Source organism: Mya arenaria, chromosome 7 (assembly GCF_026914265.1).
Source record: "Mya arenaria isolate MELC-2E11 chromosome 7, ASM2691426v1".
NCBI classification, from domain to species: Eukaryota; Metazoa; Mollusca; class Bivalvia; order Myida; family Myidae; genus Mya; species Mya arenaria.
Genome location: NC_069128.1, coordinates 54,723,603 through 54,828,687, shown reverse-complemented (window position 1 = coordinate 54,828,687; position 105,085 = coordinate 54,723,603). Strand labels below are relative to the sequence as shown.

General features: G+C 34.8%; 4 protein-coding genes and 4 long non-coding RNA genes across 10 annotated transcripts; 2 read left to right on the top strand and 6 right to left on the bottom strand.

The window, feature by feature from the left end:
• Nucleotides 1–21,870: 21,870 nt before the first annotated feature.
• On the bottom strand, nucleotides 21,871–30,323 carry LOC128239986 (uncharacterized). The gene is made up of 5 exons (XM_052956468.1): nucleotides 30,252–30,323; nucleotides 29,648–29,890; nucleotides 27,763–27,820; nucleotides 25,453–25,891; nucleotides 21,871–22,867 (listed from the first exon to the last, which is right to left on the bottom strand). The coding sequence occupies exons 2-5, from the start codon at nucleotides 29,763–29,765 to the stop codon at nucleotides 22,463–22,465; spliced, it is 1,020 nt and encodes a 339-aa protein (XP_052812428.1). The 5' UTR covers nucleotides 29,766–29,890; nucleotides 30,252–30,323; the 3' UTR covers nucleotides 21,871–22,462.
• Nucleotides 29,840–32,150, bottom strand: LOC128241261 (uncharacterized). Its single transcript, XM_052958205.1, has 5 exons — nucleotides 32,102–32,150; nucleotides 31,823–31,948; nucleotides 31,164–31,262; nucleotides 30,285–30,463; nucleotides 29,840–29,890 (listed from the first exon to the last, which is right to left on the bottom strand). Exons 1-5 carry the CDS (start codon nucleotides 32,148–32,150, stop codon nucleotides 29,840–29,842), a joined length of 504 nt encoding a protein of 167 aa, XP_052814165.1.
• Nucleotides 32,151–47,311: 15,161 nt separating this feature from the next.
• On the bottom strand, nucleotides 47,312–51,263 carry LOC128241801 (uncharacterized). Its single transcript, XR_008262476.1, has 5 exons — nucleotides 51,191–51,263; nucleotides 50,033–50,109; nucleotides 49,618–49,699; nucleotides 48,711–48,841; nucleotides 47,312–47,627 (listed from the first exon to the last, which is right to left on the bottom strand). It is a non-coding gene; the product is annotated as an uncharacterized LOC128241801 (long non-coding RNA).
• Nucleotides 51,264–51,374: 111 nt separating this feature from the next.
• Nucleotides 51,375–58,542, top strand: LOC128241803 (uncharacterized). 3 transcript variants are annotated; one of them, XR_008262477.1, is made up of 4 exons: nucleotides 51,375–51,430; nucleotides 54,444–54,526; nucleotides 54,853–54,976; nucleotides 57,409–58,542. It is a non-coding gene; the product is annotated as an uncharacterized LOC128241803 (long non-coding RNA). The 3 variants fall into 3 exon arrangements; XR_008262478.1 differs by lacking the exon at nucleotides 57,409–58,542 and having other exon boundaries at nucleotides 54,444–54,555; nucleotides 54,853–54,935; XR_008262479.1 differs by lacking the exons at nucleotides 51,375–51,430; nucleotides 57,409–58,542 and adding an exon at nucleotides 51,431–51,477 and having other exon boundaries at nucleotides 54,444–54,555; nucleotides 54,853–54,935.
• A 7,208-nt stretch (nucleotides 58,543–65,750) lies between these two features.
• Nucleotides 65,751–66,920, top strand: LOC128241494 (uncharacterized). The gene is made up of 3 exons (XR_008262379.1): nucleotides 65,751–65,818; nucleotides 66,018–66,170; nucleotides 66,806–66,920. It is a non-coding gene; the product is annotated as an uncharacterized LOC128241494 (long non-coding RNA).
• LOC128241493 (uncharacterized) lies at nucleotides 66,309–68,213 on the bottom strand. The gene is made up of 3 exons (XR_008262378.1): nucleotides 67,868–68,213; nucleotides 67,124–67,525; nucleotides 66,309–66,902 (listed from the first exon to the last, which is right to left on the bottom strand). It is a non-coding gene; the product is annotated as an uncharacterized LOC128241493 (long non-coding RNA).
• A 1,672-nt stretch (nucleotides 68,214–69,885) lies between these two features.
• LOC128241260 (uncharacterized) lies at nucleotides 69,886–86,033 on the bottom strand. Its single transcript, XM_052958204.1, has 9 exons — nucleotides 85,960–86,033; nucleotides 85,708–85,776; nucleotides 84,989–85,121; nucleotides 83,390–83,512; nucleotides 82,862–83,032; nucleotides 82,457–82,633; nucleotides 81,768–81,929; nucleotides 79,165–79,360; nucleotides 69,886–70,369 (listed from the first exon to the last, which is right to left on the bottom strand). The coding sequence occupies exons 1-9, from the start codon at nucleotides 85,993–85,995 to the stop codon at nucleotides 69,886–69,888; spliced, it is 1,551 nt and encodes a 516-aa protein (XP_052814164.1). The 5' UTR covers nucleotides 85,996–86,033.
• Nucleotides 86,034–98,043: 12,010 nt separating this feature from the next.
• LOC128241259 (thrombospondin-2-like) lies at nucleotides 98,044–102,022 on the bottom strand. Its single transcript, XM_052958203.1, has 6 exons — nucleotides 101,890–102,022; nucleotides 101,362–101,484; nucleotides 100,364–100,534; nucleotides 99,656–99,826; nucleotides 98,839–98,979; nucleotides 98,044–98,459 (listed from the first exon to the last, which is right to left on the bottom strand). The coding sequence occupies exons 1-6, from the start codon at nucleotides 102,020–102,022 to the stop codon at nucleotides 98,044–98,046; spliced, it is 1,155 nt and encodes a 384-aa protein (XP_052814163.1).
• Nucleotides 102,023–105,085: the final 3,063 nt, after the last annotated feature.

Here is a 105,085-nt window from a genome sequence, read left to right as displayed (position 1 = left end):
CAATGTAAACATCAACTCCGAATTCATTTCCAACATCTATCGTTCCGCCCACAGTGCCTTCATATTAATCAATTGCGTTGTTGTTTTCTGTTGTATTAAAGTCTAACATCACTTGTTCGATGCCCGTCTCTAGAGATTTTGTCAATTGCAATCCGATCTCTTTATCGAACACGGGCCATGCTAAAGATATAAAACCGTCGAATAATTTTACATTCTGAGTTGCATGTATTAGAATTATATGGATCATTCATGCGATTTCTGTCGGATTCAAATTACTGAGAAAACTTAGAAATATTCCCACACTTACCGTTTTATTCGGCATTTCCTGACTATGACACATATTGTAGCAGGTCGATAGCCTGTCAACGCTTTACGCGATTCGATTTTATGTTAACAGTATATAATATGCATTTAGTAATGGTAAAAGGTTGTAAGTATGTATTTACGCAAGAGAATGGTTTAATGCGACACCTATATAACAAACACAAGTATAAATACCAATATCAATAAAACATGTCAACTTAGAGTCGATTTAGGCAATTTAAAATATAGAAAATATACTTATGAATGAACAAAAATCAACAAAAAATGATTGTATGATAAAATGAAGTATTATAATTTTATTTTAAACATTATGGTTATATATATTACGCATTATTAGCATTTAATTAAATCATACAACGATCCATAGTTTCCGGGCTTTGACGAATTCTCAAAGTTTATTTCCGGGGAAAAAACCTGTCCGAATGCGATGACCTAGATTATATTCAAAACTACAATGTGCATGTAGATATAATCTGTCCTCGGCCGCAGCAAACTGTAAACACAGATATATATTACATGTATTTATTTGATTCAGTACCCGTTCATTTTGAAACTATTTGCCGATTCAGCTTTTTATAATGCGTTCTGTAACTCACCGATATTAAAATTATTGAATTTTATACAATTTTAATTGCGTTAATTTACGCAAAACGCAGCTTATTCGAACTATATTAACCGCATAACATAGATTGAAAACTCATTACAGCGCTACTTTTAGCAGCTTATTCGAACTATATTAACCGCATAAGATAGATTGAAAACTCATTACAGCGCATCTTTAAGCAAGCTAATTAATAAGCAGAACGCAGTCAGTAGCAATTAGAGCCGACTGTTTACTAGGTATTTTTGCTGTAAATGTTAATGTTAATTAGGTCGTTGGCCACAGCAGTTCTAACCGTGCTGGGGCTGACCCTTCTGCCCGTGCGCGCATTAGTTTGCCAAAAGTTAAAAACGTTATGTCGATCTGTCGATGCGATTTCCGAGATACGGTTATTAAAATTTGCAGGCCTAGTGGCATACAGCCTAAAAACGATATTTGAACACGACGTACAAGTAAAATATGCGTACAAGTGTGGCTACGCAACTATTTCGCCTATGAATGATATGTTCCTTCGCATTTTATGCTCTCCTTGCTGAAACTATCCTTTTCTAAACACTTCAGTTTGGTCGACTTGTAGCCTAAATCACATTCAATCACTAATACCTCGTTGAAGTGATACTGCTCGTGGAAGTTGATAATATGTCCGTGACTTAAATCCTCTAGATACGTTGCGTCACATGTTATTGCTGAATACAAATGGCAATTACAGTTGAAATTAGTATCAATGGTTAAATCAAAGTATGATTTAAAAACATTTGTTGAGTAGATAAACGATTTTACCACTCTCATCATGGTCTATTTGAATTTTAATTATAAGTCGCCGAGCTAAATAAGAAAAAATATTGGGAGGTGAAAATATCATTTTGTTTGTAATTTCACTGTTTCCAATATTGGAATTTATTTTAACCCCGCTTGGGTCTCTTTCAAAGTATAAGATGATTACTTCCTCTGGCATACAACACGGCTTATCAAGATATGTTGCATTTCTATCCCCTTGCATTGAAACAAATACAAAACTAAGTAACATTTACGCCGTTACATGCGGAAAAATACATCAATAAATCATTCGAATCATTTCAGATGTTTAAACTTTCTCAATTAAACATTTAAATTAAACAGACGGAAAAAACTCTTGTCAATACATTTTTAGGCATTGAATTGGATTTTACTTACGCGGGCACAAACCGAAGTTGATATCAGGTCTGTTGAATTCACCGCTTCTTTTCAACTCCCCGTCCTCCGCACACTTAAGCTCAGTGGTTGAATCCACTTTGTTGTCTTCTCCATAGTAATAATCATAGTTGTGCGGGTCAGGATTGGCGCCTTTGTGCTCCATCACGAACTTTGAAGAGCCTTACAATGTAATCTTTGTAAGATTTGCCATATTATTAGATACTTTTAATCAATGTAATGTAAGTTCATTCCATTTGGGTACAGGATAGGAAACTCATAGCTGAGGGCATGTGAGAAAGCCTTAGGTAGATTGCTTGCCGAGCTTCTGATTTTCACATCGGTCCCGGAAAAAATATGATACATACTTTGTCTTTACAGAACTTCCATTTTGCAAAGGTTTTAAATCGGGAGTTGAATAGGCGCTTTTCGGACACTAACGATATTGCTCGTAATAAGTTGAAAACAAAGCGGAAGTCAAATATTTCGATGATCTAGGAGCTTCAAAGTTGTTCGACATGATGTTCCTATCATAATAGCTACCATAGAAGAACAATAATTTCTAGCATGTGCTTCCAGTCCGGATGGACAAATCTGACCCGAGGGAAAGAACTTTAGCCGGTTTACCGAGTAACCGGACACGCAGAATTCCCAAAGGTCGGACTTCAACTCAACTCAACTCAACTTAACGATCCCATCCGCAAATACGCGATTGAACGTTTATTTTGCATACCTGAATTACACAAAAATTGCGTTCATTTTATATCGAGGTCGACGTCAAATAGGGCCTTTAAATATCGCGTTTTAACATTGATTTGTTTTCATTTTGTAATTATGTTTATTATTGCGCGGTTCGAATCGAATGTTATAATGTTGTTTTAGTAAATCATACAGTATCAAAAATAGAAATAAAATAGTTGCTGTGCATGATTTGGCATAGGGGTACCGGACGGAATTTTTCCATTTTCACAGGAATAATATTATCTATCAGGGATTTCCGGTTAGGATAAAACAATCCAATCCGAAGGCATATGAAGTGCCTGAGGGTGGGATATTTTGATTCAGACCGGAACACAGGATTGATATGTTTATTGCATCCCTTTTATTATCAATTAGTGAAAAAAATACGAAGAAAAACGTATTATTTTGTAGATTTAACCAGCAAGTGGTGGCGGCATTGTGTAGCTACCTCATAAAGCGGAATAATTGTAATCACTGTTGACGTCAAAAAATAAAATGGCATTTTTTTTTAAATTTTATTTTAAGTCTTGCATACTTAAATATCTAATTGCACGTTGTTGAGATAAATTAATATACTTTTCATTAACCATCGAATTACAGAAAATAGTAATGACGCGTTTTTGCGCATGACTTATCTAGCATGGTGTGCCAGATTGGATTTTCAATCATGACTAAATCACCCAGAATGTCTATTCAGTGAGCTAAAATGCGTTTAAGATTGTTAGAAGATTATGTGGACGTAATATTTATCATAACAGAGCAAGCTGCTTAATTTAAATATTATATATTTTACAACAATTGTGAAGAAAGTTATGATAATTTATACTAAGTCACTCTTGATGGCACGATGTTGCGCGAGAGTGTGGTCTTGTGTTGTGGTGGAAAACGGAGTGCCCGGAGAAACCCACTTATCCAGCTTGGTGACCACTTACCAAAACTCACATGCGCCCAGGCCGGGAGTCGAACCAGGGTCGCCTTGGTGAGAGGCGAGTGCGTTTACCACTTCGCTAACCTAATAACCTAATGCGAGCTGCTTGTTATATGTTTGTTTGTCTACCTTTTAATGATTAAATAGAAATTACAGGGAGAATCATCTAAGAATAAACCTGTTCCGGTGAATATGGCCTAACACACAGCTAACGGCAACCACAATATTTTCTTCCGTTACACTTCATACATACCGTGGTACAATTGACCGAGAAAAGTCACGTTTTAATGAATATGCATGAGGCACGAGACATCTCTTCTTCCAATGAATTCGCATGTTACACTCAATTATTATTAAAAAACAATGTCAGTATCCTCCGTGGCCGTGTGGCCTTGACTGCTGCTATATAGTATTGTGCTGAGAGGGCGGACCTGGTTTAACTCCGGCAATGCCCAGAATATGTTTCAATCGTAAAGCATCTGGTACTTTGCGGAACCAATAATATGCCTCATTAATTATTCATGATTACGAGACTGTCCTAGCAAAATTACTAACGGTACACAACGAAGCATAGTGTTGTGTGTATCGGGGGCATCCGACAATGCACAATATGGGCATACAACACATGTTTTGAACTGTTTTAAATGATATATGTCTGAGCTACCCTAGAACCCGTTTAGTATTTCGATTTGTGGTAATATTCAAACAATATATGTGTAATATAAGACCAGCCTGAAGAATTATCTATTTGCAAAACCAACGTTTATTGCCTATGACATGCGTACTTAAAATTATTAATGTTTTAAACATTACAATGTAACCCAGTGGTACCCTTTTTGACATTCAAACATAATATTTTCTCCTGGAAGCGCTTCGTCCCGTTTAAGGCTGTTTCCCTTGAAGACAATATCAAGAGATCGTTGTGCGAGCAGCGTGATGTTCATATTCCCTGGTAGCTCGCTACCGGATATCTTCTCTGGGTCAGCACACGTCTTGGTTCCTACAAGCGTATAAATATACTCTGGGGAGTTTTTAAAATCGGGTCGAATAATTTCTTTGCGAACGTTTCACATTTAAAGCTGCACTCTAACAGATATAACATGTTTACACCTTTTTTTATTTTTTGCCTTGGAAAGAGCAAATATTTGCGTAAATATCTGCAAACCAATGCTATAAGATTGCTGACAAAATATCTGATCTTCGATTTTCATATTTCCGTTCTAAAATTAATGTTTTATGTCTTAAACCGTTGCTAACGGTTAAACAAAAATGCATAAAACATCAATATTTGAACCGAAATATAAAAATCTTCGATCTAATTTTTTTTCAGCAGTCTTATATAACTGGTTTCCAATGATTTTCGCAAATATTTGCTCGTTCCAAGACAAAAAAATAAAGTTGCCAAAATGTTCAATCTGATCCAAAACACTCAAAAACTAACTTGTTTGTTAAGAAGCCTAGTATTTAAGGCAAACAATACGGACGGTGGATGTTAACATTGTTTCTGTAAATCATCACCATATTCGATCATTATGTCTGAATTTATTTTTCATTGATCTATATCATTGTCATGCATAGTATTTCACTTTTTTGTATACATTAAACGTTTTTCATTTAATGCTATTGTTTGTTACTATTTGCAATAAATACGAGTGTATCTGAATTACCAATTATAAATGCCAACCAAGAACTCGAAATATATATAAGCGTCAGGATCTTACCTTATAAAGGTTTATCTTAAGAATCCATTTTCGATGATATCCTACATACCATATTTAGAATTAAGACTGTGTTATTTTGACTATTTCTGTCATGTGAAAAAACAAACTTTGTGATTATTTTAACACCTTGATCATACGAAAATACCTCAAAGATTGACGTACCTTGAAAGCATTTCACGTCCTCCAATAGTTTTTCCGTTCAATTGTGCGTCCAGAGAGTACCAAATGTAGTCTCCTCTCTTGCGGTAAAACCTACACTGGAACATGATTTCGTTAAGACGGGGAATGTTGCTCACGTATCCTGGGTCACAGCTAAACTCAGTTGCATACCCAGGAATATCCGGACTGACCGGTTTCCCGTTTTTGAAGTCTGCGTAAGCGTTCTTGCATCTCTCTAGAATAAGAAGAATGTCATTAAAAACCTTAATTCATTAAAAACATTATGTAAAATTTATATATACAATAGATATATTTAAATTAAATTGCATCACTTACATTCCATAAATTACATTGGTATGAATATATTTCATAATTATGATTCAATATAATTAATTTATATATTTGGTTCAAGCACACACACACACACACACACACACACACACGCGCGCGCGCGAGAGCGCGCACAGACACAGACAAATTAATGTTCCATTTCTGTTCAAAATATTACTTTATTTATATGAGTAAAAACCAATAATGGGATATGCGTTGTTTGTGCTAGATTTTCCTCTCCTTTCTATATATGTATATATATATAGTAGATCAGTAAGAAAAGCAATAACCTGTTGAACAATGTGTTAAGTTTATTAAGACGTTTTAGTTGTAAATATTGTAGCCAATCAAGGGCATCAGGACATCTAGACAGTAGAAAATAATTATTTAAATATATATACCAAGATGTACGGCTGTCAAATCGATTACGAATATTATAACTTATGTTTCCTATGAATAAAAATACGATGGATGATCAATAATTATGTAGACTGTTTTTATATCATTAATTGTTTAAGACATGCATTAAAAACACATATCAATAAAAACGTCGCTCTATCCTCATCTGCGTCTGTAAATATCAGAAATATCTGTCTCTCCTACATCATATCACGGCCACTTGAAAACGCACACTATCGCGCTGTCGGCCCGCGTCGTGATCTGTTCGACGACGTCGCCTATCCTGAATGTGCATGAGATATGTCTGGTGTGATCTCATTTTTTTCAGAGTAGGCACCATTGTAAACAGCGTTCGTGTCTCTTTTGCCATTTGTTGAAGATGATATCCCGATAGTACTCTCTCATTGCTCCTCCTGATACGCCGTAGAAACTTCCCCCGACTCCTCCACGCGCCTGTCTCACTCAATATCGGTCAAGATACGTGGCACTCAGCGCGCGTGCACCTTCAAATGCATGAACAGCGGCTATCAGATAATTAAAATACGAGTTTGTGATTTTTAAAATGATAACAATAACTGTTTGTGGTTTCCTAACTTGGAACAATTTATAACATTTTATTGTTCATCACAATGATTTGCAACAATTAGAATATTCCCTAATCGATCCTATATTAAAGTATTATTATACTACTGTAAAATAAAAATCATTATACAAAAGAAGTGAATAAAAGTAAATACCTTCCGCATGTTTAATTAGTTTGTCAGAATGATGAGTGCGGTTTCATAGCTGGCATTGGCAGACCCTGACAGCTCCCGTACAGTCATTTGCAGACCACTTTCTCTTCAATTGACGTCACGGCTGACGGTCTGATTGTTGACTTCCATCCACGGCCTGCATCATCTTCATGGGACTGTCGGCAATAAGAAAAGCGTCGATGCCACTTGAAACCAGCGCACGGCAAACGCAATTTTCTCCCCGTTTCAACTTAAGTAGCTTATACGTTTCGGATGGTGTTTTCCCTATTTCTTTGTAAAATTTTAATAATGTTTGCGCGAATTTCCAAACGTTCTTGTGACGACAGATTTAAATGCATAGCATGCGTGACTAAATAAGAGCAGACGTTGTTTATTTCACAATGCAACAGTCGATTGAGGTCATATTTTTAGATGACGTCGCTTAAACGTCGTCAAACAGTATCGTGGATTTTTTAAAGCATTTCTGCAGCCGATATCTACTTTATTTATAATCTATTGCAGTTTTTAATTCAGCATGCGTACGACGAAACATCATGGCCGGTAACGCGTTATTATGAATGCACTTTATCATGTTGTTTCGCAGTATGCCATGTCATGCTATTTTAATCAAGGCAGTCAACAGAAAAAGGTTTACTCTTTCAAATGGTACACGTTTTAATATGTTGTAAGTAGTATGAACGAAATTATATATGCAAACAAATGCAGAATTTAGAAAGAACCTTCACCATCTTCACCATGTTACTTATTTAATTAATTCAAACTGGACCATCCTCACTCATTTCCACAAAAGCTCATTTCAACATTCATAAAATATCAATACATTCAAGATATGCTATGCTTGATTCTTGTCTTGGCATGATGACCCTGATAAAATGATCCTGTGCCTGGGTGACCGGTCCGTAGAAGGTTGCCATCCGTTATCCGGATGGGCGCCACGTTGTAACCCTTGGTACACAGTATGTGGGGTTTATGTTTGAATTACTTAAATTACATGTTTTGCATTTTGTTTATTGCATCAAACATCTTAAGATATTATTGACATAAAAACTCACCCAATGTATCTAGTGTTCATTTCCTATGGCCAGGCAGAGATGAACTAGATAACTGGTTCTGTTATATTTCTTAAGACGTGCTAATCACATTGCTAAGAACTTCTTAATGCAGTAGGCCAAAGTTTATCATAACTCTATTAATCACAATATTCTAGCCCCATCCGACAAAAATCTGACGTTGCATTTGTTTTTAAACAGTCGATACATATTTAAAACATAAATTGTATTCGTAAAAATTATCAGAAGCATAGTATAACAAAGTGTTTGATAAAAACAAATGAAAAAGGAAATCACTTCATGCCTACAAAGGGAAATAAAATACCAAACGTTATATCAGCTCACTTCGAAATAGCAAGAACTGTAGACTCTAAAGTCTAGACAACAAAAATGCAAGGGTGCAATAATGTGAAACAAATAAAATGGTCTAATAATCGCCAATAAATATTGACAGAATAAATATTTTAAAAGGAAAAGAGCACAAATGATGAAAACACTATGTTATACAAGAAAGCCAACATTGATAACACAAACCTGTCATGAAAATTGTTAGATGAAATTTTCTTATTTTGCCTTTCAACATCGTGTTATCTTGTGATGTTCTGTACAATTGCGCGTGAAAAAGCGCTTCCCAATATTTTTTTTAAATAAATCGGCCTAATTACAAACGGTCAAGTCACATTGGGTAACAGTATTTTAAGTGCATTATAGCCTTCATTTTATTTTCATGTTTCAAAGGATCTTAGACGGATGTATATTAGCTATAGCATATTGCTTCAGGGGTACTTGGGCAAGTGTATGAATCATAACTGTCCTACAGACACCGTTTGTGTTCCGGCACCAGCTGGAGCCAAGTCACGATACTCTTGCCTAAAACAAGATAATTGCACAAATGCAGTTTGATGAATGAGTTGTCCACACCTTAAGATTTGTATTTACATGTATATATGTATACTCCCAAGGTGAGAACTGCAACCTGAAAATAGAAAAAAAAAATGAACTGTTTATAGTCATATGTATGTTTTGCAACCATACAATTCATCTATTGTATTTGTCGAATAATTTGTTACCATGTTTGTAATGTATAAAGTTAAAAAAGAAATATTTTATGACAAAAGCCTCTGTGACGATGATATATGTTGTACCATGTCTAACTGTTTAATGATTGTACATGTGTATAAAGTTAATTATTTATATATAACTTGTAGTTATACAGCACTTGATAGTGTAAATAATAATAATAATAATAATAATAATAATAATAATAATAATAATAATAATAATACAAAACTTATATATATAATATATTTAAAAATACAAACAAACAAAAAATCGAAATCAAATTGAAATTTATATTATTAATAAAATTTGGCATGTCAACAATTGTAATCAGACATGGTGACGCAATTTTCATGGGCAGGCTGCCAAACTATTTAGAAATTTGATTTGTTGAACGGTATAGCGGTAAAAACACAGGAAAACAAATAAAAGAAAACTTACCTTATTGTTAACCTCTTCTAAAGATCAACCGGATTAATCCTTTAACGGTTAATCCTTGTAGTTCAATCAATTTTCATTCACACGTAAAATAACACGTTTTTTCTAAATCGGATTTCCTGTACTCAAATATGATGCCGCATCAAGTCTGGTTACACTCAACTAAATTGAGGAGACTAGTTTTTTTTAGTGAGCCAAAGTTGTTGCCCCCCCCCTTTTTTTATTTGTCTTCTACATGTACGGTACTCTATTACTACAATATCCTTTTCCAAAACTTATTTTAATTTGTTAAAACATAATAAACAAAAAATACCTAATAAATAAAAAAGTCGTCCCCTATGTGTGAGCACGTGAACGTAATATTGTATATTTTTTGTGTATATGCTAATGCTGCCCTATATTGGGCCTTATGCTTATAAGAAATAAAAGTTTGAAAGTTTGAAAATAATATAGGAAGAATTGCTTTTTTAGACGAAGGCAAAAATAAGACAAATTATGTTGTTTTTCAATTAGCAAAATTAATGCTTGTTTACGAAAAATAATACAATGGTTAAAATTGAACAACTTCAAATGTCGACATCATAATTCAAGGGAGAGAATTCATTGAGTAATTATGTCAACCATTTTTTATAAATTTAGAATAATTTTGTGAATAGTAAATTGTTCGAAGGAAATATATTTGTTAAAGTCACATTATATTGTTGTTACATAACCCTTTTTACTACATATCTAGCTTGAAAAACATCTGACACGAAATTCAATTATCTGTTCAAGTCCAAAGCAATGTCCAACGAACTCACACTTGGGTGCATCTGGAGAATGTACTAGATGTGGTATGTAAGAGGAGTAAAATATATACTTATTTATATTTCATTCTTTATTAAAACATATTATAATATGTAAACATATATTATTTGTGATTAATGCAGAATGGTCTCCTTCCATAACATTTATTATAAGTCTCTTGCAAACATAAATTGTACACGATTGGAAGGTGCAAGGGAAAAACAATAGACAGTGCAAAATGTCGTCTTTGCTTGTTTAATAACTTCAACAACTCCACATTCTTTCGCGTAATAATTGAAATGGACAGTACAATGGTTTATTTGTTTTGGTTTCAGATCCTGAATGTAAAGGGCAGTTCGAATGTTGCTCCGAGATCGGCGATTATGATGGTTGCAGTACCAATGATGAAATTGGAGAGTGCTTCTGCAATAACGGAGTCGCTGATAGGGACAACTACATATGCTGTATGTAGATCCGCATTTATTCTATTTATTAAACAATGAACACTACACGGTCGAACTAGCCTAGTTGCCAATAGTTTCTAGGAAATTAACTCCGATTAAAATCAAAGACTACTATGTAATACGTTGATATGTGCATTTTAACCGTAAAAGAGAAACCTGTTCACATATAACACCAGCGGCAAATTAATGTATAAGGTCAGAGGGATTCTATCGACGCAAAGAAGAATTAAAAGAAATTTATCTGGTCATGAATTTTCATTTCTTTGTGAAAAATGCTTAGACGAAGAAATTTCCTTTGCTATGATTGATAATAACCCTTTTCAAGTTCTCATCTGTAAATTTCCTTTAATGGCCGGTCACAAATCAACATCTGAAAGTTTAAGGTTAACCAAACAGTCAATTAATTTAAAATTTGGTAAATAAAGCATATTTGTTAATAAACAGGCCATGATACACTTAACTCCATTTAATTTCCATCTTTTGAATAGGAAATATTTTTATTTTATTAGCTAGCAATAACATTCGCGTGGATTAAAGTGAAATGGGCGTTCAAAAGCCAGATGAGTTGTGCATTTACACAAAAGCTCATTTACTAAGAAGTGAAAATTCAGCTTTTGAAAAGGTTTTAAGCAATTTAACGTTGTTTAATTGATCGAATTTGATATGGAATACCTTTCATACCTTCTCTTCAAAAGCGTATCTCATTTATCTTGTCAAATCAAAACATGACTTAGTTTTTGTCGAAACAGAATGTATGATGGTCTAGAATCGTAAACACCACGAAGACAAACTGAATAACATTCCTCCACAGCATTTTAAAGGTTTGACAGTATATTGCAAGTACTTCCGTTGTGTGAAATTGGACCAAAACAAAACAATTATAGCAATTTTCTTATACCACTGACATTTTGTACATTTCAATCAGTATCTTATTTCCTATAATGTATAACATACAACTAATGATTGTGATGAAAAATAACATTTTGTCTCCTTTAATACGATACAAAACTTGAATATTTTTTCTCTTTTAGAAATAAGTATTATGGCATGTCACAGCGAATAACACTACACAACGGTGGGCATATCATGCATAGGTGTAAGGTCTAACAGACAACCTTCGAGGACCACATAAGTGACATAACATAACATATATTTTTTTATAATAATGGGTTACTTTACATATGGTGTATGCCGCAATGTAGCTTATTTAGCACTTACTATGCACTTATGATGTATTATATGGTTGGTACCAAAATGGATACAGTTCATTGCGGAGCATATTTCTTGGAATCGAACTATAATGCATACTACATCGACGTCTTAGTGTTCATTTTGTCAGTACATATCATTTTAAATATACATATTTTTCTCGTTTTCTTTCTGCAAATTCAAAATGGGACTTTGAAAGGCATTTTCAGGAGGAGCAATGTTGTACACTGACTGACACGAATTGTGGGACAGCGAACATAGGCGAATGTTACTGCAAGTTTGGGGAAGATCCATCTGGAAATTGCTGTCAGTTTGATCTTCAATTTTATTTTTTTTTATTGTAGAGAAAATTGTGTATTTTAGTTTAACACAATGCAATTAAGGGAAAATAATGACTTGACTTTAATTGTTCAGAGGATATTATAACAAAACATATTATGACTTTTAAAGTGTTGTATGGGTATGGCTGGCTAGTTATGTAACACATGATGCGACAAACAGATATAGAGGATCTGTCACAAGTCATAATAATACACACATTTTGTTTAGGAATTTGTGAGCTTAATTACATTTCATTGACGATTTGAATGAAAGTCTGTATTACATAATGGCGAGTGTCAAATTATTTAATCACATGCCCTTGAATGGTATAAATACAAGGAATCCCTAATTCTTCTGCGTTTCAGAAGAGCCGAATGCAACAAACTGACAAAGCAATGCCGCTCCCGCGCTAAAACGCTACAAACATTTCAAAAATAAAATACCCGAACTAATCAATAATAAACATATTTTATATGTATCTTATCGTTTCAGTCCCGTAAAATTGATATAACGTAACATGATTTATGTATGAAATCCAGTAGGAAACCCGACATAAACAAATACTTTTAACGAAATTGTCTTTCTATGAAATTTGACATCACATCGGTTAGATGACATCATAATGCTGTACAACGTTCATGACGTTTATCACGGCTTAAATACTGAACATGATAAACGTTTCACAAAAAAAAATGTTTCATAAAATCAGACATTTCATTGATTGTTTTCAAAAACACAATGATAAGTAAACAAAGTACTTGCTGGAATATTACCAATTTACTGAGTTTGGTTTTCATTGTATTTGTTAATAAATATGCGGAGTGATATTGTGATAAAACACATGTGCAATACAGACAAATGCGCGATGGTTATATCCATAATGATATGAAAACCTACAGATAGAAGTTACGAATTCGACAGCTTAAACATAAGACCAAAAACAAGGTAAAGCATGTGGTAAATTGTATTATAGTTGGTATTTTTAATTAAATGTTTTAGCTTTAGCATCATGTCAATGTTATTATTCACAAGTTAAATAAACTGAAATAAAAATATCATCAATTTGGAAGTATGCTGAACGCATGTTAAGTAAGACAACATCGATAGTGTGCTTATATAGTGTCCTACAATGCCACTACTTTTATTGACATTACTTATTGTTTCTTTTCAGCCACCAGCTCGTACAACCTATGTACGGCATAAATACAAAACATTTAACACATACGTTAATGTGTAAGATAATATTTGACGCATTTTACTTTTAACAACATCAGACTCGTGACATGTGATCATATGTTCGGGCTCGAACGATACCATCCAGTGTCCCCTTGGCAAGAAGAAATCTGTGTTCGACGCATACTACGGACGGACACACGTCCCCAGTGCTCATATCCAACCAGAACTGTCGCGAAGACAACTCCTTCGAAATGATCAAGAGTGCTTGCAACAACAAACAGGTATTTTATTTTTCACTGAATACGAATCTATCTAATTAGAGTGTGAACTCTCGATAGCTCTCAAGATATCACGAATCATGCATGTGCGCAGCTTGGTTTTGGCTGTTGTATATAGGAATACACTTTCCTTTACAGGGTTGATCGCCGAACATGAGGACAATTGTAGTTTCAAAAAGAAACCGTTTGCTTAGTTAAATACGTTGGACTAATTGTACATATATACAGAAATATGTAATTGCCATGACATTATAAATCCATTTTAGTCTTAAATTAGAATTGACAGACACTTTATCCAAATATAGTTAAAGCTGGTGCAAAAGAGAAGGGGTTGAACCAAATGCCTTATTACCGTGGATGAATAAAATATTGTACCTAATAGATAAGAAAATAGAGTTTTTTAACAATAATCCGTTGGCACTTCCCCCAAAGTCTATTTCGATAACTCCAAAGATGATAATGGATATCAAATCTCTACATAAAAACTTGTATTTGTACCAGCTGATAAGCATCTTATGAGGTAATCATAGTTTGACGTTTATATTATGTAAATACTATTATTGGAGAGTTACAATCTTCCAGAACTTACAACTCTAGCCCACTCGATGAAGAAAGTGTTATTAAAAATCATATTGATTATAATGCTAAATTTCAAGTTCTTTTGAATGATCATAAAAACATTCCTACAATACACTGGTTGCCTAAGATGCATAAATCACGATTTATTGTTAATTCTATTTCTTGCTCTACTAAACAAGTTTCAATTTTACTTACATCCTGCTTAACTGCTATAAAGTTGCATGTGAAAAAATACTGTAGTAAAGTTTATGAGAATTCTGGATTTAATCTCTTTTGGTCTATCAATTATTCTTTAGATTTAGTTAATGATTTTGAAAATAGACGGTATAAAGTCTCGGTACTTAATACTTATGACTTTTCAACGCTCTATACATCTATTCCACAATCTTTAGTTACAAACAAATTGACTCCTCTTATCGAAAAAACTTTTGCGATGGAGAAAACTACTTACATGGCAGTTAATGTTAAAAAGGCTTATTTTACTAATGATCGCTCAGATAAATATATCTATTGGACATGCAAAGATGTCATTGAAGTTTTAAATTTTGTACTCAATAATTCTTTTCTAAAGTTTGGTAAATGTTTATATAAGCAAACTATTGGAATTCCAATGGGAGCCAATTATGCACCTTTACTTGCAGACCTCGTTTTATACTGCTATGAAAGTGAATATATGTTAAAATTATTTAAGTCTGGAGATCTAGCTCTTGTGGATAAATTCAATAGCACGTTTAGATATATTGATGATATTCTAAGTTTAGATAATCCTGTGTTTACAGATAACATTCATTCGATATACCCTTCACAATTGCAACTTCATAAATCTAATACATCCGTTTTAAAAGCATCCTATTTAGATTTGCAACTAGAAGTAAAGGAAGATATATTGAGCATCAATGTTTATGATAAACGTGATGATTTTAATTTTAAAATATTTAATTACCCTTCTTTAGATGGTGATGTTCCTATTTCACCATCGTATGGTGTTTTTATTGCACAGTTAATACGATTTGCTAAAATATGTACAGATGTAAAATAATTCAGCTCTCGCAGTAAACTTATGACGAAAAAACTTCTAAAACAGGGTTTCCGATATTTTAAATTAAGAGAAACTTTCTCTAAATTTGTTAATGGTCATTATAATCTCATATCAAAGTATAATAGTAGTCTTAAATCGTTCATTGCTGATAGTATTGCTCATCCCGATTTTTATGGTGATGTTTTAAAGAAAATTCGTAAAATTAAAATGTTTCCAGCGAGCAGTTGGGCAGATAGATATAAAGGCAATATTTTGAAGAGCACTTGCCTTCTTGTATATGAAGATGAATACCTGAAACAAAATATTGGGTTGAATATAGCATATTTTCATAACTAAAATTTCAGTGCTTTGATTTTTATGAAGAATTTGCTAATTCATGTTATCTTTAAAACCGTTTTTGGCGGACACGTGTTGACTGACTCCGAGTGTTTTGGCTGTGACTTAAATTTCTTCAAATATTTTACGTTTTCAAATCATTTGGAAGGAAAGAATAGCATATCGCTTTTATTTTTAGCTCACCTGTCACTTTGTGACAAGGTGAGATTTTGTGATCGCCTTTTGTCCGGCGTCCGTCGTGCGTCCTGCGTCGTCCGTCAACAATTTACTTAAAAGACATCTCCTCCTTAACCGCTGGACCAATATTAATAAAACTTCATAAGGATGTTCCTTGGGTGGTCTTCTATCAAAGTTGTTCAAAGAATTCAATTACATGCAGAACTCTGGTTGCCATGGCAACCAAAAGGAAAAACTTTAAAAATCTTCTTCTCCCAAACCACAAGGCTAAGGCCATTGATATATGGTAGGTAGGATCACCAAATGGTCCTCTACCAAGATTGTTCAAATTATGGCCCTTGGGTCAAAATTGGCCCCGCCCCAGGGGGTCATGGGTTTTCTCTATATGTTTATAGTGAAAACTTCAAAAATCTTCTCTTCTGAACTTACTTGGACTAGAGCTTAGATATTTGGCATGATTCATCGTCTAGTGGATCTCTACAAAGATTGTTCAAATTATGGCCTTTGGGTCAAAATTGGCCCCGCCCCGGGGGGTCATGGGTTTTCTCAATATGCTTATAGTGAAAATTTCAAAAATCTTCTCCTCTGATCTTACTCGACCTAGAGCTTAGATATTTGGCATGATTCATCGTCTAGTGGACCTCTACAAAGTTTGTTCAAATTATGGCCCTGGGGTCAAAATTGGCCCCGCCCCGGGGGGTCATGGGTATTCTCTATATGTTTATAGTTAAAACTTGAAAAATCTTCTGCTCTTAACTTACTTGGACTAGAGCTTAGATATTTGGCATGATTCATCGTCTAGTGGACCTCTACAGAGATTGTTCAAATTATGGCCCTGGGGTCAAAAATGGCCCCGCCCCCGGGGGGTTATGGGTTTTCTCTATATGTTTATAGTAAAAAAAATCAAAAATCACCTCTGAACTTACATTGCTTAGAGCTTAGATATTTGGCCTGATTCATCGTCTAGTGGACCTCTACACAGATTGTTCAAATTATGGCCTTTGGGTCAAAATTGGCCCCGCCCCCTTGGGGGTCATGGGTTTTCTCTATATGTTTATAGTGAAAACTTCAAAAATCATCTCCTCTGAACTTACGTGGCTTAGAGCTTAGATATTTGGCATGATTCATCGTCTAGTGGACCTCTACAAAATTTGTTCAAATAATGGCCCTGGGGTCAAAATTGGCCACACCCCGGGGCTGATGGGTTTTCTCTATATGTGTTATAGTGAAAACTTAAAAAATCTTCTCCAAACTCACAAAGACAAGTAACGTCTTAATTTAAACTGGATAACATATTTAGTACACATACCAATTTTCAATATGGGCCACATACAACAATTAATAACAAATATACATATATAGATACACACGTAAAATCAAGTAGTGACAAGAGCTTAGATATTTGGCATGATATATCATCAAGTTGACTTGTACCAATATTGTTCAATCTTTGGCCCTGGGGTCAAAAAATGGCCCCACCCGGGCGGCCATGGGTTTCCTTATATATGTATATGATGAAAACTTAAAAAAATCTTCTTCTCCGAAACCAAAAGGCGAAGGCCTTAGATATTTGGTATGAAGCATCGTTTATTGGACCACTTTTAAGAGTGTTCAAACTTTAGCCCTGGGGTAAAAATTGGCCACAACCCGTGTTCATAGGCTTAGGTTTTCAATATTTGTATATAATAGAAGCTTTAACAAAATTCATCTCCGAATTCACAAGGACTAGAGCTATTTGGCATAATACATCATTAAGTGGACCTCTACCTTTATTGTCCAAACTTTGGCAATGGGGTAAAAAATGACCCAGACTTCTAAAAAAACTTAACTACTTTGAACCATCCAGATTTCTTATCAAACCAATGTGCAATATATGACAGGTGAGCGATTCAGTGCCATTTGGCCCTCTTGTTAATAATGTTTTTCTTTATTTGTTCCCAGTTTTAGTACAATGATGCTTTTTATTATGAAACTCTATGATCACACAGTTTTAAACCTTTTAAGGCAGACTGTGTGTGAAGCTTTTGGTTTCTAACGATGACTGCATCGTATCTTTGAAAAGTATTTGCATTAGGTGCTCTGAATTGTTTCCCTCCGTCTGCAGATAGAGTTGGGATCTCTAATCATTGAAGTACTTGGGGTTTACCTTTTCGTTTTATTAATATTATTTGTTTTATTGATAAGTTTCCGCAAGTTAATGCATACTTTGATAAGATTTATCTTTTGCGTTTTATCTTTATTAAGAATTGTTGGGATACGAGTGAGGTTTGTGCACATAAACTGGTTTAAACCCCCAGTAAATTTACATTTTACTGACCGTCCGATATATATATATATATAGTATCTATGCACTGTGCTGTTTGTAGAGTTTTGTGCTGTTCTATGTTTCTTGTTTGTGATTTTGTGTTCTATGTCTTTGGCGTTTGCCCATTGCTTCTAAACCGGGTTTATGTTTAAACTTTTTACTACTGAGCATGTTTCTGTAGCTTTTTGCATAAATATTTATACATAAACAGTTGCTCATAATCGATATTTTAGGACCTACTTAAATTTTATAGATATAGTTTTTAAATCTGTGATATATATATATAAAGAGCTAATCAATCTGGTCCGCCATATATGTATATATAAATCAATGTATTACATTGATTTTAGCACGGGTCATGTTTGCCTATTTGAAATAAAATGTGTATTGTGTGATATGTGGCAAAGGGTGGCATTCAATATGAGTCTTCAGTTAATCTTATGGTCATACATAATTGACTTCATTCACTGTATTGGTTGGTTATTTATAACAAGTAATCCGATTAGCTACATCGTTATAAGATCCAATTAAGACAAATATTGAATACCAGCCATTCCCACGACCGTGCCCAATTCTATATACGTAGCCAAAGGTTCATATACCGTATAAATTGTATGCGCAATTTTCACCGTTTAAAAACGTTTTACACGTAAAAAACGTATATACCGTATGAACCGTATTCTACATCTTAACCGTATAAATCGTATAAACCGTATAAACGGAATATACCGTATATACCAAATAAGCAATGTCTGTGATGGTGTCGTGTGTTCGAAGTTTACTTGAAAATTATAGGAATGGTGTTACTTAGTGTATATTGTTTGAGTTCTTAAGATCATTTTTTAGTCTGAACTACTTCGTGAATTGATACTATTTAGTCTCAGATGGATCATAATCATAAACTAAAAGTTGTTTCTATTTTTTATGCCCCCGAAGGTTGGTATATTAAAATCGCATCGTCGTCCGTCCGTCCGTTTGTCCGGTTCATTTTCTCGTGTCCGGACTGTAACTTTCCCTTGTATGGACATATTTTAAAATAACTTGCAACACGTGTTCGGCATATGCCGATATGTCGTGTACAAGACCTGAGTTCATTCCTTTACGTTTAAGGTTACACTTTGTGTTAGAATACTTTGGAATGCTGCATGTAAGGTAAAAGAGTAAAGATGTTCGTGTCCGAGCTGTACTGACATATTTTAAAATAACTTACCACAAGAGTGTAAGTTGTCAAATATGGGTGGTATTTTCTTATGTGCAGAGGCACTTTAAAATAATTTCCCGTATGTATTTGACACGTAAAGGCAATGTTGCATTTGCAAAACCCACGCTGTATTGTTGTCGAGCATAAAGAAGTTTCAATCCTATGGCACAAACATAATGCCATGTGGTCTTGCAAATGTACCAGCCATGTTGGTTAGATTTAATGCAATGAAGTCTTGCAAATGCACCATCTTTATTGGTTACAAATAATGTCATGTGGTCTTGCAAGGCCACCAGCCATATTTGTTAGACATAATGCCATATGGTATAGCAAATTCACCAGCCATGTTGGTTAGACATAATGCCATCTGGTCTTGCAAATGCACCAGCCATGTTGCTAAGACATGATGTCGTGTGGTCTTGCAAATGCACCCGCCATGTTGGTTAGACATAATGCCATGTGATCTTGCAAAAACGCCAGCCATGTTGGTTAGACATAATGGAATTGGGTCATGCAATTGCTCCAGCCATGTTGGTTAGACATAAAGCCATGACTGTGATCTTGCAAATGCACCAGCCATATTGATCAGGCATAATGGGCATTCTATTGTTCTTTTCTTCCCATTTTTATGTAGTGATATTGTTAAAAGGTCAATGTCACTTTTGGTGGCATTCGTCACATAATGTGACAGCTCTTGTTGCTTGTTGTATTCTTTCCCGCCAAATTAAATCGACAGTAACTAAGGCCCGAAGAGCTTTTGCAATGGCGTCCGTCATCCGTCAGTCACTGCGTTCGAAAACAATTGCTTGTGAACGTACACACGTCTTCATTTATTACCGGGCTTATTTTGTTCAGTGCTGTTGTTGTATGTTTCTGGTTTCTGATAGTTTTTTTTTGTGTTCTATGCCATTGGCGTTGACTTCGTGCCATTATATATATATAGGTGGGCAAATTTATGCAGTAGCTAGTTATCCACGAGAGCTCGGCTTCTGTGGAAAGCTAGCCAGATATGTCCGTGACGGGAGTATGGCTAATTGAATTTAAAAATTGGAAAAACAGCTTTAACTAAATTTTAAACACAACAGGGCCTTCTTTGATTATCCGATATTTACCATTTTTTCAAATGTTAGATATTTATGAGATCTCGGTTCCTGTCTTTAACCAGCCATATCTGTCTTAGCTTGCGAACTCCTTGGCCTGGAATCCTTATCCTTTGTATGTAGGTTGAAATATGTTTTTTGCGAAAAAATGGCATTGTCATGGTAGTGCAGTGGTTAGCATACAACAATCCAGAGACCTGGATAAGATAAAACAAAATAACCACGGCAAATTCCTTCCCGCTTTTCTCTTTACGGTGCAGTAATCAATGCCGTTACGTAGATCGTGTCATTATGATTGAATTCATGCGTTCAAACTCTAAAAATATATTTTATTTTTAAATATGAAACCAGGAATATTGGCCCATCTGTTCGCTTTAGAAAAACTCGAAGTATTGCAATAGGATAGTATTGTTGTCGACGCCATGGTGTGCGAAGCTCAGCGGAAAAATGGAACACATTTTCCAAAAGACAATATGCACATGTGCAGCAAGGCACATTACTCGAACATTAATAATCTTCGAGGTTTGCCCCTTTCTGGAAGCGAACAAAACAACAGCTGCGCTCTTGTTTAAAAATTGAAACGGACAAGAAAGCGTTGGTATGAAAGAAAATAAATGTCTTAATATCATTATCTAAGAACCGACTATTTTTCGTCCTCTTGGCAGATATCAGGATATCAATGTATTTGAGATTGAAGCGGATTTTCGACTGACCTGGCTGTAAAGGGGGATTCATATTTTTCAGTTTCTGACTTGATTAGGAATCTTTATTAACAAAAGGATGTATTTCAACCGTCATTGACTGATTGTTTAATATCATTTAAAAAAAACAGCGGCGGAACACGTAAATTATTGTTGCTGCACAAATCAGACTCAATAAAACAACAACAAATGGAGCATACTTCATACTTTATCATAGAGGCACAGTATGCACGCAATCCTTTACATACACACTTGTATACAGATATACGTTATTATGCTATATAGTTGTATACACAAGAACATAATCATTCATACTTATACAGACGATTATTAGCATGCAACATTATAAAGACGTACATTATAATGTTACATCATAAGTACATAATTATACAACATTGTAGAAACGTTTATTATCGTTCAAATTGTACATTAGTACATTATCATTCAAAATTACATAGAAGTATACTATTTTAAAACTTATCAAGAAGAACATAATCATTCATTATTATACCGAAGTGCTTTATCAGTCAAACATATAGTACAAAACCGTTCAAAATAATACAGAAGTACAAAATCATTCAAAATATATAAAAGGATACTAGGATCATAAAAAATATACAGAAGTATATTATACTTCAATGGCTTCTGAGCGATTGCCCCCGAATTTTTTTAGATGACAATGATATCGACGTCGCTACCAAAGCTGTGACAATATCTCGACACATTGTTACAGTCTAGCGGAACAATACGTACATATATTTGCAAAAAGAAAGCAGTATTCAAAGGATGTTATTAAAAAATGCACAATGGTTTTATTATCAATAAACCGCTATATTGTAAAAAAACACACAAACCCGTATTAAGACAATATTTTTTGTTCACAATACAAAAACGAACACACCATTAGGTTTGATTTCAAAGTTTTATAAGTAATTTGTTTACCCACATTATGGCTCTTTCAAATGTAAATAAATGCCTTCGATCTTTTAAAGTAACATTTAATGAACTGTTATCAATAAAGGTTAAACGTTCTTTGCAAATGATGTTACAACATTCATTACTTCTGTATTTGTATGTTAAAACCAGAAATAACTCATATTATCCCATATTTTCTTATCAAGCCGTGGCCAGTTTTGGCATTTCGAATACCATAATCACATTGCTGTACCATGACCCCACGTACAGATGGCGTGTTTGATCATGGACAGACATACAGCGTGAATTCGTTATACCGTTCCTTTTATCCAGCAGCGGGATGACGGTGCCTGACTCAAAGGACACCAGAAAAACAGTGTCGAATCCACACACGTAAACTCGACCTCCAGAGTCCACAGTTATATATGTTGGGAAAGGTTCTAGTTCCTTAACAACCACAACACCGCCAACATGGCCTTCCATGGTGAGGGCAGTCACCGACTTGTTCCCCTTTTCAGTGATGTATATGGTGCTGTGGTCAGGGCCTACTGCCATGCAATTAGGCCACTCGAACAGGTTCTCATCGTCATAGTCTTTTTCAAACTCCTGTAATCATACGCTACACATAATATACCTTCATTAGTAACAATGTTGTTCCAAAATCCAAGCTTTTGTCCTCCTTGCACCGTACACGCGTATTTTTAAAGGGACTCGCTAATTTTATTTTGGCAACACGCTTTCAAACTTGATAAAGATACCTAGTTTTTATATATTGTTAGTATGCACTATGCTGTTTGTGGAGTTTTGTGCTGTTCTTCCATGTTTCTTGTTTGTGATTTTTTGTTTTTGTGTTCTATGTCTTTGGCGTTTACCCAGTGCCATTAAACCGGGGTTATGTTTAAACTTTTTGCTACTGAGCTTGTTTCTTTACTTTTTTACATAAGTATTGGTTGAAATCAGTTTTTTTAATTACATTTTCTGAAAATCACAAACCAGCAACTGTCAGATACGCATTCGAGCATACATTCATAGGAACAAAAGCCCGTTCCAATAAATATCTTTGTCGATTGTAGCCGACAATTGAATTTATTTTAGTGTATAATATCCGTAATTGGGCTTCATATTTTTTATAAATTGAACTTTAGCCAGCTGTATAAAGTAAACACATATTTGAGGAAACTAAAAAAACAATAACGTGTTGCCATTTTTGACGTTTATACATAATTCAGCCTTCATCTAATGATGGCCCCAGTATACTAGTAGTATATATAGTGTGAACACATGAATTTGTGAACACAAAAATAACACACGACACAACACTGCACAAATTTCGCGCCCCCTCAAAATTGCAAAAGAAGAACATAACATATTTGTGCTTATATGTATGTTATGATAAAATATAAGCATAATAAAAGACTATAAGTATCTTCCATGGCCGAGAGCGTAAGATAGGTTCATTCCGACCCGAGCGTAGGGTGTTTTGCGAAAACGAGGTTTACCGAGTTTCCGCAGAACACCATGCGCGAGGGTCGGAATGAACCTATTTTACAGGAGCGGCTATGGTAGATGCTTTTTCTCCCACCTTAGTTTAACAAATTTAAGTAAAAATGTATTTTTTGCTGGAACTCTTTTGTGCTTAGAGAAAATAATTGCGTATGGATATTCGATAATGAGTGGTTGTCATGGATATGCGCGCAGTGTTTCAGATTATGTTAATAGTCAAATCGGTCTTTAAATAGTTCTAAGGAGAGTGAAGTATTATTTCTTGAAGGTGCGTGTAAACTGTTTTATGGTGACATTTGAAGCGATAAAAGATTAATAAGCGTTCTAAATATTGCCACAAGACATGGTTACCATGATGCTACAGTCGATATTCTTCAACAAGGGAGGTAATTACAATGTGGTGACCATTAAAAAGGAGTTCCATACGGGCATTTCATCTTCGCCCGTTGGCAAGATAAGAATTTCTAGCATGGTTAAATTATTGGATCTACTTATCTGAGGTGGGAGAAAATTATATACAAAAGTTAATCAATATCACCAAACATGTTACAAATACTTGACACAAAATGTGCTGATAGTGTTAAATAAGGCACTTCTTGCATGTTGTTCATAAATTAGCTTGACAATACTGAATGTGGCCGCATATCTTACCAACAGAACTATTAAAACTAAATTCTTTGTATGTGTAACTTAAACGTACGCAAATATCAAATGATTTCAACTCGAAAAACATCACAAAACACTTCTTATATTCATTCAAAAATGGCAAAACGCCTTTGTTTAGCGTAAAAGAATGTAACGGTATTCATTGTAATCATGCATTATTAGAAATATATTGATATTGTTTCACTGTTGTTATTTCACTCATAAAACTCCATATTTCATCGAAAAGCAGGAAAAAGCATTTTTTCTGCGTCGTTTTTCTTTTAACAATGAATGCTTTTCGTACTTGTAATTGTATAATTATGAAAACTCCATTTACTTTAAAATATTATAGAAAGGGTAATTCTTCAAAGCATACCAGAAATGCCTTCTACGCTATCCCATATTCCTTGATCGTGTCTAAATAGCAAGAACATTTATAAAATGATAATGCAAATCCGACCGATCCGTTCATGTACATCTATATTTTAAGATAACCAGTGGCTGTCCCCCCCCCCCCATTTCACCTTCCTTTCATTCTACCTTTACCCTTATTCTTCCTTTTAACTAACTGATTACAGACTAAAACAACTTAATATTTACATACCATAGTTTACACCATACGATTATAAATTATATTTATTCGAGTCACTGCAACTTGCGCACCAGCCTAAGCAGCATGACTGACTTGTAGTAAAAGCCTTAAGGCTTTCATCTCAATTCTGTTTACGCTATTGTTTTGTGCATAATTTACATGTTCTTTGTTTCAATGCATTAGATATTTGGTCTTTGTTAACTTTGATTATGCTCAAATTTCTTAAACTAAACAAATTGTAAATATTATATCGAAATAAATATTGTTTAAACCATGATAACCAAATATGATTTGAAAATTCATATCAAACCAAAAAAATATAAAATGTTTTAGTGACAAATATATTATTACTTTTAAATAAGATTGGAATTTGTTTTTAAAATATAAATGTACATGTACGCTAAAAGACTATCGAAATGCGGACATATTACTGTGAAGTAAAATAGTTTACCTTTAACACGTTCCCCTTCATATCCAGTATTCGTACTCCTGGGTCAGGATGTTTGTAAGAAACAATCAAGTTGTCACCACAGGATGCTATTCCTTGGTATATTTTGTTAACCTTCATTTGATTTTCAGACGACAAGTCACCATTTTCAGTCACACGTAAAAACCATACACTATAAGGTAAAGTTACTGCCACACGATTACCAGGTATTGTCGTTAAGCCCGTAGGTCTGGCCCCAGTATCAAAGGCACAATGCCCTACTTGTTTCCCAATATCAACATCAAAACATCGCAAACACGGACGTTTGTATAAATCTACTGCCACCAGGAACCTGTCTCCTACAACAGCCATTGCGAATATATAACCGACTTCCTTTTTCCCGTGTCTGTCCACCAGCTCTATTTCACCTACACACTTGATAGTCGGGGTTTCATCGGGATTGCTGAAATAATGAATCGGAGAAAGGTCTTAGGTAAGGTTATTATTATACATATACATATATACTGTAAACGTAACTATCCCGTTGGCATATTTGATCCAGATTATTTTCAAAAACTTATAACAATACATGTATAATACATCTTTATTTATTACATGCTATACCTTGTTTCCGGTTTCATATATCCATTAAATATGCTTTTTGTACAGAAAATGTGTAATATATCAATATCACTCCGCATGTTTTCAAACATTAAATTGCAAGAAGTAATTGATCAAGCAAGTCATACATATTTAAAAAAAAATACTTAAATATGTTTTATCATAAATATTAATTTAAAAAATATAGTTTATTTTCATATATAGTGTTAGAGAAAACATGCTGATTCATTAATTTCATGAATAATGTTCTTAACGCCCTTGTAATTTTCTTTAGTCAAACTTCTAAAACAGGGTTTCTGATATCACAAATAAGGGAAAATTTTCTCAAAATTTGTTCGTAGTCATTATAATACTATATCGAAGTATAATAGTAGTCTTAAATCGCTGATTGCTAATAGTATTGGTCTATCCAGACTTTTATGGTGACGTTTTAAAGAAAATTCGTAAAACTAAAATGTTTACAGCAGGTGTTGGGCAAATAGACTGAATGCATTGCTTGGATTTTATTTAAACCGTGGATATAACCGTAATACTTTGAAGAGTACTTTTCTCTAGTTTTTTTAAGTTGAATTCCTCAAACAAAATATAAGGTTGAATATAGCGTCCTTACATAGGTAAACTTCCAGTGCTTTGATTTTATGAAAATTGTGAAGATTCAAGTAATCTTTAAAACCGTCTTTGGCTGGCTAGAAATATTCCGGTATGTGACTTATATTTCTTTAAGTATTTTACATAGGTTATCATTTGGAAGAAAAGATTGGCTAATGCATGTCTTTCTTGTTTTTAATAATGTTTTCTTTATTGATTATGATGCTTTTTATTATGAAACTCTATGACATCACGGTCTTAATTAAACCTTTTATTGTCTAAGCAGACTGTATATGATGCTCATAGTTTAAAACAATAACTATTTCGTATCTTTGAAAAGTGTTTGCATTAGGTATAGTACTCTGAATGGTATTCCTCCGTCTGCATATATAATTGGGATCCCTAATCATTGACGTACCTTGTGTTTACCTGTTAGTTTATTATTATTTGTTTTATTATTAAGTTTCCTCAAGTTAATGCATACTTCGATAAATTTAACTTTTACGTTTTTACTTTATTCCGGATTGTTGGGATAAGAGTAAGGTTTGTGCACGCAAACTGGTTAAAACCCAAAATAAATTTACATTTTACTGACCGTTCATATATCAGTGTGTGTATACCACGTGATAAATTACGTCATATATGCTATGTCGGAAGGCAACATATTACTTAAAATGAAGACTTAAATCAATGATAACTTTTACTACATCATTTTAAATAAAACAAAGGGCAGTCTATGCCACTTAAAGAGCACCGCCTTTGTTTTATTTCCGAAATTTGATAAGGTGATTAGTTTCATCAAACACTTCGACAAACCTGTTTAAAAAAATAATGTTTTGACAGTGCTCCGTCAGACGGCGGTATTGTTAAAAGGTTTGTCGAAGGGTTTTAAGAAACTATACTCTCAATCAAACTCGGGTAAAGACCGAAGGCGGGGTTTCGTATGCGGCGTAGACTGCACTTTGTTTCATTTCAAATGGTGAAGAAATAGTTATCTTTGTTTAAAGTATTCATTCGAAGCAAAATATTGCCTTCCGACATACCGTTTATGACGCAATGTATCACGTGGTATACACACACTGTATATCATATATATATATATACATATACATTAAAGGGACTCACGTTCCATCTTTTTTCCACTCACTGAATTCGGGTCCATATATTGATTTGTCTTGTAGGACTGAAAGAAAAAAGTCTAAGTTACACTGCTGTCCCGAACTATGTAATATTAGGATGCAATTGGAAAAGGAGGCTAGTCTAACAGTCCTAACAGACTAGGTATAGTTTCTTGATCGAAACAACAAACAAACAAGAGCCCCGATGTTGGGCACTGGAACGCTTACCTGGTATATGTAACTAATAAAAACAAGCATTATGGTACAATAACAAACATAAAATATTCCTTGTAGTTTTTATGATATTTTTAAGGAGTATATTTGTTGCATTTTTAAAAATCTAGGACACAAAACGCTTGACATACTAAAAAAATACATATCATATAATCGAACTTTACCAAAATCTTGTGGTCAAACATATTTGTTTCTAAAAAAAATTTTAATAATAGATGTATGTTCCAGAGTGTAAACGATTTTAAATATGACGCTTTTTCTTATAAATCATGGCAAAAACCTCTTGAAATAACTCTTGAACTAGGGTATCAAATTTGGCAATCCAAGGAAGATTTTCTGGTCATTTATTTTGATTTTGAAATTGATAAGGATTGATGAAGGAATAATTGGCTGGAGTGTGAACAAGGTTAAATATGGCACTTTTGTACATAAGATAAGGGCTATAACCCTTGAACTAACGGTCAGATTTGATCCATATTCAAGTTTGGGCGAATCATTATGGTCATACATTTTCGTTTTTAAATATACTCAGAATTGGTTTAGAAATGTAGTTGCTAGAGTGGAAATAAAGTTCTTATTGCATTTTTGTGAATCAACGGTATGTAACTCTTGACCTACTAATCCTATTTACTCTTAAGCGTTATCAAAGTCTTTTTATCATACATTGTCTTTCTCAATATTGTAATGACTGGTGAATAAATGGCTTGAATGTGCTTGAATGGAAAAGAGTTATATGGCTTTTGTTTATTAATCAAGGCCAATAACTCTTGAACTTCTAAACAGATAAGGCCCATTATCAAACTTAACCGATATCTTATGGCCATGTATTTTGATTTTAAATATGAATAATTCGTAGATTGTTTGAAAAAAAAGTGATACAGTGTGAACAAGGTTAAAGCTCTCAATTTTATAACCAAAGGAAATTATTCTTGTCCAACTGGACATGGCAAAGGGCGTATATAAATGCTAGAGAGTTAACGAACTAGTGGTGGACGACGTTCGACGGACGGATGACAAAGTGCGAATACGAAAGCTAACCTTTGCTCAATTCGTGTTCAGGATGAGCTTAAAACATTAAATATATGACAAGGTTTTCGTCAATAGCCTTTTGATACATATTAAAGGAGACTACAATACAGACAGTATTTGAATTGGTAAGGAATTGGTTATTGAATTTAAATGTAGTTTTTGTAGGTTTCAGTTGCCAGATATGTAAAGCTCATATATTTACTAATAATAATATAATATGATTTATAACAATACAAAACATATATTTAATTATCATCAACCCTCAATTCTATGACAGCAGAAGGGTGCCATGCATCAAGAGGGCCTCCAAACAATGGCAGGATGCTGCACCCTTTTAATGCTGTCTATCTTAGACCCTACGCGGGCATATGCTGTTCTACCTTTTTTCATAAAATCTAGATTATGTATCTGTATGCAGGGAATTTTTCATCTCCACCAAGAATCAGAGTTACATTTTTCGATTTTGGTATTGGTACGTGTTTAATGAAATACCGATGATACCTGAAAGTTAGTTCATGAAAGTTAATGCTATTGTTAAATAGTAATCTTACAGCAAGTTCTGCAAGTCACGTAAAGAACTTTTGAACAATATACAGGGAATATGATAATTCATTTGACAAATTAAATACCGTTCATAGACATTTTGATTGTTCCTTCACTTGATGGAAGCTCCCTCGTTAGAAGTTCAGTTAATTCCCTGCATGTTTCCATTCTCTCGTCAGAAGAAACGATACGACGAAGGTCCATCACGCTTGTCACTGTGGTGGGCCTGGATCTTATTATTATCTTTTGTCCATCTTCAATCCGTTTGCTACTAATTGTCAGCTTCTCGTGAAGTCTTCCTCGTCTGTATCCTCCGAATGCAACGGTCTCTGCAATTAGGCAAATTTGTTTTAATTAATTTACAATTTAATAATATCATCCAGCAAAATGTATGTGAATAAAGAAACTGTTCATGCAAATACCTTAAAGTTCTTAAATATTCTTAATCAAGCGAACTAACTTTTAAAATCAATGAATTTTCCGAACATTCGCGATAAACAACACATTATCATTGAATGTCTGAAGATCAATTTCGATGTTTCATTGCACAATGGTTCTTTACTCCGCTTGTATTATTATCATCTTACCATCTGATCAAATATCTGTTTTAACCTATCATTTTAAGACCTGGTGTTAGAATGTTTTATAAATTAAATCTGCTAAACACATGTATATACTCAAGTCATTGACCAGTTTCCAGCAGCTTTCTCTCGTAACACCAACGTAAACATCAAACAGCTCATGCCCATGGATCAGCCGTATTTTATCCTCCAACGTCACTAGGTTAACAGTTAGGAGGCCATCAATGCTCTGTTCCAACAGATCAATTACTGCCCTGACTGTTTCGCATTGAATCTTGAGTTTCACACATCCTGTTGTCACTGACGTTACTCTTTGTCGTCCTGTATAGTGAATCGTGAAAAATAGGATTATAACATAATTATTTATTATACCTCACTTTTGTCTACATTGGTAATATCCCATTACCCGAAAAAGAGATATTTTGACTATCAGAAACATTTTCAACCTTTTTAACACGTGACCAAGCGAAAATTTACTGTCAGGTCATGTGACCGCAGTGATATTTTGAATGTCATATAAGGGCAATAAAACGGCTTCAATATTTTAGCTAAATCATGACTTGATTGCCTCCCTTTTACACATACAGCAGTGACGTCACAATTCAATGTGTACACAATAACATCCGACGACAGGAACTGTCTGTTTTTTGAAGGAATTTTAGCATAATTAACGGTGGAATTTTGTTCTAGATATAATTATTTTATTATGTTATATTTTGTTTACCTTGTTAAATTCGTTTAATTAAATGAATTAAAAATATTTTAAAACATTTTATGTACTTAATTTTGTTCGGTATAATAAAATAAATATCATATGGCAGCATGTGTGACATTGATATGGTCAACCCTCGAAACAGAAGGCTTACGCCTCGGGTGACATTGTGCTCTCGGGTTGACAAGATCAATGTCACACATGCTGCCATATGATATTTATATAATGTTATATCAAGTTTGTAAGTATGTGTTTATTTATTTGCGATATATGCAAACGGTGTTACTCTACGAGATGTTGACTGCTTACCTTCGAACAATCTTTTGACATAGAATTGTATATGTTCCTTCACATCTTCAGAAGCAAAGAATGCTGCTTCTTCTTGATAAGTGTTTAATGCTTTCCTATCTGTGGCAAATAGATAGAAGCATAAAAAACGAGGAAGCGGTGGCCCCTAAACGATGACTTGAGTAGTTGTGTAAAAATCATCAGCTTGATTCATTTTAGGACAAAACGTGGCCATAAGAGTTTTAGCAAAGTTTCATTAGTTGGTCTTATGACATAATTTTAGAATCGACATGACCAATGATCGAAACTGACCAGAATTGTATGAAGCAACTTCCTAACCAAGTGTCATTTACTTTGGGCCAACACTGTGGCCAGGTTTTGTGCAGTTGTTCCATGTTTCTGGTTTCTTACTGTCCGAAAATGAACCACACTGAACTTGAACTAGAATCTTCAGATAAACATAATGTTCAAGTGTCAATGATTTCCGACCCATTAAAATCATTTGTGAACAATCGAATCCAATAATCCTAAATGATAATCTTTCAACTTTCAATGTCACGTTTGATGTGTTGTAGTTCAACCCGAGTACACTAGTTATTTTAAAATGAATGTTTTGCAATATTTACAAGCATGCTTTAATCAATGCTATATGGGTTGCAATTCCTTCTTAACAAACTCACCCTGAGAAGTGAAAACTGCAACGTCATATTTCTTTACGGCTTCCATGAAAGCAGTTTCGATGTACTTTGAGACCCTTTGCTCATCGTTTTTATTGTAGTGCTTCAGAATAACAACAACCTCAATTTCTGTAAAATATATAAGAACCAAACACGAAGTCACGGTTGAATTCACAAAAAAAACTTTGTTTAAGTACATACACAAAAATATGCTCCCAAACATGTCTGCGTCCAAGATCGCTTTCAACAATGGGTGTGCACTGTTATTTTCGGGTGGTTAACTTTGCGGGACTTTGTCTGGAGAAACGCCCCTGACATTTCCATCAAACATTTTAGACAAACGCGCTAAATGATGTCATATTCATGGGAAATCCTTTACACATTCGTTTTAAAGCGAATCAAGTACAAGGACATACATTGCATCTATTCAAACCCTTTACTTATCAATTGTCTGTGCTTCCCTAAAAGCATAAAATAGATAGACGCATTTATTGATAGAAAGTTTAATGCGTATGCACAAAGGTTATTAATATTTCCTGACGTCGCACTGAATTACTCAAAACCGCGTACATGTAATTTATATAAATTCAATAACCTATACTTATATGCTTTCAAAAGTCGAGCATAATGTATTTGTCAGATTACAAAAACTGGTGACTAGCTACATACGAGGTGAATTCAGTATGTAATGCATCAGAAGCAATACATTGTTTACTTCAGAGAATTGATAAAATACCGTGAACAAGCTTAACCTAGTGTCGATTTCGATTTATTTTGTTAAGAATCAGCAATTAACATAAATATGACATTATTGTTCCGCTATATGTTACTAAAAACAGCGCGTTCAAATTGTAAATTTTCAATTGTATTCAACTTGACTCGGTATAAATGATCTTTAGTATTCATTGAAAACACCCTTTAAACCGATTATGTAAATTTATTATAACCAGATATTTGGTCCTTATGTAGTCCGTATACCATGTTATGACGTTGATTTGGAGAACTTGTGGACGATGAACCAAAACAGATAATAAAGAATTGTTTTAAAAAGTCTCCTCTTCTTCTTATCTGAATAAAGTGTATTTGTTTTAGAAACAATTTTTCGAAACAAACGTTTTTCAAAAACTACACAAGTGCTTAGATATCCATCAGTACACTTAAGTACACTTATGAATATACACTTATTATTGCATAAGTCATGACAAGCCAAACTACTGTATCTAAACAATACATACATTTCAAAGTATCTTTTACATGATAATTTAAACTATTTAATATATATATTTCTGTAAAAGAAAACGATACAAAAGCTTTGCCATGACTGTTTGTTTCGTACCAGAATTTTGTAAATTAGAAACACGATTTCTAAAAAGTAACTGATATCAAGTTATAAGCAAGTACATTACATACTGAACGCACCTCGTCTTATAATGATGTTTATATTACCTGGTATTAGCGGATTTTCTTCAATATTCTTCAATTTGTCTTCCATCCATTCCAAGTATGCTATTGCATCGCAATCACCTGAGTAAATTAGAGGGTTAATGATATTACATCAAGTCTGCGAATCTTACGCTTGGAATACAAAACTTTCTCAGGACAAAATGTAAAATAAAAAGAACATACGCCGACTAACGAATTGACCATCCTTTTCCGATTTCTGAGCGGAGCCAATTTGGTATTTGCATCTTGAACTCGGTGGACAAATTTCTTCAAATCTGGACAATATATTTTGACTATTTCCTCCATTCTCCAAACTTTTACAAATTTGATTAATGCAACATCGTATGTGGTCCTGATATGCGAAGTAGATCCCCTCTGACAGTTTATTGTTTGGACATAATAGTGTCTTATTCGCAAGCTCTTCCAAATTGATCAGATCTTCCTCTAGGCTTTCATTAAGCTTACACGCATTTAGAAGTACTATCAAATATGCAGTAAAATCCCAATTGTCCAAATTAGTATGTTCTTCGTAAGGATAGAGCACATCTTCTAAATGTTCACTCCTCAAACATGGGAATAATTGTCTTTTGTTTTTATGTAAGAAGAGGTTAACAGTCCATTTTTCGTCTGGTTGATTGGGTTCTTTAAGCTCTTTTACCCTTTGCAGCAGCAATGCCTTCAGTAAGGGAGTAACACATTCTTTGTACAGATTTTGTATATCTTTGTTGAAGTTTTGCTCCCCTCCGGTGGCCATCATCTGTTAACTAAGTTGATTTAGAATAATGAATAACAATATAATTAGTTTAATCAAATGAATAGATAATAATTGCATCAACTAATCTAACAAGAAAAATACGAATCCTGACTGAGGTGTTTAACATTTTAAATATGTAGTTTATTTAATATAAAGGCGGAAAAGGGCGGAAAACCAATTTAAGAAACATTGTGATTACTACGTTTGGTACATAGCTGATTAAAAGCATATCTTAGTGTTGCGTGAGGGTTGTCCTACGGGTAGCGGCCTAGAAAATAAGCGTAAAAGAAACAGAAAATTATTGATTTCAGTGTAAGATCGTATTTAATTTTACTCGTGATCACAGAAAAACTGTATCTTCACTCGTGGATTCGTCTCTCGTGAGCATATATTTTTCTATGACACTAGTCACATCCCCGATTGTCAATATTCCCTGCAAGTAGACAGCACACATACTGGTATTTATTCAAATGGGCGTTCGAAAACCATAAATTATCTATCGTTTTTTGGATGGAACCCCAGCCTAACACAAAAAGTGTTTTGATAGGCGTTCACACCTAGTCACAGAATTTAATGGTCGCGAACCAACGTGATTCTGCAAGTAAAATACACCTCACATTCGGTGTCGACATAATGCTTGCCCTTCAAGAAGTTCTTAAAAGCAACATTTCCTCTATTTAGCTAGCCTTTAATGGTGTGTACATTGCATTATTGTATGAATTTTGAAGTTACTCATGATATAATTATATATATATGAAGGTAAATGAATTATATTTTGCCGAACTTTTTTCTTGGATGGATGGATGACTCAAACGATGCGGCTATGTCATTGTTACAGGCTATGTCCTCGGCCATTTTTATCGAAAAAAACCTCGGATGCATTTGGATGGTTTACATGCTCAAAAAGCGGTACGTTGAAGTCCGCTGCATGTAGATCGGGTAGTTATTTCATTTAGCAGTTAAACTTAATGACTTAACTCTTGGGAATCTTAGTTATGTTTGCAAAACTACACTTCACTGGCAATCAATTTAAACTTAGATCAATAAATACAACTCTAAAACACTTCATTTAATTAATGATTTAATTACGACCTACTTCAACTGATGTACCGGCATACATCCGAGGTTGTTTTCGATAAAAATGGCCGAGGAGCTCCTAATGTAAACAAATGATGCTAGGAAAAATCGTGTTTTAATGGTTTCCTGGTGTTTGATCAACAGACAAATATGTTCATGATTTGTGAGAAAATAGTGTTGAAGCAGATTTCTTTTCTGCAAATTCATACATAGTGGTAAACAGGAGTAATTTTACAATTAACAAAAAGGGAATTTCGTACCGGTCGAACACCATTCAGTGTGTCCTCTGTTACCATGTTGTTTTCCAATACGGCGACATTATTGTGTTATAAACATGCATATATTTATACCTTTACCAGCAGTTCTCGACTGTATTCCTTGTTGATGTTATAACAAATGTATGCTTATTTTTGCGCTTGCCATGTACATACACTTGTCATATATAATAAAACTGCATGTGTTAGGAGATGAACATATGTACACGTCCTAATAAAAGTATCTTTTGTTCTGTTTCTTAGAAACGCATTTGATTGTCTTTTTGTGGAGAACGGAACTTTTGTTGTGCACGCAGTGCTACAGGTAGATATATCTTTCTCACACCTCAGATAAGTTGATCCAATAATTTAACCATGCTAGAAATTCTTGCCCATAGGCAAAGAAAAAATGCCCGTATGGAACTCCTTTTGAATGGTCACCACATTGTGATAACTCGCGCAGGGTGTTTTTGCGGAAACTTGGTAAACCTCGTTTCCCCAAAACACCCTACGCTCGAGTCGGAATGAACCTATCTTACACTCTCGGCCATGGAAGATACTTATAGTCTTTCGATCTGTTCGTTCCACTATTTTGTCAATATCAGTCATTGGACTTGAAAGATATGATAAAAGAACGTTGTCATAACTTCACTGCTTCCATAACGTTGATGGTTTTCATAATCTGCCGACAATCAAGTAAAACAAATAAACTTTGAAACCATTAAATGGGTATTTAAATAACCCACATAAGGTAGGTTTTTTTTATCAAGGATTGTCAAATCATTCAATGCAAAAAACACCTGACACCGACCACCGTTTAAAGCATCGGTATACATGAAATTGAATCGAGTTTAAACGTCAGCTAGCTATAATTCAATAACTACTATGATATTTGTCAAACCACAACGTACAATCTGATACGATTCATGATTCAACTGTACTGAATATTCGATAATAACCCAATTATGCCTGTCGGTGTATAACAATATTACGAAAATTAAATGATTAGAGAAGACTTTAAAACCCCAAAAACGGTTATAAAGGCATTCGATATATGCAAATGGTTTGATTGGCAGTAGAGCCTAAGCGGCTGTTAAAGATGCAAATGTAGCACCCAAACCTCAGCGACACGCTCTCCCTGATATAATCAAAGCGCTGAAAGCGCTGCAAGACTGTCGGTGATGTTACTGAAGCAAGCAAACACTGCCGCTACGTTCTTTCAAATGAAACATGATCAAATGATTTCATATAAATGATGAACATCTTTTAAGGTAGATTATAATAAGCACAAATATATTGGCTCTACTTAATTATGTATCTAATGGCCTTCAAAAATCTTAATTCAAGTTTCCTAAATGTTAACCGCTTTAAATCAGTTAAATGCATATTCATTATGTTAGAAATGCTTAAATATATGCTATTTGACGTCGCTTCAGTAAGCAATTACATGCCTTCATTTCATTAGGGTTTGTTGAAGCCAATGACTTTAAAATGCAAATACAATACAAACTATACCCAAGATTCAGAGGACATAATAAAAATATAACATTAAAATGATTCTCGTTCAAGCCTAAAAATGCCCCCACAACTCCTATCAACAGATTCCACATATCTACAAAATTTGTGCTCTTTTTTGGTTACTTTCTTTGATATAAAAGTGAAAATATATATGCATGGTGCTGTGACGTAATACAAAAAAACTAATATCTGGACAATTGAATAAAATATGCATGGACCGAACTGACAGCTGGTTTTTCATTGACTTTGAGGCAGTTTTTAAATTTTAACAATTCAAATTATGAGGGTAGTTGGTACAGTTTTCGATCATATTCAAATGATGGCTGATATTTGCTTATAAACATGTATCCTCTTAGCAGAAGGGTATAAGTAAATGACATAGTTTTAATGACCAATATTGGAGTTGTGACCTTGACCTCAAAATCCAAAGGGTTCATCTCCTGGTCACCACAACCTAAATTTCAAGTTTGAAGGCATGGGTGCAGGCTTTACCGAGTTGTCACACAGGCAAGCTTTTTGCGTTCAATGTCTCTGTGACAAATCATTAGGGTTTACCTACTGGTCAGGCCCAACCTCGAAATTGTTGAAGGCCATGGGTGAAGGCTTTGTCCAGTCATTATTAGCACAACCTTTAAGCATTCATGGTCACTGTGACCTTGAATTTTGACCCAATGACCCCTTAAATCAATAGGGGTCATATTATGGTAAGGGTTAGCCTCCATGTTGAGTTTGAGGGCCATAGGTGCAGGCATTGTCGACTTATCAGTCAGACATGCTGTAACACCTTCCTGTTCAAGGTCACTGTGACCTTTGACCCAATTAACCCTAAAATCATACAGGGTCATCTACAGGTTAAGCCCAACTTTCATGTCAAGTTTGACAATAGGTCTAGGAGTTGTGGAGTTACCACCTGGAAAAGCTTTGGTCTACTGGCTGACATATGTGCAAAGCAATATACTCCTCTTTTTTGAAGGGGGCCTAATAAATTGAAATTGATTTAATATTTCTGTTTATTATTTTAATTAACTTACATTACATACAACAAGTACCATTTTGATAATTTTGAATACTCATTTGGGCATGTACATGGGTTTTGGTCTGATGATGAACCAGAAACTACATAGTGATATTCCCTCCTATCAATTCTAAATTAAAATAACCATGAGAAAATAAGCATGTTTTCACTGCACCATGAATAAATATGTCAAACAAAATAAATGTCAAGTTATTCATGATTAATTTCACACTGTTCTTTTGATGATTTACGTGCATTCCTGACTGCAGGTTTTTCCCATTTTCCCACACAGTTATTTTATATTGGCATAACAAGGTTAGATCTTGAGTTGGGTTTTCATTGCTGGACACTATCTCTTTGTCTCCACAGAAAACAAACTGGTGCAAATTTCACTGTGACACCTGCAAAAAAGATATTATATTCTAACTGAACTCTGCATCAATATTCAATTATTTTTATTGGATTTAGGAAATGTCTTTGTTTTAAAGGGTTTATATAACTTAATGCATTTTATTCAATTTAATGAATGATCATGCTGAATTCTTTGACATTGATAATGATGGATAAAACAAACAAGAGCTGTCACAGAGACAGCGCGCTCGACTATTCCGCCGCTTTTCGGTGTATGAATTGAAAAGTTTTGGCGAAATATGCATGGATCACTGTTAGATTAGATTTCAATACAATACATGATGTGCTGAGATATTTACATAAATTGAATGGAAAATATTAAAGGTGGTACGCAAACTTTAACGTAAATTCTAAGTCGAAAAAGTGGCATAATTTTGTCAAAATGCTTGATAGAGTTACCTCCTCCTGTGTACAGGTTGAGGGTATGATGGTGAACAAGCGTGAAAAGTTTCAAAGCCAGATGTCAATGGACTTTGAAAATATTTGAGATGGATTGCAAACTTTAACGTAAATTCTGAGTAGAAAAAGGGGCATAATTTTGTCAAAATGCTTGATAGAGTTACCTCCTCCTGTGTACAGACTGGGGGCATGATGGTGAACAAGTGTGCAAAGTTTCAAAGCCAGATGTCAATGGACTTTGAAAATATTTGAGGTGGTACGCAAACTTTAACGTAAATTCTAAGTTGAAAAAGGGGTATAATTTTGTCAAAATGCTTGATAGAGTTACCTCCTCCTGTGTATAGGGTGGGGGCATAATGGTGAACAAGTGTGCAAAGTTTCAAAGCTATAGGTCAATGGACTTTGAAGATATTTTAGGTGGTACGCAAACTTTGACATAAGTGGTTACGCCGACGCCGACACCGACGCCGACGCTCGGGTGAGTAGGATAGCTCTCCTTATTCTTCGAATAGTCGAGCTAAAAAGGCATATGATTTGTGTACGGATTAAACATTATTGAATTAATTGTAAATGTGTTCTTTAATTAATAGACAAGTGGCAACAATTTCCCCAGTCAAAAAGCACCTAAATAATGCTTGTATATCTGCAGCTTAATCATTTGCATTTTTTTTTTGCTTTGATCTTTTAAGTCAAATTAATTAGACATGATAATGCATTAAAATTAGAAATATTTTTTGGGCATCAATCTATTGTGTGTGCCTTCAATCTTGAAATAAATTTCTTCTCAACAGAGGATCAATTTATCATTTTTTTTTAAATAAAAACCAAGAATTTGATTATGACATACCTGCATAGTTAGTGGTCTCCATAACTGCTCAGAAATGCTCTCTATGACAAACAAAGTGCTGGTGTATGGCCAGGGAATAGTGCTGCTCCAACCAGTAGCGCAACTCTTCCTACATGCGGACAAGCTCCTCAATATGGTTTCTGCCATGGCTGTGATAACAGTATGTAACAGCCCTTTTCTACTTTCCAGAAAATGAATCTTCCAATCTAAATTACAAATTTAAGAACAAATTTATACATATATGCACATGTAACAGTGTGTGTATACCACGTGATCAATTACGTCATATATGCTACGTCGGAAGGCAACATTTTGCTTAAAATGAAGACTTAAATCAAAGATAACTTTTCTTTTACAACACCATTTTAAATGAAACAAAGGGCAGTCTATGCCGCTTAAAGAGCCCGCATTTTTTTTATTTCCGAAATTTGATGAGGTCATTAGTTTCATCAAACACTTCGACAAACCTGTTTCCAAAATAATGTTTTGACAGTGCTCCATCAGACGGCCGGATTGTGAAAAAGTTTGTCGAAGTCTTTAAAGAAACTAAACTCGCAATCAAACTCTGGTAAAAGACTGAAGGTTGGGGTCCGTAAGCGCCGTAGTCTATGCTTTGTTTCATTTCAAATGATGAAGAAATAGTGAAGTTATCTTTGTTTAAAGTCTTTTTTCAAATCAAAATATTGCCTTCCGACGTAGCATTTATGACGCAATTTATCACGTGGTATACACACACTGTGTAATGTTGTTAAAAACAAATCATTTAGGTGCCACAACACTATAAAATATTAGGTGAGAATTGAGCCAAATCACACTTAGTCATTTAAAGGGACTGTACACCTGGTTGGCACCAAAACAAGTTTGTTTTTTCTGTAACCAATCTCAGGACAATTATTTAATAAAATGTTTAACTCCTTGATATCATAATTTAAAAAAAAATATATAAAAAAAAATGAGTCAGAGGCCGGGTTCGAACTGGGGTCGCCGAAATTGCATTCCAGTGTTGTATCCACTGTGCTACGAAGGTTTACTCTACGCGGTTGGAATATTTAAGCTATATACCTAACTTGGTTATACCACATGATAACATCGACTAGCCAATCACGCAGAAGGAAAGAATTCTACTAGCTAGACATAACTACTAATATTTTTAATGGAAAAAAATAAGAAAAAACTGCAAAAAAGAAATTAATTGTAAACTATGTGGTACTTCCGTTAGTAAATTTCAATGCACTGTATATCAAAATATCAAAATCAAGTTTATGTCGGTTTTCGACAATTTTCACTTTTTTTCGCTATTTTATCATACGGTGTACCCATTATTAACGTGTTATCAAAGACAACTTTGATGGTAGGTTGTTTTATTCTGCAAACCTACTACGAATCTATGAGAATAGGTTGAGGTCATTTAGTCCCCAAGGCCTCTAATCATTCGCTTTACCGGATAAAACTGCGTTAAATCAGTGCCAGCTATCCTGAGGGAAACTTCGGAGGGAACAGCCCCCCTTAAAGCTGCACTCTCACAGATTTACCGTTTTTACAACTTTTGTATTTTTTGCCTTGGAATGACCAATTTGCGTAAATATCTGCAAACCTGAGTGATATAAGAATGCTGACAAAATATTACATTCCAGTCTTTCGAAACATTTCAGGTCGAAAACTAAGGTTTTTAACTTAAGCGTTACTAACGGTTTAAGAAAAATGCATAAAACATTTGGAACTTAAATATAAAAAAATTCTGACTAATTTATTGTCAACTATCTTATATCAATGGTTTACATGCATTTTCGCATATATTGGCTTGTTCCAAGACAAAAATAAGTTGCTGCACTCTCAGTCACAGATTGAAGGTTTTGACAACTTCTTTTACTTTTAAGCTTGGAATAAGCTAATGAAAAACAGTATGAAAACTGATGATATAAGATTGCTGACAAAAGATAAGATCATGTTTTTTTATATTTACATTCGTAACTAATGGTTTTATGGTAAAAAGCATTACTAACGCTTTACTTATAATCTGTGCTGCACTCTCACAGATTAAAGGTTTTGACAACTTTTTTCATGGTTAAAATCATTACTTATACTTTAATACTGATAATGAGATTTTTATCATAAAACATCATCTTTTGACCATATTAAAATAAGAAAACAGTGATCCAATTTTTCAGCTGTCTTTTTTTACTTCAAATTAAGATATGAAAACAGCAATCCACTTTTTTCAGTTGTCTGTTATGACCAGTGTTTAGAAATTCGCATAAAAAAAATCATTCCAAGACCAAGAAATAAAAAGAAAGTTGTTAAAACAGTCAATCTGTGAAAGTGCAGCTTGAACTGTCAGAACATTTAAAGAGATATGCATTATCAGCCAAGTATGGACCTTAGGATTCACATCCAGGCTTCACAACTAGTACATTCATCAGCTTTATTGAACCAGGCACATTTACATTGGTAGACTAGCATTTTACCATTCTGTGCTGGCCAGTAAAGTTCTCAAATGAATTAGAATTCAAAATGTATATATACCTGTGTTCAATTTTTTTTGCCTACTCTGTTTCAACTGAATTTCCTAAACGAATGAGAAATTTCAAAAATAATTACAATATCTCAGCAAATACCTGCACTTACGTGTTTCTTGCGCAATCTGTCAGCTTTGGTAGGCTCAGGTTTCACTTGAACCATCTCAATACTTATAGTCTTCTTGTCTGATGTATTGCCATCCTATTTTTAAGACAGGTCAGGGAGCCATTTAAGCTTTGTTCCAGTTGATGTTAACAATACTAGCCTTGTAGCTATGCACTTTTCAATCTGAAAGTTTACAAAAGAACATGGCTGTAATATTTAATAAAAAAAATCATAATTGTCAACCCCGGGATGATGGGTTCTAAAATAAACCTGTGAGAAAAGGTGCTACTGGTATGGTGCTTGAACCCACGACCATGTGAACACTTGCATGGAGATATATCAAACTGAGCTAACCAGGTAACTGATTTTTAGGCAGTTCCCAGCTTGGCTTTACAATTGACTGGTGCATTATGCATTACAAAGACAATAAATCAAACACTTGAAAACAGTGAATTATTTGAATCTAGAAAAAAATATTAAATCTAGAATGCTTAGACCAAGTTGAGATTGATATCTTATATCAACACAGTGCATAGACTCTATACACTATATGGATATGCTCGATACACCGTGACAGTACATACACTGGTGTTATATTCTATACCAGTATATACTGTGCACGGTATATATTCTATTCATTCTCAGAGGTGTTGAAGCAGTGCTTCAACACCCCTGTTCTCTATACAATGTATACAGCCAGAGATTTTGAAGATTTACTTCAACTCCTCTGTTATAGTCTATATACATTGTGGAAGCGTGCACTATACTCTATTCATTGTCAAGAGGTGTTGAAGCAGTGCTTCAACACCCCTGTTCTCTATACAATGTATACAGCCAGAGATTTTGAAGATTTACTTCAACTCCTCTGTTATAGTCTATATACATTGTGGAAGCGTGCACTATACTCTATTCATTCTTAGAGGTGTTGAAGCAGTGCTTCAACACCTCTGTTCTCTATGCAATGTATACAGCCAGAGATTTTGAAGATTTACTTCAACTTCTCTGTTATAGTCTATATACATTGTGGTAGCGTGCGCTATACTCTATTCATTTTCAGAGGTGTTGAAGCAGTGCTTCAACACCCCTGTTCTCTATGCAATGTATCAACCAGAGATTTTGAAACTTTACATCAATTCCTCTGTTATAGTCTATATACATTGTGGTGGCGTGCACTATTCTCTATCTGTAAATTTGAACCTGTGTTATAGTCTATATACATTGTGGTAGCGTGCACTATACTCTGTACTCATTCTCAGAGGTGTTGAAGCAGTGCTTCAACACCTCTGTTCTCTATTCAATGTATACAAACGGAGATTTTTGAACAAAAAATGGAGAAAACTGCACAAAAATAATTTTGATGAATTTATGTCATATCAGGCAACATATTTAATATACTTAAATCATAGAACAATTATATGGCGCAAAAAATGATTTTTGGGGTAAAATGTTGGAAAAATTAAATGAAAATGACAATTTATGAATTTTGCCAATAACTCTGCCTTATTTTGCAATAAAAACACCAGAACTACTGCAGCTAACATATATCATTTAACATTATTATATATTATATAGAAACACAGTTTTTTTAAAAATATGATTTTCGGGGTAAAATGTATGAAAAATTAAATGGAAATGAAAATTCTGGAATTTGCCAATAACTTTTTCAAATATTGCAATAGAATGACCAGAATTACTGTATTTCATAAATATTACAGTTTAATATATCAAAAGTAAAGAAACTATGAAATTTTGTGAAATGTGAATTTTGGGGAAAATGTTTGAAAAATTAAATAAAAATGAGAATTTCTGAAATTGCAAATTATTAGCACAAATTTTGCAATACAATGACCAGAAATTTTACTGTATTCAATAGATACTATAATACAGTATAACAAACCTAAAGTGTAGAAACCATGTATTGTGTGAAGTGTGATTTGGGGGGTAAAATGAAATTAAATAAAAATCGACACACAGCAGTTATCAAACAACACAAATAAACAAAAATCATTTATGTGCATTTTTCTGAAATTGTCTCCTTAATTTTTGAAGCTCTGCATCAATCCTCTGTCAAATCAATTAACCTTGTTCTCTGTATTCATTTATGATGATCCCCTTTTAGTTAATAAATCTTTTGAAATCATTGAAAATTGACCTTTTTCTCTGTCACCTGTATGTCGATGAATTTTATAATGCAGATATTTGCCAGACTCGCAAAATTCATAACAAACCAAAAGCCCAAGGCATTTTTTCAAGAATATAATGCGACAGTCACTTGGGTGTGGAGCCTTGCCCAGCAACGTCTACATTTTTAAATTGTCATAGCCTAAAATTGTCATTTCCCGACATGCCAACATTTAGACATATCCAACATGATAACCCAAACTAAGGTCTCCCTAGGCTAAATACTTTTCCAGCTAGACACTAGAATTGGACCTACAATATCGAAGATGTCCATAAAACCCAATTCACATAACAGGACAGGAGACCAGGACAACCAAAAGACATGGTTGTCTATGTTATAAACAAACAAGACTATGCATTTACCATAACTGTATCTATTTTGAACATGAACAGAACATTAGTAAATTTAATCCTAAGAATCTGATGTCAATAATCCCGTACATGTATGTATATCTATGTCCATCAATATGATAAGAAATGGAAGTTTCTTCTAAAACATACACAGAAACAGCTATTGTTCATATAAACCATAACATAAGGTGTCTTATAATTATGTCAACAAGAGCTGTCTTTGGACAGCACGCTCAATTAAATGAGGCTTTGTCTTAAAAATGAATACAATAATGATGTAATATGTGCCTGTCGAAAGCAATAAAAAGAGTCAAATTAAAAAGTTAACTAGAAATGCTGCAATGCAACAAGAACTTCAGCCTTTATTGTGAGATTCAGTTTTAAATGTATTAAAACTGAAGTTATTCAGTACCAAGCATTTTTCTATTTTTAGTTACAGTGACCATAACCCTAGGGACCCAAATAAAATATAAAAATGAATGGAAATTTTGCCTTTAGACAGTTATTAAATGGTAAATAATATCTGACAGTTATCTATGTACATATACATTTTAACTTTAAAAAGGTTTCCTTGACATTAAACACTCATTTGTTTTTATAAACAAAAAAATAACAAAACAATGTGGCGAACAGATCAAGAATCTAGGTTTAAGAAGTGACATTTCTAGAGGCTTACCATGTGCTCCAATATGTATGGAACTTAATAACCATGGTTTTATTGAATTTATACTGTCATATAGGGTAATGTGCAATATAGTTAACAGAACACTCAAAAGTACAATGAAACATTTAGGTTAGAAGTTAAAATATAATTAGACAATTAGCCATAATTGACCAAGTCAGTATGGAAATTAACAACAGAACAAGGTAACTAAAAAAAAAATATAGATTAAAAATAATAATATATGATTTGCATTCATTTAATTCAAGTTTAAAACAAACTTTTAATAATGAGCTAGCTCAATTGTTACTAAGCAATGTGCTTTATTGCTCACCTCAGAACCAGACACATTATTTGTTTCAATAATATGTTCACAAGATTTTATTCACTAAAATATGTGCCTAATTATTAACTTTTTACATGTTATGCCTTATTTGTTGAAAAGTCTTGCTGGCTAAGTTGTGATTTATGATGAGGAAACAATAGCTCTATGAATAGCAATTTTTAAGGTTTTTAATACTTGATTTAGTGACTCCTGTTTCATCTTACCTACATTCATTCTTTAAGGAAAGCTTGGGAAGAGAATATGGCCTATAAAACTAGAACATAGTTTATTTCTAAAACTTGACCAAATTTCATTCATATAAAGTGGAACTTGAGGCCACTCTAATCAAACACATTTTGACCAATAAACAAGTTTCACCTAATATTATTTAAATGTTGACGAGAATAAATACTGACAAATATCACGAAAATTATATATATAGTTTCTGAAGCATTTACAGTTTATATTATTAGAACAAACAACCTACATGCTTTTTGTCCAACCTTAACAGTTATCAATCTCTACTAAGATTTTTTTGGTAAACATATTCTGGCCAGTATGAATAAAGACCAAAGAGACAAGAGCTGTCACAGAGACAGCGCTCTCGACTATTCCGCTGCTTTTCAGTGAAAGGATTGAAAAGTTTTGGCGAAACATGCATGGATCACTGTTAGATTAGATTTCAATGCAATACATGATGTGCGGAGATATTAACATAAATGTGGTTACATGCAAAATTTTAACCAGAATTTTTATCTAACTTGATTATTCAATTAGGTTGGGTGGTTGTATAAAGTCTCAATGCAATTCATCCAGTAGTTGCTGAGATATTAACCTATGTGTGCTAACATGCAAAACCTTAACCAGAATTTCTGAGTGAAATAATAAACGCAAGTATTTGCATTAAATGCAAACTATAGTTATATAACTTGGAAAATTAAGTAGGTTGGATGGTTGAGTACCATTGTATCAAGTCTCAATGCAATACCTCAAGCAGTTGCTGAGATATTAACCTATGTGTGCTTGCATGCAAAACCTTAACCAGAATTTCTAAGTCAAATAATAAAGGCCTATTATTTACATTAAATGCAAACTAGAGTTATCTTACTTGTTTAAATAAGTAGGTTGGATGGTTGAGTACCATTGTATCAAGTCTCAATGCAATACCTCAAGCAGTTGCTGAGATATTAACCTATGTGTGCTTGCATGCAAAACCTTAACCAGAATTTCTAAGTCAAATAATAAAGGCCTATTATTTACATTAAATGCAAACTAGAGTTATCTTACTTGTTGAAATAAGTAGGTTGGATGGTTGAGTACCATTGTATCAAGTCTCAATGCAATACCTCAAGTAGTTGCTGAGATATTAACCTATGTGTGCTTGCATGCAAAACCTTAACCAGAATTTCTAAGTCAAATATTAAAGGCCTATTATTGGCATTAAATGCAAAGTAGAGTTATCAAACTTGGTTAATTAAGTAGGTTGGATGGTTGAGTACCATTGTATAAAGTCTCCATGCAATACCTCAAGTAGTTGCTGAGATATTAACCTACGTGTGCTTGCACGCAAACCCTTAACCAAGGGGTGACGCCGACGCTTGGGTGAGTAGTATAGCTCTCCATGTTCTTCGAAAAGTTGAGCTAAAAATGAGTCCCCATACTAAAGTGTTAACACTGTATGAAACTGTTAATAAAAATGAAGGACAGACTATGATCAATCACAATAGTTCAACATGAGCACTTTGTACTGTGTTGAGGTAAATGTTAATCATCCAACTTATCTAAGGGTAATCTATTTTCAAATCTATAATGTATTTGTCTGTTAAAAGTTAAAATTGGTATATCATTCCAATTTTAGTGAATCTTTATGTGACGGATGTCTTGTCCATTAAGTTGCCTTCAATGAAGATTTTGAAGTCAGACTGTCTCTTGTTGGATGTTGGGAGTTTTCTGAAAGAAAAAGGAACATTAAGCAATACATAAACACAGTTCCATTGTTGACTTCAAATATTGAACTATTAAGGAGCTTTTCATTCATTTGTGCCATTGGCTTCAATGTTAAAATTTGATAGTTACCCCATATAAGTATCATTTGAAAGGGCTTTGCATACTGATTACTTATATGTAAAATCAATGACAAGAACATATTTTCACCTTGAAAAGTTATTGCTGGCATCCCCAAATCACATTATTGTTCATCAGATACATTAAGTTATTATCTATCTTGCAAAAGCTCTATGGTTGATTTTGAAATATGATAGTTCTTATACATATTATATCTTAATATTAAAAATTAACCACACTTTTTGTGATATAGATTTTATATATATGCACATACAAATATGTAACAAAAAATATACAAATAAATAAGAAACGATAAAAACACACAAATCTTAGTTTATTTTACATTGATAGATAGTTCATATAAACTTTGCTATAAAACACAGAAAGAAAATAATTGTTTCTATTACAGGATTTGAACCTGGACAATTAATTTTAATGTGAATGAGCATATTTGAGCATGATCACAACTGTGCATTACAACAAAGGATAACATTGAAAACTAACAAAGGGAAACTACTACAAAAAAAATCTTGAGTTATGGTTTCTGTGCACTGCACTTCTGCTAAATGAGATCTATCTGTACATATTTGAAGTTTGAGATCAACACCTCAAAGACTTTTCAAGTTCTGCTGCAGACAAAAACTCAGTATGAAATATAACAAAGGGTTATAACAAAAAGAACTGTAAACAGAGTTATGGTCCCTTAACACTGCACTTCTTCTCAATAGGGATCTATCTGTATATTAAGTTTGAAGTTAATACCTGGGGGATTTATGCTCAAGATTACATTCCGTGCACACGCACACACACGTGCACAATTACACAATTACTGTATCCACTTTGCCTTTTGGCAAGGGTTAATCAATAGATTAGTCCTCATCATCACGGTCTTAAACAAACATGATGAACATAATCATAGCATGCATAAAACAGTTTACAGTTGTATCAAATCTGGAATAAAAACTGTACCTAGATGAATTTGTAACAGGTGGCGATCAGTCATCACTTTCCTGTTTCCTGTTTCTCATTGTGTCATTCCTGTATCTCATTGTGTCTTAGTTGGTTTAGTACAACTCTGGCCTGGTCCACAATTGCAACAACTGAAAAACAACTGAACAATTAGCAAAAGAGAACTTATACCTTAAATGTACATAATATATTGCTACTAAAAAATGACTCATACTGTCAAACACTTGTTTCCATGAAAAACTACAGCTATCACCTATTGTAATAAGAGGTTTCACTGAGAGTGATGTTTGCTTTTAAGCATACAGTAACCAATTAGGCAATAATTTTAAAACTGCCAAGCACAAAATAAACATAAGAAAATAATCCTTAATATACCAAAAACAGAATAGTGTTTTGTTAAATTAAAGTAAAAAATGAAAAAAAGTTATGAAGAGAAGAAAAAAATAAAAAAATATAAAGATAATAATCAAAGGTTTACAATTCTTTGACTACCATACACAATTTAATGATTCATATGCACGGCTATTTTTTCTTATCACGTCCAATATGTGCATGAAGTTTGAAGTTAATACCTCAAAAACATAGAAAAGTGAACGAAAAATAATCAAAGACCAATAACTCTAAAATACCATAAACAAAAATGTTTTTTGCACAGCACTTCTCCTCAACATATTTGATATGTGTTAGAAATCTCAGAAGCATTTGGAATTATGGATAAAAGAAGACTTGTCCAAATGAACCCTAACCATCAAGTGGTAGGAGAATAATAGCAGAGACAAATCATACATATGTCTTTATATTTAATATGTCAATGTATGTTTGAGCAGAATAATTATGTTAATTCTCATTTCTTGGCTTACCTCATATTTATATTGTTATACATAGAATTAATCCAAAGAGAACTTACCATTCACTGACAAGATTTCCTCATTATACACAGGAGTATCTTCATACTTTTAGAATCTCTCCATTTTTCTTCTCCATGGGAACTGCAATGCATAACACATAAGAAAGGAAATCAAACAATTGCATTTTTTAAAACAATTTGTAGAGAAAAATAAAACATGACTTCAGACACATGCAGAATTATTTGCATTTATTTTAAGCAAGTTACAAGAGTAACTGTACCCTATGCCATCTGAGTAAAATCTGCATGCAAAAAACATGTGCATGCAAAATTGCATGGACTTTCATTTATTTGCTTAACAGTTTCAATTAAACCTAACAACCTGACCAAATACTTGAAATATCTTATACTTGAATACATTATGTTATACTAGTAAATGACATTGAGTACATGTAAATATGTGTTAAAAATCTACCTTTCAAATCCAATGCTTTCTTTGCATCAAAACGTTTGTCTGTTTGCCCTTAAATTGGTCCCTCAAGAGTATCTGGTCTGAAATAAATATAAAATTCACCTACTTTTAAGCTAAAATTAGCTATAATACTAACTTGGCTGATCTTAGGAAAAATGAGTCTTAAAGCTGCACTCTCACAGATTGACTGTTTTAACATTATTATTCTCAGAGAATCAATGCCTTTAATTGCTAACAATAAAACAGATGTCATGTATTGAGAAATCTGCTTATTATTTCATTTTTCTGAAAGTGTTCAAATTTAAGTCACAGAACAACAATTATGAACGTACATATGAAAAACAGCTATCTGATATTTTTTCAGCAGTTTTAAATCATGGTTCGCAGACATAATTTATGCACTAACATTGCATGATTCATTCCATGATGAAAAAAAAAGTTGTCAGAATGGTAAATCTGTGAAAATGCAGCTTTAATAACAATCCCCAACAGTTCCTCCCAAAGACTTGTTTAAAAGGGGCTGTAATCTGTTTAATGAAATAGCGGAAAAAAAGAAAATTGACGAAAACTGACATAAACTTGGTATCTATGTGTACAATGCATTAAAACTTACTAACTGAAGAACCACATAATTTACAATAAAAAAAATCGCCAATATATTACAAGTTAGGTATAAAGATTAAATATTCCAACTGTTTAGGATAAGCCTTCATAGCACAGTGGATACAACACTGGACTGCAATTTTGGCGACACCGGTTCCAACCCATTCTCTGACTTGATATTTTTTTTTACATTTTGCATTTTGGTAATTTTTTTTTAGCATTATGATATCAAAGATCAAAAGATTTTTTGAATAATTGTCCTGAGATTCTTTACAGAATATTTTTTTTTTTGGGGGGGGGGGGGTCCCACCCCCTTTCTGGATCCGCTAGTGTGGGTTACTCCCGTAAAATGAACTGAATTTAATTTGGTGCAAAGCTCTAATAAAAATTTGTGTATTCAATTAAATTCATAAAACTAATTAATGTAAACAAACCATTTGCAACTATCCCTGAATAACTTTTAAATGATAATGATTATTTTCATTTGCATGATAACTAAGAAAATATAAAATAACACTTGAGTGTCCTGTATGGTATCCCGATATAGTCAATACTTACAACTTACATGTGCAGGAATCAGGAAGGAGTTCCATTCTACCAACTTAATACCATTCTTATTTGTCGTCTTCTTAACCCAATGAACCCTGCATCGTTCCACTAGACTTTCTCGCTTAATATTTACGCTCGGTTGTGCCTGTATCGAAGAAAATGAAGACCAGTCCAAAACATTGCGTCATTAAGTATTTAGCACGCGCTAGAGTGATTCAAAACATCGAATTTGACCGACACTGAACAGAGGTAAATGGCTATTTTCTTTGAAAATATAACACTTTCTAGTTCAAAAGGTAATTGAATTTATGTAGATACGTAAACAATTGACAGTTTAACGAGTATATTTTATTGATATAACGAAGTACTCCTTAAAGCTGCACTCTCACATACATGTATTTTGACAACTTTGTTATTTTTTATTTTTGTCTTGGAGTTTGAATGAGCCAGTTTCTGTGTAAATATATGCAAATAAGTGATATAAGCCTGCTGACAAAAGATCAGATCGCAGATTTACATATTCCGTTAAAAAAATTGTTTTATGGCTAAAAGTGCTACTAACAGTTGGAAGAAAAATGCATAAAACATCATTTTCTTAAAGCTGCACTCTCACAGAATGAACATTTTGGCAACTTTTTTATGTTTTGTCTTGGAATGTACTAATTTTGGCGAAAATCCATGGAAACCAGTTATATAAGACTGCTGACAAATATAGATCGCAGATTTTTATATATACCAGTTCAAAAATTGATGTTTTGCTCATTTTTCTAAAACGTTTATTAACGGTTTTAGCCATAAAACATAAATTTTCAAACGGAAATATGAAAATCTATGATCTGGTTTTTCGTAAGCAATCCTATATCATTGGTTTGCAGATATTTATACAAAAATTTGCTCTTTCCAAGACAAAAAATAAAAAAGTTGTAAAAATGGTATATCTGTGATAGTGAAGCTTTAGCTAAAATATATATGCAATCCAATGTTTTTTTAAGCAGTCTTGTGTCACTGTTTTTCTTGCACTTATGCATTTATTGGCTTGTATAAAGACAAAAAATAAAACAGTTGTCAAAACAGTTAATCTGTTAAAGTGCAATGTTTATTTAAATATACTTGATGCTTGCCTCAATCATTGCCGCTGACCGATCATCAGATGACAGCACCAACATCCAACAATGCAGCGATATTTTTAAAGTCTCTTTCACATCATTCTGTATCCTAATAGTTTAATTTATTTAAGAAAGTTGCTTATCAAGATGTTGAATGCATATTTTACAGCCTTTTAGGCTTTAGAGTGTATTCAATGTCATTTTCAGACAGAAATATCTTGATCGAAGCTAGGAACAAGCTCACAACTGGCATTAGTGAGTCATGCCTGTCAAAACTAATTTTGGGGTACATGCATGTGTCTTTTAAAGTAGAACAGTAGACATCAACTTTACAATGTACATGAATACATTGCATTCATACTTTAGTTATTTATGTATTCATGTACATTGTAAAGTTATTGTAGATGTAGATCGTGTCGATGAGAACCAGCCGTTCAGTTAGCTCAGTTGGTTACAGCGCCATGATAGTGTTCCAGCAGTTGTTGTTGGTTCAAGCTCCACACTGGGGCACTTCTCCTCCCAGGTTTACTTAAATGGTGGCAGCGGTACATGGCAGGAGTGCCTCCGTCAGCTTTAAACTACAGTCGAAACTCGATGGCTCGATATTCTAGGGACCAGCCAAAATACTTCGAGCCTCGAGAATATCGAGCCAAGCGGGATTGCTTACAGAATGTTATTTTTTTTATTATTCGTTACAAAAAGTCTTGTTTACCTCGTTTGTTATTGGCTATGCTATCTCCGCAAAAGAAGAGTATTAATTGGACATAGTTACACGTCGTAAAGTTCGTAACATCACTTATTCGATACTTAGAAAATATTATTTGATTGTTTTTATTAATTATAAAAATTATGCGAAAACAGCAAACAAGTAATTTTAAACAGTGGGTAACAAAAACATAGCTTATTATTATATCAGGATGCATTGAAATTTATACATGTATAACAATTAGGGAAAGAACTTAGATAAAGTGATGGCATGTTTATTCAAACTGTTAAGTCATTCAAATTTGATAATAATTATAATAAATTGAATTATTTTTTATCGATTAGCGCCGTGTGCTAAATGAAGCCAACAAAACAAATCAAGGTGTGAGGTTCTTACCTGAACCCGCGAAAATGACATCGACCCAAGCAAACAAAGCAGTGTGAAATTCTTACTTGGAACCGCGAAAATGACTTCGAGCGTGGAGAAATATCGACCCTCAATATATCGAGCCATCGGATCAAATTTTATATGAACAAAGAGTTAAACAAAATCGGTTCTTTTAATCTGGTTCAAGCCAACAAGGATATCGAGCCATGAGATATCGAGCCAACGAGTTTCGACTGTAATATATATATATAAAGGGTTAATGGAGAGGAGTGGAGTGTATTGTGTGGTACTGTCAGTGTGTAAGAACCAGCCGCTCCGATGTGGAAATACTTAGTTTAATGTTTAAAGTTCCATTTTCTAGTTTTGACCTTAAAGGTGCACTCTCACAGATTGAACGTTTTGACAATTTTTTTGTCTTGGAATGAGGCAATTTTTGCGAAAATCCATGGAAACCAGTTATTTAAGACAGCTGACAAAAAATTAGATAGCAGATTTTTATATTTAAGTTTAAAAAGTAATGTTTTATGCATTTTTCTTAAACCATTAGTAACGGTTTAAGCCATAAAACATTAATTTTCGAACGGAAATATGGAAATCTACGATCTGATTTTTTGGCAGCAATCATATATCATTGGTTTGCAGATATTTATGCAAAAATTTGCTCTTTACAAGACAAAAAATAAAAAAGTTGTAAAAATGGTATATCTGTGAGAGTGCAGCTTTAAATTTTATGATTTAATGACAACTGCCTTGAAATAGATACCTGATTTAAGCATTATGCCAATGTTTATAAATTTCTATTATATTTTACTGTGAAATAATGTAAATATATACATATAATTGTTTGTGTTAGTTTAAATTTGCTTGATTTATCATTAACCTAATTATATATTATTTCATTTTTTTTGTATTAACCCAATATTATGTCATATAATATATCTATGGGTATATAATACCAAGGTAAACACATGTATACAAATCACTTATTATTATGTATAGATAGTTTTTATTTCCATGTAACTCATTTGCCTACATACATTTTGGAAAATGTGGTCCATTACAGATAAAACCCAGATGTATACATGGCCTGGATTTCCATATTATGCTGCCCAGAATAAAAGACGATGCAGTCCAGATAAAAACATTGTATGGCTCAATAATCTTTACCAAACTTGGTAAAAAAAACTTTGTCATATTATGAGAAATCCCTGTTTTTTTGTTAATTATGTTCATTCACAGTATATGCAATTCACCAAGCAACACAAGACTTAATGTCCACTTGACACATTTCTAGTATATTTGGCTTGTACATAAACATCACTTTTTCATAAGAGAATAAATCTCATGTAGGACATTTAGATTGCTCTAGAAATAATTGCCAAGATGTTTTGCATTTGAATCATGTTTAAAGCATACCCAACATTATTTGCATTTATTGTGTTCATGATTGTGTTGTATTCTTCCTTTTTAAGATGCATCAGATGAAGTCTTTGACTATCTAGAAAGGGATTTTGTAAGCTAGTACTGGACATGAAGACAGTCACTTGGAAATGATGACTGTGCAACAGCGGTTAAACATATGCAATACATCATATGGTAATTTCTTTTCACCTCAATGAATATTTAAGTGACCTACCCACAAATAAAGTGATTCTCTAATAGTTCCAATTTCAACTTTGATTTTGTAATCTGGTATTCTTTTTTCTTCATTACTACTGCCCGTAACTGGTATCTAAAAATAACATTATAATATTCATCAATAATATCATAAGACCATGTGAATATTCAGTAATTATGCCCCCGAAGGTGGGCATATTAAAATCGCAACGTCCGTCCGTCTGTCCGTCCGTCCGTCCAGCTCTGTAACTTTCCCTTGTATGGACAGATTTTAAAATAACTTGCCACATGTGTTCCATATACCAAGATGACGTGTCGCGTGCAAAACCCGTGTCCCTACCTCAAAGGTCAAGGTCACACTTAGTGTTTATTCACAATGGAGTGCTGCATATAAGGACATAGAGTATAGGTTGTCGTGTCCGGGCTGTAACTTGCTCTTGTATGGACAGATTTTAAAATAACTTGCCACATGTGTACCACATACCAAGACGCCGTGTCGCGTGCAAGATCCGTGTGCCTACCTCAAAGGTCAAGGTCACACTTAGTGTTTATTCACAATGGAGTGCTGCATATAAGGACATAGAGTATAGGTTGTCGTGTCCGGGCTGTAACTTTCCCTTGTATGGACATATTTTAAAATAAGTTGCCACATGTATTCGACATACCAAGACGACGTGTCGCGTGCAAGAACAGTGTCCCTATCTCTAAGGTCAAGGTCACTATTAGGTGTTTATTCACAATGGAGTGCTGCATACAAGGACATAGGGTATAGGTTGTCGTGTCCGGGCTGTAACTTTCCCTTGTAAGGACAGATTGTAAAATAACTTGCTACATGTGTTCCACATACGAAGACGACGTGTCCTGTGCAAGACCCATGTCCCTACCTCTAAGATGAAAGATACACTAAGTGTTTATTCACAAGGGAATTCTGAATATAAGGACATAACAGTGTAGGTTGTCAAGTATGGGTGGTATTTTTTATGTTCAGAGGAAATTTAAAATAACTTGTCATATGTATTTGACACATAAAGGCAAGATCAACTTTTCATGTACTGGCCTTGTTCATAGGTCAATGTCACATTCGGGGGTATTCGTCACATACTGTGACAGCTCATGTTTATATATGTAATCAATTTGTTTTTGTGTATGTGGCGTTATATGTTGGAGTTTGTAATTCATTGTCAGTGATTTTTTTATTGTGAAAAACTCCATTACATTCCGGATTAAAATAGCAATGAATTTCTTGAAATATAAACAAAATCTTGACAAGTCTTACTCTTTCACAGCATAAGGTATGCATAAAAAAGTTAAAAAAATGTATATTTGCCATTATATAAGCAATTTTGGCCTGATTTTGTATTTTTCCCAAAGTTGACTTTTTACCGAATTTGCGAGGTACATTGTACAGGCAGTAAAAAGAATTCATAAAAAAATCACTGATTGTTGTTAAGTGTTTTTTTATGAATGTTGTTCAAGTTTCGTCCTTGGGGTCAAAGTTGTCCCAACCAGAGTTCCCCTGTTACTGATAGACTTCTAGAACAAAAATTGATACACATTCAAATCAGGCAATGACTTCTGCAGTAATGTATGAATTCCTTAGAAACTGATGTCTAAACTAAAAGGTATTTAGTTTCAAAGATTATGAAACAAGTTGTTACAACAATATAATAATCACCTTTTGGCAGGATGTTAAGCAAGGTTTTGCCTTGTTGAGGAAATCGTAGACCTCGTAGTACCCTTAAGGAACCCACTTGTCTGACTTAGTGACTACATTCCAAACTCACAATGTCTTCCTTGCAAAAAAATGATGACTTCCTAAACAATCCTTGGCTTCTTTATCAACCAATGATTGCCTTAGCAACTACCTTCATCCATAGCAACAAATGAATCCCCATTCAACCAATGACTTCCTTAGCATCCAATTCCTTCCAACGCATCCATTAACTACCTTTATAGGCACCAATGCCTTATTTAGCAACCACTTTTTTCCTGAGCAACAGCCAACATCCATAGCAACCAATTACTTCCTTAGTAATCATTTACTTCCATAGCAACATTCTGGTTCATTACCGTAACATCCATTGACCATGGGAACAACCAGCTTACCATAATTCTCATTTCTGTTAACAAAGAGCAGCCTTCTTTGAGGAGTCCTTATCAACCATCAAATAACACAGCAACCACTAACCTGCTAAGCAAATAGCAACACCTTTCATAACCAGTTGTTACCTGACTGACTTGTTCAAGGTCATTTTAATCAGGTGACCAATTAAGGGCCATGCTGGCCCTTTTGTTTTGAATGTACATTTCCTTAGCTTATTCATTTATTTCAGCAAATGTATAAACATAGTGTACAATACTTTCAAGTTTTGTCATTATTATATATTATCAATGTTTTAATTTTCAAACAGGTGACCAGACAGGGAGGAAACTAGGGAAATGGTTATCCACCAACAGCCCAAGTGCTTGGTTGATAAGAGGAGCCACAGCATTAAACATTACTGCACAAAGTGGTGTGCTTTGCTAACACTTATGATTGTGATTTGATAAAAAAGCAATGAATGAACGCTCATTATTCATAACTATAACTAAAACATTGATGTCAAAAGTTGTCAATTTTCAACATATATAGTATTTGAGATCCTGATCTATAGTTGTGTGCAATGGATTATCAAAGAAAAACAAAAGAGTGGGCAACAAAATGAATAGCATAATGCACCAGTCAATTGTAACCACATCCCGCCCCCAGGTCCGGGGACTTTTGACTTTTGGTCCAGCCTACCCCAGGTTAAATTCCCTGAACTGATCCTGAACTAAAATCCCTGCCAAATTCCCCCGCATCCAACATACCATAGGTAAGACAAAACCACTGCATTCACACCCAGTATACCCCCAGATGGGGGTGGTGGTGGTTACAATTGACATGTGCATTACCCACTACCCATTTACACCAGTAATTCATAATTATATTTGATAGACATGCCTCTTGTCAAAGGTTTTGAAGGGTATGAACGTCAGAACTACCTGCCTATGGCCTTTCAAGATTTTATAACATTGTTAAACTAAAGAAATTATTATTAAGTTTATACTAGATCTTTGTTAAGAGTGACCCCTTTGATAATTCTGGAGAAAAAATATTAGGATTAGGTTCTGTATTTGTCCATAATTTGTCATATGACATGTAAGCAGGAGTTCATTCCTTCAAAGAATTGTGAATCTTATATAATTATGTATTTGACATCTTATGAATTTTATCACACTTTAACCTAGAGGCAGTTCAAATAAATACTGCTATGATTGAACCAATACTGAATAAGGGCAAGAATTCCAAACAAGACAGTATACATCTAGTATCATGTTTGTCTGATAATTTTGAAATCATAGTGATTAAATCTAAAAGGATGTTAAAGCTGCACTGTCACTGATTAAGAGTTTTCACATTTGCTTTGAAAAAAATAATTAAAATAGTCTGACTTTTGCATGAATGCCTTCAATCCAGTCATATAAGATAACTCTCAATGAAACAGAATTCAATTGTCTGAAAAACTGCCAAAATTTTCATTTCTTAAACATAGAGTTTTAAATGGTAATAGGAAAAACTGTGATTTTGTATGCAGTCTCATATAACTGTTATCAGACATGTGCACAGAAGTTTTTCATTCCAAGTTAAAAATAATAAAAATTCATATATCTGTGAGAGTGCAGCATTAACAATGAAAACAATTATTAAAAATGTTATTTCCATCTGTGTATAATAATGCAACAACAATTTACCTTCTACTAGCACATTGAATTACAAGTTCTGCTTTTTCAAAGAAAACGGGCATATGGGAAGTACCATCACTTCCAGCGATATTTTTGTTGTAGCTTTTTTTTATAAGAGACATTGGCAAAAACTGTTCATAGATTGTGTTTTACGGTGTATGTTTTATAGACAGTACTCCAATTCTCTTTAATATATAATATGTTTGTTTCATTTAAGGCTTTTGTGTGTTTTAGGGCTGTTTCAGACCATTCCTGATATCGTATTTTCATATAAACCCTGCAATCATAATTGCATACCTCTTTGCAAAAGAATAATAAACATTCACGGAAATTAAACAGTAACGGAATTTTTTGAATTTTTCTCAACATAAGAAGAGACTTTTGTATTTTGGCCCAGCTAATGTTATTATATTGTTGACTAACATAAGCTTACAAGCAAATTAACAGGCAGAATAGATAAAGAAAAGATGAGCATGTAGTCTTGTTTTGCATACAGAAGTAAGGGGCTTAGCTAGCCCTTTATATGTGGATTCATAATTGCTAGGTGGGTCTCGGGGCATGCCCCCTCAGAATATTTTGAAAAACATGGTGCATTCTGGGCGTTCTGAGGTGCTTTATTTTGTACTGGAAAATAAAAATGACATTTAAAGGATCATGTAGTCAAGTACGCATACTGCAACTTTGGCTGATTTTTTTAATGTTTTTATCAAAATCATGTGGATTCATCCGCATACTAGTGTTATATGCAGCTTCACGCCTGGTATCTCAGACAGACATTTTTAGGCTTATGTAGATGTTTGCAAGGCAAGGCTTGGCAAACCAAAGCGCCTGTCTCATTATATTGGTTTCAAAGTGCTTTTGCATGTTGTTTGCAATTGTGCATTTTGCGCGACTGGTAAATATCTGCAATATAAAAACTTAAAATTCATTGATGCCTAGGTGACCAAATTTCAAAAAAATTCATTTCATTTGTCAAACATTGTGCCCCAAAAGCACATTTCACATAAGTATGTAGTTTCTTTACTTAAGGTCTATTATACTGTAATATAAAATATATTTAAAAACAGTAATTCTGGTAATTTTATTGCAAAATTTGACAAAGTAATTTGCAAAATGCAGAAATTTTCAATTTTTTTCTAACAAATTTACCTAAAAATTATATTTTACAAAATACATAGTTTGTATATTTCAAGTATCTTATAATGTTATATAATATCTGTTTTAAAAAGTTATTTTGGTAATTTTATTGCAAAATTTGGCAGAGTTGATGCTTAAAGTCCAGAAATTCTCATTTTCATTTAACTTTTAAAACATTTTGCCCAAAAATTATATTTTGTACAATGTGATTGTATTATACTTATAGTATATTAAATGTGGTGTCTGATATAACACAAAACCAACAAAAAAAATCTAAGCATTTTTCTCCCATTTTTCATTTTCACTGGACAAAGAATAAATAGAGGTGATGAGGTGTTGAAACTCTGCTTCAACACCTCTCTATTCAAATAGAGAATAGTGCACGTCACCACCATGTATATAGACTATAACAGGGGTTCATATCTACAGATAGAGAATAGTCCACGCTACCACAATGTATATAGACTATAACAGAGGAGTTGAAGTAAAGTTTCAAAATCTACATTGCATAGAGAACAGAGGTGTTGAAGCACTGCTTCAACACCTCTGAGAATGAATAGAGTATAGCGCACGCTACCACAATGTATATAGACTATAACAGAGGAGTTGAAGTAAATCTTCATAATCTCTGGCTGTATACATTGCATAGAGAACAGGGGTGTTGAAGCACTGCTTCAACACCTCTGAGAATGAATACAGTGCATGCTACCACAATGTATATAGACTATAACAGAGGAGTTGAAGTAAATCTTCATAATCTCCGGCTGTATACATTGTATAGAGAACAGGGGTGTTGAAGCACCGCTTCAACACCTCTTGACAATGAATAGAGTATAGTGCACGCTTCCACAATGTATATAGACTATAACAGAGGAGTTGAAGTAAATCTTCAAAATCTCTGGCTGTATACATTGTATAGAGAACAGGGGTGTTGAAGCACTGCTTCAACACCTCTTGACAATGAATAGAGTATAGTGCACGCTTCCACAATGTATATAGACTATAACAGAGGAGTTGAAGTAAATCTTCAAAATCTCTGGCTGTATACATTGTATAGAGAACAGGGGTGTTGAAGCACTGCTTCAACACCTCTGAGAATGAATAGAATATATACCGTGCACAGTATATACTGGTATAGAATATAACACCAGTGTATGTACTGTCACGGTGTATCGTGCATATCCATATAGTGTATAGAGTCTATGCACTGTGTTGATAAAAGATATCAATCTCAACTTGGTCTTAGCATTCTAGATTTAATATTTTTTTCTAGATTCAAATAATTCACTGTTTGAAGCACTAGTCCAAATAATAGTAACTTGACTGATCATTTTACAAATTTCGAAATGACATATCCTTCACTACATTTTTTTTGTACCAAAAATGGGTAGTTAATTCTATCAGGATTCTGGGTTATAGCATCTTTCAATGATAAAATGTCATTAAAACAAGAATTATTATCAGATAATGATATTAAATATGAGTTATGTACACAAAGAATAAAATCCGACAAATTATTATGAGTTTGATGAGTGTTTATCTTCATTTCAAAACATAATGATATAAACTGTTATATATGAAGAGCACCTGCACGGCTGGAGTGCATAGATTAACAACAATCAGAGCCTTTTGGCCATGGCCGAGTTGTTACGATTATATATACAAGGTGACTGGTCTATCTCGAAGTTTACCTTGATGGTCGAGTTGTGGTTAAATGCATTAAATGCTTGTTTTGTGAAAAAATCTTTGCACTTGCACATGGTAAAAACTAAAATACAAATATAAACATTTAATATCTATTTCAAACATATTATAATTATCTAACTACAATTTCAATACCTTTCAACCCCCACCCTGTTTTGCACAAACCCGATAAGACGTAAGGGATCAGAAAATTCCCATAAACAGTACACTCCATGTGGAACTACCACTTTCTGTTTTCCACCATGGATTTTCGTTATTGCTGACATGACATCCAATTTATCTAAATCGGCTTTCCTTGTTGTTTTCACTCGTTCACCCACTGAGGCTTAACAGTGGACTGTATAATTACAATCGTCGCGTAACTCGGGAGTGAAAACACCACGAAACCCTAAGGAAACCAATAAGAATGTCCTACTGAACATGTAGCTGATTTTGTGTAATTAATTTAAATACTGTTCTGTAATGTGTTGTTTTAATGTTTTTCAGACTTACTTTCACATAATAGGACTTGTAATCCTTTGACGACTTGTAATCCTTTGACGGAGCAAAATTTGCAATATATGTAGATGTCAATTTTTGACCCATATCTTACTCATTTGACTTTAGTCCCAGTTACTTAAAGTAATGTAAACATTTTGTTTGCTATGTATATTCAATTAATTTCTTTTAACTTTTTTACATTAAAATCTCCAGTTAGATAAAAAAAAAATATGCATTTTTCGCAATAACAGACATGCCAGATAACCAAAAGTAGTCTAAATTCAGTGCACAATACGTCACTACGAAATTTGCGTATCACGTGACTTCCACATTGATAAAAATACTAGATTGAGTTTTAAACTAATAATTTTACTAACTAAGAAGTAATGGTTTCAATATCATACTATCATACTACAAAATCATACTAACACCGTAACTTTGCTGAATTATATTCATTTAGAGAAGGAAATAGATTACGACAATATCTTCATACAGATGTAGATTGTTTTATTGAATATGTCTTCTTTCTTTCTTCACGAGAAAAAAAGGATTTTGATAAACAGAATAGCTATTAATTGCATATGTCATTATTTATTTTCAATAGTAGCAAGGTAGTTGCAAACCATACAACTCAGAAGTCCGCTTTGAGGCCAATAAAACAACACGACACAATCACCGGCCATACTGGCAATAAAACCCTCGTCGGAAAAAGAGCAACTCGGCGGAAAAAGAGAAACTCGGCAACTCGGCGGATTTTAGCGATGAAAGTGGACAACTACTCGGCTATCTGCGATAAATTAAAAACCCTCGGAGTGACCAAGGAAAGTGGTAGTTACACATGAAGTGTACTATAACACGTCTTTTTTTTTTAGAATATTGAAGCACATAGTTCTTTTTTGATGGTTGATACGTTTCAGATTAAACAACAATAAAAAATGCAAAATAATTTTAGTGAATTATCAACTCTGACTTGAAAGTAGCATGAAAACGTTACGGTGAAGGATTTGCCATATCATTTTATTTTAAATCGTAAAATGTCCGTCAACGCACAAATGTTTGGACTAAGAGCGCTAGACGTACCTTCGGTGTCCAAAAATCGATCACTTCCTGGCAGCTCATTTCTGGATTGTCTCCATCTAAATTTAACATTTTTGGCTCATACATTGATGTCATTTTTGCTTCGACGAATGTTAAAGCAGTAACACTTAATGCAGGTCGTTTTTTTGTAGAGGAACGGGTTCGAAGTAACATTCAATTTCATTTCCGCATAATCGCCGCCATATTGTATGACTTTAACAACTACACCCAATAGTACAGAACAACAATAGGCATAACGTTGACACATTGTGATAGTTATAATCCGAATAAAAAACACAAACAAATACAATAGTTTGATTGCCGCTGAAAAACAATCATTTGAAACAGATAAGCTATTTAACAAAATATTACATGACATGAACTCTTTAACCGCGTATGATTTATTTCTGAATAGCTTTCATTCATAAAATATGTTCTTCGCCGGGTCAGTCGGGGTCAGTCTTGAATGCCGGGATATATGTGACGTCACACGGGTTGCAAACATGTGGCGTAGCTTACTATTGGTTATAGGGAAAATGACTTCGTATGTAAATGCTTTGTTTTCATTGTTTTGTTCAATAACACTCATCAAATTGCAAATACAACTATTCTAAGAGTACCACGCAATGTTTTGTCATGAAAAATGCAATAACGCGTCAAATACACATAAGCAAGTAATTGACACCCCACATCCACGTAAGTAGTTCTGTTGCTACGCAGGTGGTGTGTATTAATATATTCATGTTCAATATGTCGTGTCAGGCGACTAGTCGCGTTTCTGAAATACTGCTCTCTACAGTGTAATGTCTAAAAACCAATCCTGAAGCCATTTACCGTGACGCAGCAGCCTTTTAAGAAGAAAGCTCGTCGAACCCAGTAGGTTTTCCAAAAACACGATGGATCACGCGCCCACAGACGATGCTTTTTAAGGGTCTTATATCTACCATAGCAGCTCTTCCAAAAGCAGATGACTTTCTTCATATTATCAAAACAATTGTTCGACAGCAATTGGTCTATAATTGAGAAAGAAAATGAGGCAGACATTGAACATTATGGTTATTTATTCGACCTCTAGCAGAAAATAAATTGCACAGTAATCTGCATTAGCTCTATAGCCTGGCATCTATCTACAGAAAATCAGTACATAACGAAAATGACAAAGCAAATATTTTGGGCGGAATAACAGCAACGTTGCAGACGAGTGTTGCAGTTAACATGGTCATTCTCATTCAAATTTTAGTACTATGAGCACACACTATTTTGACGCTTACGGGAGTGGTACTTAGGTTAATGAACATTTCGAACTCATACCTATTTAAAGATTACAATGTAACATGTACATACCGTGGTATTGCTTACAGGGTGCAAATATCCACACACAATGTTTCTGAAGGTTATAAGATAACACATTTAAACGTTCTGAAAATTTGAATTGATAAACCTACATTACTTAAAATCACAGGACGAAGTTTATGTTATATTTTGCAATAATCAACCATATGAGTAATTGATCGTATTGAGATCAAAAGGTCTTTGATTATCATATTTTGCTATTCAAATGATATTGAAACGCTTCGTGTCTTATATGCAGCCAGCCATATCAAGTTTAAGTTAATTACGAAAAGGTTCTTTAATTATATTTTAGAATTGTTATAAGTTTATGGGTGATTAAAGCCATACTTATACTAATAAAATATTTTTAAGATATACAGGTTTAAGTTTAAACAAATGATTATCTTGGTTATATTACGTGAAAAATACTTGTGATATACGCACAAAACACATTAAACACGACAAAATTGAGAAGGAAGCTATGCAGCGTATACTTTGTCTCGCTTCTGTCACTCTTAAAAGATTCGTATACCGTTGAAAATGCTGTAATGACTTGTACAATATAATTATAATTATTTAATTATCGTTCTGTGATACAAATACCTCTTCAGCGTCATTTAATAAAGCACATTAATTTACAATGCCTCTTGACGGGTACTCTATATTTCTCTAATCTTTCCGGCGGATGCCTATCGCGCTGTGGATAACGACGATATGGGGCAGTTCATTATTACTACGAACATCTGGGGCTAATTGACCTAACGACAGGATTTGATTGACAGGTCCTATCAGCCAATCAGAATGTAGGGCTGATAAGCCGTGTTGCTATCCGCCATTTTGTCCGTCAAACTGACCAGAGTCCGTCATATACATGCGCTGGCAATTCCTCGCCTTTTTAAGTATTATGGTAAAAAGGTGTTGTCATGGCACTTGTAATTCGGATACAAGGTAGCCAGGCCGACTAAAGATGGCTTCCAATTCGTTCCGTATTCGAAACCAGCGAGTTATTTAGAAAAATGCAAGTGCTGTATCAGACTCTGTGGAAGACCTCATCAACAGCTGAACTTGGAAATTTTGAAACATCGTTCAAAGGCGAAACATCTATACGTCTGTACAAAAGTATTTTTTTTGAACAAAACTACTTATTTCAATCCTCTCAAAATTTATTTAATACTGAAATTGTCCGTGCATGACCTAAATAAGTGTTACTATTTTTAAACTATAAACATCGTACATTTATGCTTTGGCTTGTGTTGTCAAATCGGCATTAATGGCTATTTAATATCCGGTTCAACATGGACACGATTGATTTCATTCAAGATAGAGGTATTTTTGTTGATACCGTTATGTAGTTTTTATAAACTGCTTTGCTTTCAAAGTAAATCAGGAAATATCGTACAACTAAATTTTTGTCCGAACCATCGCATGCTTCCGAATCTCATCTACTCGTATGGTTCCTATGTAAACAATGGCTTTTCTAGCTGTCATTCAGACACATTTCATAGATTTCTTATTTTCATATCAGCACTTTGCCGACGGGAAATCCAATCAAGAAAACCCTGACCCTCAAGCAGCTACTGTATTTGACCAGCTCACACCAGCCAGGCCTCCTCCAAAACTCAGATAAATATTTGAGCCACCAAAACAAAACGAGAACAGATCGGTCTGAATCGTTAAGGTATTATTTTCTGTATACCAGTAAAACAATTTATTTCACTGTACATTTAAATCAATTATTATGTTCATTAGAACTTGATTCTGCCAAACATGTGCTGTAAAGACTTAGACTTATTATGAATAAAGAACAAGTCAAACATGTACATATTTTCATTGTTATTCTTATATTTTGGGCAATTTACAATAATCTACAATATTTAATGATAGTTCATCCAATGTTCAGAGTCTGGATCACATGCACACTCGATTAACAGTATTCTTAAAGTTGCACTCTCACAGAATTCTAGTTTGACACTTTTTGTCTCAGAATCGGCTTATTTTGGCATTCTTTAAATTAAGACCTAATATATAAATCACAAAGCAAACTTCTCCGAGCCAAAATATGATAAATGCAATCGAATCCTGTGTAAGTTGTCAAATGGATCAATCTGTGAAAGTGCAGCTTTAACAGTGAAAAATAACTTCTGCTAATGCTATATATTTTAAAATATATTTGCCATTGCAATAAAGAGATATTCACCTACAATATCATACATAAACACCAAAGAAATATCAAAGTTTAAGTAATGTTTGCAAAACAACAATGTATTTAATAAATCTGATATTAAATATGCAACAACTGGTGTTATACTCCAGAACTGAAGCTAACATCATAGAGGTACATCCTTCCAAGAATCCATCAAAACAACATGCTGAACAACTTCAAGAACTCTCTTCAAAAGACCACACTTTCCTGAAATAAATAAAAGATGCCAATATTAAAATAAATCAGTTACATGTATTGTTAAATATTTTAATACTAGCTGTAAATGCTACTGCCTTTGATGTTTGCTTTCAACATGTATATCATAATGAAATATTGACAAGATAATAGCTAATGTTTTGTGGTTGTTGTTTTTCTCTGAACAAATAGTCCATTACTTTTGTACAAAGGTAAAACCAAATGGGTCCTACCGATTATTTGTAAAACTTGTCATCACTGGTTTTCTCTTGCGGTTGACATTGCCTGGACTGGCAAATATCATGTGTGTGTGTGGGGGGGGGCGGTTTCCGGTCTTATGCTAGGTCCCCTGTGGCGGTAGGCTTGTTGAAGACAATAATAAGGGGACTTCCTTATCTCCATCAATCAGAATACTTTAATGGTGTCAACGGTAAATAGCAGGAGAACCTCCACCAGCCTTAACCGGTAAATGGGGGGAGGGTAGTGTGTGTGGGTTAGAACCAGCTGCCCGGTCAGCTTAGTTGGTTAGAGTGCCGGGCGGTTCTGGTGGTTGTGAGTTCGAGCCCCACACCGGGGGCACTTTTCCTCCCAGGTCTACTTTTACAGCCAGAGTGTGTGAACATGTTCCACAATTTCTGTAAGAACAAAAATCAAAGCATGTGAATGTTTGAGCAATGCAAAAGTTACAGATTGGTATCACCCACGATTGTCACTTGTCAACTATTACATTATTATTCATAAGGGAGAGTGTTCAATCGCTTAGAACTGAAACTTTTTATGCATAACTCCAATAAACCATTTCTGCTCATACTATCGAATACAAGGTTATACTGTATAGCTGGCATGTAACTGTTATTTAATGTCACTTCCGGGTTCCCCATTCGGGCCATTTATGATTTACTCATATTGTGCGATGATTTAATCTGTGTTCTAACAATACTGTAAGAAGGACCGGTGTTATTAAAAGTTAAACTTACCCTTGTTTTCATTTACAGTATGCGTCACACACACGCTTTTCCTTTGTATCGATGTCAATATTGACAACATGGCGGCTATCCGGTTTTCTCTGATTGGATAGATTTCACCCCGTAAATGTTAGATATCGTCATTTTCTAAAGATATATCGAGCCTTCCGATGTAGCAGCCAGTTACAAATTCCTTTGAATTCTATTTTTTCGCATTGTAATTTCACATTTATGATAATTTGTCAGGAATATCGGAAAGCGAAACGACACGAGACGCCATTACTTCCTCGTTTGTTTGACGGACATAGACAGAGTTCGCTCCCTTGATATCAGGGGGCGTGGCTTAGAAGCCGCTGTCGTAAGGTCAATTGCTCTGAATGTTATTTATCAGGTAGTGTATTGAAATACCGCTGACCGCGAGTTAAAGGCGTTGATCCTGTTAACTCTGGTATCTCAGTTTGAGCCTGACTTTGTTCTAATTCGGGCCGTAACTGATCAATGTGTCGATTCCAAGTGGCTTTTCCAACACGTACTTTATACATCAAATACATCAAGGGGGCATCCCTTAATACCACAGTCCCTTTAACCCATTTCTCTTTCACGCTCGACTTTTAATCGCGCTAGTAGGCTTTGACCTTACTCAAGCTCCCTTAATGTTTGTTTTCCTGCTAATGAAAATTTCATTTGTTTGTCTTGAACACATTGCTTTGTGTCCGGCTTGAGCCAATCGAGCCTAGTCCTATTTTTTCGACTGAAAAATAGTTTGGACGGTGTTTCGTTTGTGATGGAATGCACAGCTGTGCGGTACGATAATAGAATATTACTGAGTTTCAAGCCGAAATCGTCAGTTTCGCCATCCATAGCTCGCATAGCAGATTTAAATGTAGCATTGAACCTTCCATCGAGACCATTTGTCGATGGTCTTGCCGGGGCTGTTTTAATATACGTTATGAAATTACTTTGCATAATTTTTAATTACTATCAGAAATGAATTGAGGTCAATTGTCTGTAACGCTTTGTTTCGGAAGAATGCATCTTGAGAATATAATTCGCAATTCATTTATCGTGCGTTCGGCAGTAGTCGATTTCATTTCTATAACTTCTAGCCATTTACTATGTGCATCGACAAATTACCATAAACATTCGTCCTAAAAATAGAAAGCAAAATCGACCTGTATTCGTTCCCAGCTGAAACTCGGCCATTCCCACGGATGTAGGTAAACATGTGCTGGCTGTCTTTGTTCCATCTGACACCCATTACATCTTTTGACCAGAGATTCAATGTCACTATCAATACCGGCCACCATATGTAACTTCTAGCCTGTCCAACTTTGACAATCCAAGATGCCCTGAATGAACTGTGTCTAATACATTAGACTGTAATTTGATTGGAATTACTACCCGGTTCCCCCAAATCAAACAACCATGATGTATTGTGATTCATTCCTACGCGAGAAATAACCTTTCAACAGAGGGTCGTCCCAGCCGTTTTCTACATAACTGAGAACACGCGATAACAAACGCTCGCGTTGAGTTTCTCTGCGAATCTGAGAACTTGTGACCGGTAACTGATCAGTTTGTGAGGTGAGCCGTACCGAAAGTTACGGATTGTAATGTGTTATTACGGGCTCTGATGTGATCAAGCGCTTCGAATCATTAAACGCCCTGTCAAATTCATCTAATCATTTATACTTTTGATAATTCTGGAAAAGTGCGTTTAACGGACTTACAACGGTTGCAAGATTAGAAGTTTAAACCCCCAAGATAAGCCCTCAATAAAGTTACATCATGTTGTACAGGTGTGTCCAGCACCGACTGAATCTTGCGAATACATTTCTACAATCCTATTTTATCAACGTCATGACCATAATATGTAACCTTGTCCTGAAAGAATTGACACTTATCTTTGTTAACTTTTAATCCATAATCACTCAAGCGTGATAACATTTTTTCAAGATTTTCGTAGTGCGATTGATTATGTTCCCTGTGATAATCATGTCATCCAAAATACACTGTAGTCCCGGAATTGCCTAAAATATTGTGTCCATTGTGCGCTGCCATATCGCAGGGAATGAGGCAATTCCATACAAAGACCGGTTATAGCGGTATAGTGTATTGATTGTCAGTACCTCCTTACTGTCGTCGACCTCGAAGTGTAGATAAGCCTGGCGTGAATCCAGTTTCGTGAATTTCTGTCCCTGTGACAGATTAGCGAAAATGTCATCCACACGTGGGAGTGGATATTTGTCGACCTTCAGGGCCTGGTTGACCGTGACCTTGAAATATCCTTTAATCATGACATCTCCCGTTGATTTAAAAACAGATACGATTGGTGTAGCCCACTCACTTGTATTAACCTTCGTGAATTTTCCTTCTCTTTCAAGGTTGTTAAGTTCTTTCTCGATTTTCGATTTCATTGAAAACGGAACCGACCTTGCCTTCATGAACTTGGGTGTGACATCGTCTTTCAGTGTCAATGGCGTCTTGAAGCCTTTAGCGTGACCAATACCGTCGCTGAATACAGAATCATATTTATTCATCATATTCGGAAAACGATCTTTTTGCGATTTAATACTATTGACGCGCATAACGCTAGTCCAGTCAATATTTATCTCACTCAACCAGTCTCTCCAATAAAAGGATGTTTTGTTGCCTTTCACTACACAGAGTCTTAAATCCTTTGTTTGGTTGTTGTAGTCAACTCGCACGTTTGCAGATCCAACTTGCTGTAATTGTTTCCCTAGAATATGATTGTAGCTTACAGTAGGGTTTTGTCCAGTTTGATATTTCCAAACAATTGTCTAATGTTTTGTTCTGAGATAATGGTAACTGCAGACCCAGTGTCCAGTTCAATTCAACCTGTTTTTTTTATAATGACTGGATATAGAATAATTATCGATGTTCTATCACTGGCCACTTTGTTAATGACATACACACTGTCATTTTCCGTTTCGTCAATAACGTTCACTTTTCTTGGGTTTGAATATATAGTCCTAAGGTGTCCCTTTTTCATTGCAATTATGGCAATTTCTACACTTGTCCGACTGGTGGTTTGATTTATCACAATGTATGCATCGTGTATTAGAATATTTCCCTTTTTGTTGTGGCTTCAATGTCACGTCGTTAGGGTATTGCCGTTTACTCAGTGGCTTCCTTCCTATTTTGTTTACATTTGAACTTCCTGATGCCGTATAATGCAGTTCAGCTGCGTCTTTGCAAGCTGTTTCCATCGCAGTGGCAATTTCAATCGCCTTTCGCAAGCTTTAGTCAGCCGCTAACAATAGCTTCCGTTGTGTCGCTTCATCTTTCAACCCACAAACAAACATATCACGTAATGTATCATTGAATTCACAATGTTCTACTATTCTCCTTTAAGCGGCTGTGAAATCACACATAGATTCACTTGCCGCCTGATTACGTAAATGAAACCATTCCGCAATCATCAGAGGTTTGGTAATACTTTGATAAGATTTACTTTTTGCGTTTTATCTTTATTAAGGATTGTTGGGATAAGAGTGTGTTTTGTGCACATAAACTGGTTTAAACCCCCAGTAAATTTACATTTTACTGACCGTTCCAAGGCGGTACCTAACAATTCTTGATAAACATACCTATACTTTTTTTATATATAGTATGTATGCATTGTGCTGTTTGTGGAGTTTTGTGCTGTTCTTCTGTTTCTTGTTTGTGATGTTGTGCTCTATGTCTTTGGCGTTTCCCCACTGCCACTTAACCGATGATTAAACATTTTGCTACAGAGCTTGTTTCTGTAGTCTTTTGCATAAATATTGGAACATAACCGTGTCTTTAATAATTAACAAAGTTCTTGGTAAGTGTTCTCTAATGTCTTTTGGGATGACGTTAAGTTCCTCAATTATGCATACGTCTTCTCCCCGAGTTAATAAACCAGCAACCTTTTCTCATCCCCAATACTATTTACTACAAAGTACATCTCTAAACGCTCCTCATATGAAATCCATGATTCACTGTCACTGTTGAATGCATATAAAGTTCCAATTAAACCTGAGTTCGCCATCTTTATTATTATCCAGAATTTCACACACAAATAGATAAAATTCCCATAATAAGTTAAACATCCTCGTCGCCAATATGTTGTGTTTACAACAAGAAATAACAAGAGTTTTACGGTTTATTACTAGTACTGGAGAACAGTCTTTGAGAACTAAACTACTGCGATAGCATGCAGAATGTAGAAGAACATAGGCGTGGCTTATCAACAAGAGGTATCGCGATTGGCTGAAGTTAAATACACAACAACATGAAATCATTTGCTACATGTTTTGGTGTCGAAAAGAGTTGAGTAAATTTTACGAATTAATGGCCCGGTTGTTCAAAACTCTCGTTAAGGATTTAACGTGAACTGTCATCGTTAAATGTTACGCTGTCAACGTTAAAATTAACGTTAACTTTAACGTTGACAAAAATGAGTTGTTCAAACTTAACACTTACGCTGACGGTGATAAAGTAGGCGCTAACTTAACGACTCTTCTAACGTTGGTCTGGACCAACGTTAGAGTCAACGTTAAATAGTCTGTCAATGTTAAAAATGGCTGACACAGTTGGTGCTTTTCTCAACAACAGAAGAAAAGAGAGGATTAAATTATTTCTTTCGATCCACATGAAAAGTGTTGACTTAGAAATGCGATGCCGCTACTGTTTTGATATCAATGAATCAATTGTACAGCTGCTTGCCGAAGACTTTCAACGTAAGACTTAACGGTTAGAGCGGTGTCAGCACGGGAGCGAGCAAGTGTGGCTCTGAGGTGGTGAATTGATTAGATATGTCGACCATACTGTCCCTGACATTTGATACTTTCCTCTGACTGGTCACTGCAAGTTAAATCACCAACCACCTGTCGCACATTTGATACAATAAGCGCAGTGTTTTTAAGTACCTGTTACTATGTTACTTACACATTTATTTACAGAACCAAACTGAATCAGCAATTGTAAACAGGCTATGAAATGATTATGGTTACCAAATAATTGCAGAATATTTACCTGCATAAATGACCCTGAGGTGAAATATCTCCATGATGACAGATTGGGCTTCCACAAATGCACTGTCAATGTGACAAGTGTGGTAGACCACTCACTTTCCTATTTCCATAGAGGAAGCCACTACAAGTACAGTTTTAAATCCAATTTATCTAATTAAAAAATATTTTCGTCCACTGTTTACATCATCCGAACGCTTGAAATTACGACACAGATAAGTCGGTAAATTAGAAACGGTCGGACGCTTCACCCCACTAATAAATCGCCCCTTTTATGGATCAACCTGTTTCACTTCAATTAACAGGTTAACAGGTTAACTGTTTATCTTATCAAAATACAAATAAGCATGAATATTGCATTAGAATCACCAGTTTTGAACAACATAATTGTGAAAATGCAACATGAAAGTATTGCAAAATTATATTTGAGGAGGTTCCAGTTAAAACTCCCCATACCTGCTTAATAAAGCCTAATATTTTCCATTTCTGTTGTGATCCCCATTTTTATATCATGTTCTGTTTATATATGTAAAGCATGTTTTTGCTCCAATGTTGACATATTTTACAAATTAAGTTTTTTAAGCTGCCCTTTGTGGTATAAATATTGCACATAGGTGCACAAGTTTGGTCTTAAAGCACTGTACGTATATCCCCTGTTTGGTCTATTTAATCGAACACCATTTAAGTGTTTATACTTATCACGCAGATTAAATTAAAGCATTAATCCACTTTACATTTGATAAGTCAATGCAAAGTTAACTAGATTCTTATACTAGTATTATAAAAAAATCAATAATAGGACGGTATTAAAAAAAGCTCAACTGATATCCTAGTTAAGGGCAAGTAGTTCAGTCAACATGAATATTTCATTTAGTGTAATGTAACCTCAAATCATTTTTTCCCCATTTGTTTTCGTTGTGGCTAAAACATGGCCTTGACATTCATGAAAAAAACAACAACGGATTTTTAGAAGCAGTTGTAGAATTTTGGTAATATATATAGATATACCAGTGTATGTATATATCATGTTATATATACCTTTACGTATAACGGTTGGTTTCCAAAACAAAACGCATCCTTAAATTTTATATCATTATTCATTTAATATTGACTAAAAAATAGCGAAGTGATGAAATGAATAATGAAATACACCACTGCCTGTGACTTAGTTATACAAGTTTAACATTTTAAGTGGATTTACCCATCAAGTGGACGAGGTAAGTTTAATTGTAATTTCGCCGCATCAGACCACAGAAATTGTAAAGGATTATGGAAATACAAACAGGAAGTGAGCTTAACACTGGTGTTAATGCCAACACGTAAGCGTTACATCAGTGTTAGCTAACGCTTACGCCTATAGATTTCTGAACAACAGGATAACGCTAATGGCGTTAGTTAACGTTAACGCTAACGGTTAACGCTAACATGTCAGCGTAAGCGTAAGTAATTTAACGAGAGTTTTGAACAACCGGGCCAATATCTTATCAGAGATCTGTTGAAATTTGCAATTCTACGGAAAAGTTGACAATACATATTTGTTTTTTCGTCCGTTCACTATACAATCAACAATGTCAAGTAGTCTCTTATTAACGTTTTTTTATGGAAAAAAGTGAAAAATAATGAATTGAATAAGAAAAAGTCAATTATCGTCCTTAAGATAGAGCCAATAACCACAAAGCAACACTACTTTGTTGATTTATAGTTTCAAACATTTAGGCTACTTTAATCATTCCTAATATCGTTACAACTTTGTGAAAAATTATAATTGCCTGGAATCAAAAAATAATTAAATCTTCTTTCGTAAAATTTGCATAATTTTTAAACAACTGCATATGCATGAAAGGTATCATGTTTTATGCTTATTAAACCTTAAATGCTTGATTCTTAAATATATATATATACATATATATTGTTACTACATGACGACCCACTTTTGCACAGTGGAAGTTGCTCACTCTTCATGAAAACGGTGAGAGCGATATCCTGTTATTGGTGTTCGCCTCTCACCCAAGAGGTTAAATTGCTCATGACCTCTCAAAAAGGACACCCGTACTGGTTTCTACTTAGGAAACGGACTCATCCAGCTAAATAAAAATACTATAAGAATTACTATACACTTAAAAGAATGTTGTTTTTTTTCAAGAACGTATTTAGTTTACACTACAAGCCTAGTGTGTATAAGTCATACCGAACTTCGTATACAGTGCCGTAATTTATTTTCTATTCTTCACGGATCATTCAATATAGCATAGTGTTCGAAATTAGATTGTGTCCAAAAGGGTGGAAGTATTTGTAAATTTCGCCACATCAAGGTATTCCAACACAGTATTACGATACAAAGTTGAATGACGAGCGAGTGTCACGGACTCTCAGATGACAAACGACTAATGTTTATAGACACTGGAAATTATGATTCAAATTATCTTGTAAATTAGACACATAAAAAGGCTGGTAAGTTCGTTGCATCATTCATATTCTATAATAAATGATGGAACTGTTTCCTTTCTAAAAATAAAGAAATAAACTCCATCTTGTTAAGGGTGTTGTTTTATTAATGTTACCCTTTTTGCGCCCAATTACTCCTCTTGTATGTCTCTTGTTTGTACTTCTGTCTTTTGACTTTTGGTTCTTTTGAAGCAACGGAAAAAACGTACAGCCTGGGTCTGGCCTCTTGGTTTGTCCCTGTTTTTTCCCCTTATATTCATTTTCCTTCCGAATCATCAAGCATTAGACATACTCTTTCTCGGGCATGTATAACAATGGTACCGTTTCTATATGGAGTGAGCCGACATGTATTATGTCAACATTTTAGTTAAAATTAGAACGGTATGCAAAACCGTAACCGCAAAGGAAGATATACTTTATATGCCTAAGCAATGATATTTTTATTAGATATATGACAAAGTACACAAATTCCATCGTGTTCAGTAAGTTACATTATTAAAGCAAAACAATATAATTTGTTAGTCAATATCTGTTGGCACTCGTGCACCCTTCCGTTTCGGCTTCCGCTTGCGCTGCTCTTGGTCTGCGTTGGTTCAATCGCATGATCCTTAAAAATAGAAAAATTGAAAAATACATGTTCTTGCAGTTTCATAAACATAAAAAACATTGTCACTAATTTTGGCATAATGGTTCAACCCATCTGGTCAAATGAGAAATGTTTTTAATTTTATTTATTTCAATTGTATATACGTTAACATCACATATAATTACATTTTTTACCTTAATATAATATTTAGTAAATCGCTATTGATGCAGATTCTTATATAAAAACTAATTGATTTAGTCTATTCTTATGTCTAAATTACGCCCATATTAACTCTTAACATTGTAATATGAAACAAATATTCATGACATTACACAAATGTGAAATCATCTATGTTCGTGTAAAATTAAATGTTTCTTACCATTTTGATGAATTCATCTGTTGTTGGTTGTTGTCGACTAGGTAAATTCTGAGACAGGCCCCCGTAACACTAACTCATCATTGAACTTTCTATCTTGTTATTGAGATTGATCCTAGCTGCGTACAAATATGCATTCAATGTGATTATGTGCTTTGCCTGTTATAACAAAAAATAAAGTTTTTCCTTTATTTCCAATTGGAGAGTTCCCATGTGTTATGTTTTCTATTCCAGCCCATATAAAAGGTATTCATCGATAATAACCAATGTTCTTCTACCCGAGCTTAGCACCTGTGCATGTGTAACAAATATGACGTCAATTTGTGACGAGAGGAAACCAGTTGAAATAAAAGGCATCAGAAATGACATTTACGTATATTTGGAACATGTTATATTTGCTAATTATTTCTTCCGTTATAAGTGGCTAATATGTTTAAGAATTTATATAACTTATATAAGTTGAACACAATTATATTCACCAGCATTTACATCTTTTTTGGATGCTTACTTCGAAACGTTGCTACAGTGATGTAACATACATTTTTAAAAGGTTTCATCGTCTCACAAAGATGTTTATTTTTAACGAATAAAACACAATAAATAAAACCTCAGAAAAACAGGGTAAATGGATGCATAGTTGGTACCGAGATGGAGAAAGTTTATCCGAATGCTACGCTTTCTTGCTCAGAGGGAAAACACCCCTAAATCTCTGAACAACCAAATATTCTGATTCTCTATACATTTTACATATTTGAATATTCAAATTGCAATAATTTCATTGTGTTCAATCTTCCTGCTGTTGAGAGTTTCAATTTTCATGCAATACGTAACATGTTGATGTTTTACAATGATATTACAATATACACCCGCTACCTATACACGATAAGCTTTAGATTATTGTACAAACCAGCTACCTCACTCAACCCTCGTTTTTGAAATTATATGTAAATCACGTTTCTCACCGACTTCAATAAATAACGTAGTGGGTGCAGTGACTAGTGCTTTATCATTAATTGTGTTAATGTATCTTAATGCAATTAAATTAAAAACACAACATTAGATAGTATTAGGCGAAGTAAACAAACAATGTGTCTTCAATACCAATCATATCAGGATTTCGAAGGCCAACATCTGCATGGATAAACAGATATGGAGCAATGATATTGCTCAATTATATTTATAGTTGTGTTAACTGTTAAAACATATTGGTACTTCGAATGATCATAAAACAAGTATGCCGTTAAATGATTACATCCCGGATAAGTTTGATACTAGCAATAATACAATGAAAAATGCAGGGACAAGCAATATTTTTATTTATCCTCGTCTTTGTAGTTATTTTAATTAACCGGAAGAATTATGTGTTAGAAACGTCAATTTCATTCAACAACAAAAATAATTGACAAACAAAAATCTTCATTTAGGGCAAAGTAAATGGAAGTTAGGATGATATACATATAGGATCTGACACGAGTTGTCATTGAATACAAGATTTTATTAAACGAGTTCATGAAATTTGTTAGTAAGCGAGCCTCTGGCGAGCTTACTAACAACTTTCATGGACGAGTTTAATAAAAATCTTGTATAAAATGACAACGAGTGTCAGATCTTTTTTATCGCATGCTTAAAACGGTGTTTTTATTACCAATTTAGTTCCACGTTCCACTTTCTAAATCCATTATTTGACAGTCAAAGTACACTGAGTGGAATGTCAACGATGCGCCATATAAATAGTTCCAAATGAAAATGACAAAAACAGCTAGCAGTTATCAAGTTTTAATTCTGATAAAGCGCTGAACAAGTCACAAGTATAAAAATGTGTAGTTTAATACCCAACAACATGAATAACGAACAATTTTAACCATTAAATCACAATAAGTACACAATTTGATGACGTCACACTGAGAGTACATGCTTTACGCGGTTTATGTGACCTACATCGGTCTGTCAAGTTTTACTGTGTGTACGGATTTAAAAGTTATTCACTGTAGCTTTCTACGATGACTTTGAAGCGTTTTCTTAGTGTACATGGATTTTCACAACATGCAGATGATTACGACGAAGCCTTACTCTGCACTGCATGGATGCTGATGTTGAAAAAGTTCCATCAAGAATGTTTCCAGAGAACAAGCTGTTCAAGTTCGAGAATTACGGTCTCGGGACGTACATGTGATGAGAAACCTGTGCTGCGGAATTCGTATTTGTGTTTTGGTAACCGACAGCTGGCAAGCAAATTTTATGGCATTGGTCGCATATTGCCTGTTAAGATGGAGTTTGAAATGTTCTCGTGTTGTTTGTCACTAATGTGGCTGTATTTGTTGACTGACTGGATATTTCTGTGACTAGTAATCTGCATTATCTGGTTGGCGGAACATTGTAATCAGAAAGTTTTCGAACAAGATGCTTTCTGGCACTATGACTCGTTAGCCATTTGTCTCCCGGAAGTCCTATCGCTTCATTATTGAGGTAAGTATTTGTTGGCGTTTAAACCATTTTGTTTACAAACAATGCGGAGGGATATCTAGGTCGCGTGTGATTAGTCTAGCCAATAGAAATGTCTGATATGTTATCTTACACATGTGTAAGATAAAAATATTCGTAATGGGTATATTACACGGAAAACAAGGGTAAGCATGTGATAAATATGTGTTCAGCAATAATTGCTTAGTTATATATCTGCTCAATTAAAACCCCACTAAATGATGTCCAAAACGATCCCGAAATCTCATATATTGGGGTTGTGACTGTCGCTGACGTGTATACTCGAACTTGGTCGCTGGGATTCAAAACTATGGGAGCTGAAACAGTAGCACAGTCGAAGTCCCCGGATCCATGAGCTCTATTGATAGCTTTAATACTTTCCGATCCAGAAGACGAAACATGCCGAATCTGGACATCTAAGGTCTTTGTATCGGATGTACATATCTGAGCAGAAAAGGAGTACTGCCCACTGACAGGCGCGACAAAGGAGCCGTTGTTGCTATGGTAACCATTGCCGACATTGTCCACAACAGTTGGGCAGATCAAATAATGTGCCTGGGACATTTCGTAGGAATGGGCAATGAAGTACACCATATCTCCTGAAGTAAATCGAAACAAAGTTGATTGGTTGACTTAATACTCTAATATATAAAACGATCAATAAACAAATTTCTAGACTCTTTATATCACACATTCAATCTACATATGTTTAATATTTATACAAATCACATAAATGAATAAAGCTGTAATAACTGTAAACATATCTACAATTTTGTAAGTGCTTGATCAACATTACCATTGCAACTTTTTACGACTCATACAAATGAAATATTTTAAATGTAGCATTTTGGTATATTAGGCAAAGATTCTAGCAGTTTAATTTTTGGTGAATCGAAAAAACAACACTGTTTAAAGCTCAATTAACGTGTAACAATTACATAGCTGGTATAGCTAAATTAGCACATGTTTTTGATAACGACAACAACAATGACAATTTTGAACCAGATTTTGAACAGATGTAAGAGTTGTTTGGGGTAAAGCACAATAATTGCCTGCTCCGTATACATTCTTTTTAACACGAACCTTTGAAAGGTACAGGCCCTGTAACGCCGCATAGCGTTTATGAGGTGATTTTCAAAGCATTAAGATGATGATGATGATCAAGATGATGATGATGATGATAATAATTATGATAGTTATGATGATGCTGGCGTTGGTAATAATGATGGTGGTGGGGATGATGATGGTGGTGGTGGTTGTGATTGTGGAGATGTTGGTGGTGGTTGTGATTGTGGAGATGATGATGGTGGTTGTGATGATGATGATGATGATGATGATGATTGTGGGGATGATGATGGTGGTAGTGGTTGTGATTGTGGTGATGATGATAGTGGTTGTGATGATGTTGTTGATTATGGTGATGATTAAGATTAGGGTGTTGCATATTACTGTCATTTTAAAGAAAATATGGGAAAAGTTGGCATGCAAGTTGAGCCAAAATGGAAGTTGAAAATAAACCCTTGGAGTGTTCAAATGACTAGTGCATTAAAACACAATCAATGAAAGAAAGAAGTCCATGATGACCCTATAATTAGTTTGAAATGACGTTGCAAGTATGTAGTTAGCGGCCTGGCGGCCTAAAATGATATCCTATTTTCTTATAAAAAACAAAGAAATATTAACTGAGTATTAAGCACACACTATCACTCTGAGGCGATTATCAACATTTTTTTTTAAAAAAGTCGAACAAGCAGTCAGCTTTTCAAAGCATGTGAACATGCCTCTTATTCTATTTTTATATATATTTTCTGTGTTTATGCCCAAATTATCACTCTTAAGCAATTATAAACCTTTAAAAAAAAAAAATGTCGATCGAGCACTTCAGCGGCCTAGCGGCGTGAAGTTAGCGGCCTGGCGGCATTGCAGCCTAAAATGGTATGTATACATGCGTTTTCTTCCAAAACAATGATAAATCTATGGTTTAACAATTTTGCTAAATACATAAAATAAAAATGCTGATATTCGCTATAATGGATTTTTTATGCAGTTTGGTCGAGTTTTGGGCGAAATGCAGACATTCGTTAAATGATGGTGATTTGTGATAGAAACCATAACTTTGTCATTTTTTAGAGAAGGAAAGACATGTAATTGGTTTATATTAGAAACCAATTTTAAGCCGCTAGGCCGCTGGACTGCTTGATCGACTATTTTGAATAAAAAAGTTAGTTGCTTAAGAGTGATTATTTGTGGATAAAACAGTAAATATATCATTGTTTTCGAAGAACAGGCATGTTTAATGCTTTAAAATAGCTGACTACTTTATCGACATTTTTGAAAAAAAATTGATAATAGCTTCAATGTGTTAATTTGTGCATAAAAACAGTTGCTATGTCATTGTTTAAGAGAGAATGCATGTATACATGCTTTGAAATAGGATTCAATTTTAGGCCGCTAGGCCGCCATCTTCACGCCGCTAGGCCACTAGGACGCATGGCCGCTTACTTCACATACATGTTGAAAGTGCGCATTGTCAAGGGTATATGCCAGTCAGTCTGACAATAAGGCAATAATATATGTTACGTCATAGGACGATTCAGTTTTCTGAATGTCCCTAATGACGGTGTTGTGCTTTGTCGTAACATTTATTACATCCTTAGTCGGGTTAAACGTCATTTCAAACGTTTTCGCAGAAAGATCAATTGGTTTGGTTCACATTTAAACCGATCTTACTAAATCTTTGTCAAAAATTACGTCTCTAAAAGTCTAGTTCAAAGCTTGGTTTAGTGGACATAAAAAACTAAGACCGATCTTGATAAAACTTTATCAACCACTATTTTACTAGTATATGTTTTAATTGCTTTTTATGCGGCGAAAGTGTGCCTTTATGCCCCATAAAAAATCATTTTTTACGCGTTGAAAATCACCGCATAAACGAAAAAAAACACGTTTATGCGGCGTTACAAGGCCCTGTTTTTTAACGGAAAAAAACTACAATGATAAACCTACCTCTGGAATAGCATTTCTGAAGTGAGCATGGTTTAGTTTGCATATCTGTTCCTGCACACTGCTTGCCGGATACGGATGGTTCTGGATTGTTACAGCTGCGGTTTCGCCCAAGTTGTCCCTCCTCACATACACCCCAAGACGACCATTCCGACCAGCCACCATCTGAACAGAGAAGTATGGTTAAATCTGACTTGTATATAGGTGAAGAATGAGCATTTGTGATATAATGAATGGTTATTAATTGTAATGGAGCCCTCAAGTATTATCAAATTTCATTTATTACAAAACAACAATAGGTAACAAGAGTTCAGATCACTGATGTTAAAGCTGTGTAGCACATCAGCTGACGGAGATTCAGGTTTGGCATTGTCCTAGTATATTGTCAAGAGAGTCTTGATGTTCAGTCTGTTTCATTAGCTTTGCAAATGACCACAATGAGTCATGTGTCTTGTCTTGGCAGATGTTTGCTAATTTCAAATTAATTAAGTTGGTCCATAGTTATTTGAGAAGAGGTGGTTAAAAAATTATATTGTGGTTTGTTGTCTGATAAAAGATGGATTTGGGATCCGATAGGTAGGAATACGGACTAATCCTTTTTATGATAAATCCAACACACCGAAGCTCAAATCAGTATAATAAATACATATGGTATGTTAAACCCATCGGTTGCGAGAGAATATGTTGTTTGCCCTTACCAGCACATGGTCTTTGCATGCATATCCTTGCTTCAAATGAATCTCCGAAGCAGTGGTCACCAAATCTATCCGGCTTAGGGTTATTGCAATTCCTACGGCGAGTAGCAAGTCCTGCATCACAGGACACAGAACACGAACCCCAGCTAGTCCAAGTGCTCCACCCGCCATGCACTGGTTAACATATTCTCAATATTTTGGGAAAAGCAAAGTAAATGCACATTTGTAACAGAGCTCTGCATTTTAATATGCTGTTGATTGTCCACTACTATACATGAACAATATATGTCTTTGATATGTATGTGATGAGAAAAATCAAAGCGTTAAATGGTAATGTCATATGTAAAATACTTTAAAATTAATTCAAATTAAGCATTTCAATTACGAATGGAAACAACTCACCGGGACAAAGTTCCTTCACACAGACTTTTGTCTGATTGGCTGAGCCTACACAATCGAGTCCGCCATTATTGGGTGCGGGATTTGTGCAGGTGCGTGTACGCAATTGCGTACCACTTTCACAGGTGACGTCACACTGAGACCATGTAGACCAGTCAGCCCAGTTTCCATCCACTTATGATGTAGAAATAACAGGCATTGGTTGTTTTCGTTCGATGTCATAAGTTCAAACGTTTGTGTATTATATTATTCATTTTAAGCTATTCACTGTGTTCATAATCTTCCTAATTGCACGGGCACCAAGTCATACAGACCAGTTGTCAACAAACTTCAATGTATAACTAGTACACTTTAGGGTAATACACATTTTCGAGGACGAAAAAGTATGCATACGCACGTAAAGTTCGGTAGGACAACGATCACAGTTAGTATTAATGTGAAAATGTCAAAATATAGAAAGTGTTATTCGAGTAGTAATATAATTTGTAATACAATTAAAAAGATATTTTCGAAAATACAAAATAACAATACCTAGAGAGCAAAGTCCGCAGTACTTCGGACATATCGTCTTCGCATGATCTACGTCTGTGCATACATTCAAGAGCGAATTGAGAAGTGCGCAGTCCACCGAGGCCGAGTCAATGCATGCAGTGGCTGGAACATGTACATGAACATTCATTGTTTGAACAGTTTGTGAAACACTCCTTGTATGTGTACGTATAATCATAGATTAGTCTTTGCGCAAACCGCAATCGATGTATATTTTTATGTTCCTTGTACTCCTTTGAATCGTAAATACAGAATTAAAGCTGCACTCTCACAGATTAACCGTATTTATAACTTTTTTTTCTTGGAAAGAGCAAATATTTGCATAAATACATGCAAACCAATGATTAAAGATCGCTGACAAAAGATCAGGTCGCAGATATTCATATTTCCGCTCGAAAATTAATGTTTTATGGCTTAAACGGTTTAATAAAAATGCATAAAACATCATTTTTTTAACTTAAATATAAAAATCTGCAATCTAATTTTTTGTCAGCAGTCTTTTATAACTGGATTCCCTGAATTTTCGCAAAAATCGGCTCGTTCCAAGAAAAAAATAAAAAAGTTGTCAAAACGTTCAATCTGTGTAAGAGTGCAGCTTTAACATGTAAGTGATTTATGTGAACATCAGTGAGCGTTCAACATTAAATCTTACGAGAAAAGTCGGAAGCATAAATTAAACTCAACAGCAAAGTATGCGTACAAGAACACGCGCAAGTAATATTTCGAAACCGTTCTGACCAAATGAATGGCAATGACATTTCAATGAATTGTCGATACATTTATTAAATTGTGTTAAATGCGTTCTGGTGAAAAAAGTTACAAAATTGAGATAAACATGAATAACAACATCAAGGATTAAGTTTTGGTACTCGATAATCATTCAACGAGTTTAAAGGCAAAAGTACCAAAGCATGACAGATAATCAATAAAAGACGTATGGAATGACGCACAAGGACAACAATAGGTTAATCTTATAATGTCAAAGTTGTAAACAAAGATGTCTTGAGAACAGAAAAGATATCTATCATTCAATCAAACAAATTATATTAAAGGACAAATACTTAATTTTATGACTGAATATGAGATAATCAAATCATTTATTATATTAAGCTTAATCCATATCAATCAAAAGGAATATCGTTTTCGACCGAGGATGGTCTTCTTGAAAATATTACCAACCAAGCTTAGAAAGTTTAACACTAAACCTACATAGAAGACTTTATTTGGGACGAATTGTGATGCAACGTTATTGTTTCTGTGACTATTTTCCTAATTATATGTTAATTTTGCATGTGTTTATGGTGCAGATGGCAGTAAACAATACCAATACAAGTTGATTGCATATGGGCATGTCTTATCCAAAATTTCTAGAAAACTCTTAAGCGTCAAAATATAAATATCTATTTCATTTTGGCAAATAATTAATTTGAAGTAAATTATTACAATTTAATCAAAAGGATTGTTACCCATAAAAAGTTATCCAAAATAAGAATATTGCACGCATTATTCCACAATAATGAGTTAATATAAAATATTTAAGATTGTTCTACAACTTTGGTAATCGAGTATGATTGTAATTACGTTTTCTGTGTGCACAAAGCCTTTCGTTGCAGTTGTCAGACAAGCAGCATTCGTGGCAGGCGGTCACTTGACGAGTGTTCAAAGCCCGTCCGATAATTCCTGCTCCTCCATGCAAGTTGCTGCTTGTGCACAGCTGAAATACATTCTTGTGTATAACAAGTCTATAACACAATAACTCAGCAATATATAATTACTATATAGCAATACATATAGCATCTGTTTCGTTGCACGTTCCAATAGTTTGACCTCTTTCTGCGGCGTGATAACGGTATCCATCCATGCAAACGCACCATTGACATAAAATGTTTCTGTTTATGTAGGTTGGTCTCTTATCCATCTTCTATTTGTTCGATCATTTTTACGTATCAATACTCTGAAACTAACTTTGCTTCCTAAGTACACCTCCTTATTTATGTCAAATTATAACTCTAGGACATGGTAGAAGTCGTATTATGTAATATACTTTTTGACATAAGCAATTTTATCTAGAGGGTTTTCTTGTTTAATGTACACATGTATATAAATGTTCAATAGTTTGATCGCCATTAACGAAGTTTTAATATCACCTCTACACATTGTTCATTACATATGTTGTATTTGCAACGATCTGCTGTTAGATCTTTAAGTAGAACGTCATCATCATCGAACTATAATTATCGTGGTGTTCGTAATTCTGTAGGCATGTTAAAATTGCTAGTGCTTGTTTAAGCACTAAATACCTGATTGTTTTGGCAGCCCATCTCGTATCGTATGGCAGGTGATGTCTGTGTCGTTTGCACGAAACATGACTAAAATGAAAGTATGACTACAATTAAAAACAATACAATCGCATTAATGTATGTTAAGTTCTGCTTGTATAACAAAATCCCTTTCAAACATATAGCTTTCATGCTTTTAAATAGAAGAAGAAAGCACGTCAAGGATATTTCGGTACATCAATGTGTTTACGAAAAGTTCCTATAAATACACACCTGACCAGTAGAACATACTGCAGTGCTATTACACATTTTCGGATCAGCGACATCACTACATCTTAAGCATTCCAATGCGCCTACAATGTATATGTACAAAGTTAGCGGTCTGGTAGCCTATTGCATACAATTATCGGCCTAGTGCTCTAGCAGTTTGTCTGGCACTGTATCAGAGTGAATTTAGAAGTCTGGTTGCCTAGCGCATTCAGTAATCGGCCTAGTTCCTTAGCAGTGTTCCTTGCACTTTATTAGACTCAAGTTAGCGGTATGGTTGCCTAGCACAAACAGTTATAGGCCCAGTGCCATAGCAGTGTGTCTGGTAATCTGCCAGGGTTAAGTAAGAGGTCTATTAACCTGGCGCATACAGTCAGTGACCTTGTACCATAGCAGCATGTCTGGCATTCTATCAGAGTAAAATTAGCGGTCAGGTAGCCTAGCACATACAGTTAGCAACCTGGTGTCATAGCAGTGTGCCTGGCTCTCTAGAAGCTTAAGTGAGATGTCTGGCATCCTAACGCATACATTTAGCCGCCTAGTACCCAAGCAGTGTGATTGGCAATCTATCAGCGTATAGTAAGCTGTCTCGTAACATAGCACATACATTAAGAGGCATGGTGTTCTAGCAGTATGCCTGGCACTCTAATAGCGTAATGTAATCGATCTTGCAGTAAACCAGGTTCCCTATCAGGGTTCAGTAAGGGGTCTGGCATCCTATCACATGCAGTTATCGGTTTCTTGAACTAGTAGAGTGTCTGACAACCTATCAGCGTAATGTTGATGATCTGGCAGCCTATCGCATAATGTTAGCGGCTTCTTGTTCAAGCAGTGTGTTTCATGCCCTCATCAGCTTAAAGTTAATTAGCGCATACAGCAAGCTGCTTCGTGTCCCAGAAGTGTGCCTGGCAGCAGCTAATCAGTCTCAATCTAGCAGCCTGGTTACATATCGTATACAGTCAGCGGCTTCGTGTTCTAGCAGCGTGTTTAAGTTTTAACCTATTTATTTTACAACGATGATGAAGCAAGTTATTACAACATTTTATTAATCACTCTAGTTGGCACGATTTTACGCGAGAGTGTGGTCTTGTTTTTTGGGGTGAAACGGGAGTACCCGGAGTTAACCAATTTGTCCGGTTTGGTGACCATAAACCAAACACACATTCGCCCAGGCCAAGAATCGAACCCGGGACGCCTAGGTAAGAAGCGAGTACGCTAACCACTACGCTAACTGGCGTTAGTAAATGTTTAGAACCCAAGGTGATGTCAGAGTTAAGCGGACTTGCGGCGTGTAAATCGGCGTAAAATATCATCCATGCCAGTTATTCGTGACGAAAGACCTTTTACGATTATCGGTAAAGGTTAAGCAGCAAAGCTAGTGGCCTTGGCCAAAGCGATGTAAAGTTTAAAAGTTGATAATCGCGCAAGGTGTAATCAGCTGGTGAAATGTTTAGTGGTTTCGAGTTCATAACTTGTGTAAGTCTCGCGGATATAAATAAGCAGACTCGCAGATAAACGTGATGCATGTAGCGGTCTTGCACACTAACTACCCTTTCAGGAAACGTTTCAGGATGAACGGGTTAAAGTTGCTGGGCTTAGGGCTATACCTTGTGTAATATGGACTTAAACGTAACTGCGGGACATCGCAGCGGTTTGGAGGTATTAGCCTAACGAATTGAATTTAATGGAATTGTGGCATTGCACCCTAGAATAACGACGTCTTAGCGCGGCGTATGGTACAGTTTATAGTCTGACGCCTTGGTGGGTTTGATTTAGGAAGTCTTGTCCAATATGATTGAACATAGGGGACGGTAACGTATTAAAGTTATAGGATAAACGGTCTAGCGGCGTGTATACATGTATATCGCCATGCTTACCAAAAGGCCTGCAGTATGAAGCCAAGCAATGTGTGACCAGACTCTTGAGGGCCATAAAGGTAGTGGCCTTTCTAACTGGTGAAGTTCAGTTAACGAGATGGAAAAGCGAACCATAAGGTTCTCAAGAGGTTTGATGTTAGCAAGCGCGTGACCTTACATAGTGGAATGTCGTAAGTGGACTGGCGACCTAGTGGAAGGGGGGAGTTAACACGCCAGAGACCTTGCGGTTTGATGGAAGCATGTTTGACAAACAAGACGTTTCGATTTCACTGTCATCTTATTGGAATAAAAGGAGCTTGCCATGTAGATTTCCGTACCATGTTTTCATTTTGTTAAGGACTCATTTCATGATATTCATGATTTGTTTCTCATAAACACTACACATACTAGACTGCAGGTCCAACATTTTACGTTTTAAACTAATCTCATTTTATCATTTTTAACATTGATGGCATTCATGGCAAGTAAATGATGACTCTCTAGAACTAAGAAGATTTACAATTAATATCAAATGTGTGATACATCGACATAAAAACCTCAACGTAACCATTTTAAACTGTCTGTAATACATACACGTTTCTTGAAGACAAGCGACAATCGACAGACATAGCAAGGGACCGAATCCTGAAAACAGCATGGTGTCTTAGCATGTGAAAATAAAAAGTAAACAGTTTGAGATGGCAACTTACTAGATGGGACTCCTATTCTCATGTCACTTGAGAGTTATTTCTGCTCACGCATGCGCGATCGTCAGTATGTATATGTTTGCGCTAAGAATGTCAGTATTTACTTTCATTTTACCATTTAAAACAATTAGTTCGGATGTGCCGAAATGGTTATTATGTAAAGTACAAACATAAATAACTATAAGTGAATATAAAAAAAGTACGAACCGATCATGACTGTATAGGTCTGCTGCCCACGTCTATATGCAGAATATATCAAATCCCAGCCCTTTTAAAACACGTTATCTCCCAAAACACACTGCTCAAAATACGTACAGTTTCACAAAAAAAGTTATAGTTAGGTGCCATTGTAAAAAGGATGTCAACGAAAATAATGTTTTCAGTCCAAACAATTCCCATCGCTTTCTAAGTGCAACAAAATATAGGATTAGTGTTAAGTCTTTAAACGCCTGGAACTATCTGATTATTGAAGTTGGATCTTTTATTACGCACTTTCGCCCTGCCATTTGAGCAGGTTTTTGCAATTTCGTGTTTAGCATATCTTTAACGTAATCACATAATGGCAGAAATCAGCCACCATATTCTATTTCAACCGCGTAGCTGTTCAGGCGGATGTATGCTTATATAGAAAAGAGACGTGATAAAGGCTGGCAAGAATCGTCCTTTTGGAATATTCCTTTTATAATGAGCCTTCTTTCAAATAAACGCCATAATGTATTTCCATGGACATGCCAAAGTTTTGGTTATTCATTTAATGGTTTTAAAAATATGAATATGTATTACTGTTAAGCATTAGGGTATTTACTAGTCTTATGATAACCTGGGACAAACAAGTTCCCAAAGATTTAGTCGGAAGCCTCAAACACTCAACACCAGAAAACTCATACCTTGTTAGGACTATAGTGAATGGTATAATTGAAACATATTTTAAGAGTAGAAATAGGTTTTTAGTTGGGACTATAAAATTCTTCAAATCAGATCTTTGTCGACCCTGAGTAAACGTTGAGAAGTATATTTAAATTACTTGCGTCAATGTTCTATTTCTCATGGGAAGTTCATAATGTCTGTTGAGGGAAGGGAAATCTATACAAAAGGACCACTAATGCACTTACGTGAAACACGCATTTTTTTTCCTGAATGGATTTAATGTTAGACTTAATCTCTCTTCACGTTCAAATGACTTTACATGTATTTAACTCAATTACAATACACATGAAATTTCATTGTTTTCATTAAAATGACCAAAATTATATATTTTACGATATTTGAGAGTGTTGTCTATACGTTGACTTGGTAACAAATAAAATGGGAGTAACTGTTATCGTATTACTGTCCGGATAAATGTTACCGATTTTCACTAATACCATACGCTAACTTTTGAATGTTTTCGTTGAAAACATTCTACAAAACCGTTTTCTGTCATACCCCAAGCTTCGTGATTGAAAATTTATATTCGCGCTAATGGGCTCGAGTATAATCTCGTTCTGCGGTTGCCGTAACGTTTACATAATGCATTCGATGCAAAACCGGGTACTTTTGATGTTAACATGTTTAACTACATAATTATGATTTTTTTGTTTGATTACACCTAACGTCATACTTACGTATGATAAGGGTTCGATTTATGGCGCGATACTCCCGTCGAAGGTACATCGTCAGATTGACTGCAGATTCCAGCAGGACCAAATTAAGATATCCATCTGACGAAGGGTGGTGGGAAATTCATGTTACCATTTAGCTGATATTAATTCGATAAAATGCCTATTGTTTGGGTTATTATTAGTATGTATAGATATTTATGCATACTATGACCAAAAACATCGAATTGCATATCTGACATTTGTTTTGTTGTGTAGCGTTTGAGACGTCATTAATCTATTTATTAAACCGTTTTTGTTGACACCAAACCAGTTTCAGTTTTGGTTTCAATGGTTTAAGCAGTTACCAAACCTGTTTTGATAGTTTTGCTTGAAGTAACAAATGCATGGTTTTTCATTTTCAACAATATACTAAAATACAAAATACTGTAGCTACTGATCTACACAATTACTTATGTAACCCTTTTCATTTAGCTCATTTGCCCATTGTAAGACATTGTTATAAAAAAGATTGAGTTTCAACAAACGTGGTTGATCATTTTCCGCCATGTTGTTTTCGAAGTAAACTAGTTTTCGGATGGAACGAACCGATGAAACCGCCTCCGGTAGGGGTTTCGATAGTTTCAAAAACCGGTTTCGGTTTTCGTTAAAAAAACCCGATTGAAACTGGTTTTGGTTTTATTTGAAACTGTTATAACAAATACACAGTTCGTGAAACCGATATAAAACCGAAACCAGCTTATAACCAACAAAAACGCCCTAAGTTACACAATCCCATTTTGTGTTTAACTAAATGCCTTGAGATGCATACCTCATCCAATGGTGTTAGTAAATTTAACATTTCAAGTGTATCCTCAACACTGTACTGTCAGGGGATGAAGGGGCCATACAACAATACAGTCAATGGGTGTGGACCATACCAACCTGTTATGGATAAACATTAAGTTATGATTTTGTCTATGCCTCCAGTCCAATGTGCAAGTCTTCGACGTCACCCAGGCCCCGACATCACACAAATATTTAAGGCAAATTTCAATCTTAGTCTCAACTTATTTTACCACATGAGATCAAAAGTACGATGATCGCTATTTAAGCTTTTAGGTTTTGATCAAATTCATAAACATTTAATATCAAATATATGTTGTCATTTGTATATTTTCATGAAATATATGTTTTAACCAAAATAAGGTCAAACTCTTAAATGTTATGAACGTGCATTGTCTCGTAGAATATGTTCATTAAAAGTGTTCGTCAATACTCCGAAGAAACTACATTATTCAACACAACATGTAGTTGAGTACAACTCCTTGCTTAAAAGCAATTAAACAATTTTAATTTCTGTTCTAAAATTATTTTTCTTATGAATATTTACAAAACTTTTTTATAAACATGTTTGATCAGACATAACGCGTTCAGAAAGAGTAAAAACATAAGATGTTGAATCATAATAGGCTCTTATGCGGAAAAATATGAGATTGTGATTGAGATTTGACTCAATTATTTTTTTAATATCGGGGACATACCTCAGATACCACGTCAAATTTATATGAAAAACGGACTAAATTTCAACGTCGAACACTTCAAACCAACTTGTACGGCTTGGTGAGTTTGGTTTGTTGTCACCAAGCCGGATAAGCGGGTTTTCTCCTGGTTCTCCGGTTTCCCCCACAACACAAGACCACACTCTCGCGTTAAATCGCGCCAACGTGAGTTAATAATATAATGTTGTGATAACTTGTTTCCCAAGCGTTGTAAAATAAATATGTTTAAACTAACTCGACCATACCGAAGTAGGAGTCCCATATGCGTGTGTGACGTCTTGCTCCTGCTGCAAAGTTTGCATTCACAAGGTGCGCGTCATCTACCTCTAATCACCGAACTTTAGTAAGTCTTTAATGTTACGTGGAATCGTTTCGCTTTAATCTCTTATAATCGAAAGTGGAAGGCGAAAGAATTTACAGTAAAACTGCGGTCGTTCGAACAAGCGGTCGTTCGAGAACCGGCGTTCCCTCGAGGTCGGAGCTTGGTCCCGAACTTTTTTTCCTTTTATTTTCTAGGTGTTAAAATTATACATACATGTAAGTGCTCTTGGTCTTGTCACTTAGCACATTTTCGCATTCATACCTTAACAGTTTAATAATTCAATTAAAAATAGTACGGAACCGTTTCATGTTTAGTTGTTTTGAAGTTATGTTTATTTCAATCCATTAACGATATTAAAGAGTGTCCCTTTTATTAATTTAATATCTACAATTCATTATCTCAGTGTCAAAGCATACACAATTCCATGAATTCAGGAGTGGTTGAGAGTCGATAAGGCGACAGCATACGTTCTAAAATCAATGGCAGATGGTACCAACACCTTCTTTATTTTAATGTGACTTCATACATTCTTGCAATAACCCAAGAAATCACTATCTGTGATGTACACTTACTTACTTACAAACTAGAAATCTGTGCGATGTGTAAGTGCACTTGTACGCCCTATGAAGAGATGGCTCTAAAGAGGGCTAACAATTAGGCATTGTTGACTCCACATAATTTTACCTCTTCTGGCTACCGAATAGTATGTCTTTTTTTCCTGGTGCCAACTATATGTATACATATTATAACGTCGATATATATATTAATATAAATATAGTTGATATAGGGTTAGGGTTAGGGTTGTATATATTGAACAGTTAAATACATTATAGTAAATACACTATTTTCCTTCATAGCGTTTTTTATTTATTTTTTGTGAAATGATAACATGACTTGTTTGGTTTTAACTTATACGTGTATGCACAAGAACGACCTATCTCGGTACAAATAGTTTGAGGGTAAACTTCAGAATGGTGTCTTAAAGCAAAAATCCCGATGACCAAAATACTAATATGATCAAATAACAACCTGCTACAAGTACCACTATCTGAACAGCTTTATTATATATAATTAACAATTGCATTTATTTACAAACATTCTTATAACGATTGTTTGATATTTGGGTTATTTGTTTGTTGTCTTATCGAGTTGTGTGTCTCTCGTGTTGTGTTCGGTCTTAATCAGTGTGGCATTATCTTAGTTAACCTCTGATTACATTTTAGGCTTAAACCTGTATTATCCATTCTTCATATTCCCCAATGCGGGTGTGAAAAGGTTCGTAGGTCGGCAGGGATGGCTCTGCGGGCGGTTAATTGTGAAACGTTTATCGGACGTAGTATTCCCGCAGGCTTTTTATTACGGTTAGTCGGTCAGCAGTGCGGGTTGTGTGGACGGTCTATTGTATAATGTTTGTTGGGCTAACTACTTCCAAATGTTGATGACGCTATGCATTCGAGAGGACAATGTGTGGAAGTTCATGTCGCGACGTATTTGTGAGTACGATGTGTGTCAGATGATTGTGATCTGAATTTGTGAAGGGATGCTTCAGATAATGGTTCAATGTTTTTGAAAGGTCGATGTGTGTCAGATGATGACGCTTTGTTTTTGTGAGTGCAAAATGTTGTGTCGGATGATGGCGCTGTGTGTTTGTGAGGTTAATGTATGTCCGGTGATGGCACCATCAATTTGTAAGGCTGATGAGTGTGATCTGATGGCGCTATGTATTTTAGTGCAGTTCGTGCTATGTATTGGTGAGAGTGATGTGTTACATAATGTTCTAATCTTTTTATATGTGATTTGTGTCAGGTGATGGTTATATGTATTTTTGAGTACAGTGTGTGCTATGTATTTGTTAGAGCGATGTGTCAGGTGATGGAACTGTGTATTTGTTAGGGCAATGCTTATCAAGTGCTGTGTTGGAGCTATGTATGTGTAAGAGCATCGGTCAGGTAATGATGGTATGCATTGTTTTTTTCTGCGATGTGTGTTAGGTGATGGTGCTATTTATTTGTAAGCGCAATGTGTTGAAGCTATGTGGTTGTTTGTGTGATGTATGTTGGATGATGGTGCTTGTCAAGGTTGACTGCAATGTATATCCTCTGATGACGCCATATATTTATGAGTGCGATGTGTGATAGATTATGACGCTATGTATTTGTGAGTGCGTGCGATGTGGGTTTGTGTGTTATGTTTAAACTTTTGGCTACTGAGCTTGTTTATGTAGTTTTTCATATAAATATTGATGTTGACGCTATGTAAATGTGAGGGTGATGTGTGTCAGATGATGATGATGATGATGATGATGAGTTGGGGCCGCGGAAGGTGTGGGCTCGGGAGGGGTGTTCCCTCCCTTCGAGAGTAGTTTTCAATTTTAAGCATTGAAATACTCGATTTCCAGTGAGTTCAGGTTTTATTTTCATTTTTCGGTTAAAATAGTTGACAGATATAAAACTAATATCTTTTAGTAACATTTATTCACTTTACATCTGTTTCATATTTTCTATTTATGTAGTAAATACAAATAGCTATGAATAGTCACAATAAATCAAACACATTTAATATATAAATATGCACATTCTGTGGAATAATCTAAGCACTATCATTCAGAATTTGGAAACTCGGTTTTCCATACCATTGATAATTAATTTGCCACAGTCCCTAAGTTCGTTATGTCAGAGGTCTCAGTGGACATGGTGGACCATCAATTGGTTCAGTCTTTCCTGGGTCATTGTTGATCGCAGGTAGGATTGTAGCCGGTGCTGATAACCCCGCTCTTAACTTTTGTGTTGCCGATCTTCCCACCTTTCATCGCCGTCATACATGTAAAGCAGAACGAAATAACATTATAAGCAACAGCGACATACTTAATATTGTGCAGTCATAGATGCACCAGTAATTTTTCACTTTTAAATATTAAACCATTACGCGTTGAATGCCCTGTGTTCAGTTTTTTAGTGCCAAAATATGTCTTTGAAAAATATATTTCGAAGCTGATTTGGAACGTCCACATTAAAGTCAAACTTTAATGTGACGAGTGTGAAATATAACATAATACTGGCTATTTAATGACAATTCTATTTTAACGAGTAAATACAATTATCACAATCAACTAGAGGTTTTGAAACATCAAACACGATACAATTAAGTATTGTCTTATTGCCTCTACTTCTTCCACTACCTGTTTTTAATAATCCGCCGACTTTTTTTGCGCTTTTCCAGGCCAATTAGCTAGATGGTGTTACCTTATATATTTTTATTCCTCCATTTCTGAAGAGTTTTCCATACAATATATACATACAGTAAAATTCCATCATATTAATAAATATCACTTTTTATATACGATTTTCTCACAAAACCTACATTCTAAACATGTGACAAATAGTCACAGTTTTTTTGCCAGTTTTTTTTATATCTTTTTTGAGTGAATATTCTCATGGTTTAAATATGCTAATAAAGGATGCCATGCAAAGACCCATCTTGAACAGCTATGACAAAGATATATATCACATAGTGATTGTTTCTACGTCATAGATGAAAAAAATACTATATTTCAATTCCAAATCTGTAGCAAACATGGGATCGACGTTGCACGAAAACAAAAACACAAGACAGATATGTTCGAAAAACAAGGCATTTCTATTACATTATAATGTTTAATCTGAAATTCAAGTAGAACCTTTTTTGACATGACAAATGAATAACTACAAGCAAGGTTACACTCCACTTATTTTGTTACACCTTTAAATAATTGTCACTTATTTTGGCATAATTGTTAACCTAATCTGGTCAAAGGCAGATTTCGTTTGTTCTCATGTTATAAACATCAACCAATTTGAAACTAGAATAGGCTAACAGTTCATAATTGTATCTCGACATACTTAATACATACTTATCATTTACCGCGTACCGAATTATAATTTGATTCAGACTTAGAAGCTCAATGGTTAAAACTACAATGTTTACAAATCGTCACCCCAGTCCAATAACTCAATAATTGCATGACAAAATGCTGTTTCTTGTTGTAAATACTGGCCGGGTATATTAAACTTGTCTGGAAATGTTTGTTTGAAACCGTCTGAAAAATGATACACACATATTTGGATTAGAATATCCTTACATATGCAGCTCCTTGGATTGATTTATAAAAACTTGGTAATATGTGTATCTTGCAACCGCTTCCTGCAAGTATGTATGATTGTCATTACAACTTTGACACTTTAAAATCCATCGTCATTTAATTCATGACATCGTAGAAATGAACCGTGGCACCTTTTTCACTTATTTAAAAAGACAAATTGGTTTAAACTATTTTCATGTCTATTTCCCACCAAGTTTAAAACTGACAATATTATAATATGAAGCAAATATTCAAGACATTACCATTATGTTTATAAATTTATAAACGCAATTTAGGTGTAGTTTTTCCGACACTTCATATATCAATGAAACGCAGATAAATACAATTCAATTCTTAAAATTACAACTTCCAAAAATAAAAGATCATTTTTATTTTGCTATTATCCAAGAACCGCAATTCATCACTCAATATTTCCAAGTAGTGTGTAGCCTTCCAACGCGTATGAATGCATCGTCGTCTTGGAGACACGTGGAGCAAAATTAAGTAACAACTCGTAATGACTGACGACTACTCATTTGTTTCCCATTTCAAAACGGATTTGCAACACTTTTAAGGTAAGATATTGATGTAAAGGCGACTTGTTTAAACTCTGAAATGTATCTTCCATTACTCCTTGCCTAAGACATTATTTTTACCAGTATATATTTGTTGGTTATTTTCATGAATGGTTGGCATGCCATTACTTTCATTAAGCTGTTGACCTACATTTAAACTTTCATTTTCACTTTATTTTTTTATTTGTAACTTCAGGCCAACCATGAAAAGAAATGTTCATCACTTCTTCAATTTCTGGAGAAATCTCAGCAGCAGAAGCAGCAGTTTCTCTACTCAATTCCGGCTCAAACAACTCAAAACTACCAAAAAGATCTTTAAACAAGTCGAAATCGCTTAATCGCTTTAAGCTTCCTTTTCTCCGCAATCAATTTATTGTCATTAATAACATAAATATGAAACAAAATCAGCATTTTCAAAAGGTTTATTGTTAAGTTGTTGTTTTTATTTTAACCCCCATATAACTTTTAAGATGGAACATACACATATTAAATGCGGTAACTAATGTAAACAACTTCCTACTATGACCTGACGTCGTGGGTTTAAACAATAAAGTACTCCGATTATGAATATTTATAAGCTGATTTGCACACACGAATGCTTCATGGAGATATGAATGAATGTCACATGGGTTGTTTTATCTAATAAGATTGAAGCATTTACTCACACCTGCTCAAAGTTGTAAATATGTGCGTGTAAAAATACAATGTGTGTTACCATTTCTATGAATTCAATTTTTGTTGTTTGTTGTGGACACGGTAAAATCTGAGAAATTCATCATTGAAATTTATATCGTGTTGCTGAGATTGAAACCCAGCTGCGTATGAATATGTATTCAGTGTTAGTATGTGCTTGGCCTAATATGAAAAAGATTTAAAGTGTTTTCCTTATCTAATATGAGAGTTCCCATGTTTCCTTTTCAAGCCCGTATACAATTATATTGTTATATATTATCTAATTGATTTATTCGACATTTTGTTACACGCTGTTACAAACATTCCAAAAATAGACAATAAAATACAATTATTTAAACATCACAAATAACAGGATACATCGAATGCATAGTTGGTGCACTGATGGTGACAGTGCATCTGTTTTTTGACAATTTACAACAATATACACCCGCTACTTGTAACACGGTAAGCTTGACATGATTGTACAAGCCAGTTACACTACATCCAACAATTGTAAATGATATTTTACATAACACCAATCTCATTAAATTCTGATCACCTATACTCATTTAACGCCGTTACGCTTACGTACACAATGTAATGAAAAAAGTAAACGTCACAATATGATTTGAATGAGATTGACCTAAATGATAGTCTGGATGATTACTGATATAATTAAAGGCTCAGCATTAATTCGATTGCTTAGTTATATATATGCACAATTAAAACACCACTGAATGATGTCCAGAATGATGTCGAATTGTCGATTATTGCGGCTGTGGTTTCCGCTGACGTGAACACTCTGACTTGGTCGCCGGTACGCAAAAGCACGGGGGCAGAAGCAGGAGCACAGTCATAGTCCCCGGATCCATGCGCTCTGTTGCCAGCTATTGCTATTTCAGACCCAGACAAAGGAACATGTCTCAGTTGGACATCTAAGCTTTGTCCATCGGTTGAACAAATCTGAGCAGAAAAGAAGTACTGCCCGTGAACAGGCGCGACAAAGGAGCCGTTGTTGCTATGATAACCATTCCCGACATTGTCAACAACAGAAGGATAGGCCAAATAATGTGCCTGGTACACAATGTGGCCATGGACATTGAAGAATACCTTCCCATCTGAAATAAAATAAACCTTGGATGAAGTGTTGTTTTAATTTCCTACAATATACGAGGACCAAAAAAACAAATAAATACACTAAGTACACTAAGTACATAACACATTAAATCTACATAGTTTTAATAGTAACTCACATGACATAAATAAATATAATTGTTGTCATATCTTTAAGAGCGTCATGTTTTATAAGTGTTTCATAAAGTTGCTGAAGTACACGTATTTTCATTACACCTCCTTATTTTGTTCATTCCGTATGCTTCCATGCAAGTCACTCATTCAATACTTCGTTTTTAAAACGTAGCTTAAACCTGTATTATTTCGTAATGGCATCCTATAAAGGTCCAGTATTTTGACGGGAGATGAACTACCATAATTTACCTGAGCATGGTTTTGTTTGTATATCTGTTCCTGCACACTGCTTGCCGAACATGGATGGTACTGGGTTGTTGCAGCTGCGGTTTCGCGCAAGTTGTTTCCCCTCACATACACCCCAAGACGACCATTGTGACCAACCACCGTCTGAAAAGACATATATGGTTATTCTTACAATTATAAGATTTGGATGAAGAATGATAATTCGCGAATATAATTAATGGTGTTTACCCCTAATGGCGTATAGTACTTCGAACAATATTAAATGATATTTATTAACCTAACAATTATGCCTTGCAAGAGGAGTTCAGATCACTGTCGTTAACATTGTTGAGTGTTACACACCAACTAAAGTATATTCCGGTATGGCATTGTCCTACTACACTGTCAAGAGGGTCGGACATACTTCATCAGTAGTGAATTTATCTATATTAGAACATCTCTGGTACAATATCCGCCTTTTCATCTCAAAAATAAAATAAATAGTACTTATTTTCAATTTAATAAACGTAAATCATGCCGATGTAGTTTCCCCCCAGCATTTTCCATTTGTTTTGCAAATGCCCACAATAAGTGGAGTCATGTGACTGGCCTACGAAAACGTTCATCATTTTCATGAATTTCGATTCGAGGTAGTTAATACCTTAATTGTCGTGTGTTGGTTTGTTGTCTAATAACATATGGAGTGCCGAATACACACATTTGAACTTTTCCTTTCATGGTCAATTTTAATCTCTGTAGTTAAAAGAAAAGCTTTCTTGATTGAATAATTTACTTTGTATGTTAAAATCCTGCTTTGAAAACATGTGATGGCAAGTCTTACCAGCACACGGTCTTTGCATGCATATCCTTGATTCAGATGGATTCCCATAGCAGTGGTCACCAAATCTAGCCGGTTTGGGGTTATTGCAAGTCCTCCGACGGGTAGCAAGCCCTGCATCGCAGGACACAGAACACGAACCCCAACTATTCCAAATGCTCCACCCGCCATGAACTGGTTAACATATTATGAAAAATTGGTGAAGAGCAGCATCAATGAGTTTTTGTGAGAGTTTAAGACATGTTTCTATGTCGTTGATTGTCATCTACTATGTGTTACGGATATTATATGTGCTAGATGTACTGTTAAAGCTACACTCTCACACTCGAACGTTTTGACAACTTATTATTTTTTTCTTTTTGTCGTGGAACGAGCCATTTTAAGCGAAAATGCATGGAAACCATTGATATAAGACTGCTGACAAAACATTAGATCGCAGACTTTCATATTTAAGTTCAAAAATTGATGTTTTATGCTTTTTTTCTTAAACCGTTTCTAACGCTTTCAGCCATAACACATTGATTTTGAACGGAAATATGAAAATCTGCTATCTGATTTTTTTCAGCATTACTGGTTTGCTGATATTTACGCAAAAATGGGCTCATTCCAAGACAAAAAAGTTGTCAAAACAGTAAATCTGTGAGAGTACAGCTTTAATGTCGCGATATGTTTGTGATGAGAAATAGCAATGCATAAAGTTATCATACTCACCGGGGCATAGTTCCCTGACGCAGACTTTTGTCTCATGAGCTGAACCTACACAATCTGCACCGCCATCTCTCGGTTCTGGGTTTGTACAGGTGCGTGTACGCAGTTGTCTCCCATGTTCGCACGTGACGTCACACTGAGTCCAGGAAGACCAGTCAGCCCAGCCCCCGTCCACTTAAGATGTATTTTTGGTCAGTGGTTGCATTTAGTGAGAAGTTAGACGTGCAAACGTTGTGGGGGTTTTTCAATCAAATATGACCTTATGTAGCAAAATTTTACCATTTTTTAATTGAATCGTTTGTTTCCCTAGCCATGCAGTCAGGTTATCGTGTCTTCCTTCATTTGATGAATATATATGCAAAAAGCTACAGAGACATGCTCAGTAGCAAAATGTTTTAACATAAACCCGGTTTAGTGGCAATGGGCAACGCCAAAGACATAGAACACAAATTCACAAACAAGAAACATAGACACAACTCTACAAACAGCACAGTGCATAAATACTATATATATATAAATATTTGGTATGTTTATCAAGAATTGTTAGATACCGCCTTGGAACGGTCAGTAAAATGTAAATTCACTGGGGGTTACTGGGGGTTTAAACCAGTTTATGTGCACAAACCTCACTCTTATCCCAACAATTCTTAATAAAGATAAAACGCAAAAGATAAATCTTATCAAAGTATGCATCAAGTCACATCAATTTGTTACTGGTATATTTTAGGACATATTTTAACTTGCTCAAGGCGCCCGCATAATTGCTTTTATACTAGAATGCGACGCCAGCAGGCAAGAACAACAGCATAAGTTGACGGTTCAGAATTGGCATTTGCAGAAATTAAGAAGTAATATTGTGCAATATATAGATCAGTTAAACAATATCGAACCGCTAAAACATTTTTTATATTACCTAATACGATTCTGATTACTATTTTTTGCGACGTCTTCAATTGAAATAAATGAATAAAATCATCTCCTAAAATAACTGTAAACAATACCAAGGTTGCAAAGTCCACAATATTTTGAGCATATCGTCTTCGCATGATCCACATCCGAGCATAGGTTCAACAGTGAATTTAGAAGTGCGCAGTCCACAGTCACCGAGTCAATGCATGCGGTCGCTGAAAACAGGTACAGCATCATTCATTTTTGGACAACAGAGACTTTATGGAACACTCATGACACGTGTAAGAGTAACACTTAAACATTCGCAAACTTAATACAAATTGCTCATGAACGTTTATCTGTTTGTATAATTACTCAAGCAAGTAGCGTTTGAAGACCATCAGAATCAAATTTATGACTTAGACATTTCAATGAATTGCTAAGATTAACAGAAAACTATAAAATGTGTGCAAATGTTTAAATAAAGATACATAATTATGTTCTTATGTCTGCCGTCGTTTATTGATCGTGTGGTAATTGTGTTACAACACTAGACTTAGAGAGGGTATTTAAGGTCCAGTTGCCAGAAAACAATGCAACGACATGTGGATTCCTTCTGGGTATGTCCTTTGAGTCATTACGTTTTTCGTGTGCACAAAGTCTTCCATTGCATTCGTGAGTCGAACAACATTCGTGGCAGCCGGTCATTTGGCGAGTGTTCAAGGCCCGCCCGACAATTCCTGCTCCTCCATGCAGATTGCTGCTTTTGCACATCTGTATTAAATCGGTGTTTAACGTATCATTTTAAATTTATCCTTTTAGTATTGCATATACTTTTCTTAGATGTATCTGTTGCATTGAACACTTAATACTGAATCACGTCGGCGTGGAAATGCAATTTATAACATGTTTATTCTAATGCAAATGCAGTTTTCTTTTTTTTCTATATATTATGTTTACCCATCAGTAATGTGTTACGTGTTCTTTTGTTCCATTCCCTTTTTACTGCAACGATCTGCTGATGGATTTATGATTAACAAGCATTACTGTAGGGTTGAAAAGTTTGGTAGCGTTCTTCTAATGCTTGAAGGAAAATACCTGATTGTTTTGGCAGCCCATCTCGTATCGCGGGACAGGTGATGTCTGTGTCGTTTGAACATAACACGACTAGAATAAAAGAGGTATTTTAAGTTGTACTTGTTTCATACTACCACCATTATTACAATAACGTTGCATACGTTTATGTATAGTTCTGCGTGTAACACACATTTCCTTCATAACTTGAATGTTTTAAATAGAAGAAACAAACCCGTTAAGAATACATCCAAATAATGAGATGTTTAAAGGTAAAAGTAGTTCCTCTATATACATACCTGACCATCAGCACATGTTGTAGTGTTGTAGCACGTTTTCGGATCAGCAACATCAGGGCAGTTTAAACATATCAATCCACCTACAAAGAAATCATATAGTTAGCGGTCTGACAGTCTAACTCATTAAGTTGGGGTCCTCGTGTAGAAGCAGTATGCATGGCACCCTAGTAGCGTATATTAAACGGAATTAAGAGCCTACCTCATACAGCTCACTGCATAATACCCTAGCAGTATGCCTGGTACTCTATCAGCGTAAAGTTAGCGGCTAAATAGATGAGCGCAAGCAAGCTGCTTTTAAGTTTCCTAATACTCTAGTAGCGTGAAGTGAGCGTTTTGACAGTCAAGCACATACAACTAGCTGCCTAATGCTGTAGTAGTGTGTCTGATACCCTAAAAGCGTTAAGTAACCGGTATGGTAGCCTGGCGCATACAGTTAACAACCTAGTGCCCTAGTAATGTGCATGACATTCTATCAGCGTAAAGAAAGTGATCAGAAAGTAAAGAACATAGTTAGCTGCCTAGTGACCAGGCATTTTAGTAGCCTAGATTAAGAGGTCTGGTGCGTAGTGCATTTAGTTATCGACCTAATGCTCTAGCAGTGTGCCTGGCACTCTATCAATGTAAAGTCAGTGGTCTGACAGCATAGCGCATACAGTAATCGACTAAATTCCCTAGCAGTGTGTCTGGCACTCTATCAGCGTACAGTTTGGCAACCTAGTACATACAGTTATCGGCCTAGTACCCTAGCACTGTTTGGCACTCTTTGAGCGTAAAATTAGCGGTCTGGCAGCCTAAGATGTACATTTAGCGACATTTTGCCCTAGCAGTGTTTGGTAGTGTATAGATGTTTGTGTCAATGGATGTTTCAACGGCTACTTTCATATTGTATTTTTGCTTCATACCATGCATTATTCACAGCTTTTTACTTGCAACATTCATTGACTTTAATATAATCTATACATCGTCCGCTCTTACAGACATGCAACCATGCAATCCATCGTTATGCACTCCCCGAGCTGCATAGCACAGATTGTTAGTGCATTTTACAAATAGTGCAGCATTTACCGACCAATGTTCTCTACAACATATTTCGTAACGATATAATATCACATAAATTTTCCACCAAACACACTGTTTTACGTTACAATATCAACAATAATAACACATGTTCAGTATTCAAGCTATTTCAATTGATGTTAAGCTCACCTCGCAATCCCCTCTTCAATGTTTTGCGGCATTAAAATAACCACTATATAATTCCCCAAATCTTAACACTTTCAGTTCATTGATTATAAAGAGCTACTAGTTCGTGCCACTATAATGAAGTAAGCGACCTGATGGTGCTGGACTGTTGGGTATGATGGCGCGTTTGCGGCGTAAACTAAACGGTCTGGTACACTGGATGAATGAGGAAAGCAACCTTGAAACTAATCGCCAATGGACTTGGCGGCTTGGCACAATCACACTTAACTGTAGTTTAAGACTTGTGGAATGCAACTAGCGGTTATGCAAGAAGCCTGAATTTGGCCGCATTACACATGTGCAACAGTCAAGCCGATGAATAGCATGACAACAGCCCCCTGACACACAACCGGTGTACCGTTAGCGGCCTAGCTGATTAGTAGCTTGAACCCCTGACGAACTTCCGGTGCATCGAAAGCGGCCTGGCTGATAAGCAGATTGAAACCTTTACGCTATATAACTCACTGTTTTTTTATTTAAATAAATTTGTTGGGGTTCAGTCATCGCCGATTAGCATTCGGAACTCCTCGGCTATTTTCTATCGAAAATAGCATCGAAAGTATGCCAATATACCAGAAGATGCAGTTTGTAAAATTCAAAATAATAGTATTAAACAATTGTAGTGCTTTGTTTATTTATTATATCTTAGTTTAAATTGATTGCAAGTGAGGTGTATAATTGCATTAATAATTAAGATTCCCAAGAGTAAAGTCATTCAATTTAACTGCTTAAATGAAATTACTACGCGATCTAATTGCAGTGTATTTAAATGTAAATATTTCTCACATTGTAAACCGTCCAAGGTTGTTTTCGATGAAGACCGGCCGAGGAGTTCCGAAGGGGCGAGTTTCTATTCGCCAAATTCTTTTTATATTAAAAACATTTTTCTTGACTGAGTGACGTCTATGTTTTCCATACTTAACGAACCTAGACTATAAAAATATTGGGCCGATTGTTCAGAATCGTAACTAATCATGAAGTTTAATGAATACATATTTGATCGGCTGCACTTTAAACAATAATTGATAAAATTGTTTAAGGTAAACTGTTTTTATTTAAATTTTTGAGAACATCATCGATTATTTCACATAATCTTCACTTAACAACGATTTCGTTTATCACCATCTTAACTTTTACAAATTTCTGAACAATCGGCCTATTGTCGATTAACACATCGAAATGAAACGTATACATATCCGTGTCATCACATACTCGCTTCTTG

Excerpts from the sequence above, each read along its gene's own strand:
- LOC128239986 (XM_052956468.1), bottom strand. The coding sequence starts at position 29,765 with ATGGACCTTCGTCGTATCGTTTCTTCTGACGAGAGAATGGAAACATGC. Across the intron at positions 27,821-29,647 it reads AATCAAAATGTCTATGAACG|TCCTACAAGACAAATCAATA; the intron begins GTATTTAATTTG and ends TTTTTCTTTCAG. Across the intron at positions 22,868-25,452 it reads TGAAGGGGAACGTGTTAAAG|GAGTTTGAAAAAGACTATGA; the intron begins GTAAACTATTTT and ends GTATGATTACAG.
- LOC128241261 (XM_052958205.1), bottom strand. The coding sequence starts at position 32,150 with ATGTTTGATGGAAATGTCAGGGGCGTTTCTCCAGACAAAGTCCCGCAA. Across the intron at positions 30,464-31,163 it reads TGTCAAAAGATTGTTCGAAG|GACGACAAAGAGTAACGTCA; the intron begins GTAAGCAGTCAA and ends TTCACTATACAG. Across the intron at positions 29,891-30,284 it reads ATGAGCTGTTTGATGTTTAC|AGACCGTTGCATTCGGAGGA; the intron begins GTTGGTGTTACG and ends GCCTAATTGCAG.
- LOC128241260 (XM_052958204.1), bottom strand. The coding sequence starts at position 85,995 with ATGTGTAATAGCACTGCAGTATGTTCTACTGGTCAG. Across the intron at positions 83,513-84,988 it reads GCTTTGTGCACACAGAAAAC|CCACTGCATGCATTGACTCG; the intron begins GTAATTACAATC and ends TACATGTTCCAG. Across the intron at positions 70,370-79,164 it reads ACCTTAGATGTCCAGATTCG|CGACGGTATTGGTCACGCTA; the intron begins GCATGTTTCGTC and ends TTCTGTATTCAG.
- LOC128241259 (XM_052958203.1), bottom strand. The coding sequence starts at position 102,022 with ATGTGCAAAAGCAGCAATCTGCATGGAGGAGCAGGAATTGTCGGGCGG. Across the intron at positions 100,535-101,361 it reads TTGTGGACTTTGCAACCTTG|TGGACGGGGGCTGGGCTGAC; the intron begins GTATTGTTTACA and ends ATACATCTTAAG. Across the intron at positions 99,827-100,363 it reads CGTCAGGGAACTATGCCCCG|TTCATGGCGGGTGGAGCATT; the intron begins GTGAGTATGATA and ends TATGTTAACCAG.